Genomic DNA, 144,179 nt, shown 5'->3' with positions numbered 1-144,179 from the left:
CTCTCCTTCCAGAGGATGGAGGCAATGTGTGGCAATCATAGACAGGTCCCTGCATGGGGTTGGATTAACCAATAGCAAGTGCCACATCAAAACTGTAAGCCATCCCTCAGATAGAGAGAGAGAGATAGAGAGAGAGATCCAGGATGCTGGATAGGAAGTGAGAACCCCAGGAGGCTTGGGTGAGGAAGAGTGATACCCAACAAGCTAGGTAGAGAGACCCATAGGCTGGGGAGCAAGAAAAGGAGACCTAGGAAGCAGAAAATGGAGTGCCAATAGGCTGGAAGTAGGAGTCCCTGGAGACTGAGGAGCGAGAGAGAGACTCCAGATGTTGTGAAGAAACACAGAAGAGGTACTCGATTGAGAGATTAACTGAAGAGGAGGTAAACAAGCCAGTCCTTAATAGAGAGGTGTCTTAGTATAAGGTACCTAAAGAGAAGGTGGTGAGTAGTAAATAAACAGATAAGGGGGTGATTACAGTAGAGAGATCATCACCAGGAGTAGTAAAGAGGAGGAGGAAAAGGAGTGGGAGAAGATTAAGAGGAGAATAAATGAGTAGGGGGATGTGACATAGACAAGGTGCAAAGGGGAGCCTGGCTTGGGTGGAAGGATGACCCTGAGGTGAAGCACTGATGAAGTTTGTTAGACAGAAGGGGATACAGCTAGAGATGGAATGATCAAAACACAAACCCATATCTTTGTTCAGTGGGGCATGTAGAGGAGGAGAGAGGTTGGGCTAGAAGGCCATAGAACAAGGACCCTAGGAGAGGGAGACATTGAGAGGCCTACAAAGGACCGGGTTAAGACCTTAGGGTACCTTTCTTTCTTCCTTTGGCTTGGGCCTTTGTCTGTGGCCAGTTCCAGTGTGCCAGCTGTTACAGAATCAGCTTCCAGGCTCCAGCATGATTTGAGACCTGGGAGGAGGGGAGTTGTCCCTGCGTTTCACTAGCTGCAAAGCAATATCACTAAGTAGGCTATGACTTTACTGAAAAGGAAACGGCAAGATTGGGAGAGACTTTATTCCCTTGGAATTGTTTGTGTTTTATATGGGACACTGAAAACTTAACCCTACATTTGGTTTAGTCATGTTAGCCTTCAAAAATAACTGGAGCCAGCCTTGATGAGAACTGGACCCAGCCTGGATGAGAACTGAAATAATTTTTATTTTAGACCTTTTGAACCTTCCTGAGACATGCTTAGGCACACTATCCTGACCACATATGAGTTACTTCTTTGCACATTTGTTGCCCTAAGAGAATTGGTTTGATTTGTCATTATTGCAATCCTAATAAAGAGGTGTCGTGCAACTATATCACATCTTGTCTTTGTTTTATCCCTGTGCATTTTGTGGCAACCCCCATCTTGGCCCAGTAGGAATAAATGGACAACCTTTCCTTAGTCTTCTTTACCCCAAAGTACCTCATGGACAAACTGCACTTGGGTGGTCCTAATTGTTAGGGTTTCTACCAACCTTCTGTTACCTGCAGGATTAGACTCTTTAGGCTCCCTATACTGGGATAAATCATCCCAATATATCCTGTGTTTCCCTGAGGCTTCCCCCTCTGATTAGAAATAGTCTTGCCTTCTCAAGCCTTCCAGAGAGGGGTGCTCACTCTCACCCTGACTGAAGTATTCACCAGAAGGGCCACCTTGGGGAAGCAAGCTTTGCAAGCATGGATGGTCTCCAGGAATCATATCTTCAAGATCAGTTCAAACCGTGTCTGCCCCTTGACCAACAATGAGAATCGGGGTAGGTCCACACACCTCAGGTAAATCTAGAGGTGACACCTCAGGAAAATGTTGAGTGTTTGAAGACGGAGACAACTTCTTCCCCTTCATGGCCTTAGGTTCCCCCTTTGCCTTACGCTTCCCTTTGTCTAAATATTTATAGGGCTTGATTCACAGAAGCGTTTAAAAATGGTGCAATCCCATAGGAATACATTCTGTGGATCAGGCTCTTAGCTCTTTTGGTCTCAGATCTTGTAAACATTATTTGATTTATTACTGGAGTCATTTTTAGTGACAGACTTTGTAATTAGTGGACTCAAGGTATGATTACCTTGGCATCCGATTCGTGAGTAATTAAAAATGGTCCGCTCAGCTTGAGAAATCATGTTTAATGCTAAAAAGGACTATTTTTAAATTCTCGCAAAAGGAATGGGGCATTGTCATCAGCACTCAGCATTTATAATGTACAGGCTAGGGGGGCTGCGGCTACATACTGTTCTGAAAAATGGGGCTTTGTTAATAATACCAAATTTGCAATTATCAAAAAACACATTTCTGAAAAATCGTTGAATCTGCCCATCAGCACACTCGATGTACTCTTGCACGTGGAAATTAAGCAAAAATGTATTGTTGATGTTGTGACGATAAAACTGGTACTGTACTGTGTGAGAGTGTGGTCCTCTCTGTCCTTGGGGAAACATAGGGATGCCTTACACTCAGAGTCTACTGTTACAGGATGATGTACGAGATTTACCGTGGTGCAGCATATTAAAGCAACTTTAGCGTTACTGGGGTTCCAGCATTTGTGGTATAATACCCAGGAAATTGCAGGTAACGTGAAATTCATGCTGAAAGAGGTGCAGAATAATATGTTACAAGAAATGGCACTTGCTCATTGTAGTAGTTCATCTCTAGCTGCTGCATGCTTGGTCTGTAAAAAAGAGTTTGGATATGAGTCATATCTCGATGAGATCAGACCATCAGTTGCCCATGTACTCTATATTACATTTCGATTGGGTACTCTCCCACTAGCAAGTATGTTATATGCATTGGGAACCTCTGATTCTGATATCTGCCCTGTATGCCGCATGAATAGTGAAACAATTGGGCATTTACTGTTTATCTGCCGGGATACAGACAGCTCACGTCTAATTTCCTGAAACCAATCTTGATAGAACATTGTATGCAACTCTTAACTGATGCTTTCACTTTTTGCAAATGTATGGTTCAAAGCAGCACAATGTTTGCGGTATTAACATTTCTGCAAAGGGCATGGGCATGCCATGTCATGGGTACATTTGTTGTAGGGCTGCAATAGAATGTTAGATATGGATGGGTTTTAAGATAAATAAGATTGTATGATTTCTAGTTTTATACAAACTATTGCATTTTTTAATGAATGTATTATTATCTATTAACTCTATGACACTGTCAAATAAAGCTTTAAGAAATTAAATGAATGAATGGCAAGTGTTTGGAAAATATTTCCACAGTGGTTGTTTTCTGACTAGCCAATCTAGTTGCCTCTTACTAACATATGCAGGCCAAGGTCTGTGAGAAAATATGGCTTTATGTGTCTGCGAGTAAGGTCTGCAAGCCAAGATATCTCTAACATGTGTTGGGCCACTTTTGGGGTAAATTATAAAATAGAATTTGGATGCATTATCACCAGACCAAAAAAAGATCAGGAGTTGTACCAATCGTGATCTAGATGAGGGGCATAAGTAATTCCGTGGGATTTTGAATGAAGGGAAGTTATGAATACCAGGGGAGCGTTGCAAATTAAGCATATATTCATATATTACCAGCTGTTTGTCTGAATTTGTGGCAGAGGCCCTGTGTGGCGTCATTAATCCAAGATGATCACAGCTACAATGTAATCAGAATTTGATCTGTAACTCCTTTTTTGTTCCCCATTAAAACCGAATAAAGAAGGTCCTTAAAATAATTTGATATCTCTTATTGTTTAGAGGTTTCAGCTCGCAGTTAGTTTTTCATGATTTCTAACATTTGTTTTCCTTCTGTTTTGTTACAGGTTCTGGTGATTGGAAGGAAAATTGGAAAATTATTTCAGAACAGTAGAAGCATGAAATTTGATTCAATCTTCCAGTAAAAACTATTTTTTCAAAAATGTCGATACCTTCAGATATCGAAAGTCGTTTAAAAGTAGAATTTCCATCATCAGCCAAAAAAAGAAAATGGATAACCGACTTTTCCTTGTATATCTTATGTCAACAAAGAAAGAAATCTCCCCTGGTTAATCCAAAATGTTATGAAAAGTTTTTAGAGTGTATTCAGAAGAGAGCTGAGTGGAAAAATAATGAACACTTCAACATAAGTCTACAATCAGGCAACTTAACACCTGAAGAACAGAAAAATGAAAAAGCATCAAGGCATACGGAATGGTACAAGGAATAAGGTTATTTAAGAGGTATCCGGTAATAATGTCCCCATACAAAATGTCACCGGGAAAAGCCATTGGACAACATTATATATGGTAATATTATGTATGGGGACGGGTTGCGGGGATGGCCCCTGCTCCCCTTGTAAAATAAAAAAAAATGGCTCCACAAGGAACAGTGGGGCTGATTACTGGAATTATTTGCGCTGAAAGACGGGGATTTGTTAAACAGGGATTTGCGGGCAGAATGGCGCACCATAGCCATTTTCAATTAACTGCACTTTTTGTCAGTAAATATTCCCTGACATCACAGCTAGAAAGTATAACGATGTCACAACTAGAGGCCCAACATCTCATCGGCCACCTGCTAGGGCATTACTAGAGCACTGAAGTGATGGTGCTGTCTTCTAAGTATATGCGTACATTACTGTACTCTTGGCAGTTTATATGACAATATTTTAGAGCAAGTTTCTCCTGTCTGTGATCTTGCAAATATGGGGCCTTGAAGTGCGTGAAAAAGTGAAAAATCATGAGGAGAATTGCAGGAAAATGCCCCCCCCCCAAACGCCCAGTCTATGGTTGGTAAACTTCGCTTCCGTTTCTTTCTCTCTGCTTTCAGCAGTCGCTACGGGTGAAGCGCTGAGTCTTGCCATTTCAAAAGGCGCGCTGACACATAACCTAATGACGCAGGGCTTCCAAAACGCGCGAAATGCTCCACTTCCTGACTCCCTCGCAGAAAGTGTGATGCACGCACAATAGGAAGCGCTGCGGTCGATATCGCTGGGTGGCGGGATATCTCAGGGGCTTTAAAGTTCACCCAGAGGGGCCCGGTTAACTATTTCCTTTGTTCGTTTTTAGTTCTTTATTTACAGCCATCTGACCCGGCCAGAGAAACTTGAACTTAATGTGTGTTCCATCCCCAACGCGCTTTGTGTTTACCACCGGGTAAAACAATGAACAACCTTGCAGATCCACACACATGCGCTAAATGCGTAGTATAAAACAATAGTGCTTGGATAACAGATATTGACGAGTTTATTGGCAATTACAGGCAATATATTCAGGGAATATTTCACGTAGACGGGTTGAATTCGGCGGGTTTGAAATATTGTTCTTGTCATGTTCGTTCCTTTTTTGTGTAATGTGCCCGTCCATGTCACTTGGATTATACACTCAACAGCGAAAACAAACAGACACGCACCTGCCGTGCAACATTTCACAGGACTGGTTTTACACTGCCGTTTCTATGCAGTTTAGAATTTACCTGAACATAACTCAGAAATGCAATGTTACACAATTGTCTTAATGTTCACCACCAACACAGTTTAATCCAGTTCAGTGCGAGGAGAACCAGTGAGGATTAACAGCCACCTGTCCAGAAGATCCTTACAGTGCACTTGGAGTCATTTTTGTTAGTAAGGAAGGTTTCTTTGTAAACTTTAATATAAGCCGTGAAAGCTCTCTGCTCACCCGGGATTTTATAGTGAGACGCTGCCCTGGCCCTGAGCCTCCAGGACTCCTGGAACCTAATTATGAAAGCCATGCTCCTCGAGTTCTGCAGAATTATTGAGTCATTCGGCCAAGGCAGGCTCAGAATCTGCAACGTGGTATGGAAATAGTTTCATCCCATGAGAACAAATTTAACTTCACGCCTCCCTCCTGCAAACTCGCTTCAGTGTTTGGTTAGTGAAGAAAACATCATGTTCTCTCTTCCAGATTCGTATTTTGAATTCATTTATTTCACAGCAGGTGGCCATTCTCTGGAAAATCAAGGCAGATACCTGAGAAGGACCATGATATGCAATCTTTAAGGTTCCTGAAGTTTCTGTCACATATTATTGGGCCTAATTGCAAGCCTCCAGTAACTGGTAACTGGTGCTACCGGCGGGTCACCGACAGACTCGCTTTACCGTTACGGGCGCTCGATATCCCGGGGATACCAGGATATTACAGGCGCCAGAAATGGCAGTAGCTTCCCATTCCATGCAGTCCCAAAGGACTCCATGGAATCGGAACCACTGAAGCACCGGCACTGTTGTTAACAGTGACGGTGCTTCAGTGATTTCGCTGTGGTAGGGGCCTGAACCCCCAGCAGGTCGGGTCTGCCGGTAGTTCACTGCCTGCACCGCCAGACACAGAGTGAGCCGGTCCGGTAACAATGTCCGAGCCAGACATACCAGCATTCTTTCAGGAGTTGTTACAAGATCGATTCACTCGTAATGAGGCCCAATATTGGCCAATAATTCTCGAATACTACATGCTTTTGTTTACATGTGTTACTGGCGTTTTTATCGTATACTGACCAACGTAGGTATCTTCTATATGTTTGCAATTCATTTTTCCCATAAGCCAACTTCAGGCTCTCTATTGTTGGAGGCCAGCGCCTGGATGCGATTGGTGTTTGCTGTGGTCAATATTTAAATGCGTTTGCTAGAGAGAGTCATGCATTCCACAAGCTACTCGTGTAAAATGCCAATGGGGTACACCAGATGATGGGGGCAAGGAGCCGTGCATTAAAGGTTCAAATGGAGAGAGATTTCCGGTGGACTAACTTTGCTGAAAATGTGTGGGGGGTGACATCTAAATGAAAGGAGCCCCTGCCAAATGGGTGGGACAAAATGGTGTGCTACAAAAGTGGGGGGGACAACTATACTTGCCCCCCCCCTTAAATTACCCCCAGGGAGCTATCGATATATTGGTGATAATAAAGCACGTGAGGGTGGGAGAAGTTACTGCCTACCCCCACACACCCATGCATACAATGTATGCAGGTATGTTATGTTAAGTTGCATTTGAATAGCACCTCCTGCCAAAATTCATGCTCGAACAAAAAAACCAAACTTGACATTTCCACCGGATGAGAGATATGTGACAACATTCGCCCAGCAACACCATTGATCCAGTGGGACCGGCCAGGGCAGGACAACGACCGCCCAGCAGTAACACCCATATAGGGCCAACACAATGATGAGAGATAGCCAAGCTGAATGAATAACATGGACCAGGAGGCTAGCTCAGCAGCAACATGCGCACCTTGGAAGCAAGACGACACGAAGCAACATAGGTTCGATCCCTGGCTCTGTGCTTAGAAACCTCTGGGTGTTTAAGCCATTATAAATACGCAACTAAGACAAAAAAAAACAATTACACAGCAAACAAAAAAAAATCCTGGAACAGCGCCTTGATGCATGAGCGCTTTAAAAATGCAAAATAAAAAAGGACGTCTAAGTGTGCAAGTTACACCGCAAACGGTGTGATCATGAAGGAAGAAAATACAAGCACAACGTTTTCACAATATACAGACAAACAGGAATACATGCAATACACTGTAGAAATAAACATGCACACGATCCAAGCAGACTTTACACAGCAAATGGGGAAATTGCACCGTGTGACGATTAGTTGTTTGCACGCATTACATGTATGATTCAAAGAAACCTGCAAAGGGCAGGGCCACCCCAGCAGCCAACACATGTGAAAGCAACAGTCACACTCCACAAGCGAAGAAAACATATTTTCTTATCAAGATAGAAACACACATAGAAAATGTTTTGAAAGTATGAGTGTTGTGCGGGGCAACAAACTCAGAGCAGGGGTCTGCGCAATCTGAAAAAAGATTGTTAATAATAATTCTGAGTTTTTATTTAGCACACTGCACACACGGAATTGTTGCGTGGTGCCCATAGTAAGAGCTGTTATTACCAAACTCAATGGGACTCGCTTTTTCAGCCTCCAAACCAAGACTAGAGCATGTCACTCCAATGACCAGCCCAAGTGAGGCAGCTGAGGTCTAGCTGGATGTTCTAGACTTCCGCTTCCATAAAGGTTGCCTCCTTTATGAAGAATGGTGTCAAGAGATGTATCCCAGGATGCACTTCTGCATAGCTCTCAACCATTTGTGTTGCAAAGGGTGTGAAAACACCCGATTTTATTTTTGGCGGGGGTGGGGAAGGGAGGCCCATTGAAACGAATGGGCGTGCAGGAGGCTTGGAGGGTGAGTCAGCTGTTTACAAGGCGTGACATCCGCCAAAAGCGTGTGAGTTGAGAGCTATGCTTCTGTTGCCTGTTATGATGCATTCAGCCTGAGTTACAAAAGCGTTTTTCAATGGGAAAACCCCATTGAAAATGCTTTGTAAATCAAGCCCATTACTGTCACGAGAGATTCATGGATTTCTGTCAATCAATTGTAGCAAGTGTTGGTCGGGAAGCTACAGCCAAACTTAGGCTGAAGTATCAGGTCTTTGTTATAGAATTCTTCCAGAGGGAGGTAACACGTCACTCTGGGGCCATTTTGAAACGGGCAAAGCAGGAAAATAGTCACCTGACTAGAACATTTTGGCACATTCAGTGGCGTTTCAGGCTGTTTTTGTAAACTTTGCAAGACGTTGTGGACATGTTTCCATGCCATTATTTGAGATGTACTATGTCGTTTGCCTGAGCATTCTTCCATGCACCCACTCAACTTCAGCTTCCAATCGGGTATTTCTATTACATGAACAGCATCATACATCTTCCGACCTGCTTCTTCAGTGCAAACAGTGTGCAAAAGATGCCTCCTAGGTTACGAACTACCGCAAAAGAGGCAGGACCTTTTTTTGTAATTGCATACCAGTACTCTGGGATCTTGTACAGGGACGTGCCTTTCTGCTCATTGAGTTCTCGCCAGCATCTTCATGCTCTGCCAGCTGTTAGTTGCATCTGGCCTGTAGTCTCTCAAGATTACCTTCGTGTGTGCACTTATTCTAACCTTGCATTACATTGACCTATTTCTTCTGCAGTTGCATTTTCAAAGTGTTCTGTGATGTGTTTTTAATAACTGCATCAACATATTTTTCATTAGATTATACAATTGGAACTCATGCCTTCTTTTGTTGCAGTTGAAACAATAAATAAAAATGAAAGTCCGAACTACTTCAGCGCTTGCGTTTTAATGACAATGGTTGCTCTATCTGTCTTACAGCTATCATAACTTCAGCCTAAAGGATCTAAAATAGATGGCAAAAATTATTAATTGGAAACATGAATGCATAACATATGCTGTAATTGCATGGTTGAGCTATACATATGGACATTTTTGAGACCCCGTTGACTTCAGAGTACATGCTGTTTGGATCACTGTTTTAGGCCTGAACATACATTTAAAATGAGATGCTAGAAATGTATTTCTTTTAATTTTATTTATTTATCCACATTTGTATGTCAACTATACAGCAGAAAGTGTTTCTAGGCGCCACAAGACAAAAGAAGGTGGGGGGGTAAAGGAGAAAACAACAATAACAGTCCTACAAGGCCTTGTGACATGTGGATCGTTCACATGCAGTATCAAGAAGTGCTAGGGTGAAGGGACAGGTCAGGGAAGGGATGGCGTAGTGGAAGGGAGAAGGGGAAAGTGCTAGAGGGAGTGGGCCCAAGGGGGGTGGGCAAATGCTAGAAGATGCCCAGGTGGGCTTGTGCCAGGGGAGGCAGGGGTAGGGTGTTAGTGCGAGGAGCGGGAGGACATGCCTCTGATGGCTAATCAGGGAAGGGAGCACAAGGGCAAGTGCTGGTAGGAAGGGGTGCGAAGGGGAGACTGGACAAACGATGGCCTGACACCAGCGAGACTCAGAAGGGACAAAAGGCATCCAGTCATAGCGGCAGGAGGAGACTAGCAGGGGTTGGGGAGAGAGAAGGAGGAGAAGAAAAGGAATGTCTTGAGGAGCTTCCAGAATTTATGGAGACCCGGCTTGAGACGGAGAGGGGCAGGGAGGCCATTCCAGAGGAAGGCTCTTGCCGAATAGAGAGATATACCCCCCACTCTCTGCTTGGAGAAACATCTGATCTGCAGAGAGTTGGAGTTAGAGGAGCAAAGAAACCTAGTAGGGAGGAGGTATTTAGGGAAAGAGAGTTGAATGTAGCAATGTCCCAGGCCCCAGAAAGCTCTTTGGATGATGCAGAGGGTCTTGTATTTGTTCCTTGCAACCACCGTGAGCCAGTGGAGAGATTTTAGGGCTGGAGAGATGTAGTCCCTTGGCTTGAGGCCAAGGATAAGTCTCACAGTCCTATTCTGGATTAGTTGAAGAGGGCAGAGTGAGGAGAGAGGCAGATTAAGGAAGAAGCTGTTGCAATAATCAAATCTAGAGAGAGCCAAAGCTCTGGAGACGTTGAGTTTCTGGGGGAAGGTGAGGAAAGGGAGAAAGCCTCTGAGACGAAGCTGATAATGGGCTTTTTGGCAAGGTCAGCAAATGAGAAGAGAAGGAGAGGCAGGAGTCGAAGATGACACCCATGCTATTTGACAACCCTGTTATATGAAACATTTGTATGTTGGCACTAAAGGTGTTTAGTGGAAATTTTAACGCAAGGTGATAGATGAGGAATGTACCCTCTGCTTTATTATTATTATTATGATTATTATTATTACTATTATTATGATTATTATTATTATTGTTATATCCTTTATTTTGACAAAAATATGCTATAAAAGCAAACATACATCACATAATTTCACTGTAATCTTAACATAAAACCAAAGTGCTGCAAGAAATAAAATCCATGATTGCATTAAGAAACCTTCGGCACATTATAGTTCTGTCTTCTCCTCCAAGCCCATACCAGATACTTATAGGTGGAATAGACTGTTAAAACATCAGTAGAATTGGTACAGACAGCCATTGCATCTAAGGTCATGCGGCTCCCTCAAGCCAGAAACAGTGGCCTCAGGTAGCGTTTCCATGTTATCAAATTAACTGGACATATCAATAAAAAATGAACCAGAGTTTCACTAGAACAACCACATAATGGATGTGTTGGGGGTACAGCACTGTTCCATTTGTTGCACAAACTGCCAATCGGGCTGATCCCAATGCAGAGTCTACAATACAGTTTTCTCTCATACTTGGGATTCACATAATCCAGATACCCCTAATAGCCCCAGTTCATCTTTACACTCCTATAGCGAGTCAGGACCGAACACCCTTCCATCTTGGAGCAAATATCAGTCAGCCTTGAGCAGGGATTCTGACTTAATCGCTAGCTTGGCTGAGCTAGTTATATTGCTTGGGTGGGTCCAGTACTCTCCTTAGCTCAAGGTGAGCAATTCCTCTTTAACATGGACAAACCAGAGCTTTATATATATCCATGTTGTTATGGCATTTTGTATTGAATCAGCCAATGTTTGTTTTGCCCCAAAAAATATTTTCTAAAAAATGGAATCGGTCACAAATGACATCTACAAGATCTAACTCATGAGACTACATGCCGCAAGGCAAATAAATGCTGCAGAAGAATGAACAGAAAACCTGAAATTGAAAAAGGTAAAAAATGTACCAATAAATAGTAAAAGTGGTTGATAAGATTGAGCTCCATGAGCTTTATTTTCATTAATTGAAGTCAACTTAAAAGTGGAATTGAAAGAAATACTGTAAAACATTGTTGGGCACACTATTGTAAAGAATATTTGTTCTAACCCATGGTACTTAACAAAAGGGTTTCCCTTATGTAAAAGGGACACACGTTTTTAACCTCACACAAGGGTGAAGGGAGGGTGCCCAAGGAGGACGACCAGAGTGTATGTGGGAAGGAGGGAGCTTGGGTCCCAAGGAGAAGGATCTCAGTCTTACTGGCTTTAAGGCAGAGATCATTAGCAGCACACCACTCCTGAGTAGCCGTCAGACAGTCGGGAATGAGAGAGGAGGAAGAAGAGGAAGAAGAGAAGGAAAGCATAAAGGAGAGCTGTGTGTCTTCAGTATAGCAGAAGAAATGAGGAGATAAGGTGGAGATCAAGTGGGCAAGGGGGGCAAGGTATATGTTGAAAAGCTACGGAGGGAGGATAGAGCCCTGACGCACGCCACAGGCCGAGAATGAGGTAGAGGAGAGAAAGGGCTCTAGTTGAACTTGTGAGGGTCGATTAGAGAGGAAAGAGGTTAACCAATCCAGTGCCCAGTCTGTGATGCCCAGGGTATCACAGAGCCTTTTTATGAGGATTACACTCCATCCATAAATAAGAGATATAGTAAAGCTTGTATATACTTTGATAGTGGCCATATTGAGTATGTCATCACTGCTCCATGCCACACTATGGACATTATTAATCTATGGCTAGTTTCTGATGACACAAAACAGTGCCATCTTTTCCTCAGTAAAACTGCCAAGCAGCACGTTTTTGTTTTTTACATATGCGCCTGAACTACTTTGTTTTTACTTGTTTCCATGGATAACATAAATACATATAGCCACCATGCATGCATACAGAAGAGAGCCCACTCAGCCACCATGCCACATAAGTTCTAAATGTTTAATAACATTAGGGCACAGTAAAACAAGCGGTGGCAAACCAGTCACACAGTAACACACCCACCATCATGCTAGACATAAAGGTGTTTGGAAAGGTCTGCTATAGGTGCATGTCTACACCTGATCCTTCCCACCCTTCCAACTACCGTCCTATGTCTTGTATTCCTGTTCCTTTGAAACATCTGGAGTGGTTTTTCCATTCTCAGCTTTCCATCTTTATTCCACTTGACCAAAACCGATGTTCAAATTACCAACGTTCTTACTTCCCCTTCTCGCAGTAAACTACCCTCACTTCTGTTGTACCAATATGCAGCATTCAATACGGTGGACAACTCAATGCTTTGTTCCTCTCTTTCTAATCTTTATATCACTGATAGTGCTCGTTCTTGGTTTTCTTCCTGTCTTTCTGATTATTCCTACTCTGTATCTTGGGATGGTGTTCACTCTTCTACCTATTACATTATAGTGTCCCTCGATGTTCAGTTTTGGGCCCTCTTTCAGGTTCTCTCTATGCTCTTCATCTCTCTTCTATTAGTCATAGTTTTAGCCTGGATTTGGTACTTCTAATGCTGATTATTCCTGGCTATTTGTTTCTTTCTTTTCCTTTTCTGACCAACTCCACCTTCCTATTGCTGACTATCTGTTTGCTAGGAAGTCCTGGATGTATCTCCATGTTTTCATATCAATGCATGCAAGACTGAGCTCCTGTGTTTTCCTTGTTCTGCTCCACATAGTTGCCATTTGTCCTTCTCAATGTTTCAGCTACTAAGGCTATTATTCTCACTCTAATGTGTCCTCTGCTTGACTAGTGTTCATCACTTCGTCTTAGCCTTCTGGCTTATTTTCTTTCCTTGTCTGAATTCGATTTTCAATTCTGCTACCAGTCTTCTCTCTCTGCTTCCATCCCATTTCTCCATCTCACTTCCTTTAGCGTCTCCCAGCGGGCTCTCTGTTATTGCTCATCTTTGCGTTTGCTTTATTTGTATTGTTCTTCTTAAATATATTCATGACTTGACTCTCCTTTATCTCTCCTAGCTTGTTCTGGTCTACTTTCTTTTGTGTCCTCTTCCTCCCTTGTCTTGCTTTACTCTATGTCTCTATTTTTACTAGCCTTCTCTCACGATCCATGCACTCAGTTCCTTTTCCCTCCTTGCTCCTAACACTTGGATGGCTTAACTTGCCTCTTCATTCCGGTCCCATGCTTCTTTTCATTCCTGTCTAAAAAAATCATCTTCTGTCCTTACCTACGGTCTTGAGTGAAAATATCTTTTTGGAATTAAGAAAAGATCAATTTAGAAAGACTTCTTGGAGCCTCTCAGAGCAGTCTTCCTAAATTGAACTTTCTCTCTCCTGGATGCACACTAGTGAGTGCAGGGGCTGCCAGGCATGGCAAGGCCAGAAGAGGGAACTCACTGGAGTCCCAGATGAGTGTTACTTTGGGGAGGGGATGGGAGTTGGGTGTTTGTGTGTGTGTCCTGTCTGTATGGGGGAGAAGGGGGAATGTTTGTGATGGAGAAAGGAGGGGGAGTCGGTGGGGGCGAGGAAGCGGGTAAATGTAACTGTGTTTGCATGTATGTGTATCTGTGGTATGGTTTTTGGGGAATTCTTTTGGCGCAGAATGGAGGCGCAGCAAAGGAAATGCGAGTCCGGAGGGAACCCCCCAATTTCTACAAAGTCCTACAAGCGTGGGAGAAGGTGGGGGCAGGCAGAGGATCGGATTCCTGGGTGATTGGAGAGGGGATGAACCACCCCAGATATGTGAAAATTGCACATTTGAAGGCTGCACAAAATCAGCCAAAATAAATTGGTCTTCAAAATGAGCAAATATCACAAAGAACCCATTTTACTTATCCATGAATATTTGATCTGTTTTTAAAATTACATACAGTGATTAGGTGTGATCACTTTAAACACCTAAGTGCATATATACATAAATAAGCTTAGGAGGGCCCTTTTTAATGTGTAATATTCACATGCCCTCACATCTCTCAGTTAGTGGTGTTTGGATGAATGACTTGCTTCAGCTTAACCACATTTATCGCACCTTATATATGGTGCTTAATTCCCTCTAAAGGATGGAGACCTGTCATATTATTCAATCTTCATGTGTTCACTCAATAACTGAAGTAGCTATGCCCATGATTCAACAGGAACCATACAATACATCTCACATACATATTTTCCCAAGAGAGATTGACAATTGTATGCTCAATATGGACCAGTTAACCTTTCTTCTCAGAGTTAGGTTGACACTCAACTCAGACTCTACATAATATAAAGACTACCTCCTACTTTGTGTATAGCACAACCATAGTGTGAGGTAGTCCTTCTTTTATGTTTATCCCCTGTGATCACACCAGGCTCTGATAAATGCGTCTGCAATCGCAGGACAAGTCAGCCTGGCTGGTGGTGCAAGCTTGTTTTTAAGGTAAAAATTATTGCACTGACGTGGAGTTTTCTGCCTTTTTCTACAGGGCTTTTAAAGACCTACAATTTGGGTGTGGACCTCTGAATAATTCTGGAGTGCCAGGTTCTCATGGATAATTGTGGTTAACCCAAATTTGAGGGTTAAGGCCATGGATATTCCTGAACGCCTTTTTGGAAGATTCAGCCAAGTTCATTTGCGAATTAGGGCCCAAGCTAGATAAATGCCTGGGCACTGGCCACACATTGAGACCCTGGGATATTAGACTGACTGCTCGAAGTCGGACAGAGTACGTTCACTGTCCACCCACAGGCTGAATGCTGATTCGACCAGGGACGCCATTTCACCAAAATGCCAGGGGTAGCGGAAGTGACATCACTCAACCCATGACCTCTGATGACATCACAGTAAATGATGTAATTTGACCCCGGCCCAAGTGACATCACGGGGTGTGATGGCACGCGACATTTCATCCCTTGACAAAACAGGAAGTGAGATCACATAGCATTTTTCCTCAGTACACTAAGAAAAACATGGTTGTGATATCATTGTAATAGGATATAGATTTCATACAAGAATGGAGTGCCATATGTAGTGTTATTATCAGTATAGGCCGATATTACCAAATTACTCTTAATGTAAGCAGACATCTAACACAACAACCTGGACTATTATATATCACTTGGGGTAAACTTTAAACAGACAGAGCATCTCGAAGAGGCCTAAACCCCAAAGCATAGACATCCAGTGCCTGACAATTGTCGGTCCATAGACTGGTAACAGCAACTGACCAACACAAGTCAAACCAGAAAAACAATGGTCTGGGCGTTGCCCACAGCTGTGCCGGTGATTACAAATTATTTGAAACCTTCAAGCCGTCTCATTTCTGTTTTGCGTACAGGGCAAATTATTTGTTTTAATTTCTGAGGTGTACTATTACATCTGACTTTATGATTCCAGAATAAAATAATAATGACATCACATTAATAATTAAATAATTTGTAAATAAACAGTCATGTTTATTTGGCATCAGGGGTAACATGTTTGTTTATGTAATTGGAGTGCATAATGAAAGACAATGACATGGTTGTCTTCTTAGTTGGGGAGATTAGGTTGCTTCTTGTTTTGGGGTAATTTTAAAGGTGCCCAGATAAGTGGCAGATCTCATTCCATGAAAAGGCCTGAATGCGTGTGAAGTGTACTAGGTTTGTGGATCCTTGCTTAGGCAAGGCTTTCAGCCAAGGGGGCACAGAAAATCTGAAGGAAGACCGCGTGCATGAGAAGAAGATTTGGATGCCATTGGCAAACCCATTGGGCCTCATTACGGGCCCGCCAGTAACCCCACCGGGGCTACCACCGGGTTGCCGCTGGACCCGTAAACATTTACTGGCACCTGACTTCCCGGTGCCACCAGCTCATTATGAGTCCTGTGGTCGGAAAGTCAGGCGCAGATAAATTTGTAAATCCCCATTCCCATAGAGTCCTGTTCTTAACAGTGCCAGTGCTTCCGTGACAGCTTTGCTTACTGTGACCGCTGCACCTGGCAGGGTCAGACCTGTTGGGCACAGAGGCTCTGGCAGGCAAACGCTTAGTTTGCCGTTCCATAAACAAGGGTGCCGGTGAGTTTACCAGCACCCTTATTTCCGCACCGGCAAACCTGGCATGAGGCCCATTGTATGGGAAGGTACAGAAGTTGCAAGGAATTACAGAATGTTGCATAGGGGGGTTGCTTTCTAGATACCGGGGATGGGAAGGAGGCTGAGGCCAAGTAAAGAGCTTGGTCAGAGTCCCACTGGTAGTAGGGTGAGCATGGGTATGAGGCAGCTTCAGCAGAGCACACATCGGCTACTGTATTTTAATTCAGTGGTTCTCCTATTACTTCACCATACAGGCTAAAAGGCTGACTGTTGGGCAATATAAAATCTGTTTATGACTTTCCGCCTCATTGAAATGGGCAAGAGCCCCAGATGGATGCTCCTGTGTATGGGGCAATGTCAAAACCGTGGGACCAACGTTGGAGGAGGAGCAGTGGGTGCATGTCAAAACGGTTGTCATTTATTGTTCCTACAAAAAATGTTTTCTAAATTTCCATATTCAATTTTTTAACAGTAAATAACACACACACACCACCACCACCACACAAAGTAAGTAGGCCTCTGGGCAATTCCCTCAGCCTTCAAACTACAATTTGCGAACTCCTGGACCGTTTGCTAAAACTTAAAGGGCAGAATCACACATAATGGGTATACAATATTGGTTTCTTACCTACTTAATTTTTTTTTTAAATAATGTGTTCCAGTCAAAAATATGACCTTTAACCTACACACAAGTAAAAGAAAAAGTATGGAGATACATTAAGAAATACATGTATAATACTTAACTAAAATATAATATGATTACCTAACCAATCTTCGGTTCAGAGACATCACTTTGACATTCATTTATTACTTTCTTCATTCACCTTTTGAACATTTTCAAACAAAATCAGACCCAAGCAATTCAAAGATTTTACATGTTCGTATAAGGAGTGTTTACCCTGATGGACCAATACAAAGACACCAGCTTCCAGTGGTTCCATGTGTTAATATCCCTGCAAAAATATTGCGATACAAAAATATTGCCATATTTTTGCGGCGATATTGACACATGGACCCTGCGGTGGACACCCCCGCAACACCTGCATTATTTTAAAATGTTGCGGTGACACCGCACCCCATCTCCCACAAATTATCCCCCCCAAAAATAATGCACATGGCGAGACAAACGGCCATATATACAGAGATATTTTGTAGGGATACCCTTCCAGTCTAGACAAGACCTGAGGCAACTCAAGCCCAGTTCATAAAGCAGACTCACTATTGGGAGGGACTGTGGTAGGATTAAGGACTTTATTTCACGGCCTCCCTTCGAGTCTTCCCCAGTCTAGGATCCAGGATTGGGACTCTACATCCATCTCATACAACAGTGTTGGAATGACTTTGCCCTTGTAGAAATCGATTAGGTGGATCATGGAGAATCTGCAGTATTTACCCATTCATTTCTTTCTTAGTTTGATAAAGAAAATGGATACATTTTTCCCTCCAGTCCCGATCCCACAAGGGCAATATTTGGCTACTTACTCAAACAGTTTTGCCTTCCTCTAAAGAACGTAGTTTGGCAAAGCTTACCCCATGCCAACTGAGTACATGTTTCCAGGCCTGGGCTTTCGTGCAACAGATCAATGCATTCAGGGAACTGCAGTCTTTTGTGTTGACTGGATTAACATACCAAAAAACAAAGTTTTTTATAAGAAACCCAGTGGTGTTCAGATGGCATGGAGTCACCCCTTTGATTGCCCTAAACTATTAGCCTAGCCACCTACTAAAAGACCATACATTAATGCTGATTTCTCCATTCCTCATATTGCTCCTTCCTTTGGTAATTTTCTTTGGCCTACCACTCCTACCCCCACAACTGCCTTCTCTTGCAGACTATCTTTGGCCCTTTTGATTAAGCCCTCAACAACGACCAACCCTCCATTCGAGCATGCCTGTATTATCAGTGGTCAAGCCCTAAAAATGTAAGTGAGGGGACTCATCAACAAACACAATGGGATGTGATGTCACCAGAAATTAGCATATTAAGGTGAAATATGCATATTTCATTAAATTGGCTTTGCATAACCACCCATATTGAACAGGACAAATGGCATTTGACTTTCATAAAATCAACACACAGACAAAACCAAGAGAGGATAATTTCTTCTAATAGTGTTTTAAAAGGTGTGCATGTTTTAAACTCCAAGAACCAATACAAATGTTTTCCCTGGGACTTGCAGTACCGAAATGGGGCATTTCACCTTTAGTTGTTTGGTATTTTTCATCAGGTTATATAGTGCAGTGGTGAAGTGTCCGGCCTACACATCTGCCGACCCCAGAGGTCACTTAAATGCATAAACTCAAAGAGGACATTCAATGTTTCCCATTTTAGCTGGGGGGACTGAGTCCACCCTCTGAATAAAGTGGGTGGACTCTGTTTCCTTGCGTGTACCCTCGACTTGAGCGCTGAGTATTATGCACAAGTTATCACACTGTTTGAACATTATTTGTTTCACAAAGAGATGCAAATTGGGGAGGTGGGAGCCTTCCTGAAAACCCTGTGAGCAGAGTATTACGCCATTGGCTGCATCACGGCAGGTAGCTAGATATGGGCAGGGTAGGCTTGTTGTCCCCTGTCTCTGTCCTTCTATTGTGCTACTGTGTTGAATACAATGGCTTCCTGCACTCACAGGAGGGAGATTAACAGACTGCCTGCTGTGACCCTCACTCCAACTGTGCACTCCGGCTTTCGCCCGGTTTTCCTGCCCCTAGAAACAGGCCTGCAAATATGCAATTTCTCTTCTGAGCACTAGTGGGAAATTTGCTCTAGTGAATAAATGCATTGAAAGATTATGTTTTTGCAATAGAGCGATGTTTGCTCTTTTGCTTATTGCACTTGCACTGGTGCAAAGTTACTGTAAATGGCCCATTGTGTTTCAATAAATGTGATAGGTTTAAACCCATCGCAGAGTGTGCTAACTTGTTACTGTCTTTTTCTGTCTACATTTTTTTGGGAGTTTTTATCATAGGTAAATTCATCCACATATTTTGTGCATGAACTCATCTAGTTGTTTTCATGAATGATGTGCTTACTTTCAGACCAGGGTCATTCTCAGTTCCCCCTTTTATAAAATTCATGCCAAAGGCACAGTGTACACCCGTGCCCTGCTGAACCAGCACCTGCTCTCCAGTAGCACAGAGCAAGTTCAGGTCACAGCCACCCTTTTGACAGCTGGAGTAACAGCCTGGTCACTACAGCGCAGGGGCTGCATTTAGGATATGCACCTCTGTTCCAAAAGCTACATAACTATGATAATACTTTCCCTGTGGCATGTTAAATGGTTAATATACTCCATACCAGAGTTTGAGGTATGGCGGCTAGCATCTCTCACAATTATCCAAGCCACATCAATTTGATATCACACATGTGTCAGCCCTGTGAGGCCAGCTCAGCTGTGGAAAGATTATGTGCATTCCCCCTACCAGGAGGAAATGCACATAACCCTGCCCCTGTTGCTTACATCAAGACTGTTGCCTTGGGGGTTGCCTCTCTTTTATCCTTTGTGAGGGAATGTAACACCCTCGCCAGTGAGATAGCCACTCCACTGGAAGCTGTCCTGGGAATTGGACTCAAAGGGCACACTCAGTCACATAAGGACCAGCCTCATACAAGGGTGTTGAAAACCAAAATGCCTTTCATGTTATTTACAAGGGTAGATGGCAGGGTTAGTGTAGACAGAGGGAGCTCAGACCAGTTGGAGGAATTTTAAAAACATGTATTTACACAAATGTATATAACACGTTTATCCAGAGCGCTGAACCGAAGAGGAAATTACTGTACAAATAAAGCAAATGATGAAAGCAGGATAACAAACCAATGCAGAAACAATGTTACATCAAGCATTAAGAGAATGAAGAAGGTGGAGTTTTAAACATAGTTTAAATTGGGAGAGATTAGGGCAATAGCAAATTGAAAAGGAAGAGAATTCCAGAGGGCGGGAGCGAGCAGTTAAAAGGAGCAGAACAAAGAGGGAGCGCAAGGGGACTGAAGAACAGAAAGACAAACCTGGAAAGCAGAGTGCAAGTCTATAGAGTGATGGTGTAAAGAAAGTAGAGAACATAGATTTGGGGGAGCTAAAACATGAATACATTTAAAAACTAAACACAAAAAATGAAACTACATACTTTGCTTAATTGGGAGCCAATATGGACTTGCCAGAGAGGAAGAAATGCTGATAGACAAAGGGAGAAAAAGCAGAATCAGTACCAAAGAGTGGAGAATAGAGCGCAAAGGGAAAAGAGCAAAATGAGCCATGTCAACATAGAGGGAACCGCAGAAGTGTAAACAGGTCAACGCAAGAAACTCAAGTAGAGTTTTAGTGGAAATAAAGTTAAAAGAGGCCTACTTTATATAATATTAAGCAGATAGAAATGTCATGGCTGAACGATGTAAGAAAACGGAATCAAAAATAATACCACAGTTGCAAGCCTGGGGAGTAAACATAAGCTGTAGAGAAGGAAACGAAATGGTCAAAGGAGAAGGGATAAAAAGAGTTCCCGGAAAATATAAGATTTCTGTCTTTTTTAGATTGAGGCAAATAAACCTAGAAGCCACCCAGGATTGCAGTGCTGTGACAAGAAGAGTGCTGTGACAAGAAGAAAGACGGGAATGAATAGCATCAGTGAAAGAAGGAAAAGACATGAAGATCAGCATGGCATCAGCATATAGATTGATTTAATTTGATTTGATTTAAAATGTATTTCGCACATATCCCAAGGAACCAAGCAGCAAGCCGCATCTAGGCGCAGATCTTATCTGAAATTAATGAAAACCGTCATCATTAACATGACATTATTCAAACAGGTATGTCTTTAACTGCTTTCTAAAGGCTGTCAGGGATTCTGTCTTCCTTATCTGATATGGAAGACCATTCCATTCATGGGCACCAGCTACTGAGAACCGTCTGTCCCCCCCAGTGGACAAATCTAGAGGTAGGGATTACCACTTGATTTGAAGCCATAGATCTCAAGGATCTACTAGGGGTCTACATTTGAATCTTGTCCACTAGGTAGGACAGTGCAAGATGTGTATGCACTTAAAAATCAAACACAATAAATTAAACTGAATTCTTAGGTGATCTGGGAGCCAGTGCAGTTTCTTTCTGGATCTGACACTGATTTTCTCCAGGGTAATGCAAAGACTACCCGAACAGAAGAGTTCTGTGCCACTACAAGGCGTTTTAGCAGGTATTTAGGGCTACCAGGAGGCCATTACAGTAGTCCAACCTGTCATTAACAAGGGTACCCACCACCTTTGAGCGATCATCTTCTGAGATAAGGGGGAGAAGTGGTTTCAATAATTTCAGCTGATAATAAACTGATTTAACCATTTGGTCCACCTGTCGATTATATCCCATATCTGACTGCCAGGTGCACCCCAAGTTCTTAACAAAATCTGTGTACACCTGGGTATTGCCAAATTTTGGTGGACAGGGAACCATCTGGGTGGTAATTCTGAGATTCCTTTTAGAACCAAAGATAATTATGTCACTCTTATTTGGGTTTAACTGAAGCTTGTTGTCTATCATCCACCTTCTACACATTTTAGAATGTTATCCACTGCCTCCATTGGCTGTTTTAGGCTCAAATACATCTGTGTATCATCTGCATAGGAATGATACTGCAGATTGAACCATGCTAGGATTAGTAGGAGGGGAGAATATATAGATTAAAAAGGACCGGGGACAAGGAGGAACCCTGAGGTACGCCACAAATTGTGGTCAACATTTCTGATAAAAGAGTGCCCATCTTAACCTGCTGTGTACGATCACTTAGGAAAGAGTCAAACCATCTATAGTGCTTCTTCGGCGACATGTGCTAATTCACTCAGTCTCGAGATCAGAATATTTGAATCGACAGTGTCGAACGTCGCCGACAGGCCCATCAGAATAAGCATACTAACATTACTGCAGTCTACAGTTCCCAATATGTCATCCAGGACTGTAATCAGCGCTGTCTCCGTTCCATGTCCGGGCCTAAACCCGGACTGGAATGCATCAAGAATTTTATTTGTCTCCAAGTGCTTTTGCAACTGTAGGGGCACAACTTTTTCAAGAATTTTCGTTGGTCACACAAAACCAGCAATTGGGGGGTAGTTAGCCAACTCATGGGGATCCAAACTAGGCTTCTTTAACAATGGCGTCAGGTAAGACTTTTTTAGTTCCTGTGGCACACATCCCTGTGCCAGCGAGGCATTGACAAAGCTTTGCATGGGCCCACTCAGGGCATCCGCATGTTTCTGTGCTAAATACTCCGAGATCAGGTCATAACTATAGTTTGTTGGTTTTAATTGTTCCATTAATTATTTGATGGTCTCTTTATCTACTGGAGAAAATTTAAACTCCACATTTGCGGATGATCCCTCTGCCTTATGCATTAATATAACAGGACTATATCCTCCTAAGGATATAACCTAAGGGTTGACTATCCAAATGTACTCTAATCTGTTCAACTTTATTAAAAAATTAATTATTAAAATCATTCACCATTTTCACACTGGGATGTAGCCCGGTGCTAATACAGTCGTGGTTCATCAGGTTTACAATGACCTTAAAAAGTTCCTTTGGTCTATTCTGCGCTGTGTTAATCCGATTTTGTAGGCATAATGCCCTTTTCTGTCTGATCTCCTGTTTGTAGCATTTTAATGCCGACTTGCCTTTAATAAGGTCATCCCTTGACTGAGTTAGACACCATCTTTTTTCAGCCGTCCGGTATTGTCTCTGGAATTCTTTGACACTTCCGTCGAAACATCTGTTCACTCTCCTGCTTGTTTTTTTTTACTTTTCTTAATGGTGCAAAGCGGTCACAATTTGCCTGTAACTGTTTCATCAGCCGCATATAATACACCTCACCCTCTGACATATCAACATTTTTGGAGATCTGTGCCATCAGATTAATATCTGAGATCTTATCCAGATCTCTCTTTTTCCTTTGGCATTCAATATTTGGTGGGGATATCGTTTTGAATGTACTTGGCGTCAATGTCCAGTTGGTCTGAATCCCAAAGTGATCAGACCAACTGACTTGATTAATAACTGCCATATCTAACCAAAATCCTCTATGTATAATAGGGTCTAGACAATGTCCATTCACATGGTTTGGTAGTTTTGACAAGGGTCTAAGTTTATGTGAATCCAGGATACTAACTCATTACACCAAACATTGAAATCTCCCATAATCTCAATGTTTGGCTGATTGCTTGCCTCCACCCCCAAATACGTATCCATTGCATTGAGCAACGTAGTAGCAGGAGCTGGGGGTCTAACATTTAATGAGTCTAAAAGACTCATTAGGCGAGAATTGAAAAGAACATAACAGCACCTGCGAATTATCATCCCAATTCAAAGTCTCAGTGCTCTTTACATTTATATTTTCTTTATATATAATAGCCACCCCACCGCCCCTTTCTCCCTCCCTATTTAGCCATTTAATCAAATAGTTATCTGGTGTTAACATGTGAAAATGTGATTGAGACGTCTCTGTAAACCATGTCTCAGTAATCAACATTATATCAGTTTTACTTGTTTGAATAAGATCGCACAGCGAAGCCGCGTTCTTACTGCCGACCTTGTATTGATTATTGTTATTTTAAGACACTCATCGTCCGAGGTCAGTTTAGGTGCAGATTCAGCCACCCGCGTCCCTTCAATTCTCAAAGTCCTGATTTTATTCAGGGCGCATAGTGAGATAGAGCCTTGCTTGGTTTCCTTAACTGCCAATAACGTATCTCACGCATAGGAAACGCACATCCTAACCACACAATATCTACGTATTGTACCACCTAACTATATTGAAAAGCCCGCCAGTGTTCAGTGCAGCCACAGCGCCATGGACCGCCACGGACCGGTGCTGTAGATGTACTTGGTTAGTCATTCCTTTATTTTGGAATGTTATAGTTTGCTGTTTGGGTTACTACTGTCTGACATGCACAGCCTTCTTATTAAAAGTATATATAGCCTTCCCTCAACCCACATTACCACAATAAGCTAAAGAGGTATATCTCATAACTGTACCTGTTTTATCGTTATGATCCATGGACCCCTGCAGGGCAGAAGTCAATTTGTTACACATTCCCACCATGACCGCATCTACCCATGCCTCACTGTCTGCCTAGAGTTGTCACGACAGAGACAGAGGGATCTCCCGCTTCAATCGCCTGCCGCCACGTCAAGCTTATCCACGGAGAGCAGACTGCTTCAGGGCGCCTAGCACACATGGGCCTCCTTACAAGTTTGACAGTGCGGGAAAAAAGTGGCAGTAATTCCGTTACCTACACTTTTCCCACACTGCCAAACTGTTTGCCAGTGGGGTGGCCTGATTTACCTCCCGACAGGATACCACCAAACATATAATGAGGGTCATTGTGACCTAAGAGCAACATATTAGCATGTTAGAATAAGTGATCTACATCTCAAATGCTCCAAAAAGCTCATGTCTGGAGTATGTATGCAACTTCTCTAACCACTGCATGGTTGACGCTTGCCAGGAGCATGATGCTGCGTAAGGATTAATGATGATTAAATGCATCTTCTAGTATCCTGCTCATGATCATATTACAAAGCCACAGCTGCTCCATGTTTAAACGTGTGCATGGAAATACGCACAGAAGCAGGAGACTCGTCAGTCGTCTTGAAAGGATTGCCCTGCTTCACGGGAAGCAGCATTTTGACCTTGAATGACGTCACCAATCCCGTTGTGAATTGAATACCTAGATGCCCAGAGTAGCAAGCCCCGCCATGCATCCGGTAGCTCCCTTTCACACTTCATTATGCTGCTAGAAGACCCCGCCCCTCTCTCAAACCACTTCACGCTTCTCTGTTGCCAGAAGGCACGTCCCCATGCGCGATTGCTCGTGCTAGGCAGCTCAATCCCACATTTATGTAAGAAAATGCCTTCCTGACAGCTACTTTCCAGGCTGAAACGCCATCAGCTCGTGGGTCAGCTTTCTTGATCTTGTTAAATTCTGTCAGGCCTGTCAAAAATTAAATCGCCTTTTTCTGAATGTGTTTCCTCAGCATTTTCTGAAATAACGAGGTAAAAATGGATCCACGGCTGGCAAGGCCGAGGCACGAGGTGCCCCAGAGTTCACGGTAGTTTGCCGAGGTAGATTTGCTACAGAGCTCTAATGGTAATTGATCGCATCTATGTTTTGCTGCTGGAAGCAGGACAGCAAGGCAAACATGCCCAACTGCCACGAGTTAAGAAAAGTGCAGCAACAGAAGCTCGAGCAACGTTTCCGTTTCTGTCTCTGTGCTTATCAAAATGACCATAATATAGTCCTACTTGATGCATACCCTTCTGATGAAGTCGTATCATATAATTTCAAACTATGCATTTCTCAATAGAACATTCCGCCAAGGAAAACGTTGCAGGGCAGATGCAGTCACTCAAAATGGTTCTTTAGGGGCATGTTTTGAATTAACAACCTTCTGAAGATGTTCTATTGTTTGTCCCTCCTTGGACACTGTACTTACTTTCTGCCTTTTACCCTTCGGATCAGGTATCTGGCTCTTTCTCTCTACAATATGCATAAGCCTAGAGTAATCTGCACTGCATTTCAGGGTACAGTGCACAATAATAGCCACTGAAGCACTGACTGTGGTCTCCAGTCTGCTCACAGAATGACTAGTACCTTGGGTGGATGCAGCAGCCAATTGGGTTGCTCAAAACACAGTCTGAAACACATGAAACAAGCCCAAGTTCTTAGAAAGCGTTGCGCTGCAGTTTCACACACCCATGCACCAACCCTCCTTCTCCACCACCCGCTTGTCCTGGGCTGTTATTGCTCTGCCACTTCCCCTCGAAGCTGCTTCCCCCATCCCCCAATCCTGCATCCCCACTAACCAGACCTTCCAAAAACCTACTTTCCTCTTCTGCAGTGCTGCTCTAGTGACCCGAGGCCCACCATGGAAAGACTCTCTTCCGCTTCGATGGTGACCATTTTAGGAGCGATTCTTTTAGTCAAAAACAATGGGTAGGGGCCCAATATTTCAGGAAAAAAGATTCCTCTCAGCACCCTTTGCAATCCCGGGGTGCTAATACCAATAATCACCCATTCCAGGGGCTACACTACGTGCTAATTCCACAGGGACCAAATGCACTTGAGCCAACTAACGTTGGCTCCAGGCTGTTATCACGCAGTACAGCCCATTGGAACAGGTCATTGTTATTTAATTATTGCCCTAGAACTCACAGTACACATCAGTAGTGCTTTGCAGCGTGTACGTTGACAACATTGTTTCATATTCTTTCATGCTGCTTGAATACTATGCACTGCTTGGAACTCAGTGCCACCTGTGCAGACCCTGAAAATGGGGTTACTACTATGAAACTCAATTGTGCATACTACAAACCCAAGTAACTCCTCAACCTCAACACAGACAACAATGTCCAAAAATCTCACAAATGGGCTAAGACCACAATTCCTTGATCACTACTTGCTTTCGTTTTTTGCATCATTTTAGATGCATATGACATATTAACGACTTAGAACAGACACAGCCAAAAGTTACGGCAATCGTATTGGCATTTAAAAGAGGGTCTGCCGCGAGCAAGTGAATATAGGATGCAGATCAGTGGAGGAACGATCAATAGATGAGGCAAGGAGCCAAGGAAGGTAGAGGCATTTCTCGGTGGCCTGAGGGGGCTATAGCCGTGGGTCCTGACAGTCCCGACATTAGCATAGCCCCAGATCTTTTCCAGACCTAGCAAAACCCTGAAGGAAGACATGGCGCTGAGGGAAACAAGGGCAACAAGGAGTGAACCAAAGATCAAGCCCTAGGCAAAGTGCTCAGCGGACTAAGTGTGCAGCTATGCTCCAAAGTTGAACTCAACTTCTGCTTGGTAAATTAGTGCTGATGTGGAAATTGAGCTAAAAGCGCCACTTGAAGGTTCTTCACAGTTTGTTTTTAGGATATTATGATGGCATCAACCGAGATAAATGTTGATCTGGATACCGTTAGGATGTACAAAACATGTGTAAGTGCCCACAAATGCTCCTTACATCTAAGCAGATCCTGAAACTGAACTATTCAAATGCTTCAAATGCTGTTTTACAGCTCCATTTCCAGACCAGCAATCACGTGTCAACAACAGGTTGAGTGCAACTTGGGAGCATTGTGCAATACAACTTCTGCTGGCACATTTGGCAAATTGCAAACACAAGACCAAACCAAACAAAATCCACTAACAGAAACTAATTCAGGAAATGATTGCCCTTTGGTTGTATAACTAATCTATAGCTAATTAGGCACTGTAATGTTTGAAGAAAGCCTGTCTGCCCTGAGGAAGCCTGTGAGGAGTAAAACACATTTGCCAAGGAATGTCATTTACATTTCCTTAAATCTAAGGAACAATATGTGATATGAATTTGGTTTCTTCAAATACATTATTTGATAACTAACAAAGGATAAATCAAATGTATTTTAACAATAGTACAATTTTCACCAGCCTTCAGTGACTATTAACGGCCCAGGGCCCAGATATCAGGCCCAAGAAAAGCAAGGGCCTTAACACTGGGCCACAGTGCCATTGTCAACTGATAAAGCCCAGGGACGAGGTATTATAAGTATTAGCACTTCGAGGCAAACCGCTTGGGTGCTCAGACCAATTAATAAACAATAAACACTCAGTCTGCGGCAAGTGCATGGCCTGTGCCAGCAGTGCATTGAAAAACATGTCATGGAGATGGAAGGCGGGGCTCAAAGTGTACAGAGCCTATCTTCCATTTTTATGGTGGTTTTGATGGACGTCGGTGGGATGAAGAGAGCCGCAGTGGAAGGTGCACTGTTAGCTTTCCAAAAAGGTAAGGAGTAAGGAAGGCAGAAGCGAATGAAGACGGATGGAGGTGGATGGAGTAACGGTAGGCTGGGGGCAGGCTTGTGCAAGCATCTAGAAGCTTTCTCTGAACCTGGGCTTGTATTGTGAGTTTCAGCTTGAGTTTGATGCAATCTGATTGGCTGCTGCACCCACCAAGGGTGATAATATGATTTAGCCAAAGAGTACATTATTGGGAGCAGTTGTTTATTTAATGGCTACAATTTCACCAAATGCGTTACTGCAGCCAAAAAACAAAATAAATAATCAAAGGCTAAAGGGCGGACCCTCTAAGGAAAAAAAGAAAGACAGGCGTCATACGTGTATTCGTCATGAAAGAACACCCACTCCCACTATGGCGCATACAATGGACAGCAAAGGCGGAAATGGCGAGGTGCAATGAATATCTCAGGGACAGGAGGACACCTGGCAGCAGGCAGTTCGGCAGGCGAGAGCGGAAACAGGGATCATAGGGTCATGTTCAGTGGAAATGTCTTCCACAGAAATATGATCCCAATCCCATTTTCCAACACTCATTACAAAGGTGCCTATATGTATCTTGATGTGACAGGTACACATTTGTCTACACATTAGTATTGTGAACATTGGTCTGCGTAGCATCCCCAGAGAATTGTCTGGATTGACTTGAATCACATCTAGAAACGGCCACAGTGTGATATTACTGTGAATATTAGCCCACACCACGCTGTGATAGTATTGTGAATATTAGCTTGCACAACATTATGACAGTATTGTGAATATTAGCTTGCACCACACTGTAATAGTATTGTGAACATTGGCCTGCGTCGCATCCCCAGAGAATTGTCTAGATTGACTTGAATCACATCTAGAAATTGCCACACTGTGATATTACTGTGAATATTAGCCTGCGTCACATCCCTAGAGAATTGTCTAGATTAACTTGAATCACATCTAGAAATTGCCACATTGTGATAGTATTTTGAATATTAGCTTGCACCACACTGTGATAATATTGTGAATATTAGCCCGCACCACACTGTGATAGTATTGCGAACATTGGCCTCCATCGCATCTCCAGAGAATTGTATAGATTGATTTGAATCACATTTGGAAATTGCCACATTGTGATAGTATTGTGAATATTAGCTTGCACCACACTGTGATAGTATTGGGAATATTAGCTTGCATCACACTGTGATAGCATTGTGAATATTAGCTTGCACCACACTGTGATAGTATTGTGAATATAAGCCCACACCACACTGTGATAATATTGCGAACATTGGCCTGCATCACATCCCCAGAGAATTGTATAGGTTGATTTGAATCACATCTAGAAATTGCCACATTGTGATAGTATTGTGAATATTAGCTTGCACCACACTGTGATAGTACTGTGCACATTAGCTTGCACCACACTCTGATAGTATTGTGAATATTAGCTTGCACCACACTGTGATAGTATTGTGAATGTTAGCCCACACCACACTGTGATAGTATTGCGAACATTGGCCTGCATCGCATCCCCACAGCATTGCATAGATTGATTTGAATCACATCTAGAAATTGCCACATTGTGATAGTATTGTGAATATTACCTTGCACCACACCGTGATATTATTGTGAATATTAGCTTGCATCACACAGTGATAGTATTGTGAATATTAGCTTGCACCACACTGTGATAGTATTGTGAATATAAGCCCCAACCACACGGTATTAGTATGGCGAACATTGGCCTGCGTCGCATCCCCAGAGAATTGTCTAGATTAACTTGAATCACATCTAGAAATTGTCACATTGTGATAGTATTATGAATATTAGCTTGCACCACAGTGTGATAGTATTGTGAATATTGGCCTGCATCGCATCCCCAGAGCATTGTATAGATTGATTTGAATCTCATCTAGAAATTGCCACATTGTGATAGTATTGTGAATATTAGCTTGCACCACACTGTGATAGTATTGCGATTATAAGTCCGCACCACATGGTGATAGTATTGCGAACATTGGCCTGCATCGCATCCCCAGAGAATTGTCTAGATTGACTTGAATCACATCTAGAAATTGCCACATTATGATAGTATTGTGAATATTAGCTTGCACCACACCGTGATAGTATTGTGAATATTAGGAAAATTGTGTCACACAATGACAGCGCCACAAACTGTACACAACCTTGTCTGGTTTAATTTTTAAGTATTTTAAGAACTCCCGTAGGCGGCCCTTTTGTGAGACTCGTGTTTCGGCACAACCTGTGCCTTCTTCAAATCAGGGTAAATCAAAATGTTGTGTTGTCACACAATACATTGCTTCCTTAATTCATGTTGACTTAGGTGTAATGTGCCTTCTGTCTTAAATCTTGAATTCGTCAGTCGTCCTGGGTTAATCCCACCTGCAAATTATCTTTTTCCGTTCGTGCGCGTCGGCGTTCCGATTCTAAAAATGTTGGTCAGCACCACACTTTGACGGTACTGGGAATATCGGCCTGCATCGCACTGTGATAGCACTGTGGACATTAGCCTGCATCGCCTCCTAATTTTTTTTATCCTAGGCTTCTTTGCCACTATCCGGGAGTCCTAATTCTAGACGTCCTAACTACTGCTAATGCTACTATTGAAGCCTAGGCCTTTCTCCCGTTGGCTGCTTGCTCTAAATACCACTAGCGCTCCATGAACCCAGGCCCTACTACTTCTAATCAGGAACAGCAAATGTAGGCATATATTACCACCTTCCCAGACCAGCCTCAATCCCGTTAACCAGGCGTACCACATCCATTATCGACCACTACCGGCCACTCTTGGAAGACAGGACCTCCCCCTGTCAACTATACCTCAGGAATCAAGGTGCTTAACGTACTGCCGGGCCATGTCATACCTAGATCCCCAACACTCAGAGTTCCTAAATATAAGAGTACCCAACTGTAATATCAGTGAATCCTAGGTCTCCACTATCTTGTTACTCCAAACTTCTGGGCATTTTTTTGTTTATATCTACCTCCTTGATTCCTAGGCCGCCCAATGCCCAATAACACCTAGCAGGCTCTAAAGCTTGTAACTATCACTAAACCTGCTAACCTCCTGCCCATAGCCCAAATAGCCAAGCCACATGCCCAATTCCTAGTACTCCACCCCCTGGACAGTGCTACTATTGAATAGGAACACCACACCCACCTGACGGAAAGGATAGACCGCCCTTGACATGACCCACACAATACAACGTAAAAGGAAACATCAACACTGTCCTAGTACAAGACATGACAGGTGGGCAATCTGCCCTGTAAACTCTACACCAAGACCAACCCCCACCACTAAGGACCCAAAATGCCCTGATGCAGGAATGGACGCCGACAAAGAGAACAGGAATTTGGAACAATTAATACAGACACACAATTTCAAGCACCCCAATTAGAAACAGCCTCGAATTCACATCATACCACGCCAAATAGCAATGTCTACAGAACAAATAGTGCAAGAGAAAAATTCTTATATCTTACACCGTACCTCGCAACAACTACAGAACCTCGATACTTCAACTACACTGACATCTCAAGACAAGCAAAGAATCTACCCAAAAATCTGGAAAAATCTACCTCCTTGATTCCTAGGCCGCCCAATGCCCAATAACACCTAGCAGGCTCTAAAGCTTGTAACTATCACTAAACCTGCTAACCTCCTCCCCATAGCCCAAATAGCCAAGCCACATGCCCAATTCCTAGTACTCCACCCCCTGGACAGTGCTACTATTGAATAGGAACACCTCACCCACCCGACGGAAAGGATAGACCGCCCTTGACATGACCCACACAATACAACGTAAAAGGAAACATCAACACTGTCCTAGTACAAGACATGACAGGTGGGCAATCTGCCCTGTAAACTCTACACGAGACCAACTCCCACCACTAAGGACCCAAAATGCCCCGATGCAGGAATGGACGCCGACAAAGAGAACAGGAATTTGGAACAATTAATACAGACACACAATTTCAAGCACCCCAATTAGAAACAGCCTCGAATTCACATCATACCACGCCAAATAGCAATGTCTACAGAACAAATAGTGCAAGAGAAAAATTCTTATATCTTACACCGTACCTCGCAACAACTACAGAACCTCGATACTTCAACTACACTGACATCTCAAGACAAGCAAAGAATCTACCCAAAAATCTGGAAAAAAGATGGGAACACCCAAGAAGAGATTGGGAAGAAACTAACCCCCTTCCTCCATACATCACAAAACAGGAGGATACTACCACCACCCTCAACATATCACACACGACGACGAAGCACTAAGAGTCAACAACCCAACCACTAACCTAACAGAGCAATTCATTGAAGAAGCAGCTTATGCTAATCGTCAACCGATCGGCATCAACAGAGAAGTGCTATGATTGAACAGTCCAACTATCAATCTACCAGACCGCTTCAATGAAGAAGCAGCCTTCGTGGATCTTCATCCAATCGACTTCATCACAGAAGCACCCCGACTGAAGCCCCACAAACCTAAACAAGGCACAACAAATAAACAAAACCACACCAAAAAGATCCACTGCAATCTAATCAGTGCAAAGACAATGTCCAAAAACTCCACAGAAATGTAAAACCTTTGTGACGGAGGTATCAACATCCTATTTGTAACTGAAACATGGCTAGATGACAACTATAAGACCACTCGCAACAACAGCCTGCAAGAGAAATTCAAATGCGTCCAAGCAAACAGGAAAACCAAAAGAGGTGGTGGATTGGCAATCATCCACGAAGAACACCTGAAAAGCAAACTTGAAGACCAACTAAACATCGACAAATGCGAATACCTGATCCTTCACCTATCAGCTAACCCAAGAGCAAACCTGAAAATCATATTGATATACAGACCACCATCTTACGATGCAACTTTCATAGACGCCTTCTTGGAAACAATCACCAACATATCCATCAAGCACAGTAATGTAATCGTACTCAGAGACTTCAACATCTGGTTCGATGAAGAAACAACAGACACACAAAAATCTCTAGCCAGCCAACTAGCAGCAATGAATCTACACCAACTAGTCAAATTAGGAACTCACATGGCAGGACATACACTTGATGCAATCTTTGCCAGCAAAAAACTACTCACCACGGCACCACCAATCCAAATAAAATGGACGACCACCTCATCAATCCCTTCATAATCACACTGACCACTCCAATAATCAAGACACAAGACAAGCCACTGATCACCATGAAAAGAAATTGGAAAACTATCAAAAATTCCAACCTAATTGAACTTCTGGCACTCAGCAAACCACTAGCAAAAACCATGGACGAAGCTAACCTGAACAAAAAAATTGCTCACACAAGGAACACCCATGGAATATCATAGGACTGTCCTCAACCTCTCAATCTCAACAGGGCCAGTACCACAATCCTTCAAACCAGCATAAATCAGGCCTCTGCTCAAAGATACAGCAGGAAATGTAGATGACCTCTCTAATTACAGACCCATCTCCAACATCCCGTATCCAGCTAAATTGCTCGAAACGTACATATACAGAACAACCCAAGAATTTGTAGAAGAGCACTACCTACTGGACTCGGCACAAGTATGCTTCAGACCAATGGAGGAACACAATCAGCATGTCATGATCCCTGCTTCCAAGGGGTCAGGACTTGCCTCACATCCTTGGAAGCAGGCCCATAACCTTGATCCTGGGTACCAGCCAGTCCCTATCGGGACCTTTTGGACCTTGTCCTGGCGCCAGTGGCACCAGGCTCATAAAGATGACCGGTCCCGGCGCTGGAAGCGCCGGGCTCATAATGCTTAAGAGTGCTTAGGTGGACCTACCTGCAGCAGACCATGCTGCTTACCTACCAGCTCGATGGTCTTCTGATCCTTCTCTGCCTGGAACTACTTTTCCTGTCTGGGTGGGGCAGGAGCCACTCCCTGGAATCAGAACACAGGAACTCTTTTCTTACCTGGGCGAGGCTGTGGAAGAAGACGCCTAAGCACTACAGAAGGCTATTTAAACCACACCCGATTGATGAAACGTGCTTCGCGTTATTCTGCATCTGCAGCAGGACGCTCACCGTGTCAGCTCCAGTCTTCCTGAGATTCTACAGCTCCAGTTCCTGTGAAAACGAATTCCTTACCTGCTAGAGATCCGATCCTCAGCTGCACCTGCCAAGACAAAACAACAGGTTAGCAGAATTCAATTCGAGAGCAGCGCTCTTACTTACCAAATATGGCGGCATCTTCCAAAGCCTTCCGCCGCTTTCTTCGGCTCCCCATCGACATCTGCAAAGAAAAGGACTTCATTAAGCATTGCATTCTTGAATTGCTTACCTGCGCTCTGCACGTTCTGAACTTCAAGAAGCACTGCATGCCGGCATCTGCAAAACAAAGGGAGACATTTTAAGGCGCATTCTAAACCAACCATAAACTTTCTACTTACGCGCTCGCACGTTCGCCGGCATCCATCTAGCAACGCTCTCTGCATCCACGATCTGCAAGGACAAAAGAGACATTAAGGAGTGCTTTTGAAACAAACAGCAGTCATTTTACTTACGTGCACCGCGCTTCATCTTCTTCGTACATACGCGCTTGCACGATCCTGGGAACTTATTCATCAGCGTCCATTGCACCTAAACCTGCAGGACAAAGAGAGACATTAGAAAGGGTGACAGCAACCTGGTCATCTTTCCTACTCACCTGCTCGCCGCATCATTCCTCTACAATTTCAATCTTGACACCCTGAGACTGAGCAAGGGACTAAATTAAGGGTGCTCCAATAACTATCAAGAAACCGCTCGTGCGGTAAACGGCGGTATCTTCCAACATCAACCTCTGCAATCAAGAGGATTGTCAGTGAACCAGTGAAGTAACTGGTGCTTGCACCCCTGCAAAGACGCAGGATGGAGAGCCCGGCCTTAATATATCTAAGGTGAGCAAGCCATGCCCTTGGTTCGAATAAGAGGACTGAGGAAGGAGAAGTTCAGTCAATCCAGTTCCTCAATCCTTGTTCTTCCGTCTGCAGACACCTCACTCTACACGTCCGGTACATCGTGAGAAGGGGACCAGCCCTAGGAGAAGGCCGAGATCTACGAGTCACACTAGAAGACACGGCGACAGCTCAGTCCAGCCCAGCGCCTCTGTGGAAATCAGGTGAGCGTTACACAGCACTCCTCACAATATGGGACGACCTTAAAGCAAACACAGACTCAGACAACAGTACTACTTTAATACTTCTAGACCTCTCTGTCACATTCGACACAGTTAACCACAGCATCCTCATCACGAGATTGGAAGAACTCAGAATCACCAACCACGCCATGTTATGGATCAAATCCTTCTTAACAAACAGAACAGAAACCATATGGATGAAACCTTTCAAATGCAACCCTAGAAAACCCTCATGCGGAGTAAGACAAGGATCATCCTTCTCCCCGCTATTATTCAATATTTACCTGTCTCAACTAATCAAGATCATCAAAAGACACTAACTCACCTGCTACAACTACACTGACAATACACAAATAATCTACAAAATACAAGACACTCAAGAAGTAAAACACAACATGAGAGAACTGCCTTTGTGAAATATACAACTGGATGAACTCGAACTACCTTAAGCTCAACTCCGGCAAAACAGAAATAATGTTCATCACAAAAAACAGAGGAGACAACCATTACAACCCTTGGCAAAGGAATATCGGTACAACGCCAGCCCCATCGTCGATTGTAAAAAACCCAGGAGTACTGATTGACAACAAACTTACTCTAGAACCACAAGTAAACGCTGTAATCAAGAAATGCTTCTTTCTCCTGCGAGCGGTATATATTATCCTACCTTTCCTGTCTTTCACCAAAAACACACTTACCATAATCACTCTTGTCATGTCCAGAATAGACTAAGCCAATAGCCTATAACTGGGTATGCCCGAACAACTTAGAAAAAACTACAGCGCATACAAAATGCAGTGACCAGATTGCTCCTCAAACTACCCTGAAGAGAATACATTACTCCAGCACTGAAAACACTACATTGGCTACCAATAAAACAGTGAATCAGGTTCAAATCAACGTGCATCACACCAGAGCAATCTATAACCAAGGCGCAAAGTTCCTGAGAGACAAATTAAGCCTGCATCACCCAACAAGGATGCTCAGATGAAGCAGCAACATCCGATTGGAACCAAAACCCTACAATAAAAGAACATTCAGAGGATCTTCTTTCTCTCACCTTGCACCAAAAACCTGGAATGATTTACCAATGAACGTACGTAACACAAGAAATCAACTATTATTAAGAAAACTCCTCAAATCTTGGCTCTTCATCTCATAACTAGAAGAATGCCTACAGAGGCATGCAGACAGCTGAAACAAATATGAATGAAGAAACTAACCCAGGATATCTGGCCGGGCCATCATCCATAAACAGAATCGAAGGAAGCCAATCTATGACACACAAACTTACCAACTGATAGATAGATATTATAGGACGATACCCTGGACTAAACACAGCCAGAGCAGGATGGAAGGACAAGGACAACTTATCAATAGAACCTTGGCCTTCATATTATGCATAAGCACCAAGAGACCAGCCATGAATCTACAGCACCAATATGAGAGGGGGGACCAGACACACCCCGTCCCATTACAATAAGTTCAAACACAATACAGCTGGGAACGCGCCACAAATTCATTCATAACAATTAGATGGGCTAGTAAGGATTATGCCTACCTACACGACAACTGGATACAAAGAAAAAGATGTGTAAGAACTAGGATATATAACACACTAACCCTATGTTGAAATATCTGCATACTTAACTCACCCAAAAAATCCACACAACCATCTTCTCGCTCAGCAAACTGCACGCACTTCACCACACTCCAACAACAATCAAAAAACACATGAACTGCACCAACAGCACATGAGGTTTCACATCGGTCCAGCATTCACACCTTAGCTCAGAGCACGGTGAAAACCGAACTAAAGCCGCCAACAGCACACCACTTCTCTCACTTTCCTACTCCCTCTTCACCCAACTAACCGACCCCGCCTTCTTTTTTGCAGATCCGCCTGAGCGCCTGGGGGCCAAATCCATTGGTGACAGTGCACGATAAAATTTCTTTAACATTAACATTAACATTCCCCAGATACATTAGTGTCAGAGAAGACTGGGGAAAACAATCCCCCCTCCTTCCCAACAGGTCATCAAAGCTCTGTGAGCAGTCCACAATCTCTTGTTCTTACAAATCAAACTTACAAATCAAAGTCATTTTATCTGCCTTTAGTTTGATCAGCTCTCATTCAGAGAAATGCCTGGGAAGGGTGTCGGGAACTAGGGGTATAAAATGGGTCACAGAGGCCGCCACATAGGGCTTTAACAAAAGAATTTGGCAGGAGTGATATTTTAGCATGTTCCAGGCTAAGATTAGTAATGGCCGAGCAATAAGGTGTTGGCCTTGAGGTTGTCACAAGACTAGAAAATACCTGTGGACTAGACTGAGATAAGAACCAGACTGGAGTATGTGAATGGATCTGGCTGTAACATGCTTTGTGAAGAGAACAGGAAAAGGAGGCACACATGCATGCACGCTTCATGCATAGAGAACTAAATGCACACTGTACAGCATCTTGTTATTACCATGCTTCATTACATAAATAGCAAGATTGAGGATAATCTATCCATCAATTATACAGTGTGCCTCATTACGGCCGTTGTGATAAGGCAACAAGTGCGCCGGTAGTGCCATACCGCAACATTACGAGTTTGCTTGCGGGGGCCGCTCTGCACGCCTGGTCAGACAAGGCGTGCAGAGCGGCACCCGCGAGCAGACTAGAATGGTAGCAACGGTACCGTTATGAACGGGACTGCCACTACCATTCTCCCCATTCCCATTGAGCCCTATGGGGACTGAAATGGGAATGGGGACGTACCGGGTCCAGGTCCCGCGAAAGGGAATTACCGGGCCCTCCAAGGTCAGAATGGCCCGGTAAGTCCCCTTTTGCGGGACCCAGAACCGGACCCGAGTTTGGGGGTAGCCATGCCCTATTAAGTGCATGGCTACCTCCAAACTCGTAATGAGGCCCAGTGTTAAATACAAATGCCCTATTTCCATGATGCTAGATGCAGAATTATATTACTCTTTTTGGTGGCCTCTGTGACAACGACTACACTAAATAAAATAAATAAATATTCACTGAAAAAATGTTGTTAAAAGGACGTTATGGTTTCAAGTAAAATCGAAAATTCCCTTTTGAGCCCTCATAGTTCTCTATGGGAAAAAAATAAATTTTGGGACCCCCCCTATACCTTTGCCCCTCCTGGACCAAACCTCACCAAACTTTGCAAAAAGATTCAGAGTGGGTCATATACCTGTTTTGCAAAGTTTGGTGTGGATTCATCCAGGGGTAGCAAAGTAATAAGCCACTCAAAAAGTGCTTTTCCTATGGGTTTAGCAGCTTAACCTTAACTACACGGCCACTACCGTGGGCTGTGTGAGATATATATATATATTCAGTAAAAAAAATTGTTGAAGGGATGTTATGGTTCAAAGTAAAACCGAAAAACCCCTGAAATTTGCTAGTTATGGTAAGCTAAGCAACCATAACTCGCGCCACCACCGTGCATTGCTAAGACTAATACCCAGGAGATCAAAGATGACATCACAAATGTCATTGATGACATCACTGATGACATCACATGTTCATTTACTTTTCATGGAAGTCTGTTCAATGGATTCATATTATAATATTGACAAAAAAGGGTCAAGGATCATTGGAATAAATATGATCTATGTAGTGGATTTAGCAATGCATTGATATAAATAGCATTCTATGATGAAGTTCTTTACAGTACAGTAAGCTACTCATGTATAATCATAAGCATTGTGTGCAGCATACATGATGGAAGTGCAATATTCATAATCTTCCCATGTTGAATAGTGAAATGATAAATGCTTTCTTATTAGTTTTGCGTACTGTGCAACATGTAATAAGTATCTAATAAAACCCACTTACTACATAATTTCATTATTACATATAAAACCCAAAGACAGAACAATACATACAAATATGAGTATATAAAGGGAAGGTGAGCCACGCAAAAAAAGCAGAAGTAGAAACAGAAAGTGTTCATAACCTAACTGATTATCTTTATGCACAGAAGTGATTGCACTGCTTCAAACCTACTACTTCCCTATTTACAACTATCACATGATCTGACTGCACCTTAAAGAAAGTAATCCGAATACAAATATGACCATATCCAGAGAAAGTACAGTAATAAAAAAATTGCAAAACAATAAGAAAGTGGTGATAACCTTACTAATTCTCTTCATAGACAGAAAGTATTGTTGTCTTTCAAGTGTGTATTTTCCTTATGTATATGTTTCATATGCTGTGAGTTCACACTAAGTGAATTATTGTAAGAACCTATTAGAAGTATAAGTATACAAATATAGTACTTTTTGCATTTTTTGTTCCTAACTATTACTGGCCAAGATACATCACTACAGGAAAAAAGAGCGAGTTAGATATGTGATGTCACCAGTGATGTCATCAATGACATTTGTGATGTTATCTTTGATGTCCTGGGTGTTAGTCTTAGCAATGCACGGTGGTGGCACGAGTTATGGTTGCTTAGCTTACCATAACTAGTGAATTTCAGGGGTTTTTCGGTTTTACTTTGAACCATAACGTCCCTTTAACAAAGTTTTTTACTGAATTTCATAGGTTTTTAGTAGTGCAACTTAACCATAACGTCCCTTTAACAAAGTTTTTTTTACTGAATTTCATAGGTTTTTAGTAGCGCAACTTAACCATAATGTCTACGAACATCTGACTTCATTGCACACCTTCCGGAGAATGCCACATGACCATATGTTTGTGCACAGCATGATGACGTGTCCGAGAACCCATACGCACTTCACAATAACATCTGTGCTTCATGGACAGTTTGGCACTACATTTTCTACTGCTGTAGGAACTTGCAACTTCAACATTTCCCTTGCACAGCTCCAACACCTATTCATACTCATCCATTAACAATCTAGTACACAGTACATACTTTTGGCAAAATGGCTATTTACGTTAAAATGACATCAGCCAACGCCATCCCCCCTCCCCAAGAGACACCACCACTGCTGTAATCATGCAGCATGAGAAACACTGCCCCCTAGGCTGGCCAACTCTTTGATAGTCTGTCGCGGGACACTTGGCCACAAGGCGGTGATGACGTCACTTCATTCACGGTTGACCCGCCTTATTTTGAATTATTTTTTTAATGGCTCTTAATTCCTGGCTTAATTTAAATACAAATGCTTTGTCCTGGGGAGGTGATGGTCACGTTTTTTAACTGCAAACATGACCATCACGACCCCAGGAACAAAGCATTAGCATTTAAATTAAGGCAGGTGTCCGAGCGTTACAGCTCGACCTGTAGGCTCAAAAGGTGCCAGGCCTGGAGAGGCGCCCAGAGAAAGAAAGCAGCACGCGACAGCGCCATGCTGAGCAGATGGCCACTTCAGTTTGCAGAGTGGCTGTGCTGGAGGCAGGTTGTCTGACGCAAGTCGAGAAAACCTATGTCCCGCACAGCCACTTTGCTAACCGCGGGACGGAGTCCCTAATTGCGGGACAATCCCGCGAAATCGGGGACACTTGGCCACCCTACTACCCCCTACCTTAGAAATAACACATGCACAACATTTTCCCCTTTTCCATCTGCCCCTCCATATTAGTTTTTGGTGCCTCTTCCCTCATTTCCGTCCTCACGTTTTGTTCTTAGCTCTCCTGCCAAAAAAAATCCATCCAAAAACAAAATAAATGTTCCTTTAGGAACCACCTTTCACAATTAAAAAAGAGAAGTAAAAAAAATGCATAGACTCCATCTACTTTGTATTTCTCAGTAAAATACATAGACGCAATAAGATTTTCCAACATTTCCATTTGCATTTTTTGTTATAGTAATGTGAATATTGTAGCGTTCATGTGCCGTTCCAGGGACTGGAACGGTGGATATGGCCCAGTAGCCCTAGTAATCAGCCCAAGCGAAGCAAGGGTGGATAACGAGGTCTCTGGACCATTACCCACCATTTCAGCCCCTAAAATGGGGGATGAACGCCATTATCAGCCTAGGTTTCTAAAGAGGTCACCCGTGCTACTAAAAAATAGGATTTCTCATCCTATATTGGGACGCGCCGGTCGGTTTAGGAATAAAATCCTTTTCCAAGATGCCCACCATGGAAAGGGAAAGTGCCAGTTCCATACAGGGCCCATCTTCCCTTTCCATGGCAGCCTCCAAAAGGGAAAAGAAAATCCTCTAACCATATTAACATGAGCACATTTTTCTTCCCTTTCAAATCTATCCTAATTGCAAATAACTTTACGACAAAGACAGTCCCAGGTGGACATGACCACTTTAATACTATATTTTGTCCCTTCTGGTCATGGCCAGTAGCCACATTGTCCGGATCTTGACCTTATACCATGACCCCGACATTTGGGCCACTGCCCATGACTACAGCCTAACCCTCAGGCACTAAAAAAAACAGGCTTCTTGATCCTTGCCAATGAGCCTTACGCAAATTTGCTGTAAATCCACCCACGTTTTATTTTTTCAAAACTGTCAAAATAATACACAAATCAATCGTCATATAAACTGTGTACAGAATTCCAACAAACTTTGTAAACTATTTCGAAATTAAGTCTGAAATATTCCAACCATGATCATTGCCCCTCACCTCCCCAAACATTATTGCATAAGTTTCACAAGTGCAATGCTCACAAAATATTATTGTCCCGAGGGTTTGACCATGTATTTTTGTACATACGTTGATTTATCGCAAACATTTCGACATCAGCATACCGCATTTGTCCTCCTCCATCTTGTGCTATTGTTAACCATTGCTGCATTGGCCTAAGGTAAACTGGCCGGACGTCAGTAAATCATATGCCTCGTCCCTGACCCTCACATAACCAACCCTAGTGATAATGAACACCTTTCTCGGTGACGTTCCTCTTCAGCATAGCCAAATGCGCCCATAACCACCTATGTGACGTGACGCAGAACCCAAAAATAAACACACAGCGATTAACAACATACCACATCACAATTCAAATTATTAAACCGCTCTTTAAAAGAAAACAATAACAGTATACAATTTGTAAAGTACTTTTATTTCACAATAAACTCTCTGAGAACATCCGACTGTTCCCATATTCAATCAAATTGCAAATTTGTTTCTTCGCTCATGATCGAAAATGTTAATTGTGAGACACATGTTCTTCTTTTTCCATACACAAAGTGTTCGTTTTTGATGAAGGAACCGCTTGGGTCCCAGAGTGAATTCCAGGGCATCTGCATCAACTTATGCCTAGACCACCATAAAAGATGTTATGTTACTCCTAATCGCTAGTGCAGCGTACAGACACATGGGCCCTGGCCGATCGTCCCACAAAACAGTCACAGTAATCCACCCGTTCATGACTACGTGCACCTGATGAATGAAGAACCCATCAGTTGGCATCTGGAATCCATGGCAATTGCAGTAAGGCAGCATGTAGCTATTTGGAAAACATAACAGAATATATGTATCAATACCCGACCTTTATTACACTTTATTGCAATATATGTATTATTTTCTTAATTCGGCATAGAGTTTAAACTAACGATTAGCCCACACATCAAACAATGTCAAAAAATACAAAAATAACCTAGAAACTGATACACAATTCTATATGGGCATACATGACATTTTAAAGAAATATTAGCGTTGAACCTGGTTGAATCTAGTTATAGTCGACAAAGAAAAATAGTACTTGAGTTACATTGCCAACATTAATTTTCAGAAAATTATAGGTTAATGCTCGCTCTGATATACAGTCTACAGTCGGCAAAAGCAAACTTACAAAATATTCACCGTCTCCATTGTATTTGCGAAAATCAGGCCGTAATGCTCAATCCGCTTGCATCAAAGAATCTTCATGAACTGAATTCACATGTTCCGTACACACTTTTGGAATGCATAACCTTATCAAATGTTCTTTATTACAAACCTCCTCTCACTGACTATTCACGAAAAACATCCCTTTCTCTGAAGGTCAAAAAAACAATTGACCCTTCTACTTTCTGTCCCATGCGTGGGCTGCCTTAGCTCGCAACCAAAAAATCAAAGTTGCTGACCTTCACTCAGAATCTAAATACATTCTCACTTTGCAACAACACGGCTCAACGCACCCGTGAGAACTCGTATTGTCATACACGTGCACGGCCGCTGTTTCCATCAAACACTGCAGGTGGCTGCCTCAGATGCCAAAATCTAGGGGGCACCAATCTGACTCCAATATTATTTTACATACATTGTAACAAAGACACATTACTCCTTCACCGGTAGTTTACGCTCAATATATTGAGGAATACCTCCAAATAGGGTGGCCAACTATGTCACTATGTTTGCGGGAGAAAAGGTGCTGATGACGTCACAGCGTCATTCACCTGGCAGAATGAATGCATTGCACCCGAAGCTACTGACATGACTGGCCTGCAAGCCTGTCACGTCAGTAGCTGCAGTTGCAATGCAATACAATAGGACTCTTATTTACAGATTAGCTGCCACTTGCCAGCCACTGTTATTCCCATTTGTGGGAAATGTATGTATATGACCCCCCTCCTTGCTCGGCCCCAACCCCCAGCATGACTAATTGTGACTCCTAACTTAGTTTGTTAGATCACAAATTGTGCTCGAACAGAGCAAGTCGGGACAACCCGCGTCCCGCAGAGCCACTCAGCAAACTGCGCAACACAGGCGCCAATTGCAGGACCATCCCGCAAATTACGGGACAGTTGCTCACCCTACCTCCAAATATACCGTATGACTTTTGTGACAAAAAAACACCAATTTTTTGCTTCTTGCTGCCACATCCCATCCCACACCTCATCAACCCTCTCCTCCCCAGACAGTATTTGATAAGTTTAACAAGTGCAATGTTGTGGTTTTTAATATGTTTTTGCAGCGATGTCCGTGGACACCAAAACACGGATCAAAGATGGCGAGCGCATCGGAACAATCTGATGCACTTGACGTCCTTCACCATCCAATGAGTGAACACGCCACATGTCCGCGGACATGACGCGCCCGATAAACCAATCAGTGTCCTGCCCGTGGAGCGAACAGAGAACCGTGTCTGCAGAGCGGACATAGATATCACAAATTTATTGAGACCTACTTTTTGATCGTTTAAAAAAGACTACTGGACGGATTTTCACCAAATTTACAAAAACACGCTTTCTGGCCCAAACTGCTGCTCCTGCCGCAAATTTGGTGAAAATCCGTCCAGTGGTTTGATCTGTAGCCATGCACAAAGTTTTTCCCCCATTCAGTCTATGGGAAAAAAAGAAGTTTTGGGACCCCCCTATAACTTTACCCCCCCTGGACCAAACCTCACCAAACTTTGCAAAAAAATTCAGAGTGGGCCATATACTTTGCAAAGTTTGGTGAGGATTCGTCCAGGGGGACCGGAGTTATAAGCCGCCCAAAAAGTGCTCTTCCTATGGAAACAGCAACTTAACCATAACTACACGGGCAGTACCGTGGCCGTGTAATATGCACAGGTCACCATGACCAAGTTACCGGTTTAGTAGATCCAATTGAAGGTTGCGGAATTCTGTGATCTAGAAGGAACACCAATTCCCTTATGCATCCCCTGTGGTGGTTATATGGGGGATTCCCCAGAGTTCCTTCTGCCCTTCCTGAAGCGTGCCTGTCTCTTGAAGTAGCATCTAGCAGGGTGCAGGGCGCAGGGTCCTGCTGGGGCAATAGAGGTATTTGTATCTGGACAGGACGCAGGGATGCAAATATTATGATGACACCAAGCACCAGTACCCATTTTCCAAAGAGAAAATCATAAGAAAATAGACTTCTGAAAAACATTTTTCTATTCCCTCCAATGATAAACAGAGACCAATGGCTCGGAAAAAAATGGGACTGTACATCTGAACAGGACTCCTTAGCTCCCTTGTGACCTGCACAGATGGAGCAGACAGCAAGCCCTCTCACTATTTGCAACACTACTGGGAAAGAAGGAATTTACATACTAAAGTCTGTGAATGCTCACATCACAAGAAGGTCCCGCAGGCCACCATCACTTTGCTCTCTGGCCCTAAAATAACAGAGGGATTATTTATCAACTCGAAACACAGGGATTGGATCACAGGGCAAGCCATATCATTAAGAAACCTGCAGCACCTGCCTGAGGTTAAGAGCAGACTCAAGTGGGGAGAAGTTAAGCCTATGTTACCAAGATCAATCACAGTGAACGAAGTACACAGGAAAACTCACCGTGTAATCAGGACACTTTGAGTTAGCCTTCCAGGCATGCACAGTTGTACATCCCTATGGACTCTTTATACCCTAGTTGCCACTCTACCATAAAGAACGTTTACCAGGAAGGGTCTCGAGCCGAGCACATGGCTGCAGCTAGTACACTAAAGAAAGATCCTTTTTCCCACAGTGGCTAATGCCTTTAGTGATGCTTACCTCCCTGCTAATCTGATTGCTTGCACACTCGAACCTTGGGGAAGAGCTTAGCAACATCCCTACAACATCTCTTCCGATTTCTTCAACCAGTCCAATGCAAAATGAGCTGTTATATCTGTAGTCTAATGAATAATTGGGGCACTCGTCATAAAGGTCTGTAAGTATGTAACATCTCTAAACATTTGACCGAAACCGCTTGTTGGAGAGATGAGGGCTTTTGCATCATTTCTGACTCCTTGAATGACTCGCTGCTCAGGTTTTTATTTTATATGATTAAGTAGCCTGAATATGTGGTGTCATACACCTCTTCGCATGGTTTAGCATAAGGAGGTCAAACATAATTCTGGTGTTTCTTTTTTTTTTAAAGTAAAACACCCAAAAAGTAATTGATGATTTTTACATATTCTTTTTTTAATAAAACCCCAAATTACATTTAAACTTCGCTGCAATCCTATTGGAGTCTGATCAAGAGTGAATTCATTAGCATAAGAAATGCGTGGAGCCTTGTGCGATCCTATCTTAAGTGGAGGGTTGTTTATCACACTTATTAAATACCAAATGTCCAACATATACAAATTAAACAGTGTGACAGCTAGTCGGCACCCGTCTCGAAGTCCTCTCAATGCGGGAGTGTCTCTTGGAAACACATCTTCAGGAGGATAGCTCGAGAGCAACACGCTTGTCTGGGAAACAAGACAACGCTAAGTTCGATCGCCAGGTCTACGCTTAGAAACCTCTGGGTATTAAGCATGTTATAAATAACCAATTATAATCCTCATTAGATAATCTTACTAATACCTTTCACTATGAAGCTGATTGAGGGGTTTTAAAAGCCCCTAATCAATGTCCCAATTTTTAGGTTTCTGACTAATTAGCTGTTAGGCAAGATTGTATGCAGTACCCTTTGGGTGCACTACAACAACCCTGACCTCCTGGCAATAGGAACCCAACATAGTCTGTACTGCACAGGTTGGTTGTGTGTTGAGCAGCCAGGTTTATCTCAAGAGGGGTCAATGTGAGCTGTAGGGGAGTTACACAGAGATTCACAGTGACCAGTATTCAAATAAACTCTTACACACAAGATTTCTTGATTAAACAATTATTAATTTAATGTGTTTAACCGTCAGTTAGAGTAAGCCTTCTTCAGAAGGGGCAATATAAAGCAGCACACAAATACACTTCAAAACACACACTCTTAGTTTTCTAAATCAGTAAGTACCCTTTTGGGATGGCCCACAGACACTACCTACTCCCTCGGATGACTTCACTAGTTAGGGTGCTGGGGACATTAACATATCACTGTTGCATTTAGAATATTCTTGAGAGGAGTGTCAAAGAAAAGAGGTTTCAGAATAAGGCAAGTATTCACACAATTATTCTTAAGCAGTTAAGTATTTTCGAATTAACCCCCTATGCAAAATCAGTTAACCCCTTCCTGGAAGGAAGACACCACAGATAAGCAGAAGAGAGAAGAGTAATTCAGGGAGCCAGCCCAGCCAATGTTAAGTTAGCAAAAGTCAAGGTGAACTGAAGCACTTCTTGCAGGTAAGTAGAAAGTCTTGCACAATGTTTAAAAATCTTTTTGGAATAGAAGAAATTGAAGTAGGGCCACAAGCTGATTAGGCTTGTGAGGAAAAGAAGCTGGCAGGAACTCTACAGAGTAACCAAAACAAGTCTCCAACGAGGACAAGTGAGGCTACACAACAAGAGGTAAGTTCTCTTAGACTGTACAGTACCTTTAGGTTGAAGAAAAGTGCAGCAGATGGCTTCTGTTCCTGTGCAGCTCTGCAGACCCTGGGCCTCAGTAGTGGGGACATGAGGGAGGACTTCTGGGGACTCCTGCACTGCAATGGGACGGTCACCCACTGCAACCAGCAATCTTCAAACAAGTGGCACTTCGGTGTATCAGCTCCTCGTGTCTACCATAAATAGCAACAATGTGGTTCCTGGTTGTCAAGCTGGGCTTTCCTTGCATCTGGGGTCCAGCACTTTGTTGAGGTGGCTCAGACCCAGTTGGTCCTGCTTCCTGGGAGTCCGGAGGATCTTCCTGGAGCTCTTGTCCAGCTTAAAAGCAACACACACGATCTGGTGTTCCTCTCCCTGGTTATTCAGTTCCAGCAGCAAATGCAGTGGAAATTCAGCCAGCTCAGAGAGGATGTCCAGTTGGCTTACTTTGGAGTTGATTGATCCCACCAAATTAAGGGGAGAAGTCGTCCTTGCAGGGATTCTCTAGTCAAAATGAAATTGGAGTTTCAGCACAGCAGCAGGGCTTCACCGGGCAAACCAATGGTCCAGGAGTTGCAGCAGGCATCCTCTTCAAGTTCTTCTCTGAATTCCTTCGTCCAGTGGTCGACTCTGCCTTCCAAGGCAAAAAGCCTTGCCTATAATGCAGGTTTCTCCCATTCATTCCAGCCGAGCTGTCAGTCACCCAGCAGGGTGGCTGTCCTTGCCAGACAGCCAGCCGGCCAATCACCTGAGAGTGTATTCTTGTCTTCTAGGAGACTCAGCACAGGGAGTTTCGGGCACCACCCTCACTTCCTGCCCCCTCCAGACACACTGGAGCCAAAGACAAAAGGAGCAAAGGGACCAAACCTGCTTTGGTGCGCAGAGTAAATCTCAAGAAGGACCTTTCCACAAACAAATGGTGAAAAAAGAAGACCAGGCCATTTTGACAAAAATGCCACCCTTGGGTGCTTTACTGCAGCTGTGAGCGCAGCCTGTGGTAAATGCACACCACGGTAGTTAAACGCAAACCATTGACACCAGCCATTCAACAAGGAAAGGGTTATATAAAAATGTTACATGAGAAGCTAGACAAAGGGGATACTAAGTAACCCCTCCAACACCCTATTGTAAGAAAGTGTGTGCTGGGTCTAGAAAGTTACAAATGTAAGTAAAGTCAATGTCACTTTATTGCTCTTGGAAACAGTAGTTTATCCAAGAGAAGGTATTTAAACCTTGGGAAATCTGTATGACACCTGTCAAAAGACAATGCCTATGGAGTTTGTTAGACTTCACAACCAAAAGAAACACAGAGTTACAAATCACATTAAAATACATGAGAGAGTGGGGAAAAAGGGTCTCACTCTCTCCAGGTTTAAATTAAAGTCATTTAAATCCAGCAAGGTTTCTGGGGGTCTCTAAGGTAGAGAGGAATTAGCAGATTTCCGAGAATTCTCCCTAACACTCTCCCCCCACCCCAGCCTAAGGGACAAGAGGATTTAATCCACCCCTGGATGAATCTACTTGCTCCAGTCGGTCATACCTTCTGGAGAGACTATCATCATTTTGGTGATTACACCCTGACCTGTGTTCTATGGTAAAATCAAACCCTTGTAGGCTGATTGACCATCTTAACAATTTAGGATTTTCCCCCTTCGTCTGCATTAACCATCTCAAGGATTGGTGGTCTGTTTGAATCACAAAAGTAGATCCTTACAAGTATGGTCTAAACTTCTTCAAAGACCACACAATGGCAAAATATTCACATTCTATGGGTGCCCACCTTGTTTCAGGGTCCTTCAGATTTCTACTGATGAAGCAGATTGGGTGTTACCTGCTTTTCTCATCCAGCTGACTCAGAACTGCACCTATATCTGTATTGGAAGCATCAGTGTATACAATAAAGGATTGGTTGCAGTCAGGAGCTCTCAAGACTGAAGCTTGACAAAGGGCTTTCTTAAATCCACCAAATTCCTTAGTGCACTCCTCATTCCACCTGACCTCCTTGGGGAATTTGGGTGAGGAGATCACATTCAAGGGAGAACCTATGGTCTCATAGTTTTCAATGAAGTTCCTATACTAACATGTGAGACCAAGAAAGGCTCTCACTTGGGTTTGAGTAGGAGGGGTGGCCCAGTCTTGTACAGCTTGTACTTTGCTAGGCAATGGCCTTATTTCACTCCTCCTACCTCATATCCAAGGCAGACTACTTTACTCTGACCAATTTGAAATTTACATTCATTTATGGTCATATTGGCCTGCTCAAGAGCCTGCAATACATATCCTAAGTGGCCAATTAGGGCTGGGCATTGTAATGTCATCCAAGTATGCCATACAGAAGTCCTCCATCCAATTCAGAATATGATTCACCATCCTTTGGAATGTAGCAGGTGCATTCTTTAGTCTAAAAGCCATAACCATAAAGTGTTAGAGGCCTCCTGGAGTTGAAAATGCAGTTTCCTTTGCATGGTCTGTCAGAGCTATTTGCCAATCACCTGAGGTTAGGTCAAATGTAATGAGGTACTTGGCTGCACCAAGCTTATCCACCAGCTCATCTGTCCTAGGTAAAGGATGGGCATCAGTCGTGGTGACTGCATTAAGAGGTCTATAGTCCACACAGAATCTCAACTCCTTGGATCCTGCCTTTGGCACTAGTGCAACAGGACTAGCCCATGGACTGGTAGATGGCTCTATTACCCCAAGATCACGCATTTTCTTGACCTCTTCCTTTATGTGGGTTCTTACATGGTCTGATATTCTGTAACCCCTGCTTTTGACAGGGAGACAGTCATGATATGATATGATGTAATATGATATGTTATTTATAACACTCTTAATACTCAGAGGTTTCTAAGCGCGGACCCGGGGATCGAACCTGTGGTGCCCATGTCGTCTTGATTCCAAGGCAAGCACGATGCCCCTGAGCTATCCTCCTGAGCCAGTCATCAGTGAGAATCCCATGTTGGTCCCAAGGGGTGAAGCCTGGTGATAGTGAAAATAGAGGGGCAAACTGATTTAACAGAATTTTGCACTCCTGTTGTTCCAGTGCCAGATCAGATGAGAGATTGACTCCTTCTATCTTCCCATCTAAAGGTTGTCCCCTGAGGAGGTCAGGTAGAGGCTCACTCTCTTCCTACTCCTGAGCAGATGCTAGAAGCAAAATTCCCAGTTCTGGTCTAGAGACATAGGCCTTTAGTCGGTTGGTGTGAAAGACCCTGGGGGCCTCCTTAGGATTGCCTAAGTCCACCAAATAATTGACCTCTCCAGGTTTTACTACAACCATGAAGGGTCCAATCTATTTGTCATGTAAGAACATCTGCCTTGTAGGTACCATATCTAGAACTGGCTGTTCTTGAGTGAACTGAACCATGTTGGCCTTCTGGTCATGCCAATGTATACCCAGAGCCTGAGCTTCTTTCAAGTTATCAGAAGCTTCTGTCATCACGTGTGTCATTCTCCTTCAGAGACCTAACACATGGTCAGTGACTCTCACTGGCTTGTGGGAGGGAGCACCCTCCAACTCGTCCTTGATGAGGGCCAATGGACCTCTAACTGGATGACCATAGAGGAGCTCAAAGGGGCTGAAACCAACCCTTCTTGAGGGACTTCTCTATAAGGAAAGAGAAGGCATGCCAGTAGAAGGTCCCACTTTCATCTAAGGGATTCTTCTAAAGCACCTATTATGCCCTTCATAGTTCTCTTAAACCTCTCCACCAACCAATTGGTTTGAGGACAGTAGGCTGTTGAGAACTTGTAGGTTACTCCACAGTTTTTCCACATGGCCTGCATGTTGTGGGACATAAAATTGGTCCCCCTGTCTGAGATAACCTCCTTAGGAAAACCTACTCTGGTAAAAATACCAAGGAGGCCCTTAGCCACTGCCTGAGCAGTAACAGTCCTCATAGGTATGGCTTCAGGATACCTGGTAGCATGGTCTACCACAACCAATACAAATTGGTTGCCTGAAGATGTGGGGGGGTCTAAGGGACCAACAATGTCAATTCCTACCCTCTCAAAAGGGACTCCCACCACTGGGAGAGGCACCAAAGGTGCCACGTTCTTAGATCCACTGTTGCCAGAAGTCTGACAAGTGTGACAGCTTCTGCAGAACCCATCTACATCAGACCCCATCTTAGGCCAGCAGAAATAAAGAGAAAGAGAAATCCTTTGCTTGGTCTTCTTAAAGCTTACGTGACCAGCCAAAGGAATCTCAGGGGCTAACTGCAGAACCTGGGGTCTCACCTCCTGAGGCACTACAAGTCTTCTGTAGTCCCCCAGGGTAGACTCAATAGGTTCAGTGTAGAGGAAGCCATCCTCCCAGTACAACCTGTGCTTCACTGGTGTCATGATACGTCATTTCAGTCCCTTTTGGACGTCGTGGTCAATAAGACACTGCTACATCCCTTCAAAAGTAAATCCAACATGGCCGACGCTAGTGCAGAGCTACCGCTTTAGTGTTTCTAGGAGTTCACCACTTCCTTGAAAAGATACACACCCCCGTGGAGCTGCGCGTCTGAACGCTAGCTTTCTGAACTTCGGCAAGTGTTATCATACTTTATTCCCTTGTGCTTGTTAGCACCTTCTCCCTTCCAAGCAGTGCTCTAGTCCCTTCCACTCCTCCCACTTTAGTACTTGCGCTCCTCCTTCCAGGAGCCTTAACAACCGCAGCGCAGCTTCCCTTACCTGCTATTGGTACGTGTCCTGGTTCCTTCCTGGCTCCCTTCCACCTGAGACTCTGTGACTTCTTCCTAATTCTTCCTGGAGTTGAATGCATACTTACCACGGCCGGATTCCACCTGCACACTGGTGACGGAGGACACGCAATTGTGCCTATACAAGACCCGAGCCGTACGGAAGAAAGAAAAACCGCAGACCAAGACTTTGAAAGATAAACAGGTGAGATTCCAGGCTAAGTGTGACAACTGGCTCTTGCCCTACCAGCTGGGAAGCTGCCTGTTGGGGAAGACCTTCAAGAGGAGGACACTCTCTTTGACCTCTGCTGAAGTCTGCCCTACTGGGGCCAACTTCTTCAAGCAAACTCTGCAGCTCACTCAGGATGATCTTTAGGATCCAGAACACCAACAGGGGGAAGACCTTCTTTCAGCTCTGTGCCACCAGTAGCTGATTCACCGTCTTCTGGTTGGACCTCACACTCAGCCTCAGCTGATCGATGGGTCAGTGGTATGACCTGGGAATGTCCTCTCAGGGATGTCCTGGTTTTGTGCACAGGAGTGCTACTCTTCTTGTTTCCTGAGACCTTGGGTTTTCCCTTTGTCTCTTCCTTCCTGGAAGTAGAAATGTGCTCTTCTTGTGGACTGGGTGTTATAGGTTTCTCTGTAACAACCCACTGAGAGTCATCTAAAGTGAGCTCTCTGGCCTTCTTAGTCTGGTCCTGCTTACTTTTACTGGGAGGTCTGGGGGTGCTTGATACAACTCCAAGAGTTTTTAAGTCATTCCCCAACAGAACTCTCCTAGGCACCTCACTTTGTACACTGACAGGTATTCTTACAGTCATATGGTTGCACTGGATAAGATCAGGTAGTATTGGAAACATCTGGACAGGGCCTCCAGCAAGCTTAGTGGTAACACAGACCCAGGGACACTACAGAAACACTGGCTAAGACTCCAATGAGGTCCTCAGCCAATAGATGAAAGTTTCCACTTGCCATACGAGCTTCTCCCTCAGGGATTAAGGCTAAGGAGGCAGTGTGGACCCCTGAAGGTTTACCCTTGCATCTGGGATCCCCTTTCACATGGTCAGTAGACCCACAAGCATAACATGTACCAAATGTTTTCTGGAATGGGGGTTTCTGCTGACCTCCCTCTGGTTTGGCACCAGAGGTTTCACTAGAGTGACCTGGTATTCCAAATGGCTTACCCTTCTTATGTTTGTGGACCTCTTTTGGATGGGAGATTTTAGATTTCTCTTTGTCATCTTTCTTGTGCTGCTTCCCCTCATCCTTTTTGTGAGTGGCCACAGAATCCTTGTGAGTAGCCCTGTTGGCAACCCACAAGTCAGCAGATTTTGCTAGCTTCTTAGGGTCAATCTCTTTTGAGTCAGCCAAGTGCTGTCTCAGCTCAGGAGAGCAGGCATCAAAAATAGACTCCAACAAAAATAGATTTCTCATTCCTTCAAAGTAGTTTACTACCCTTTACCCAACCATCTACGTTTTTCAAACATTCACACACCCAGGTAGCCCAAGGGGTACCATCAGTCTTTTTGAGGGTCCTAAACCTCTTAAGGTACTGGGAAGAAGTTTTCTCAAACCTAGCTATCAAAGCTAGCTTCACATTTTCATACTCCAATCTTTCAAGTTCCCCCACCTCCATAACAACATCAGTTGAAACCTGGGGGAGCCTAGACAAAAACAAAGGAATCAACCGATTCCCTGCGAAACCCTTAATCCCATAGTCATATTCAAACGCAGCCAACCAATCCCAAATATCAAGTTTCTCATCATACATACTCACTGCTTCTTTAGGCATGCAAGGTCTCTTTGGACTGGAAGACCTAGAAGACTCTGGGATAGAAATGTTTTCAAGAGACCTTTTATACATTTCAAGAGGATGTTGCATTTCCATTTCCCTTAGTTTGATGTCCTGATGTTTGGTTTCAGCTTGGATTTGTAATCTTTTGAATTCTAACTCAAGTCTCATTTTCTCAAGAGACAGACATTCTGAACTCAGCGATGGGCCTTGTGGGGTCCCAGTGGCTAAAAGTTGAGGCAAAATGGCCTTTTGAGGCAAAAAGGGGCTCTATTCCTGATACTCCTCTCCCTCTTCTGACTCTTCTAAGACATCAGAGTTACACTCTGCATTATCATCTCCAATATAATTTTCCACATTTCCTGGGTTAGTAGTTGTGACAGGCCTACTACCCAGACTTTGAGGATTTTACAAACTTGCAATTAGTTCAATTTTCTTTACTTTAACAGGGAGATTCCTGACTTTACACATGTCTTTCAGTTGCTCTACTGTCAAAATGATCAGGCCTTCCTGACTGAAGTTATCCATATTTGGCATGTTACAATTGCTTTTCTAGTGGAGCTTAGCCTTGTGAAGGTTTTTAGTTGAAGTTGAACAAAAGCAAAGTAAATTCTTAGTGTAATAACTCTACAATATATCCTCACCACCTGCCACCAGTGTTAGGCAAGATTGTATGCAATACCCTTTGGGTGCACTACAACAACACTGACCTCCTGGGAATAGGAACCCAACCTTTGGTATAAGTCGGTACTACACAGGTTGATAGCGTGTTGAGCAGCCATGCTTATCTCAAGAAGGGTTAAAGTGGGCTGTAGGGGAGTTACACAGAGATTCCCAGTGACAAGTATTCAAATAAACTCTTACACACAAGGTTTCTTGATTAACCAATTATTAATTTATTTAACCACGATTTAAGAGTAAGCCTTCTTCAGAAGGGGCAATATAAAGCAACACACAAATACTCTTCAAAATACACACTCTTAGTTTTCTAAATCAGTGAGTACCCTTTTGGGATAGCCCACAGGCACTACCTACACCCTCGGGTGAGTTCACTAGTTAGGGTGCTGGGGACATTAATATATCACTGTTGCATTTAGAATATTCTTGAGAGGAGTGTCAAAGAAAAGAGGTTTCAGAATAAGGCAAGTATTCACACAATTATTCTTAAGCAGGTAAGTACTTTTGAATTCACCCCCAATGCAAAGTCAGTTAACCCCTTCCTGGAAGGAAGACATCACAGATAAGGAGAGGAGAGAAGACTCATTCAGGGAGCCAGGCCAGCCAATGTTAAGTTAGCAAAAGTCAAAGTGAACTGAAGCACATCTTGCAGTTAAGTAGAAAATCTTGCACAATGTTTTTAAAGTCTTTTTATAATAGAAGAAATCAAAGTAGAGCCACAAGCTGATAAGTCTTGTGAGGTAAAGAAGCTCGCAGCAACTCTACAGAGTAACCAAAACAAGTCTCCAATGAGGACAAGTGAGGCTACACAACAAGAGGTAAGTTCTCTTAGACTGTAAGGTACCTTTAGTTGAAGAAAAGTGCAGCAGATGGCTTCTGTTCCTCTGCAGCTCTGCAGATCCTAGTGGAACTGGGCCACAGTCATGGGGACAAGAGGGAGGACTTCTGGGGACTCCTGCACTGCAATGGGACGGTCACCGACCACAACCGGCAATCTTCATACAAGTGGCACTTCGGTGTTTCAGCTCCTTGTGTCGACCGCAAATAGCAACACAGCGGTTCCTAGCTGTCGAGATAGGCTTTCCTTGCATCTGGGGTCCAGTACTCTGTTGAGGTGGCTCAGGCTCAGTCAGTCCTGCTTCCTGGGAGTCCGGAGGATCTTCCTGGAGTGCTTGGGCAGCTTAAAAGCAACACACACGATCGGGTGTTCCTCTTCCTGGTTATTCGGTTCAAGCAGCAGCTGCAGTGGGAATTCAACTAGCTCCGAGAGGATGCCCAGGTGGCTTACTTTGGAGTTGATTGGTCCCACGAACTCAAGGGGAGAAGTCGTCCTTGCAGGGCTTCTCTAGTCAAAACTAAATTGGAGTTTCAGCACAGCAGCAGGGCTTCACCGGGCAATCCAACGGTGCAGGAGTTGCAGCAGGCATCCTCTTCAAGTTCTTCTTCGGATTCCTTCGTCCAGTGGTCGACTCTGCCTTCCAAGCCAAAAGGCCTCGCCTTTTATACAAGTTTCTCCATTCATTCCAGTTTAGCTGTCAGTCACCCAGCAGGTTGGCTGTCCTTGCTGGAGAGCCAGCCAGCCAATCACCTAAGAGTGCATTCCTGTCTCCTAGGAGACTCTGCACAGGGATTTTCGGGGACCTCCCATGCTTCCTGCCCCCTCCAGACAACCTGAAGCCAGAGGCGGGCTTCACTCGTGAATCCCGCCAAAGACAAAATGAACAAAGGGACCAAACCTGGTTTGGCGTGCAGGGTACATCTCAAGAAGGACCTTTCCACAAAGAAATGGCAAAAAAAGAAGACCGTGGCCATTTTGACAAAAATGCCACCATTGGGTGCTTTACTGCAGCTGCGAATGCAGCCCGCGGTAAATGCACACCATGGTAGTTAAAAGTAAACCACTGCCACAAGCCATTCATAGAGGAAAGGGTAACATAAAAATGTTACATGAGAAGCTAGACAAAGGGGATACTAATAACTCCTCCAGCACCCTATTGTAATATAGTGTGTGCTGGGTCTAGAAAGTCACAAATGTAAGTAAAGTCATTTCACTTTACTGCTCTTGGAAACAGTAGTTTATCCAAGAGAAGGTATTTAAACCTTGGGAAATCTCAAAGACTTCCCTGTGTCACTGCACTGAAGGTGCTGTGTGCCACCATGTAAAAAGATAATGCCTATGGAGTTTGTCAGACTGCACAACCAAAAGAAACACAGAGTTCAAAATCACATTAAAATACATGAGAGAGTTGGAGAAAAGGGTCTCACTCTCTCCAGGTTAAAAATCAAGTCCTCTCAATCCAGCAAAGTTGCTGGGGGTCTCTAAGGTAGAGAGGAATTAGCACATTTCTGAGAATTCTCCCTAACATTAGCTCTAGCAGTCCTTATAAAAGGCTGCAGTATAAGATTAATATGCTTCGTAAAATGGTTGAGAAGAGGGTACCAGAGCTGGTGGTTTGAAAAGATTTAACAGGATACCATTGACCTTTCTAAGAGTCCTCAACTCGATCATATAATTCTAGAAAGGGTACTGTTGAAAAAACATTACTGGTGACATTTAGCATCACAATAGCTCTGTAATTCAAGGGGATCGCTGCCAGTCCTTTTTTATATATTGGCATAATGAGGGAGCCTGAACCCGAAGGCCCTTTAAGACGAGCAAACAGTATCTGAAATGGATGGAGATGCAGATCTTACTCATACATCAATAATCATACCGACTACAACGGACATTCGCTCAAGTCTCTCATCGATTTACATGAAAAAACACAACTTTATACTAAAGATTCAGCATAGTGACGTCATACTACATGGCAACATAACAAAACCTACTAGGGGATGTAATAGGCTTAAAGGGAACATCTAAGTATACTTTCTGTAGGGACGAGGATCGTGATTGGGTCTCTATGGTCAGGTGGACAACTAAGCCCACCCCAAGTGCAAGTCATCTTCCGTGTCAAACTAATATACGATGTTCCATTGGCTTCTCAAAATATAGGGCTCCTTGCCCTTGTGGCCCTCTACAATTGGTTGGCACGCTTGCACCCTTCTGGAATATTTCACTCGCTAGCAACATGCAAGCTGGTACCCAGGTGCTAGGGGGTGGCCAAGTCATGCTTGCTAACCCAATTAGCCCAACATCCATCATCACTCCTGTGGTCTGCTATTCAATTAATGCTTTTGAACTCGGCCTTGCGAACGTTCACTGTGCCTGAGAATAAAAGGGAGTGAAGGCATGGCCTTATCTTGTGGTCTCAGTGTAGCGCACCCCAAAGTCTATTTTCATCTGACCATGTGACTAGAGACCACGTTTTGAGTTCCTTTATTGTATTTAATACTATAAAATGAAGAAACCTTGGCACTTCTAGTGTTTTTCCTTTACACCGCAAACAAGAGCTCAGCTCACTTCTCACGTTCATTGTACCTTCTCAAGTAGATAACCAGGCTCTTGGTGGCCCAACTCTTGACACTGTGTCAGGAAAGCCTTCTCGAATCTTTCTTCACTTTAAGCTTGTTTTATTCTGCTGCATCACACTTTCAGCCCTTCCATTCATGGGGTCCAAATTTGCTAAAATGCGTTGTGGAATACATACAAGTTATTCACTACGTAGCCAGCCTCATGATTACTTCGTCTACTTGCGGTACTGCATCTGTACATTTATAAAATAGCTTTGCATTTTCTTCAGGGCCTCTGCGCATGTGCAATCTTCATTTTACAGCCGAAATGTTGCTTAATTTGCAGCTTGGCCATCAGATTCTATAAGGTATATATATTTTCTTGATTGGCATCTCTTCTGGGTGCATCATTTTTGCTTCATGTGACATCACCAGTCTCTTCTTTCATTCATTTCCACACTTCTTCTGAAACTTTTTTCAGAAGACCATCATTTCTTCGAGGATACATGTAGGGTTTTTTCAATGGATTCCTTGTTTCAAGAACTCTTCCCTGTATAGGTACCATTACTGGCTTTGCACATGTTGCAATTTCCGACTGCCAACATATAGGCAGAATGGGGGCGGGACTTCCGGTAGAGCTTCTTGGCTCCTCTCTAAACTCCCCCCTCTGGTTGATTTATTGACCACTCTCCCATCAGTTTTCACATCTAGATATCCCCATCTGAAGGAGTGCTTCTTTGGAGTCCATACATTTTCTACTCCTTTCAGACATCCTGCTGATTTCACATGTTCATCAACACTCCAGGTCATACGACTTCATTGTCCATTCGGGCTGCAGTAGATCCATCTTCCCACATACTTCTTGTGGTTTTTCGGATACAGGAATTTGGCATGAATATTGGCTTTTACATAGTCTCTGATTTCTTCATCTGTCAGCTCTTTGGGTCCAAACCCTGACTCGACATCAGTCATGATCTTCATTCCTGTTGCTTTCTTTGCTGTCTTCTTGCACTGTTTGATTATTATTCTGAATAATCCAAACATGATCATGATCAACAAGGTTCCTAGAAACTTTAAATATTCACCATCCACTTTGGAACCCATGAGAAGATCGATGCAAACCAGCTGTCATCAGCAATGTCTTCTACTTCATCGTCCATCTTGATGTGTAGGTTCGTGAGCATCGTTATGGCCTCTAGAAGGTCCCATTCTCTTCATCGTGAGAGGTATGAATGTGCAACATGATTCTCTGATTTTTGCACAAACACCACCATACATAGCTGTAATCATATCCAAGACATATCTGTTCTGAAGTGTCATCAGTCTTACGGCTCTCGGCTCTTCCTTGATAGCATTGAATCCCTTTATGGTAGTGTTAATTGTCTGCAGGAGCTCCAATCTGGTTATCTGTAACTATCTGGCATTTGCCATCGTCTGGATCCCTGGCATGAAGATTGTCGTGAATATCACTGATGTCTGGTTGAACAACCTGTGCTCATATGGAATGTCATTGAAAGCTTCTATTGATTTAGTTGAGAAGTAGTTCTCTCTATTTATTCGATTGAGAAATCCAACCGATCTTCCTTTTCTTAGATGAGCATCTGCTTTTGGAAATTCTCCAATGTTCCAGTCACTCTTTTGGTATCACCAGTGCTGGAACATGGACAATCACTATGGAACATAGTCCTCCCTAGTCTCTAGGCAACTTCATGTATGCTCTGGATTCACAGGCCCAGTAGTGGTCCATTATCACTACTTTTTCATCCTTCATTCCTGGTACATCAAAGATTCGACCACACTGCTGATTCTTTCCAACTTTTCTTGTGCCATTATTTCTGAGGCATAGCTCTGCACTAGCCAGAGGCACTATCTGCAACGGGCCTCCTTTGTTCTCGACCCATGTCAACAACCTTGCAAGCTTTGGCCATAGAGATCTGCATCCTTTTCCCACACAATCTATAACTGGTTTGTGATGTCCTGTTACTGCCACAGCTCTGCATATGACTATGCCTTCTTCCCTACCATCTGGAGAATGTACTGTTCCCCAGATATGCATTTATCCTCTCTCCTTGCATCTTCATATTTCTTCATCAGTTTTTCCTTGGCAATTGAGCTACTTATTTATCTCCCATCTGATCCTGCTCCTTTCATTCCAGGTTGCTCATATCTTATCACATGATCTCTGGTGGGTGCTCTTGCTCCTGTCTTCAAATCTTTAACATAATCATCTTCTTCTGGAGCCGACCACTCAGTCACCCATACCAAGGATGGTGTTTGACCCTGAAATTGACCTCTTGTATGGCAGAGTGCAAGGTGAGTAATTACATATGGCCTCGGTCTCTTTGCACTATCTAACTCTGCATAGGTCACTGGAGTGGGGAGGATCAAAGGGACAGAAAAACAATAATAGATGCTGTACACAGATATATTATGCACCAAAGCATGAGACCCCACCACTGGTTTCCCTCCACACGTTGTTGAGTCTGCTCACTTTCTGGAATTGCATTTTTCTCACCGGAATACATTGTGCCTGTGTACTACTTTTAAGGAAGGAAAAAACCTTTTTAATCAGACAGCCTTGTTAGATGCTCAGCTAACTGCCGAATTTTCTCAATTATCGCTGCAAGCAATCTTTTAATCTCAAGGCCATTCTTAGGATCCTGTACAAAAGTATGTTTGTCAGTGCTACGCCCAACAAGAGCAGGGTAAGCTTGGAGTATAAAAATGAAGACAGCGAGAAGGAGTTTATGGATATAGATATCAGATAGGACCATGAATCTAACCAAAGAGAAACTCTGTGAGGAACGATTCAGGCAACTGCTCCCTTTTCCAGTTGTTGTAAATGAAATCAAGGTCTGGCATTTTTCGCATGCCAGCACTTTCTAAAAGTCCAATTAAAAAGATTCCTGTGCTCAAGAACGTTGATTTTGCACTCCTGCTAAAAATATCTATAAGGAGTGTCTGAGGCGAGCCACAGTCCAAATGCACACTTGCATTTATTTAATCAGCAATCTTAGCGTCCTTCTTCCTAGTCATCGATCGAGTCTGCATGTGCTGAACTGCTTCTTCGTGACTTGATTCTGAATCAACGGGTGGGGGTGTATCGGCCTCACCAGCATACGGCTTTACGTTGCCCAAGTGGATCCAGGCATGCCTTTCTTGGACCTGCTGAGGGAGTGACATTCTCAATGATGTTTGGTCCACAAAAACGGGTTCTTGCCACTTCCTTGTGAAGTTACATACTAAAATGGGGCCTCCAACAGATACCTTGGGTATAGATAGTAGTTTTGCAAATCTGGTTGCTGAATGGTCTTCATCTGTGTTCTGAGACCGACACCCCTTACGCTTGAGTTGATCTGAAATGACAGAGATACTAGCGGTCATACATGTTAAATACGCGCGTAGCATTTCCTAACAATTCAGCAGTCGTCTGGGCATTACTTCTACTCCTCGATGGAGGGGACAGGGGCATTCTCATTCACCTTCCTGTCACTAACTCATGGGGTGTGAGGTGGTGGTCTGACCCAGGCTGATTCCTAAATGCATATAATGCAAGGGGCAGGCAATACAGCCATCCCTTCTTCAGCGTCAATTTAAGTTTTGCAATTCTTTTTTTGAGAAGACTGTTGAGTCTCTCACATATCCCGCTCACTTGCAGGTGAAAAGCAAAAGAAAACTTTGTTTTATACTAAACAATGGGCTGATCTGTTCGAATACATCATTAACAAAATGGGGCCCATTGTCAGATCTCAGCACCTCACATACTCCCCATATAGGAAAGACTTCTCAGACTAAAAACGTTTCAGTGCATGTGGCATCAGGGTGTGTACATGGACCAGCTTCAATCCATCTTGAAAAGGGACACACCACCACTATCATATACCTATATCCACTACATACAGGCATAATATCAACATAGTCAATATGTAAATGCTGAAAAGGAACATTCGGTCGAGGAATCACCCCCTGATTGTTCGCAGTGTGTGCCCAGCGGTAAACTTTTGACATAAAATGCAATTTACTACATAAAAGGCAACGTGTTCTAACAGGTTCGGTTTGAACCAGCCCTCCGCAATAGCTGCTGCAAGGCTTTCCCTAGTTACATGCGCGGGGTAGTGCAGCTGTTTAAGTGCTACCCTTCATAAGGCTACTGCCATCACCGGTTTACCAGTGCTGTCCTGTTGCCACAATGCTTCAGAGGGGGATAGAGAACAACTCCTCCGTTTCCACAATTCTTGCTCTTCCTGAGGAGTACTGCCTTGAACTTCCATCAACTGTGTTCTGAACAAATGATTAAACCCTTTATTTGGAATCATAATCATGACCACTTTTTCCTTTACATCTGGAGTATCAAAACAAAAAATATCTGGAGAATATGCAACCCTTTTGGCCTCTTCATCTGCAGCTTCATTCCTGTGTGAACTAAAATCAGTTATCATAGTATGTGCTGCACAGTTAACTATTGCGATGGCTACTGGGCATTGTAGTACCTTAATAAGCCTTTCCAATAATGCTGCGTGCTGCACTGGAGTGGCGTCCGCTCGGAGGTAGCCCCTCCTTTTCCAACGTGCTAGCCCTGCGTGCACGGTTAACGTCACACAGGGGTGGTGACTGTACACTTTTACTTCTTGACCTGCGTGCTTCTCGATCGCGACAATAAGCACCACTAATTCTGCATCGTGTGCCGAAAAGTGAGACAGTAGTCTTGTACTTTCAACCACTTCAAATTCTCCATTTGTTCTGTGCATTCCCACAGCTGAACCTGAATGCCTTTCCCCATCAGTTTGATACATTTTTGAAGACCTGTCAATAAAGAGAACCTTCCCACCCCCTCCGCTAGAGCATTCTCCTTCACCCTTGGGATCTTGTCATAGAACTCCACATGGTTTGAGCAATCATGCACTTGCTCATCATCTGTCACAGGGTCGGCTACAAACGTGGCATGGTTCACTATTTTACACCTCACTATTTAGATTGCTGGATTTAATATAACTACCTCATATGCAGAAGCTCTCTGAGATGTCAGTGTACCCTTAGGTTTCTCCAAAACTGCAAACAGAGCATGCTCAACAAATAAAGTCATAGAACACCCCATCACTATGCTTGTAGACTTCTCAATGGCGAACATGACTGCTGCCAGCGATTGTTCACAAGGAAAGTGTCCTCTCATAACTGGATCTAGAATCCCACTATAATATGTCAGAGGTTTGTACCCTAGTGTAATCCTCTTTGTAAGCATGGCTGTCATAACTGTTCCATTTGTGTGTGAATACAGGAAGAACTCTTCAGACTAATTGGAATTTCCTAAAACTGGAGCTTTACAAATTGCTTTTTTCAATTCATCAAACCCATCCTCCCTTTCCTCAGTCCACTCTATTTTTCCCTTGGTCGCTTGGGCTTTCTTTAAAGCCTGAAAAGGGGTCTTGTGCACAAACTATAATCAAATACCCATCATCTAACATAATTGCACAATCCCAAAAACTGCTGCATTTGTTTTATCGTGTGCGGTTTGTGTGTTTTCATAATCGCCTCACCTCTTTCAGGTGTGACTTTCTTTTCTTCATGCGAGATTAACTGGCCTATGTATAAGACCTCTTCCTGACAATATTGTAATTTCTTCTTGTATAATTTATATCCCTTGTCTGCTAGGATAGTCATTAATTGAATCTAATCTTTTCTGCACTCCTCTTCTGTTGTGTTACAAACTAAAATGTCATCTACAAATTGCAGCACAACACTATTTTCCAAATTAATATTGCCTAGGTCCATCTGCAGTACTTTGTTAGGCAAAATCTGATGCAGTACCCTGTTGGAGACTGCTCCAGCCTTGTCCTCTTAGCAATAGGTAACCCAACCTTTGGTAGAAGTCTGCACTACACAAGTTAGTAGAGTGACTGAGCAGCCAGGCTTATCACAAGAGGGGTCAATGTGAGCTCTAGGGTTGCAACATAGAGTTTCACAGTGACAAGTATCCAAATAACATTTACACTCAAGGTTTCTTGATTAAATAATGTATTAGTTTAAACAGTCAGTGGAATAAGCCTTCTTTAGAAGGGAGCAAATAGATACCACTTAAATATACTTCAAAAATACACACTCTCAGTTTCAATAAATCGGTAGATACCCTTTCAGGATGGCACACAGACACTTCCTACACCCTGAGGTGACTTCAATAACAAGGACACTGTGAACATTGATATATCACTGGCATATTTAGAGCAATACCAAGTTTAGTGTCAAAAGGAAAAGGTTAGGGGAGGAAACAATGGTTAACAAGTTTCTCAAACAGGTAAGCACTTTTAAACCCCCCAATGCAATGGAGATTAGCCCTTTCCCAGCTATACAATTAAAGAATGTATGACTTTTTGGAGGGACGGATCAAAACACAAAGTCAGAGGTTAGAAGAGTCTTCAGGGAGCCAGGACAGCCAATGTCAATTGAGCAAAGTCTAGTGGAGCTGAGGTACTTCTTGAAGGTATGTAAAAAGTCTTGCACAATGTTATAGAGAGCTTTGTAGAAAAATAAATCACTGTTGTGCCACAAGCTGGGAGGCTTGTGAGGGGCAAAGTTGCAAGCAACTCTGCAAAAGGTAGCAAATGAAAGTCTCAACCGAGAGCTAGCAAGCTACACAGCAAGAGGAAAGTACCCCTGAGTTCACGGTACCTTAGGTCTGAAGAAATTGGTTCATCTGGCTTCTGTTCCTGTTGTACTATGGCAGATCATGTTGTTCCTAGGCCTCAGTCATGGAGACAAGAATGAGGACGTCTGGGGACTCCTGCACTACGATTCAAAGGTCGGCGGCAGCAATGGGCAAACTTCATATCAGCGGCACTTTGCAGTTTCAGCTTCTCCCAAATAGCACCAGTGCAGTTCTTGGACACCTTGTGGGCTTTCCTTGCTTCTGAGGTCCAGCATTCCATTGAGGTGGCTCAGGCTTGGTCAGCCCTGCTTCAACAGAGTCCGGAGGATCTTCCTGGAGTTTGGGTCCGGCTTAAAAATGATACACTCGATTCTGGTGTTCCTCTCTATGGCACTCGGTTCCTGCAGCAGCAATGGAAGTACAGCCAGCAATGAGAGGATTTCCAGATCAGTTCGTCTTGGGGGTGATTGGCCCCACCAACCCAAGGGGAGAAGTCGTCCTTTGCAGGGCTTCTCTAGTCGAGGTGAATTCAGAGCTTCAGCACTGCAGCAGGCCTTCACCGGGCAAACTAATGGTTCAGGAGTTGCAGCAAGTGTCTCTTCATAGTTCCTCTTTGGATTCTTTCGTCCAGTGGGCGACTCTGCCTTCTGTCTAAAAGACGTCGCCTTTTATACAGGTTTCTCCCATTCGTTCGCTGCCTAGCTGTCACTCACACAGCATGGTGGTTGTCCTTCAAGGACAGCCAGCCTGCCAATCACCTTTGGGTGCATTCCTGTAACCAAGGGGACTAAGCACAGGGAGCTTTGTGCACCTCCCTTGCTTCCTGCCCTGCCAGACACACTGGAGCCAGAGGTGGGCTTCAGCAGTGAATCCTGCCAAAGACAAAATTAACAAGGGACCAAACCTGGTTTGACATGCAGAGTAAATCTCAAGAAGGTCCTTTCCAACAAGAAATGGTGAAAAAAGAAGACCAGGGCCATTTTGACAAAATGGGCACCCATGGGTGCTGTACTGCAGCTGCAATTGCAGCCCACAGTTAAAAACACAATAGTAGGAAAAAGTAAACCACTGCCACAGCCATTAATTGTAGAAAGGGTAACTTAAAAATGTTACATGAGAATGTAGACAAGGGGATACTAAGTAACCCCTCCAGCACTCTATGATAGATTGTGTGTGCTGGGTCTACAGCGTTACAAAACATAAGTAAAGTGAATTTCACTTTACTGCTCTTGGAAACAGTAGTTTAATCACAAGAAGGTATTTAAGCCTTTGGGAAATCTGAAAGACTTCCCTGTGCCACTGCACTGAAGGTGCTGTGTGTCACAATGTCAGAAGATGATGCCTATGGAGTTTGTCAGACTCCAAAACCAAAAGAAACACAGTGTTCGAATCAAAGGAAAATATAGGAGAGAGTAGGAAAAAGGGCTCACTCTCTCCAGGATAAAAATCAAAAGTCCTAAAGTCCAGCAAGCGAGCTGGGGGTCTCAAAGGTAGAAGGGAATTAGCAGCACATTTCTAAGAATTCTCCCTAACAGAACGTTTTAAAGATCGATGCAGATTCACAATACCCTTGGGGCAAACGAGTACTCTTCAGTTTAGTTTGATGAAACGTAAATGACATAAGATCTTGAGAGTCCTTATGCAACGGGATTGAGAAAAACGCATTTTTCAAGTCAATCACCATGAAATATTGTGCCTCTGTGGGGATACTACATAAAATCTTTGCAGGATTCGGAACTAGAGGAAACGCTGCCTCTACAATCTAGTTAATTGGTCTTGTCTCCTGAATTAATCTCCAAGACCCCCCCTTTCGATTTTTTCACCTGATACAAAGCAGTATTACCCAGTCACTTTGGCATCACTAACATACCCTGTTCCATCATAGCTGATATAGGGCTGCATCACGAGTCTGGCAGTAACCCTTAAATGCGGCAGTAGCGCTATTACCACTGTATTTAAGGGTCATGGCCATGGCGGATTTCCCCCCAGCTCTGAGCTGGGGGGAAAACCGCGGCAAATTTGCTGATTTTCAGCGCTATTACCGCCGGCAGGAAATCCGCTGGCTTTAATAGCGCACATTTTTCCCATTGGGCCCAATGGCGAATGAGGAATTCCCGAATGGGCCCAATGGAGAATGGGCACTAACCGTTCCGCCAAACCTGTGATCTGGTGCTAATAGCGCCGGGGGGTTTGGCAGTAGAGCTAATAGCGCCGGCGGTAATAGCGCCGGCATTACCGCCCAACTCGTGATGAGGCCCATAGTCTTAAAAATACCCTCATCCGCCACTCGAGACATTAGGTACTGCCTAGCTTGAGGTAAAATTGCTCCTGGTTTCAGGTTAGTCTTAACTTCTCCCACCCCCCCTCAAAAGGCCTACGTCATAGGGGCCTCTAGTCCATAAAGAGGTTTGCACTTTCTCCATGTTCTCATCAAAAAGTGCTGGGTGCTGCTGCACTATCACCATTCGCTGTGGGATTTCCCTTCTCTCTTTTCTGATCCAATGTGTAATACTCATCTTGAATACTACTTCATCATCTGATGGATCATCTCTAAACTTATCTTCGTCTGTGACGTCAGTCAATCTATACCTTCCCCAATGAGAATATCCTATCCCCATGGCCTGCCCTCGTCATCGGTTCCTTCGAGCATGAACAATTCCCCACGCACTATGGCTGCCTGTAACACTAGGGAAATAATCTGTCCCCCTTCTTCGTCCATAGGTACCTGTGGCCTGAAGAGGAACTCATCAGGTATCCTCATAATTTTGCCCACTAAACTGGGCAGCCATGTCAACAAAATGTGTACGCCATAAAGAAAGACTTCTGGCTCTAATAGCATCCCTCGCAGATCTATTTGCCTTGTAAATGCCATTATAAATTCACCCACTTTTAGATAATGTATCTCTGGAGTGGAACACACTATGCCTTCATCAGTAAAGGAAATTGTCACAGTTAGCTTTGTCATTAAATCTCGGCCCAAAATATTAACCGGTGTCTGTCTTGAATACAATAATGGAATAGACATATCACACTCTCCTATAGAAATGTGTAGTTCATCCGTAAAAGGAACTCTACTTGTAGCTCCAGAGAAGGCCTGAGCATTCATGGCATTTCCCGATAATGTATATTTTCCCTCTCATATACATGAGCGAGTTTCCCCAGTGTTTACTGAAAAAGAAAAAGATTTGCCTCCTATAATAACATCAACCCTTGGTTCCTCTTGGGGGTTTGGTGTCACTGATAGTACTGAACACATCAAGTCAGCCTGTGAGCTGTTTTATTGTAGGTACACACTTATCCCCGTACCTGTAAAAGGGCTTCCTCCCATGACAGTGACACCCACTACTCTAGGTGTCAATGACTGTCCAGTGTTTGCATTCTGCTGTATCTGCATGGGTGCGTGCTGCGACTGTCCTTGTGGCAGATTAAATGGTGCTTGCTGTGGTCACAAAGCCTGTTGCATTTGCGGCACTTGTGCTTGATATACTGTGTGATCTTGGGCAAACCCATCCGTATTGTGTGAACTATATGCTGGAGGATAAGCTGCCCCCCCTCTTCAGAATTGCCCATTATGTACATACCCTTGGCTTCCACATGTTTGTGTGATGTGCCCTGTCATACCACATGTCCAACATATAGGAGGCGCTCTTCTGACTTGCCCCCCTTGATTAAAACCTCCTTGCACATTTTGGTTATCATTCTGCATATTCTGAAACCCACCTTGGTTATTTTGAAAACCACCTCTTCCTCTAAAACTCATTCCTCTGCCTTGCGGCGTAAACCAATTCCCTCCTTGATCTAATTGGCGTTGATTACTTGCCTGCGACATACCCACCGCATGCTGCATTCCCAACCCTTCTCTGCTTGTCACTACTGCCCCTTCTATGTCGTACCTTGAGTTCTTCAGAACTAACTTATCCTCCTCAAGTTTCCTAGCATCTTCCTTCATCTTATTTTTTTCTTGTAGCAATCGGCAATGATGCGCAATAGTCAACTGTCTCTCTGCCCATGGCTTCGCTTCCATTCCCACTCGTTTCTTGAGCTGTCTCTGTACCTGCTCTGGCAATCCCGGACACAAAATGTGCTAAAATACAGGCACTGATTTCCCTCACGGCTCCCTCGTTTCCAAAGTCCACCGTTCCTGAATACTTTGAATGTAAACAAGTGGATCTTCATCAACTTTCATTTTACGTGCCATAATTGCACCCATATCTGACGTATCAGGATACTGTACCCTGAATGTTCTCCAAATGTCTGCTCTGCAATTATTAAATTGCGCTCTGTCATGAGCTGTGCCCTGTGCCGTGACACTTGAGTAACCTGCTCTTGTCCAAATGTCACGTTTCCAAAGTCCACCGTTCCTGAATACTTTGAATGTAAACAAGTGGATCTTCATCAACTTTCATTTTACGTCCCATAATTGCACCCATATCTGACGTATCAGGATACTGTACACTGAATGCTCTCCAAATGTCCACTCTACAATTATTAAATGGCGCTCTGTCATGAGCTGTGCCCTGTGCTGTGACACTTGAGTAACCTGCTCTTGTCCAAATGTCATCAGCCCTTTCTCCAAGAATGGCTGCTAGGAGACCCTTAATGTCCCATATTGCTAGAGTATTTCCTCCTGTCATCTTTTCTAGCACATAAATAAATCAATGTTCCTGTACCCGCCGTTAAACTAGGGAGTTTACATCTTAAATGATCCTTGTCCATTTGAGGCCAATGGATATATTGTGGTCTGGCCCCTCCTTTCTCCAATAAGGGGAACTGCGTGGGTACTTAGGCGGCACATAAACAGGTTTATGATAGGGAATGACTCAAACACCAATCGGGGTATTTTAGGGGCTGAGAGGAAAGGAGTATCATGATGAGATATATGTAAAGTTGACTAGTCTGTCTGTTTTTGTATTTTTAAATTGAAAGGAATTGTTGAAGAGTGACAAGATCAAATTGTGAGGTTAAAGAGGAGATAAAACGTTGTTAGCTATTATTTAGTCATTGTCTGTGCAGGCTGAAAAGATAGGTTGAGATAATTGAGAAGTAGAGGCTTTGAGCGTTGAGTTTGGAACACGCTCATATTTGTTGTTTTTCTGAAACGTATCTGTGTAATTAATGGTAAGTATTGACAATTAATTGAGACTTGTCACAATGGGGGATGTTACTCCACTGATACATATGTGCAAGACACTGCCAAAACATGCAGCCAAGCTCAAACAGTATAGTGCGGAATGGGTAAAGGGCACAGCAGAAAGAATGTTGATGCCATGGCCACAGGTGGGGTCACTGTTAAAGGCGGTTTTGTAACACATGACCACATGCATGCATGCTGCGTACACAGGAAAGAAATTGGAAAAGAGGTTAGCTATTTTAGAGCTCTGGAAAATTTACCAGGAGGAACCAGAAGACCCGCCTCCTGAGGATTGGATGCCTAGTCAGTGTAGGGAGGAAGGTGATGAGCCTTCTGCTTCCCTTACCTTGCCCGAAGTAAATGGCAATAGTACAGGATATGTAGAATTATATCTGTTAAGGGTACTGAAAGCGGCGACAGGATCTAGTAATCTGATATATGAACCGCCTGTCTATGGCAGTGAAAAGTGGAGATCTTCAAGGGCTTACAAGAGAAGGAGGAGAAAAGCGAACAACCAAATGTGACCCTAGATGTAGAACAAGAGATGAAGAGATGGAAAGAAGAAAAGGATAAAGCTGACAAATGGATGGGTGGACCAATATTGCTCAAGCTGGATAGGAAAAGTATCGAGGAAGTTAGGCAAAGGGAAGATCAAGACGAACAGTATAGAAAGGCAGGGAACAAGAGAAAAAATTGAAAGAAGATGAGCACAAGAGAAAGAATAGGCAGAGACGAGAGCAGATATATCAGGAAGAACAATAAAGAAAGGAAGAACGCGCAGAGGAGCAAAGAAAGTATGACAACAGACAGAGCAATCGAAGAACGAGACAGGCAAGAAAAGAAGAGACAAGAGCAAGAAGCACAGAAATTACAGGATAAAAAATGCAAAGACGAAGGGAAGAAGAAGAGCGTAGAGAGAATGAAAGAGCATAGAGAGAATTAAAGACGGGAAGAAAAAAGACAAGAAGAGGAAAGGGTTAGAAAGGAAACGAGAAGGTGAAGAGAATTAAAATTAGAATTAGATGAAGAAAAGGAGCAAAAAAGGAGACAAAGGGAACGTGATATTGATCGCATTCAGAAAGAGTCAATGGAATTGAGTCCAATAATATTGTGGAGCCACATAGAGAAGATCCTCCCATCACAGGGAGCGATGTCAGGTCCATCTAAAATGACATTAGATGAGAACTTTGAGAAAGGGAGTATCGGGAATAAGATTGATAGAGCCCATCAAGTTATGAGAGGAAGAGGTGAAACAGGAAGCAGAGGAAAAGAAGATCGAGCAAAAATTGCACAATCACGAGGTGAAGAAGGAATCCTGTTTAGTCTCGAGCACAGAGCCTTGCCCTTAGGCAGGCTGACCTTAGACAAGGGCGAAAGAGAAAAAACAACACTAGTTGGGGACTAGATATGTCAGACGAAGGACAACAACAAAACACCACCAAAAAAGACAGTGAGCCACGTTCTTAAAGTAACTCCAAAATCAACCTCTAGATTACACCACAATGGTGTCTAAAGGATTAAGGTATAGGTCTCAACTAGGCCTATCCTTGAGAAGAAAAGCTACTATACCTCTAAATGGGACTTTAGTAGCGCTAATGTCAAAGTCCAAACAATAGCAAGAAACTTCTTAAATCAAGTTTGTATTTATATATGGATTCTCAAAGTAGCCCTGCTGGTTCCAAAATCTGTACATACAATAAAATAATAAACATGGAAAAAATCCAACAATAGAACATGTTAAAAGATATATAACGCACAGAAAATACCAACACACCCTTATATCCAAGTGATCTGGATAAATCCCATCACCTTTAATACACCTATACATGTAACAACATTGGCCCGACATAACACCGTGTAGTGTCTATAACAATCAGCGAGTGCCATCACCTTAAGAGATATATACTGTAACCACACCAAGTGTAAATACCTCAATCATGTAAGAAACACTAGTTCCAATGTTCACTATTGAGATGGCGCCAGCAGCTCAACCATGCTCATTCATGAAGGGTATCCTAGGAACTCTATAGTTTCTATGGGAGCAAGGAAACTCAAGTTTCTACGGTGTCAGGAGGAACTCTCCTGAAAACGATCTATCTCGTGTCTGAGACCGCTGCGTTCTGAGGCAGCGCCATTAAGCACATGTGCTGTGAGTGTTAAGAAAACACAAACAACGGACTAACGCCATTCGGCACACACGCCGTGTGGAAAGAGTAAAACACCAACAACGGACTAATTAACTAGCTCACCTAATAAGACATGCTATATACCCTATTATTGAAAAGGTTATTAGCATCCAAAAAGGATGATAGTGTATATATAGCCGCGGCCACCAATCAAAGATAATGGAAAAGGAATCACACTGTGACAGTCAAAAAAATAACTCGTGCCAAAACGGGCACCATTTTGGAACAGGAAAACACCTCACTGGTGCCAGGAACAAATAGAAAAATGAGGATGGATTACATGGTGGTGAAATAATGTGTATACTCTGGTGCACCCAAAAAAATACATAGTTATCACAATTAATTTTGGACATTGATATTATGGCAATTTAAACACATGCGTTAGGGAACACAATATATGAAAATTGCAAGACTTGAAATCAGAACATCACATCTCAAGATCAGTGGAAGTCACAAAAGCAAAGAACACTATTTGTTGGCCTCCTATGCATTGAAATATTAATTCCAGCAAACAAATTGGTGTCGAAGGTGTTTAACATGAATACAACCAGTTGATACAGTTACGACGCTGAACAGAGGTGTATCTAAGAGCTTGTGTTAAGCAGATTATCAAGAGTCAAATTAGAGCTAGCACCACATGATAACAACTCATAAATTCAATTGATGCCACTCCACTTCCTCATTGAGGCCTCTAATATGACTCTGGCATTTAAAAATCATCTTTTGTTCAAAATTTAAGAGTCTCCGATTTGTCTCTTGTTTCGTAGAACCATGGATCTTTTCAAGAATGACCCATCATTACTTTTCATGTGTGTGTTTCATTTCTAAGAAATGTTTTACCATGGGGGCTGCAACGACTTGGTTCTTGATACAACTTCGATGTTCTGTCACTCGTGTCCTACATTTCCTATTGGTTTTACCAATATATTGCAAATCACAAGGACATGTTATCAGATAAACCACATTTTCTGAATTACAATTGGTCATTTCATTTAATACCCAAGCACAAGAATGATTCAACTTGATTTGTTTGGTCTCTTCTGTATAGCCACACACCAAACAACCACCACACGGGAAATGACCTTTAACAAATTGAAGGCCCCATAAAGTGGTCCGTCTGGATGCTGATGTTTGTTTCACCGTTATGTCATTCCTAATGAGCATATTTCTTATATTTTGGCTCTTTCTAAAAGCTATAAGAGGAGGAGGAGTGACTCAATCTCTGTACACCTTTTTCCAAGCTTTCTTTATAATTCCCTTTATTTTGTAGGACAAATTTGAAAAAGTATTTACAAACACAATGCCCGTTTTTTTTGCTTTCTCTTTCCTTCTTTTCTAACAAAGCATCCCGATTGTTATTGAAAGCTCTTTTAGATGATTGTTTAACTAGCTTCGCTGGATAACCTTTATTCAAAAGTTTGTTAGACAGCATCATAGCACTTTCACTGAAATCCTCCTTCCGACTACTGTTCCTCTTAAGCCTAAGAAATTGGCCAAAAGGGAGGTTATTTTTGATGTGATTGGCATGGTGGCTAGTTTAATGCAACAGTACATTCTTATCTGTTCCTTTACTATACGGTTTAACTTTCAAGGACCTCATATGATGGAAAATGGTAATATCCAGAAAATGTATTTCCTGCTCAGTAATTTCTCCTGTAAATTTTAAGAAAGGATTACATGAGTTCAGCCAATAAACAAAATAATTAGCCTCCTCTCTGGTGCCATGCCACAAAATAAAGATGTCGTCTATATAACAAAACTACTTTAGTAGATTTGATTTGAATGGGTTTATGTCAATATATACAAACATTTTTTCAAAGTACTCAATGTACAAATTGGCTAAGTTAGGTGCCATAGCAGCACCCATGGCCATGCCCTCTGTTTGTTTATAAAACATGCCTTGAAATTGAAAAAGGTTTTTAGTAAGAGCAAACTCTGCACACGACATGATGAAACCATTACTGAATGGATGGCCATCTTCTCTGCTGTTCAAAATTTCTTCAATAACAGCCAGAGTCACTCTCTGTGGAATGACTGTGTATAGTGATTGAATATCCAAACTAATCAACAAAGTTTTGCCTGGGACAAAAGGAAGGTTCTCTATCTTGTTAATAGCATCTGTGGTATCTCTTAGATAGCTGTCCATCTTTAAGACAAACGGTCTCAAGTAGAAATCCACAAACTTAGATAGTGGTTCCATCATAGAGCGAACTCCCGATACTATGGGTCTTCCAGGGGTATTGAAGAGACCTTTATGTACTTTGGGCAAGATATAGAAGACAGGAACTCTACCTCGTTCTCGAATTAGATAATTGTTTACTGATCATTTCCAATTCAAGAGCTCAGGATACCTTAGATTTTATAACTTCTATAAGGTCCTTAGATGGATCATTAGGGATATGGCAATAGCTTCTTTCATCACTCAAGAGTCGTAAACATTCTTTCACATAGTCAGAGCAATTAAGTAGCTCAATAGCACCTCCTTTTCCCGCCTATCTCACAATAATATCATGATCTTTTGCTAACCGAGAAACCACTGAATGTTGTGAAGTACTGTTGAGACTTGATGGTCGTGAAGATTATGAAAGTCTCTGTCCCCAAGTACCACACAGGGAGGTACTCAAATAACTCCCTGTGTGATCCTTGAGGCCACAGGTATTAGGTGCTAAAGTACCAGGAACCAGGAACGCTGGAAACCCCCAACCGCTGCAAGGCAAGCAGGTGATTACCACAATGTCAAAAACGACCAGAAGATGGGCTGTGAACCACTACTGGGCTTACCTAGGTGGAAGGAGAGTGGGACGTCAACCAAAAGCGGTATTGGGACAGGCAGAGTAAGAGGGGTTCCAAGCACCCTCAGTGTGTGAAAGGCGGCAGCACGCGGTAGAGAGGCTGGGCAGTGATCTGTTGGCAGGTAGGTCACACACTGGAATACCTGTGTGAGCTACGGTTGCAGACTCAAGCATAGCAATGGAGTGGGACAATCCGAAAACAATCCAAATGAGTTCTGAGGTCAAGTTCCAGAGAGTTCAACAAATTCCGAGGGAGTAGCAGGAGAATACCAGTTATAGCTATCCAGAGGTCAAAAACCAGAAGCGACAGGAAGCAGGCATACAATCCAGGGAGGAGACGGGAGGAATCCGTGAAGCAATCCGTAGTCCAAAAAGCCATGAATCAGGGAAGTTGATAGTACACCAAACAGTGCCGGATAGATCAGCTGTGAAGCACTGGACAAGCGCGTACTCGCCACTTTTAGCTGTTGCCGAGTAGTCAGGTGATCAAGTGCTTTGGCGTCACGTGATGCACGCTCCCAGTGCGCCCTCGGGACTTCCGCGTCACATGTTCCATGGCAACAACAACTGGCCGACCCTTCTGGGTCACGTGATGCGGAACTGAAGCGAGCCGGCATCCATGATGAACTGCGGCGAGACGCCAAGGCAGCTGCCAATGGAGGAATGGACGCAAGGACCTCGGGCGACCATCAATGCCCGTCTGCCTCCATGCGCGCTGCCAACGGACACCACGCTGCTGCCGCCCTGATTGGGTAAGCAAGGGTAAGTGTGCAGAAGGGGCACTGGAATGACGGGAACCAGAGGGGGCACTGGAGCGGGCACTGGAGTGAAGGGAATCTGTATACGTGACAGCCTGCATGACAAGGACTAAAATTGGAGTGGTTAGGAATACCATACTGTTCCAGCTTGTACACTTCCAACAATACCTGTTTCTCAAAAACAAGTGATTCAGCGGAAAAACTATGGATTGGAGCATTAAACGTGGATTTATTCCTCAAACCTGCACGGTTGAGATTGACATAGTCATTCCCTGTCTCAAAAAATTTGTTGCGGTGTAGTTTACACATAAATGCTTGAAACTCTGATCTAAATTCAGTCGGTGTTGCTTACCTTATGTATAGTAAATAAATGGCCTGATCTAGAACAGCCTGAGGATAGGATGCCAGATCATATAGCACATCCAGAGCACCCTAAAGGACGATCACATAGTGAAAAGGGAAAGACGCCACCATATGTCAACAGGCTGAGGGCATTGCCAGGTAGAAGGCAATCAGGAACCATTGTCCCTATTATGGAAAGGCAGACGATGGGAGCCGATTGCAGATTTGGGTTCACGCAGTTCCCTTTATTGGAGAAAGGAGGGGCCAGACCACAGTACATCCCCTGGCCACAAATTGATAATTATAATATAAGGTGCAAACTCCCCAATTTAACAATAGGGGATGTTAAGGGTCTCCTAGCAGCCATTCTTGGGGAAAGGGCTAATGACATTTGGACAAGAGCAGGCTACTCAAGTGTTACGGCACAGAACACAGCTCATGACGGAGAGCCATTTAATAAGTGTAGAGCAGATATCTGGAGAGCACTCAGGGTACAGTATCCTGATCCGTCAGATATGGGTGCAATTATGGCACATAAAATGAAAGATGACGAAGATATGCTTGCTTACATTCAAAGTATTCAGGAATGCTGGACTTTGGAAACGAGGGAGCTCTGGGGGAAATCAGAGGCAGTATTTGACCACATTTTGTGTCAGGGATTACCACAACAGGTACAGAGACAACTCAAGAAATTTGTTGGAATGGAAGCATAGCCATGGGCAGAGATATGGTTGACTATGGTACATCACTGCCGGCTGTTGCAAGAGAAAAATAATAAGAAGGAAGATGCTTGAAAACCTGAGGAAGACAAGTTAGTTCAGAAGAAATTGTCAAAGTACACCATAGAAAGGGTGGTACTGACAAGCAGAGAGGGATTGGGAATGCAGCAAGCAGTGGGTTCCTCGCAGGCGAATCATCAATGCCAGATGGACCAAGGAGTGAATGGGTTTATGCCACAAGGTAGAGGAATGGCCTACAGAGGAAGGGGTGGTTTTCAAAATAACCAAGGCATAAGTCAGAATATGCAGATGATAATCATAATGTGCAAAAAGGATTTAATTAAGGGGGGGCTAGTCAGAAGAGCTCCTCCTATATGTTGGATGTGTGGAATGATAGGGCACATTGCGCGAACATGTGGAGGCCAAGGGTATGCACAGAATGGCCAATTCTCAAGAGGAGGGACAGCTTATCCTCCAGCATATGGCTCATAAAATAGGGATGGGTTCGCCCAAGATCAAAGAGTATATTAAGCACAAGCGCTGCAAATGCAACCGGCATTGCAATCACAGCAAGTACCATTGAATCTGCTGCAAGGGCAGTCACAGCATGCACCCATGCATATACAGCAGAAAGCAAGCAAACACAGGGCAGTTACTGACACTAAGAGTAGGGAGTGTCACTGTGGTGGGAGGAAGTCCTTTTATGGGTACAGAGATATTTATGTATCCAGAATAGGACAGCTCACAGGGCAACTTGATGTGTTCAGTACTATCAGTTACACCAGACCCCCAAGAGGAACCAAGGGTTGATGTTACCATAGGAGGCAATCTTTTTCTTTTTTTGTAGACACTGGGGCTACTTGTTCATGTGTAAGAGAGGGCAAATATCCAATGTCGGGAAATGCCATGAATGCACAAGTTTTCTCTGGAGCTACAAGCAGAGTTCTTTTTACTGAAGAATTACCAGTATCTATAGGAGAGTGCAACATGTCTGTTCCATTATTGTATTCAAGGCAGACAACGGTTAATATTCTGGGCCAAGATTTAACGACGAAACTAAATATGTCAATTTCTTCACTGATGAAGGCATAATGTGTTCCACACCAGGGATACATTATCTAAACATGGGCAAATTTATAGTGGCGTTTACAGGGCAAATGGCTCTGCAAGGAATTCCATTAGAGCCAGAAGTCTTTCTTTATGGGGTGCGCATTTTGTTGAAGAGGGGGGACAGACTATTCCCCTAGGGTTATCTGCAGCCATAGTGCGAGGGGAATTGACCATGCTCGAATGAACCGATGACGAGGACAGGCCATGGTCTGGAGAACAGTGATTGCCATTGGGGAAGGCTATAGATTGACTGACGTCACAGGTGAAGATATGTTCAGATAGGATCCATCAGATGATGAAATAGTATTCGAAATGAGTATTAGATATTGGCTCAGAATCGAGAAAAGGGAAATCCCACACTGAATGATGATAGTGCGGCAGCACCCAGCATTTTTTGACGAGGATTTGGAAAATGTTCCAACCTCTTTATGGACTATAGGCCTATTGAAGGGGTAGGGGAGGTTAAGATTAAGCTGAAGCCAGGAACAGTTTTACCTCAAGCAAAACAGTACCCCTTGTCTCGAGAGGCGGATGAGGGTATTTTTAAGACTATAGCAGAACAAATGGAACAGGGTATCTTAGTGACATCAGAGTCACTGTGCAATACTGCGGTGTACCCCGTGAAGAAATCGAAAGGGGGGTCGTGGAGACTAATACAGGACATGAGGCCAATTAACCAGATTGTAGAGGCAGAAGTTCCTTTAGTTCTCAATTCAGAGATGATTTTATGTAGCATCCCCACAGAGGCTCGATATTTCACGGTGAATGTGTTTTTCTCAATCCTGTTATATAAAGACTCCCAAGACCTTACGTTTACGTTTCATCAGACTAAGCTGAAGAGCACTCGTTTGCCTCAAGGAATCTGTGAATATTCATTAATCTTTAATAGGGTCAAGAAGATGGACTTAAGCACTATTGATTTGCAAAGTGTTGTGCTGCAGTACTTAGATGATATTTGTAGCACAACAGAAAATGAGTGCAGGCAAGATTTGATTCAGTTAATTAATATTCTAGCAGACAAGGGATATAAAGTGGATACGAAGAAGTTGCAATATTGCCAAGAAGAGGTGTTGTACATAGGTCAGTTAATCTCACTTGAGGGGAAGAAAGTTACACCTGAAAGAGCTGAGGCAATTATGAAAACAGTAAAACCGCATACGATAAAGCAAAGGCAGCAGTTTTTGGGATTGTGCAACTATGTTAGAGCATGGGTATTTGATTATTGTTCATACATGAGAACCCTTTTGCAGGCTCTAAAGAAAGCACAAGTGAATAATGAAAAAATAGAATGGACTGAGGAAATGGAGGGAGGGTTTGAAGAATTGAAGAAAGCAATTTGTACAGCTCCAGTTTTAGGAGTTCTTCTTGTTCTTGCACATGAATGGTACAGTTATGACAGCAGCGCTTACACATAGGACTACACTATGGTACAAACTTCTGGCATATTATAGTGGGATTTTAGATCCAGTTATGAGTGGACACTTTCCTTGCAAACAATCGCTGGCAGCAGCCGCATTCGCCACTGAGAAGTCTACCAGAATTGTGATGGGGTGTTCTCTGACATTGTTTGTTGAACATGCTTTGTTTGCCATTTTGAAGAAACCTAAGGGTACATTGACATCTCGGAGGGCTTCTGCATATGAGATAGTATATCAAATCCAGAGATTAAAATAGTCATGTGTAAAATAGTGAACCCTGCCACGTGTGTAGCTGAGCCTGTGGCAGAGGTTGAGCATGTGCATGATTGCTCTCATTACGAAGCGTTCTATGATGATATTCCAAGAGCAAAGGAGAATGCGCTAGCAGGAGGGGAGGCTCTCTTTATTGACAGGTCTTCAAAAATTGATCAAACTGATGGGGAAAGGCATTCAGGTTCAGCTGTGGTGGGACACACAGCTAATGGGGAATTTGAAGTGGTAGCAAGTGCAAAACTACCGTCTTACTTTTCAGCACAAGCAGCAGAATTAGTGGCACTTATTGTCACACTCGAGAAACATGCGGGGCAGGAAATGATGGTGTACAGTGACGCCGCCTATGTTACGTCGACCATGCATGCAAAGTTAGCACGTTGTAAATGGAGTGGCTACCTCAGAGCAGACTGCACTCCAGTGCAACACGCAGAATTATTGGATTGGCCTTTCAAGGAACTACAACTCCCAGTAGCCATAGCAATAGTTACATGCACAGCACATAGTAAGCAAACTGACTTTATCTCTTGTGGAAACCAAGCCGCTGTCTAAGAGGCCAAAAGGGTTGCATATTCACCAGATATATAAAGTTTTGACACTCCAGATGTAAAAGAAAAAGTGGTAATGATTATGATTTTAAATGAAAGGTTTAATCATTTGTCAAGAACACAGTTGGTGGAGTTTCAAAGCAGTGATCCAGAGGAAGAGCAAGAATTGTGGAAATGAGGGGGGTGTTCTTTTTTCCCATCTGAAGCATTTTGGCACCAGGACAGCACTGGAAAGTCGGTGATGCCTGTAGCCTTATTAAGGGTAGCACTTGAACAGCTGCACTACCCTGCACATGTAACTAGGGAAAGCCTCAAGAACACTTTGCATTGTATGTAGTAAATTGCATTGTATGTCAAAAATGTACAGCTGGGTACACATTGCGAACAATTAGAGGAGTGATTCCTCGACCGAAAGGTCCTTTCCAGGATTTACATATTGACTATGTTGATATGCTGCAAGTATGTAGTGAATATAGGTATATGATAGTGGCGGTGTGCCTATTTTCATGATGAAGCAGGTCCATGTACACACTCTGATGCCACTTTAAAAAAAAAACTTTCTTTATTGAACGATCCACATCTCAACAACATTGGTCAAACAAAGTCACACTTAAGCACTTAAGCATAACATTGGAAATCAGGCACTTGCAACATAGAGCCCAAACCACAACGGGCAACGTGTACATTTGAGTATTTGATCGCTGCAGGGACATACACAGCATGCTAGGGGAATGCGTAGATCTGAAGGGACCAGCCTCTTGTCTATGTCACATGGCCCACAACTTCAAGCGACCCCCCACACATAGATCAACCCGACCAGACCACAGAAGCTTTCAATCAAACTGAGTCGTACGCCGAGACAGCAAAAAGGCAGTGAAGGGGTTCCAAATGTTTTAGGCTGGTTCTGCAGCCCGCATAGTTTAGCATACTCTTTGGCCCTATCGCTAAGCCAGGTCAAGTCTATCATCCAGGCACCCACATCGGGAGGGGGTGGGCTCGTCCACCTCATCAAAATGCATCGCCTGACCGCAATCATACAGGTGGAGAGTAGCTTCCGATATTGTTTCCGCACCCCCAGGAGCCACCCAAACATACAACACAGCAGCTCATTAGGTACCGACTGCCCCAGAACTTCAGACATGGTCTCTGTCACCCCCCCAGAATGGACACAGCTTAACACAGGCTCATATCATATGTATAAAGTCGACCTAGTCTTACATCTCGGACAAGAAGCAGCTCTGGTGTTGTCAAACTGATGCATGCAGGCCGGGAAGAGGTACACTCTGTGAAGAGTCTTAAGCTGTATCAACTGCAGTCTGGTGTTAAATGCCCCCCAGTGCGTACCTCCACAAAGACCGCCCACTGCTTGTCTGTGAGCGGCGTCCCTGTGTCCTCCTCCCATTTCACTTTACACTTTAAGGGCTCCCTGGGAGATCCTGTTTGGATTACTTTGTAAATCGCAGAGACCACCCCTCTACTCCCAGGCGAACACCTTATGTATTTCTGCAACTGCATGGTTTGGGGGATTTCCGAGAACTTAGGCGACCACTCACTAAATGCTGCTCTCATTATAGAGTACTGCAGCCTTCGTAGAGGGCCTTGCCCCAACTTTTCTGTAAATTGTTCCTGCGTTACAAACACTCCATCAGGGTACATACCCTCCATATGGTGGATGCTCACTCCCCTCCAGTCCCAGACAAGAGCTTCATCACACGTCGGCGGCAACGCCTCTATGTTCCAGAGTGAGATTCCTGGGTCAAAGGGGAGGTCCACCCAAAGCCCCTTCTGGACTCTTTTCCAAGCATGTAGTGTACATGCGACCGGGTCAAATTTGCAACTATCAGATACCTTACCAGTAATCATCACTCCTTGCAGTGAGGACAGGTATACTGAGCGCTGCTCTATGCGTATGTGAAGGAACATCCGGGCCCCGGGCATCCACATTGAAGCAAAGAATAATTGGGACGCTATAATGTATAATTCCACATCAGGTGCACATATTCCTCTCTCATCCCAGGGGAGAGTCAGTGTCTCCCAGCTGCTACGAGGGCTCTTAGGATGCCAGGCCAGTTTAACCAGTAAAGCCAGCACTTCAGCGAAGTAGCCTACCCCTGGCCACACTGGGATGTTCTGGAACATATATAACAGCTTGGGGACCACTAACATTTTGGCAACCCCAATCCTTCCCAACAGCGAAAGGGGAAGCTTGAACCATCTGTCCGCACTAGCCGCCAGGGAGTGTAGATATCTAGTATGGTTATCTCCTATTAGTGTTAGAGCCTCTCTACTCACTCAGACCCTAGATATGTAACCGCACGCTGTTTTCGTGCATATCCTTCGGTGTTCGAAGGCTTCGTCATGGTCTTTTTAAGGGGGAAGAGGGCTGATTTGGATGTGTTGATCCTAAGACCTTATGCCTTGCCAAATGTCACTACTTCCTGAGTCAACGGGGACAGATTCTTCGTAGGGTGCCTGAGGCATAACTGGTATTGGCAGTTACACTTTAAATCACTCATGCGCCCAAGTTGTGCCGAAAAAAGAAGACAAATGACCTCTTTTTTCAGTGTTTGGTTAATTGTTTATGTATTAACAATGCCCTCTGTAATGACACGTGTTTCGACGGTGCTTCCGTCTTTTTCAAATCAGGGCTAAGTAAAAAGAGGAAAGGCCGCTTCTCTGAAATTCTCCTTCAGCAATCTACTCCACAAGGTATACAATGACTCATAATAGCAGCTGAAAGTGTCTGCTATTGCCTCTGGTCTTACTGCCACCTCCCTCTCCACCGTTCTCACCGCTGTCATTTCCATATTGCCTCTTTCTTGCCTTACCGTTACCGCCAGTAGTCTGCCCGGCCTACCCTCCTCGCCGTACCTACGGGCCATTGCCAGACGGGGCAGATACTTAATCTCCCACTCGGCTAGATCATTGAAATGATCTAGCACTTCCCTTAATTTAGCCAGCAATCCTTGATCCACCTCCGTCCACCTTACCTTCCAACGCTTTGAGTTCTAGCTCAGCTTTGTTTAACTGCCTCCTTATCAGTTTTAACACTCCCAGTTCCAAGGAGAGACATCCTCCCCGGAGAACCATCTTGACCGCCTCCCATATTGAGCTTGCCCCTGTTACAGTAACCAGATTTTCACGGAAGAAGTCCTTAACCATGCTATGGACTTCACTCCTAAACACCACATCTGACATTGCAGTTTACAAAACTTCAATTGGGAGAGGATATCACCTGGTGTGATGCTGGAAATGCATCGGAGGGACAGGCCCTCTGTATCATTGTCCTTTATTGCTTTTTATCATGTGTTCTGTCTTGTTTTCCGCACAAGAGTTCATATGGGACTCCTGGCGGTGCAGCTCTTCCTGTATTTGGTTTGGTGAACAGGTGTTAGGGAGAGTTATCTCATAAGGCTAATTTCCCAAACCTAGTGAGTCCCCCAGCAGCTTTGCTGGATTTCTTTTTTTTTCCTCCTGCTAAGAGTGAGACTCTTTTCCTCCAACTCTTAGGCATGATTTGAGGTATGTCTTTGACTTTTTGTGTGCTTATGGGCTATGGAGTCTTTTTACTCCATAGGGTATCATCTGTTTTAGTGTATGTGTTACACAGCACCCTCAATGCAGTAATACAGGGGTGTCATAGTGACCCCCAAACATAGACTCCATACCCTGGGACTGACTACTGTCTCCCAGGGCATGTAAAGTCACCATTGACTTTACTAGTCCAAAATTGTGAACAGAACCAGTACAAACCATCATATTGTGGAAGTACTGGAAGGGGTTAATTCGATTGCCCCTGGGTCTGTTTCCAAGGGGGCACTGTCCAGTCCCCCCTTGTCGAGTTTCTGGCTGGTGGCAGTGGTTACCACGCAATATATTCCACCGGAATATTTCCTAAGGGATTTTCCCATTTATTTTAAACACACCACTTTTTGGTGCAATGTTAAAGGTACCGCCGTTTTATTTATTTAATATGAAATCACCGATTGGGTCTTTATGCCAGAACTCTTTTCTAAAATGGCATTCGTGTCCGTCTCTGTAACTCCAACCAAGGTCGGGCCCGTTGTTCCACTTTTTGGCGGGCTTCTCCACAGAAGCCCTCCAACTGGTGCCACTCTGCCTGGGTTCCACAGGATGTGTGGGTGGGGGAATTGGCACCCTGGACTGCGTTGCTTAGCAACTCAAGTCGCACTCTGTTCTCATTGGCCCAGTGGTGAGCCACCCGGCTCACCACTTAGCATGTATGAGTGACAGCTAGGCTGTCGAATGGGGGTTTTTCTGCATAAAAGCAGGGCTTTTGGGACTGGAACTTCAGAAGTCGCCACAGGACCTAAGAAATCCTAAGAGGGGAGAAGCTGAGCCCTGCTGCAACGACCTCACCACTTTCCCGACGACAAGAGAAGATCTTCTGCTGAAAGAGTCTTCTTCCTCTGAGCTGGTGGGATCAACCAGTTCGCCATTTCGCCTACCAGGACGTCTCTTGGTCGAATCGCCCATGTCAAGCACCCTTGCGGCCGGATAGCCAAGCTTCACCACTGTGACCACGAATAACAGGAACGCACCTTTTTCACCGAACAAACTCCGCGGCTGGTCTGTCCCCTGGGCAGTGCAACGCCTAGTTTCCTCCTCGACGAGATCTTCTCTTCCCCTGGTCGAAACCATGAACTGCACCCGCTGCCAGGAACAACTGCCACCGCTGGAGCTTCCTCAACTTTAAAGGTACTGTGTTCCACCTGGCCTCCATTTCTACGGTCTGCTAAAGGTGACCCATAAATCCTTGGCTTTCCACCTGGGTTTATAGTGCTAGTGTATTTTCTAAAGTGTGTGTTAAATAAATAATTATATACTTTTGATACCAAGCTCTGGTCAGCGTTTGCCTTCTCTACTGTGTTTTTAGCCCTATTGTGTATCCTCTGTATACTGCCCTACTCTTCTTGAGAGAAGTCTGACTGGTCAGCCACAGCTACCAGGTAAATCTGGGTGGTACAGACTGCTACCAACTGGGTTTACTGCTTACTCCTGTAGTCTTAATCTTTTTGTAGTGTTCCCCAAGGGAACTGCATGGTGTACAGCGGTGGGATTTGTATTGAGGATACATTGTAGAGTGCTTCTGATACTTTAGTGCAACGAACCACAAAGCTTAGCACTAGAAAAGTTTATTTTCTAACAAATCAGCTATGGAAAGTTACAGCCAAGAGACTCTTACTGCAAATACAGCTGATTGTTTAAGAGCCCTTCGTAGACATAAGAATCTCCCTGTAAAAGGAAAGAAAATAGAATTGATTGAAAGATTGTTAGAAAACTAAAGTCTGGGTAGTGGTTCAGATGAGCCTACCTCTCCAGCAAATGTAGACAACAGTAGCGAAGTTAATATGGATCAAAGTGTTGATAATATTGTTGTAGAGTCAGATGAGGACAGTGAGGCCAATGTAACTGCCCCCACTGGCCCTCTCTAGCACCTCAAGCTGTGTCTACTGGTCTACTGGACCTTTGTGGATCAGTGGAGCTTTCGTCTAGGCTATGGAGGTAGCTGTTGAAGGCAGTCCAAATATTCTTGGGGTGAGAACGCACTGGGATCGTAGCTATAAACTCCTCCTCACAATTGCGGGACCAAGTAAGTAGGATTAGCCATTTCTGGAATGAGGGGGGAGAGGAGCTCTTCCAATTCTGCAGAATACATTGTTTGGCCATGGATTTAGCCTCATCAGTCGGCCACATCCCAAACAAAACTCCCTTTGGGTCCGGGCAACAGGAGTGTCGCAGATCTCAGTGTCTCCAGGATTTTACCCCAGAATTCCGCAAGCCCCTGGCACCCCCAGAACATATGTAGATGGCAGGCGTCTTCCGCTTTACAGTGGGGACACGTCTGCGAGTTGGTTCAACCAAACCTGGAGATCTTGTGTGGAGTATAGTACAGCCTGTTAAGCAGCTTGTATTGTATGGTGAGATAGCGAAAGTTAAGGGAAACTCTGCTTGTGTGTCAGCACATCTTCCCCCAAATGTGATCCTTGAGTTCTAGTTCCAGTTCGGTCGCCCAGTTGTCCCGGGCCCGAGAGAACTGGGGTGGGGCAGCCAGTAGCAGTATCTTGTACAGTGAGATCACCCCTCGGGCGCCACCCGCGTTGGCAATGTATGCGATCCCAGGGGACTCCAGGGGTTCCTTGGGGAAGTCAGGCCAGGCAGCGCGGAAGGCCGCACGGAGTCTATAATATTGCAAAAATTCTAGCGCTGAGCCAGTATGGCCAGGTCTCCAAGTCTGTGGCGTAATGAATTGTCCATCTGGGTAAAAGTCTGTTAGGGCGTGGTATCCCAGTGCCTCCCAATGATGCTCCAGGGCTTGGTCATGTGTAGGTTCCAGCCCGGGGAATCGCCAGGCGAGGAGCCACTTATAGTACGGGTGATGGTCAGTCCCAGACTTAAATAATCGCCCCAGGCATGTACAGTGGTATGAACCGGATCAATGGGGGAATCCGGCTCGTATTGCCGGTGTAGCAGCAGTGACATGACATTTACGCTCGCAGCCGCCAATGCTTCCAATTTAACATGAGGGCGAGGGGGTGGGCCAGGGTACCAATAAGAGGCAAATTGTGCCTGAGCTGCGATCCAATACCGCATCATGTCAGGGGCAGTGAACCCCCCTTTATCATATGGAGGTGTCATGTCAGACCATTTTTTCCGTACCGCGCCAGAGTGCCATAAAAACTGTGCACAGGCTTTGTGCAGTCCCGCAAAGTATTTTCTCCCGGGCCAGATGGGGACATTACAAAATATATACAGCAGCTTGGGCAGTAGTATCATCTTGACAAGTGAGAGTCTACCGGCCAAGGATAGTGGAAGGAAGCGCCAACGCTCCATTTTGGCTTTAGCTTGTTCAGCTGCTGCCAAATAATTATCGGCTAGTAGTGTTTCTTTAGTTAGGGATACCTGGACCCCTAAGTATTTAACCCCATCAGACGACCAGCGCAGTGGGTATTCAGTCGCAGGCTGTGGAGTGGATCTGGTGAGGGGGAAGAGCTCGGATTTAGTGTAATTTATGGTAAATCCAGAGTATGTGCCTATATGGATTGGATCGAGGTGGTTGGCAGGGTCTCTAACAAACAGCAGTACTTCGTCAGCATATAGTGAGATGATTTCAGGGGCATCTTTCAGCCGTATCCCTTTGTGTGAGTGACGTGCCCTAACATGGTCCGCCATTGGGTCTATCGCCAGGGCGAAAAGAATTGGGGAGAACGGGCAGCCCTGTCGGGTGCCTCTAAATAGAGGGATTAGGCCTGACGTCAGGGAGTTAACTCGGACTCTGGCAACTGGTGATGTGTAAAGTAATTTAATGTATCCAATAATGTTGGGTCCGATGCTCATGGTTTCCAGCACCAACCACATATATTTCCAGGACACCATGTCAAACGCCTTCTGGGCATCAAGCGTGACCGCCAGCGCATTAGCTCCTTGGTCTCTTCGGGACATGGCATTGAGGAGTCTTCTAATGTTGTGGGATGTGGATCTCCCGGCTACAAACCCCGATTGATCGTCGTGCACCATATATGTCATGACTGGAAGAAAGCGGTTGGCAATCACTTTAGCGAAAATTTTGGTATCCAGGTTCATCAGCGAGAGGGGTCTATACGATCCACATTCATCGCTGGGCTTGCCAGGTTTGAGTAGTATGGAGATTGCCACCTCACGTAGTGTGGGAGGAAGAGTTCCCAGCCGACGTGCCTCGTCCCATACCTCAAGCAGTCTAGGGGCCAGCAGGGAAACATGCCTTTAGGGAGACTGGATATGGCCTCAACAATTTCATACAACAGGACTGGAGAGTCCAATTGGTCCCTGGTCGCAGGGGAGACACAGGTTGTGGGTATTTGCTCAAGGAGGTTTCTCATATGCGACTCGCTATGTTCGGGGGGTTGGGAGTATAAATCCATGTAGAAGTCTGTGAAGACGTCTAGTATCTATTGGTCGGACCATTGCATTTCCCCCCGTTTGTCCTTAACCCCAGCGATCTGGGCCTGGCTCCACTCTCCCCTTGTCAAGGCGACTAGTATTTTTCCGGGACTATTGCCCTCTCCATACTTCCGGGCTGCCTGAGGATGGGTAAAGTACTGGACCTCCCTTGTGGCCAGGTCATTGAATAGCTTCAATTCTTCGCTAATCTGGGATAGGACAGCAGGGTCAACTGATGTCGGGTGGGCCCGCTCTAGATCGTGTAGTCTAGCTTCCACGCTGCTCAGGGCTGCTCTGATAGTTTTAAGGGCCCCCGCCTCCCTGGAGATGGCCATGCCTCTAATAAAAGCCTTAAAGGCGTCCCATCGGATTCCCATGGTGGTGGCATGGGGTGTATTATGCTCAAAGTAGGATTGGATGTCGGCCAGGATGTCAGCTTTAAATACAATATCCTGAAGTGCAGCCGACTTGAACTGCCACGTGTTGATGGTAGGCGAGGGAACCCCCAGGGCCAAGGAGAGCAGAACCGGGGCATGATCTGACAGCGTGCGGGCAAGTATGCAAGTGTCTACCACTCTGCCCAGCATTCCGCTGGACAATAGAAACATGTCTATTATAGAGGAACTGTCATGCACTGAGGAGTAGTAGGTATATTCTCGAGCCTATGGGTGCAGAGTCCTCCATACATCTCGAATATCCAGGGTTGTGTAGTGGGCTAATAGTCTACGCGATGCACCGGACGGTGGTCTAGGGGCTCTGCCAGTCCTGTCTAGGGCAGTGTCTAAGATGAAATTCATATCCCCCCCAAATAATCTGCACGCCCAGGTAGCCCAGCAGGACGGACGCCACCATATCTATAAACTCGGGCGAGTCCACATTAGGGACGTAGGTGTTCACCAGAAGGTACTCCCTATTGGATATCGTACAATGTAGTATGGCATACCTCCCCTCCACATCAATGTAACTTCTATGTAGTGCAAACTTGAGTGACTTATGAATCATCGTCAGGACCCCTCTGGTCCGCGTAGAGTATAAAGTGAAATATCTATTGGGACCCCAGGATGGTGCCATACACTTCGTGAGGGAGCCCATAGCGTGCGTTTCCTGCAGTAATAGGATTTTGCATCCATGTCTGTTGGCGTACGCCATGACTTTACGGGCCTTAGTGTAGTTGCTCAGGCCCCAGATGTTCCAGGACATAACTATGGTAGGCATTCTAGGGATCTAAGGTACATCCCAGCATTGTCGTTGCTGAACATATTCACCATGTGAGCCATCACAATGCCCATACCCCGATGCAGTGTAGCGTGCAAAGCTGCCTCTGCCATTTCCAATAACAATTCCCAACTCATACCCTCCCCCTGCCCGCACCACCCTATCCTTGTAGGTGTTGTGCCCGCCCACCCCCTCCCTTCCGAACCATAATCTCCCGATAACTGTGAGTCAGCGGTGGAGTCCCAACGTGGGTCCAGTCTGCTAGTGGCCCAACCGGGGCCAGGACCCAACATCAATGCAATAAACTTAAACCTTGCAATCGCAGTAGGGTGCGCTGCTGCCATGAGGTGGATCTGAGACAAACACGAATAGTGTAGAGTATCAAGCGGTATGACAAACATTAGAACGCATAAACATCACATTGTTCCACACCCGGCTGCCCGGATAGAGGGTGAAGTGCCCACCTCCTGGGTGGGGTAGGCGCCAGAGAGCGGGGATAGTGGAGCAAGTGCAAGGTCTCACGTAGGTGGCCGAGGACAGACCTATCAGGACCGGGGAGGAATCGTAGATGACCCCGCTCAGAGCACTCACCAGGTGTGGATATTTCGGAGTATAAATATGTATGCGTGGTTAAGACAGTGGAGCGTTGTTACCATCAACACATTTTAGAACAAACAATAATGATTAGGCTACATGTTCACTGGCTGAGATGGGTTCAGTCATTTGCATCAAGGTATTCATTCGCGTTGTGGGGTGGTATCTGGGACTCTATAAATTGTAAGAGGATTCAATTCAACACTACAGCTAAGTCAATGCCTAGTCTGGGATACTGAATGGAAACCCTTATTGATATATCTTTATGTCCAGTTCATGAGTTCTGGATGACTACCCCTATATAACACCCCTCTCTTAGAATCCCCCTGACCCCACTGAGCCAAGAAGTAGTTCTGTTTTGCAAGTTTAAAAGGTTTATTTGAGAAATAAAACAAAATATAGATACCACGCTTTCATAATAAATTAATAATCGATATCGCCCTTATAAATATAATGTTAATCAACAATGGGTAATCTGACACTAGCACACTTCTTTATAATCAATGAGGAGTTAGTATAGGATGGATAAAGTAGCAGAAATACTTTTATGATTTCAAGGGAAAAGCAATGAGGAATAAAATGCAGTACAGAAATACTTGATATGATTTTAGCAAAAGATAAGATAATCACTTTTTCTCTGGCAATTCACCCCCTCCCCTATGCAATGTAAGAAATGGAAGGAGATGGAAAGAAGAGCACACAGTTCTCAGGAATGCAATCAAATACAATACGAAATTCAGTTCCCCCCCAGCAAGCTTAGAGGAAACAGGTAGGAGTTTGAAACACATGCCCAAAATGCTTTTTAAATGTGATGGCAATGGGTGGGAAAATGTGCCAATGATTTTAATACCCTCTAGAGATTCAGGGTGAGTGGGAGATGCGTGTTGGTATTAGTTCAGGCTCACTTTAGCAATGCTCTATGATTTATTACCAAGTTGCAAACAGATTTTAACAAAGGAAAGAATGGAGCTGCTATTTTGACAAGTGGAGAAATTGAGCCAAAATCGTAAATCGCGGTAAATTTCGCAAGTGCGTGTCTAAGCTTTCAGAGGAAAGTTAAATTTCATTCCTAGCCCAAACGGTTCCAGAGATACGGACGATTAAATAAAGGTAGTTTTTCGGATTTAAAGTAAACTCAAAATGACAGGTGACAGCTTGCAGCTTCAGAATTGACAGGTGACAGTTGTGCAGCTTTACAAATGACAGATGACACGATTTCTAGGAGGCTGTTCTACTTAGGTTAAAATAGTTTGGATTAGATTATTTTAACTAAGAGATTGGTTCTGCACAGTTCTGCTAGGTACTCACAATATAAATTTGAAATAGGCCTCGCCACGGATCTGGTCAGGTTTTGGAATGGACTCCGGTTCTGGTCTCGGCACTTCACAGTGATCTGGGTCAGCTCTCTGGTTCTGCTCACAGCGGTCTGGGTCACTCTGGATCTCTGGTCTGGTCTCTGGCAATTGTTCTTGGCAAAAGAATTCAAACAGCTCGCCCGGCTGTGGAATAGTTCGCAAATGATTTTAAGGTTGCTGAGGCCTGCTGAGAAGAGTTCTCAGTTTGTGGGTTTAGGCCCTTGCTTTAAGTTCTGAAGTAAAGTTCTGGTCTTTGTAGATTTATGGATTTGAAGTCTGGATCTCTGGATGTGAAGTCGTCGGTCAGCATGCTCCGCAGCAAATGGAATTGAATGTCTCTACCTGTCCCAGCAGTCTCTTTTTATGTGTTTTGAAAATGGGTGTGCCTGGGCCCAGCTAAGCCTGCCCCTCTCTACTTGTCATTGGCCCAATTCTCCCCTCTCCCATGATTGGGGGAAGGAAATGGATTGTCAGCATGATGAAGTCTGTTTATGGGTCAGAGAATTCCTCCCCTGGTCAGTTTGCCCACAAATCTATATTTGATTCAAATACATCCTTCCCAGATATACAATTTGTTGAAATTACATGTGCACATTATATATTCCTTATGGTCCATGCTTGTCCGCCTCTGATCTTCCTGGGGGCTTGCATTCAAAAATGACAACATTTTGCGCTTTTTAACTGGTTTTGCAATATCGGACATTTACCCAAAATTACACACATGTGCGCAAGGAGTATGGACATTAATTGATGAAGTGTCAGATTTTTAACATGCAGACATTTGGAGTGAGACCCTAATTTCCGCTAGCAACCCCCCAGAATACACCACAGGGTCCTAACGCCTCTCAAAATGTTCACAGAAAAATCACAAAAATAATGATATTACTTATATAATTCTGACAAATCCGCACTATGAGTTATCTATCTTTTTAAAATTATGCCCTGGTCAAAAAGGGGTGTGGCTTCCCACATCACAGGGTGGAATAACTGGTTTCTCCACTTCCCCCAAGCTCAGCTGCTAGCAGAGGCACTGCCCCTCCCAGTTTCCCCTAAGAGGAAGCCACTTTTACGACGCCCCCCATATAACATTTGCCTGAGTCCAGGACAGGCCTTTGTTCAACTCCCTGTAGTCCCCAGCTGCTCCACCCCTAATCTAATCAGAGAGGTGACAACTCCTTTTGGCCAGGGGCAGCAGGATGCAGCTAGGCCTGGGAAGAGTGGCTGAACAGGTTTCTCCTGTCGGGGGTAGTTGTCAGGCAGAATCCAGTTTCACTAAGCCAGGTTTTAGCTAAATGTCACTTTTTGTTCCCAGTTTTCTACATTCAAATCAAACTGACATTTTTTACATATACATTAAATAATTACTTCCTTCAAGTCATTTCAGAATATAGTTTTACATTGTATCCACCTCTTAGCAAGTCTTTCCTTGGTCTGGTTTTGTTTCATTTGTGCAGTTTTACACAAAAGTCTGGTGGTTTTAAAACGCCGGCTTTCTGATTGTGGTGAGTACTGGTAATGCAACCATTTTTGGGATTAAGAAAATGAATTCCCCACAGTTCTGAGTTGCTTTTTTGGCAATCAGCATTGCCATTCCCAATGGTTTCAGGCTACTGTGTGTGTAGCCCACTGGTGTTTTTAGGCAGTTCCCTCCTGTGCTCACAACATAGGCAAAAATGGGTGGCAGCCTATTCTTCATGCATTTCCCTGTGCACTCTCTGGGGAGTTCTGGCCATCATGATGTTTTCCATGCCAGTACTGCACAGTTTTATTGTAGGGCTTGGATGCATCGGTAAAAACATCCCACAAAATTTCACGGCTTCTTCCGGGACTGTGAAAAAATATAGTTTTTCTCTGAAGGTGATCTTGAGCCGGGCCGGGAAGAGGATTGCATAGGGGACATTGCGCTCTCGGAGTAGTTTCTTGACTCCTAGAAACTGACGTTGCTCTTGTTGAACCCCAACAGAAAAGTCAGGGAATATACGAATGGTATGTGAGTCAAGGCGGAGGTCCCCTTTCTCGCGGGCCAGGCGGAGGATGAGATCCCTATCCCTGTAGTTGAGGATCCTGGCAATTATAGGCCTGGGAAAGTCCCTAGGCTTGGGGCATGGTGACAGGGCCCGGTGAGCTCGCTCGACCGTGAAGTGCGGTGACATGACAGGGTCGCCCAGGAGGTCCTTAAGAAGAGACTCAACTGCCAGTTCCATACGCCCCTTAAGGGCGTTCTCCGGAACCCCGATAATGCGGAGATTGTTCCTGCATGAGCGGGATTCTAGATCATCACATTTCACCTTTACAGCCTTCATATCTCGGGTCAAGGTGGCCACCGTATCCTGCAGCGAGTGTAAGCTATCTTCGTTTGCCCCAATATAATTCTCTGCTTCTGTGATTCTGGTACCTGCCTGGTCAACACGCAATTTGAGGGAGGCCACATTAGCGTTAATGTCGTCAAGCTTTTTGTGGAAGGATGCAAAATTCTTGGCCATGGACTCCATCATCATGGTAAGGTCTGGGACAGATGTACTGGATGAGGGTTCGTGACCATTGTCCCCCAGGGCGGGGGCAGCAGGTTCAGCCTGCACGCGTGGAGTGGCTCTTGCAAACTTGTCCATGGTGCCCACACTGTTGGCCCCTCTAGATCTATTAGGCATTACAGTTATGAGTAGGGGGGCCCGCCGGCATGGACCTGAGAGTGTGCAGGGCGTAGGTGTGCAGTGCTAAATTCAGCGCCCAGTGGAGGAGTCCAGAGTAGAAGACTGCCCAGTATCGTGTCTACTGGACCTTAGTCAGGTCCCACATTAAGTCCTGCATTCATTGAACTAGAAAAGATGAGACTTGAATTAGAGTTCAAAAGAATTAGTGCCCAATCTGAACAAAAGCACCAAGAACTAAGGCTCAGATAAATGGAGCTCAAACATGAGCTAGAGATGAAGAAATTGTCTGTGGAAAATGCTTCTCTTCCCGAATCCTCTAGGAGTTCCAGTCCCAAAAGACCCCCGAAGCCTAAAGAGATTGTGGGTATGCATGAACCTAAGTTGGATGTGCTGGATTGGTTGGCTATGTTTGAGTATAATCATGGACTCCAGGACATCACAGGGAATCAGTTGCTTCCTTGGTTGTTCTCTAGGCTCCCCCCTGTTGCATCAGATGTGGTAATGGAGTTGGGGGAGGTGGATAGGATGGACTATGAATGTGTAAAGCTAGCTTTAATAGCTAGATTTGGGATGACTCCTTCCCAGTACCTTAAGAGGTTTAGGACCCTCAAAAAGCATGATGGTACCCCTTGGGCTACCTGGGTGAATGAAAGTTTGAAGAACTTAGAGGGATGGATTAAGGGTTACAGAGTGAACACTTATGAGGGAATGAGAAATCTTGTTATGTTGGAGTCAATTTATGATGCCTGCTCTCCTGAGCTCAGACAGCACTTAGCTGATTCAAAGGAAATAGATCCCAGAAAGCCAGCTAAGGCTGATGACTTGTGGGTTGCCAACAGGGCTACTCACAAGGATTCAGGGGTCACTCAGAAAAAGGATGAGGGAAAGCAGCCACCAAAAGAGAATCCAGAGAATTCTAATACCTCCCATACCAAAGAGGGCCACAAACAACAAAATAACCCGGGTAAGCCACCAAGGAACCGCCATCAAGCTAGTGTACCTTCTGGTCCCAAACCAGAAGGAGGTCAGAACAAGCCACCATTCCAGAGAGCATTTGGAACATGCTATGTCTGTAAGGCAACTGATCATTTCAAAGGAGATCCCAAATGTAAGGGTAGACCTGCAGGGATCAGCACAGTCTCCTTAGCCTTCACTCCCGAGGAGGAAGTACAAGTGGCTAGTGATCACTTTGAAGTTTTTGCTGAAGAACCCTTGAGTCTTCAAGCAACTGTATCCTTAGAGCCTATTGGTCTGGTTAGCAACCAGAATAGGGAAATCTATGACTCCCTACCAGCAAACTCTAAAATATATTACATGGACAGTGTTCTTGTCAATGGCCAGGATACTCCTGCCAGGAGAGACACTGGGGCCAGCAGAACAGTAGTGGATGAAAGCTTTTTCAAACCTGGAGATGTTGCTAAGGCACCCCAAAGTCCCACTAGAAATTCTGGAGGCCCTGTCCAGATGGTTCCTATTCTACCAGCCCTCCTTCAGTGTAATGACATGACAGTGAGGATTCCTGTCAGTGTTCAGACTGAGGTGCCTGAGAGAGTCCTGTTGGGGAATGACCTAAGAACTTTAGGAGTAGTGTCCAGTACCCCCAGGCCTCCCAGTATGGAACAGCAGAACATAACCAAATTGGGTAGAGAGGCCACCTTCAGGGACCACTCTAAGCCTGTGGGAACCTCTACTGAGAACCCCAATACAAGCCCTGGTGTTAGTGAGTTGACATCTCACCCAGGCAAATTTCAGGCTAAAATGTTAGGGAAATGGGAGCCCGAACCAAGCTCCATCATTGCTCCCCCAGTTTTAGAGTCTCTGACTCCCCCTGCTCCTGAGGAAGAGGTGGATAGACCAACTGGACCCCTATCTAGGCCTAAGAGAACTGGTAATTCTCAGTGCTGGTGGAAAACCAGAAAATAAAAGTCTAAGGCCAAAAACCTTCAGACTGTTGGACCTTCTTCTGAAGACTCCAACTCAAATCCTAGTATTGGGAGGGAAACTCCTAAAGTAGGTGAGGTAAGATCTAATAGGAATGGGAAGCAGGTACATTGCCTAACCCCAACCCCTCCAACCAAGAGGCCTGAGGTACAACCTGCTCCCAACAGAGAGGTGGTGAGGAACCCTGGAGGCCCCTCTAGATCTAAGGGAATCCTTTATAAGGACCCCTTGAAAAAGCCTAACACAGGTTCAGAAGTTGTACCAACGTCTGAGGGACTGGTCAACCAGATCCCCTATACATTTAAAAAGGAAGATGTTCCTCAAAGGGTTTGTAGGTCATATAGCTTACAAAGGAAAACCTTTGATTTCACCATTGGGCACAGGTCAGGGTGTCACCACCAAAATGCTGATGGTCTCTCTAGGATGTTTGTAACCGACTAGAGCTATGAGATTCATCCAGGAGTTGATTCAATCCTCCTGTCCCTTAGTCTGGGTGGGGGGCAAGTGTTAGGGAGCATTCTCTTATAAGGCTAATTTCCCAAACCTAGTGAGTCCCCCAGCAGCTTTGCTGGATTTTTGGGATTTGTTTTTTTTTCTCCTGCTAAAAGTGAGACTCTTTTCCTCCCACTCTTAGGCATGATTTGAGGTATGTCTTTGACTTTTTGTGTGCTTATGGGCTATGGGGTCTTTTTACTCCACAGGGTATCATCTGTTTTAGTGTATGTGTTACACAGCACCCTCAATGCAGTAACACAGGGGTGTCATAGTGACCCCCAAACATAGACTCCATACCCTGGGACTGACTACTGTCTCCCAGTGCATGTAAAGTCACCATTGACTTTACTAATCCAAAATTGTGAACAGAACCAGTACAAACCATCATATTGTGGAAGTACTGGAAGGGGTTAATTCGATTGCCCCTGGGTCTGCTTCCAAGGGGGAACTGTCCAGTCCCCCCTTGTTGAGTTTCTGGTTGGTGGCAGTGGTTACCACGCAAAATATTCCACCGGAATATTTCCTATGGGATTTTCCCATTTATTTTAAACGCACCACTTTTTGGTGCAATGTTAAAGGTACGGCCAGTTTATTTATTTAATATAAAATCACCGGTTGGGTCTTTTTGCCAGAACTCTTTTCTAAAATGGCATTTGTGTCCATCTCTGTAACTCCAACCAAGGTCAGGCCCTTTGTTCCACTGGCGGGCTTCTCCACAGAAGCCCTCCAACTGGTTCCACTCTGTCTGGGTTCCACAGGATGTGTCGGTGGGGGAATTGGCACCCTGGACTGCGTTGCCTTAGCAACTCAAGTCGCACTCTGTTCTGATTGGCCCAGTGGTGAGCCGCCCGGCTCACCACTTAGCATGTATGAGTGACAACTAGGCTGTTGAATGGGGTTTTTTCTGCATAAAAGCAGGGCTGGAACTTCAGAAGTCGCCACAGGACCTAAGAAATCTGAAGAGGGGAGAAGCTGAGCCATCTGCAACGACGACACCACCGGTGGAGCCCTGCTGCAACGACCTCACCACTTTCCCGACGACAAGAGACGATCTTCTGCTGAAAGAGTCTTCTTCCTCTGAGCTGGTGGGATCAACCAGTTCGCCATTTCGCCTACCAGGACGTCTCTTGGTTGAATCGCCCGTGCCAAGCACCCATGCGGCCTGATAGTCAAGCTTCACCACTGTGACCGCGAATAACAGGAACGCACCTTTTTCACCGAACAAACTCCACGGCTGGTCTCTTCCCTGGGCAGTGCAATGACTCCAAGTTTCCTCCTCAATGAGATCTTCTCTTCCCCTGGTCGAAACCACAAACTGCACCCGCTGCCAGGAACAACTGCCACCGCTGGAGCTTCCTCAATTTTAAAGGTACTGTGCTCCACCTGCCCTCCCTTTCTACGGTTTGCTAAAGGTGACCCTTAAATCCTTGGCTTTCCAACTGGGTTGGCTCCCAGACCTTCTAACTTTACCTTCAGAACCAACCCAACCTCTTTTGAACATTTTTACAAAGACTTGAATGGATTTCTAAACTGTGTGATCTTGGGCACATTTCACCTTGTTCCATTTAAAGTGGGCCTGGCCTATGAACTTTGGCACTACAGTAGACTCTGTCTTCTTTAACTTTTTTGGTCTTTTAAAAGTGTTGGGAACTGTTTTATTTTCATGATCCGCCTTTTTCTCTCCCTTTTTCTTAATTATTGGAGTGCCATCTAAGTTATGCGCTCACCTCTGTTCTGACAAAAAGTGGTGTTTTGACTTAGACTTGTCTAATAATTCTTAAGGGAGGTGTCTATACTTTTCTGATTGTGTTTGAACTTGCTTTGGTTTATAGTGCTAGTGTGTTTTCTAAAGTGTGTGTTAAATAAATAATTATATACTTTTGATACCAAGCTCTGGTCAGTGTTTGCTTGCTCTACTGTGTTTTTAGCCCTATTGTGTATCCTCTGTATACTGCCCTACTCTCCTACTCTTATTGAGAGAAGTCTGACTGCTCAGCCACAGCTACCAGGTAAATCTGGGTGGTACAGACTGCTACCAATTGGGTTCACTGCTTACTCCTTTAGTCTTAATCTTTTTGCAGTGTTCCCCAAGGGAACTGCACAGGATTCTGCCTAACAACAGACCCTTGGGATACCCTTATGGCACCCATGGGTGGAAGTAGACCCTGTACTCCTAGTGTATGTATTTAGGCACCTATGTGAGGCCCATAGAGTAGGGTACAGGCTGCTGGCAGCTCTGTGCTGCATTGACAGGTGCCCTGAGTGTCCTCCATTTTGGAATGCCCAGGCCTTGTCATTGGAATCAGTGGATTTCTGATACGAAACAAGATGGCCCCTGTGGTCCCTTGCTTTCTATCGCCTGTTACCTTACTTTTCCTGAAGTCTTGGGAAGCCCTGACTCTGTCTCTTCCCCCTGACTGGCTGGTGGGTGGAAGTTCCATATATGGTAGTGTGGGGAAGAACAGGCCAGACTGGCTGGAGACTTCCCAATGACTGTATGTTGTGGGTATGCGTGTGGGGTGGGACCTGGGTGAATCGAATGTGTGACGAATGTGCATTCTATGTTATGGGTGTCTAGTGTCTGGTGTTTGACACAATGACTGAGACAGCCTTGCCCGAAACTGGTATGAATGCATTGTGCAGTGCTGAATGGCAGAGTGCTTGTTCGAATCCACATTCTGTGTTGTGAGTGTCTGGATGGAGAAGAATGGCCTGAATGCACTGTGAGCCAATTGGCTGCCTGACTGCCTGAATGCTCTTCTGAATGATTGGTTGCCTGCGTGTGACCCAGCAGGGTGAATGGGAGACCATTGAAACTGATGCTTAACTTTGAAGCCCACTGGAAGAAGAACTGCTGCTGCTGTTATTTGCTAAATCTGAAAGCTGCTGTGCCTTCAAGGAACTGATCCAAGAGAGGACCGAGCTAGGAGACCTCTCCCCCAGCTACGAGGGACCATTGTGCACCAGCTGATCTTTGCCAAAGCTCCTTGGAAGACAGACCTACAAAAGGCTGCCAACCGGAGAAGGAGACCGCCGAGGAGAATGGAGAGAAGCACCGGACAGCCGCCACTGTCGCCGACCACCGTCGCCGACCGGAGTCGCAGTGCTCCCTTTGCCTAAGAACATTTTGATACAGGGACTCCCTTGCTCATCCTCGTTGACTGCTTTCATCCTGGAGGAGAAAATCAAGGCCACCGACGACCGAGGAGAATCCGCCGGTGGGTTTCCCGCCACCCGAAGACCTCAGAGACACTGACGAAGCTAGTGAAGCCAGCCGTGGTCACGTCAAATAACTCTTTGCGGCAATAAACACTTGTCGTTGAGGTGCACCGCATGTCTCTTCTTTCTTTCGTCAATGAGCAACGCGCACATCGAAGCTGCTCCCTCCACAAACCTGTTCGCCTCTTTCTTCACCGAATCTCGACGACCCGCAGATACTGCCTGAAAGGGAGTACGCTCACGAAGGGACTGTCAATGACTCACCGAAGAACTCTACAAAACCAGGTACTTTGGGGCAGTAGAACTCTATAGAAGAAGATAAGACTCAAATAGACAATGCATGGTCTGGGCTTGTAGAGCATCTTCATTTACAGGTTGCCCAGGTGGGGGGATCTTCATACAGAACTGTGCCTGACAGTAGGGGCTCAGTATTCTGCCAATTGTCTAACCAACTTGTTTTCTTCCCAAGTCTATGGTTGATATTGTTTTGCTATGTTGATTCGTATGCTATTTGAACTGAGTACAGTTGATGCATTTGAATGGAATCAATTTAATTGTGGTACCACATAGAACTGTATATATTAACCATTTTAGAATTGTCGGAGCAGAAAGTGTATTATCGTGATTGTGTATATATCCTTGAACCTTATTTATATAAAGATCGTGTTTTAACTAACATAGTTTGTGGACATTCCTTTGTGGGTGCTTGGGCACTACACTGTACTTAAGAACCAGCCCGCATCACCTCCTGAGAAGCTAGGCCTTGATTGCTCGTCCATTGCTACCAACAATAGAGAGTCTTGGCTGGGGGCTTCTGTGCCTCTCCTCTGCCATATAGAGAGCAGGAGTAAAGACACCCCCCTCCGGTCTTTACACCTGGTCCGAGCACAGTGTCACAGGATGGGGGAATGGTCAAAGAGCATCCTCGGGAGCAGCTCACAGTCCACCATTCGGTGCACAAGATGCAGGCATGCAGGGATATAATCTAACTGGGATGATATGCCGTGCACAGTCGAGTGATGCGAGAACTCCCTCCCTTCCGGCCTGAACAGTCTCCAGACATCCCCCAGTTCTAAATCACGCATACCCCTCTGGATCGCCTCAGCCGCTCTGGAGTGTCGCCTCTCCTCCCCAGCTGATCTATCTTTTCTAGGTTCTAGTGTGATGTTCATGTCCTCTGCCCATACAATATAGGTGTGTAGGTATTTTTGGCTTCTGCTCACTGGGTCTCAAAGAACTCAGAATTGTCCACATTAGGACTGTATATATTGATAAACATGATCATTGTGTTACCCCCCCAACTTTCCCCAACAACCAAATTACCATGGGCAAAAGCCCAGGGCACCGGACACTGCCACCCAAGTGACCTCCGCCACTTTGAACCACGAGGGGAGGACTTCAGAACATTTTTTTAATATGCAATTGGATTTATTCATTATATTTTCAATCTAACTTATGCAAGACCGATCAGGTGGACCCTGCAGGCAATGTCAGAGCTGCCAGAGACCACATCAACCCGGCACGTGTAGGCCTGGAAGCATCACCCTACCTCCACCCCGTCTGCTGATCTTTGCAGTGTAAAGCACAACTATTAGTTTTGGGAGTGATTCAAGGAAATAGTGCTCTGCTCCCGGGTCTGTGAAGAAATGAGTCTGGCCTCCATGCTGGACCCGTAGTTTTGATGGATACATCATGGAGTATTGTAGCCCATGATCCCGCAGTGCCCTTTTTGCCACCAAGAAGGTGAGACAGGGTTTCTGGACCGACGGGGTGAAATCTGGGTAAAATGACACTGTGGCATTTTCATAAGTAAGATCCTCAAGCTCCCTTGCTCTGCAGAGTATTGTGTCCCGGTCATGATAGTTCAAAACTTGTGCATTTATCGGGCAGGGATTCTGACCCAGTCTAGGAGTGACCTGTGACACCCGGTGGTCTCTCTCCACTAAGAATTGAGAGGATAGCGGGGGCCCTGCATTACCTCCCAAATGAAGTTCTCCATGAAGACCTCCATATTCCTTTGTGAGGATGACTCCAGAATCCCCACCACCCGAATGTTATTTCTTCTCGACCTCACCTCCAGATCTTCGTCTTATCTTTGACAGTCTTGACCTCTCTCTGCAGATCACGGATTGCCTGTGTCACCTCATTGCTGGTATCCTCCAGCACGCTCACCTGGAGCTCAACCTCAAAGGTTCTGCCACTCTCCTTCTCGATGCGCTCCTGCATTCTGTCGACTTTGTACGCCATCCCATCCAGTTTCGTTTTGATGGAGGCAAAGCCCGACCTCATCTCCGCCAGCACCTGCCCAAGTTCTGACACCGGAGTATCCGCACTCAACCCTGACATTATCTCCACTTAGATCACTGGCGAAGAGTTGTCTGAGGGATCTTGTGGTGCCGTCATCCTGTCACACTCCTTATGAAGTCCGTCCTTCTGCGTGAATGGCAAGTGGGACTGTCACTTGTTTCCCTTAGCCGTATAGCTCTTTTTGGGGTGCACCAATATGTTCCCCCAATCTAGGCTCCTCGCTGTCGATGGTACACGCTGGGCAAATTCACACCCCTTAGCTGTATCCCTATCATCAGCCCCTGGGCCAGCTCCAGGATCTCACTTGCATGCTCTCTAAGCGGTGGTGGGTTCCACCTCACTCATACACATATAGGCCAGTTGTGAATGCGTATATGGCTCCCACCCTGTGGCCCAGACCCAGTGCTGAGGCTCTAGTGTAGGGCTCTACCGCATGTATCCTGTCACTGCTGAAGATCCCTCCGGGTTGCCCCTCCGCTTGCCTGTCCTGCAGGTCCAGGTTAGTGGCTTTCTCTAGCCTTGCGTCCTGTCTCAATATATGGACTGCCCAGGGGATCAGGGAGACCGGAGCCTATATATTCTTTGGTTGGCAGAGGGTCGCCTCCATATTGGACTAAGATTACTTTGCTCCTTCTCGTCAGGATCGGGGTCCCACACCCCAAAAGAGCTCCTAGGTGTTTCCGTCTCTCTCCCTGTCTCGACGGCCTATGCAGGCTACAGCTTCTCTATCCCTCACTAGGGGGACACTTTTTGATCACTATCCGGCAGGCCGGGGGTGTCCCTTTTCACACGGTCCCAGCTGTGTGTTGTTCCTCAGGGAGGCCAGTTGCTCATAAACAGGCCGCCCACCCTCTCGGTGCAAGTATGGCTTGCCGGGAGCTGTACACCCCCTGTTCTCTCCACCAAGCTTAGTTCTCGGGTCCTCCTCTCATTTTGTCCAGCTTTTGTATTGGAGGTGACACACTCACTGCCTCAGACAGCTGCTGAGCTGTTGTGCGTACCCCCAATGTGGGGTCTGGTGTCCCCAGCCGCCTGCTCTCCTTTCTCCATCGCGCTCATCCTTTTGCCTGCAGCTGCACCTCGCGGGTTGCGGTATCACGCTGGGGCCGTCTCTCCGCTTCCGCCACAACAGGGCCTCGAACACCACTGCTCCCGGCGCCACCCTCCCAAGCTCAGCTCCCCACATGGGCACCGTTCTTCCTCTCAGCCACCACTCCACTCGTGGTCCGCAGGGTTCGGGCAGCTCTCACATATCTGGATGGGGCTGGTGCACTGCCATGCTCCAGGGGCTTGTACGCACACTTCTCTGGTGCTCTGAAGCAGCGCACCCAGCATCCCGTTGGGCCCCAACCTCGAGTCGTGAGCTGGCTAGCTCTCTGGCAGTTTCCCTGCAGTGTTAGATCTGGGTTTGCTCCTGATGGGCAGCGTTAGGGCCTCCCCTCACTGCAGGTTCAATGGAGAGCTCACAGAGACCCAGCCATCTTGGATGCAGGCTCTCTAGAAACCCCACCCTGATGGCAGTTGTGAAAGTTCTATTTGTTGCAGACCTGGGAGTGCCAGCCTTCTCCCACGTGATTCCCTTCACTTGGTTGAAGTCTGTCCCCCCAGTTCTGTTTTTGTGTGTCATTTAGATATCGAACTCACACGTAAGATGGACCAGCACTTTATTTATTCGTGCTGCTTCTTAACTATGGTAACCCAACATGCATTACGGATGAATTATGTTGATTTAATATGTTTTTATGTACCTGTTATTAATAAAAATGTGTCATATATAAATATGCTTTCTCTATTTTGATCTGATTCAACCCGCCTACAGCCATTCATTTGAAGTCTGTTGAATATTTTCCAATTTGATGTGGAATTCCACTTGACATGATCTCCTTTGGCACTTTGTAACAATTTTTTGGTATACTTCATGATCATTATGTACGCGCTCATTTAGCAAGAAAGAGACCCAAGAGAAGCACAAGGAAAGATGATTATGAGTTAAATAATTATCTAGGCAGTACAGCACATTTGGGAAATAACATGTGGTATCAGAACATGAAAGTGTAGGAAAAAGAAACTCTGAGCAGAGTTGCTGTGTTTGTGCTCTCCTACCTTATGCTATGGAGAAGTCAAAGATATTCAAAGCTATAGCAATAGCAGTCCAGACAGCTCATTGCCTGACTCACCTTGCACTCTGCCATACAAGAGGTCAGTTCCAGGGTCGAACAGCATCCTTGGTATGGGTGACTGAATAGACAGCTCCAGATGAAGATGATTACATGCAAGATTTAAAGACAAGAGCGAGAGCACACACTGGAGATCATGTGCTAAGATACAAACAGCCTAGGATGAAGGGAGCCAGAATCAGATGGGAAATGAATAAAAAGCTCAATTGTCAATGAAAGACTGATGAAGAAATACGAAGATGCAAGGTGAGAGGCCAGATGCAAATCTGGGGAACAGCACTTTCTCCAGATGGATGGGAAGAAGGCATAGTTGTATGAAAAGTGGTGGCAGTGACAGGACAACACAAACCAGTTATAGATCGTGTGGAGAAGGGATTCAAGCATCTCTGGCTGAAGCTTGCCAAGTTGCTGACATGGGTTGATGACAAAGGAGGCCTGTTGCAGATAGTGCCTCTGGCTAAAGCAGAGCTATGCTTCAGAAACAATGGCACAAGAAAAGTTGGAGAGAATCAGCAGTGCGAGCGAATCTTTGATGTACCAGAAATGAAGGATGGAACAGTAGTGATAATGGACCACTACTGGGCCTGTGGATCCAGCACATACATGAAGATGCCCAACGACTGGGGAGGATGTGTTCTACAGTACTTGTCCATGTTCCAGCATTGGTGATTCCCAAGAGTGACCTGAACATTGGAGATTTTCTGAAAGCAGATGCTCATCTGAGAGAGAGGAGATCAGTTGGATTCCTCAATCGAACAAAAAGGGAGAACTACTTTTCAGCTAAATCGATAGAAGCCTTTCATTCTATTCTGAATGAGCAAAGGTTGTTCAGTCAGACTTTGGCAGCATTTGCGACAATCTTCATGCCAGGGATCCATACGATGGCAAATGCAAAATGGGTACAGATTACCAGATGGGAGCTCCTGCAGACGATCAACACTACCATGAAGGGATTCAATGCTATCAAGAAATAGCTGAAAGCCATAAGTCTGATGACTCTTCAGAATAGAAATAGATATGTCCTAGACATGATTACAGCCATGGATGGAGGTGTTTTTGCCAAAATCAGAGAATCATGTTGCACATTCATACCTTCTCACGATGAAGAGAATGGGAACTTGACAGAGGCCATAACAATGTTGACAAACTTGCACATCAAGATGGAAGATGAAGTAGAAGACATTGCAGTTGACAGCTGGTTTGCATCGATCTTCTCATGGGATCCCACAATGAATAGCAAATATCTTCAAGTTCCTTGGAGCCTTGTTGTTAATTATCATGTTCGTATTCTGTGTGATCAGAATAATAATCACACCATGCAAGAAGACAACAAAGAAAGCAACAGGTATGAATATTATGTTCGATATCGAATTAGGGTTTGGACCCAAAGAGCTGACAGATGAAGAAATCAAAAAGAATATAGAAGCCAGTATTCATGCACTAGAGGGAAAAAAGTTCCAGTCTCCAAGGAACCACAAGAAGATGGATCTACTGCAGCCCCAATGGACAATGTAGTATTATGACCTGGTGTGTGGATGAGCACGTAAAAACAGCAGGATCTCTGAAACGAGTAATGAAGGTATGGACTCCAAAGAAGCACTTTTCCAGACGAGGATGTCTAGATGTGAAGACTGATGGGAGAGTGGTCAGTGAATCAACCAGAGGGGGGAGTGTAGATGAGGAGCCAAGTGCCTCTACCAAATTTCCCACCCCCATTTATCCTATATGTTAGAAACCGGAAGTTGCGACATGCGCAATGCCAGTGATGGTACCTATACAGAGAAGATTCCTTGATACAACGTATCCATTGAGAAAACCCTATATGATGTACCCACGAAGAAATGACAGTCTTCTGAAGTAAGTTCCGGAAGACGTGTGAAGATGAATGAAAAAGAAGACTGGTGACATCACATGAAGCAGAAATGACACACTCAGAAAAGATGCCAATGAAGAGAGTACTTAGACCGTATAGAATCCGATGGCGAAGTAAAAAATTGAGCAACATTTCATCAGCAAAATGAAGATTGCATGTGCGGAGAAGCACTGAAGAAAATGCAAAGCTGTTATAATTGTACAGATGCAGTAACGCAAGCAGACTAAGTAATCATAAGGATGGCTATACATAGTGAATAGACTGCAGGCGGTGCCGTCAATATATATGTATAAGTGTGTATAGAATCTGGATGTTCCACAATGCATTTTAGCAAACTTGGACCAGTGAATAGAAGGGCTAAAAGTGTGGCGCAGTACAAGAAAACAGCTGACGCTGAAGGAAGATTCAAGAAGGCTTGTCTGGCCCAGTGTCAAGGGTTGGGGCAGTCAAGAACCTGGTTATCTATTCAAGAAGATACAATGAATGTGGGAAGTGAGCTGAGTTCCTGTTTAGCTGTAATGGGAAAACACTAGAAGGGCCAGGTTTTATTAATATAATAGTGTTAAATGTGAAGAAGGTCAGATGAAAGTAGAGTTTGGGCAAGCTTCACCGAGGCCAGAAGATAAGGCCATGCTAACACTCCCTTTTATTCACAGGCACAGTGACCCTTTGCAAGGCCAGGTTCAAAGGCCTATTGAATGACAGACAGTAGGAGTGATGATGGATGCTGGGCTAATTGGGTGCGGAGGCATGGTCAAGTCCAACCCTCCATCACCTGGGGTACCAGCTTGCGTGCTGGTAGCGAGTGGAATATTTCAGAAGGGTACAAGCATCCCAACCAATTATAGAGGGCCATATAGCAAAGGCCTCTATAGTCTGAAAGCCAATGAAACGTGTATTTTCATGACACGGAAGATGACTTGCACTACAGGTGGGCATAGCTATCCCGCTGACCTTAGAGACCCAATCACAAACCCATATCCCAAAGAAAGTATACTTAGATGTTCCCTTTAAGCCTATTACAAACCCCCATAGGTTTTGCTTATTTTGCCACATAGTATGATGTCAGTGATGACGGGTTTTTGCTATAAAGTGTATTATTTCATGTGAATCGTTGAGAGACTCGAGCGAACGTCCCTAGATGTCTGTTGTACTCCTGTTTTAGATCCTTGTTAATAAAACAGCTTAAAGTTTTGCCAACTTCCTGAGTCGGTCTGATTATTGATGTACGAGTAAGAACTGCATCCCCATCCATCCCAGATAGCGCTACCTCATCTTAAAGGGCCTTCGGGTTCATATTCTTAGCACTTTTCATTAAAGCCCTAAGGTACTCCCTAAACTCCTCTTCTAAGACCACTGCATTCTTGCGTGCGACTGATGTCATGCATGTTGGTTAGAGAGGTGTGTGTAGCCTACGCCCAGTCACGACTTCGTGAGGGTTCACGTTGTGGTCCCTCCTTGCCAGGTTTCTTAGGTAAAATAATACCAGTGTCAGGCACACATACCAGAATGTATTTAATTCTGCACACAATTTGGCTAACTGGGCCTAAAAGTACCCCATTTAGCCTCTCCATTATTGCATTGGCCTCTGGGTGGTACATTGAGCGCAACCTATCCTTTATTCCTAACAGCAAAGTGATTTCTGTGAACAAGGCATTAAAGCAGTGGGTTCCAATATCGGATTTTAGGACCTTGCAAATTCCCCATCTTGGAAATACCTCTTTCACCAGAAATCTTGCTGCCGATTTAGCAACAAGTGGCAACAATTAAACATCTTAAATTACTCCACCTTGTGATTGTAGCCACAAAATCGATGCAGATGTCCTTCAATGGACCAGAGGGCCTGGGCAAGACCCCCTCACTTACCTGATGATATTTCTGGGATTGAACTCCTTGCACACTTCACAATTTCCAACAAATCTACTTACCTGTTCTTGTAAATTGGGGATAAACCAGTCCTCCTGGAGCTCTGCTGCAATCTGCCACCGACAAGTATACATCGGGTAATGTAGTTTGTTGTATATGCCTTGCCTGGGTGAGCAGGAATGTTATGATTGTATGTGGAGTGTTGATGACTGAGTTTTGGAATGTGTGAGTGAAGGTTCCAGCCCTGGTCAGTTGGTGAACCCCCTGCCTGGGTGATGGGCTGCCAGTGTTAATGTCCTTTATGTAACTTACTATGAACTATTGTAACTATTGTAACTGCTTGTCAAGGTGTCACAAGAAGCTGGAATAAACCTTACAAGCACATTCAAGAAGGTATGGGAGTCACTTCTTAACAATGGCGACGAGGATGTCTTCAAATGAATCTGCGCAAGTAAAGCTGGTGAACCTGCTGCGGGGGGTGCAGGAGGACGGAGAAGGACAACACTTCCCTCACATCAAGTAAGGCCCATCACCCAGGGCGGGAGGTCAAGGAGGAGAGCCCCACATTGGAGGAAAGCCCCCGCATAGTAGGGAAAGGAAGTTGTGTCAGAGGGGCTGAGAGGGAAGATGTCCCAAGCTGCGCATATAGACTGTCAAGAGGGGCTGAGAGGGAAGATGTCCCAAGCTGCGCATATAGACTGTGCAATAGTTACCGACCATATCCTTAAGTATGAAGGCATGCCAGAAAATGGTGGCCCAGCTGTGCACAGGAGGATGCGAGGTTGCCCATTAGAGTAAGGGTGCGACTTGGGCATCAGAGAAGTAGAATCCAAAATGGGAAATCAACTAGTATATCTGGGGGCCTCTCACTGCTAGAATTCGTGTTCAGAAGCTTAAGTCCAAACTACGAAGGGTAACTGGAGTGAAACTGAAGCGCCCTCTTCCCGAGCTACGAGGGACCATCGTGCACCAGCTGATCTTTGCCAAAGTTCCCTGGTAGACAGACCTACGACAGGCTGCCGACTGGAGACGGGGACTGCTGTGGAATCCCAAAGAGAAGCACCCGGACTGTTGTCCGCCACCGTCGATGACTGCTGTTGCCGACCGCCGTCGCCGACCGGAGACGCTGTGCTCCTGTTGATTCACGGACGCGCTCATCCGCACCGCGGCCCGACTTATCCCGCCGGAGAAAGCCAGGCCTTCGACGCACTGAGGAGCATCCGCTGGTGGGTTTCCCGCCACCCAAATACCACAGAGACACCGACGACTTGACGCCCTTGCTGGGCCACAGCTCTTCAAACTCTTTGCGGTCCAGAACTATCGTCATCAATGTGCCCCGCATGCCTCTTTCTTGCAGGACGTTTACGCTTCCCCGTCGTCGAGCACCGCTAGGAACGAAGCTGCCACTTCACCGCCGTAGTTCACCGTGTTCATCACTGGACGTTCGATGACCCGTGGATCCTGCCTTAAAGTGAGTGCACTCAAGAAGGGCTGTCGATTTTCTGACGAGGAACTCTACAACACCAGGTACTTTTGGGCTGCTGAACTATTGGAAAGATTCTTGTGAACAATATATGGACTGGGCTTGTGATATATCTTTATCCTACAGGTTGCCCAGGTGGGGGAATCTCCACACGTAACTGTGTCTAACGGTAGAAGCCGGTATTCTGCCAATTGTTCTCATCATCTTGCTTTCCTCCTATAGCTATTGTTGGTTTCCTTTACAAACTGATTTGTGTGACATTTAACCATACAGTTGATGCACTTTAATGAGATCTAATAGTAATAGTGGTACCACATAGAATTGTATATTTGCCATTATAGATAACCGAGTACAAAGTGAGTTAGCGTGATATTGTACATAACCTTGAATATTAATTATATAAAGACTGTGTTTTAACTAATACAGTGTGCGGACATTCCTTTGTGGGTGCTTGGGGACTACACTGTACTTAAGAACCAGCCTGAATCACCTCCTGAGAATCTAGGCCTTGACTGCTCGTCCAGTGCTACCACAAAAGAGAATCTTGGCTGGGGTCCTCCGTGCCTCTCCTCTACCATATAGAGAGCAGAAGTACAGACACCCCCCTGCGGTTTTTACTCTGGTGGCAGCAGTGGGATGCTTATGGTTTTAAGAATCAGTGTATAACCGTGCCACTTACAAAATATCTGCACTTTGTTAAATTGAGGTTTAGTTGTGTACAAGATAACTGCGTTACAAGCAATGGAGTCTATTGCAAATGGTAAATTGACTAGGATGAGTTTAGAGGCTCTCCAGAGTGCTTGTGAAGCCAGGGAGTTAGGCTTTGCGGATAAGTTTAGGGCTGAGCTTATAGCTACCCTGGTGGACTACCAGACTGATGGTGAAACTCTTGAAGGGGGGATGCAACCAATGAGGACTCTGCCCCTGGGGTTTTTGCTGAATCTGATTCTGGGAATGCCACCATTCCTGCTGCCTCTGTTCCAAACCCCAACACTGCTCTTCAGGGGGAAGCTACAACGGGAACAGTTAGCCTTTCAATACAAACAGCTGGCAAAAGAAACTGAGTTGAAGAAAGAGGAGTTGGCACAGCAAGTGATACTCAAAGATAGGGACACTGATCACCAAAGAATCCAGCTAGAGAAAGCTAGAGCAGAGACCTCAGCTAAACTAGTTGAGAGTAGCAGGTCCCCAGCCACCAAGTTTATGAAATATTTGGTTGGTGTGTTTGTGGAGGGTTCTGATATCCTCCAGTGGATTGAAGCTTTTGAAATGGCTTGTGCAATTCATGATGTTGATAAGAGAGATTGGGCTAAGTGTTTGTTAAGCAGAGTGCCTCAGACTGGATATGACTGTATTCTGAAACTGAGTGTGAAAGAAAGGGGTCAGTATGAGTGCATGAAGTCTGCTTTGATTGCCAAGTTTGGCAAGGTACCTATCCAATACCTTAAAAGGTTCAGGGATCTTAAGAAGAGAGAGAATGTGTCTTGGGTTGACTGGGTGAGTGCTGCGCACATGAACATGATGGGGTGGTTTTATGGTTACAAAGTGAAAACTTTGTTGAATTGTAGCACCTGTTGTTTTTTGAGCATTTTTCTGAAGCCTGTTCACCAGAACTGCATCAGTATGCTACTGACCAGAACATTTTGGATCCCTTTAAGCTGGCTAGGTTGGCTGACAAGTGGGTCTCCCACCGGGTGTCCCCTAAGGACTCCAGTGGGAAGGACAAAGACAAAGAAAAGGGGACCTCTCAGAAAGCTGAGGAGTCCCAGAAGCAATCACAGTTGGATAAACCAAAACCTTCCTCTCCTAAGACCCAAAAATCTAGTGGGGATAAGTCATCTGTGGGTGGGAATAAGAGTAGTGGTCCACCTGCTGCAAAGCAGGCTCCCAGTGTTTCCAGTACCGTACTCCGCATTCTTGGCACTTGTTGAGACTGTGGGGCTCTGGATCACAAGAGGGGTGACCTCAAGTGTAAAGGTAAGGCACTTGGAGACCAGGCTGTCAGCCTGACCTACCCTTACTCCATGTCTGAGGTAGAGGCCACTGTCCTCCCCTCCTCTACAGGGATCACATTTGGTGCTCCTATAGAGATTTCCTTAGTGTCCCTTGGGGCCTGGGACCAGTATGCAGATGTACTGGCGACTATCCCACAGAACACCCGTAGGTTTCTGAGAAGTGTCCCCTTGAATAGCCAGCCTTCTACTGGTTTGAGAGTCACTGGTGCTAGCATGACAGTGGTGGACATGACCCTGCTCAAGCCAGAGGACTATGTAGCTGCTCCTCTGAGAACCACCAGGTTAGCTGGTGAGCCTCCCAAATTATCGCCTGTAGCCTTAGTCACACTCATGATTGGACACAAGACAGCAAAGCTTCCTGTCCTGGTTCAGGACAATGTCCCTGCTAACATTCTGTTAGGTTATGATCTAGTGGAGTTGGGGTTGATCTTGGATGGTCTCCCTCTGAATTCTGCTGCAGTCACTAGGTCACAGGTGACACAGGGTCTGGCTGTGAGTCAGGGACCCGAGCCAAAGGCGAGGCCTAAGTCAAGAAGACAGAAGACCGAGAAGGCCACCTCTGTGAAAGGGGCTTCTTCTCTTCCTGCTGTTCCTACAGCACCCATTGGGATCTATGCTCCGGACGTGCTGGGTCCAGTGGAAAACCCAAGCTCAACTCCTGGGGGAGAAGAGACAGAAGACTCTCCTGTGGGAGAAGTTCTCAACCCGGAGGACCACCCTGATCTTCAATGCCTCCCGGGCGGACTTCTGTAAGGGAGAGAGTGTGCCACTCTCTCGAGGGTCTGAGGAAACAGGCCCTGTCCCAGGCACAAGGAGAAGTGCCTAGGACATTCCAGATCTATTGGGAGGGTGAGTTCCTTGTTAGTGAGCCCACTAAGCCTGAACGTGGTGGCCTCAAGAGGTTGGTGGTACCCCAGGTTTGCAGACCCTTCCTGCTGCAGTTGGCGCATGAGGTGCCCTTAGCTGGTCATATTGGTACCAAGAAGACTAAGCAGGGGCTCTCTGCCCATTTCTACTGGCCCCGGATGGGAGTGGAAGTGGAGTCCCACTGCAGGACCTGCCCAACTTGTCAGTTGTCTGGCATGACAGGAGGCAATGTCATTGCTCCACTGCAGCCATTGGCAGTGGTTGGCACACTGTTTGAGAGGGTGGGCATCGACATTGTCAGTCAACTTGACCCTCCCACTTCAGGTGGACATTGGTTTATCCTGGTCTTGGTTGATCATGCCACCAGGTACCCTGAGGCTATACACCTTCGGACTGTTACTGCCAAGGTGGTTGCCAGGGCTCTCCTGGGCATTTTCACCCATGTTGGATTTCCCTTATGAGGTTGTCTCTGACAGAGGATCCAACTTCATGTCTAGTTACATGAAAACCATGTGGAAAGAGTGCGGGGTAACCTACAAGTTCTTCACCTCTTACCATCGCCAGACCAATGGTCTGGTTGAGAGATTTAATTAAACTCTCAAGGGCATGCTAGGCGTTTTGGAAGAGCCCCTAAGGAGGAAATGGGATCGCCTCCTGCCATGCCTACTGTTCACTTACAGAGAGGTACCTCAAGAGGGTGTTGGTTTCAGCCCCTTTGAGTTACTCTTTGGACATCCCGTGAGGGGGCCCCTTGCCTTGATCAGAGAAGGTTGGGAGGCCACCCCTCCAGGTCCCGCCAAACAAGTGGGGGACTATGTGTTAGGCCTCAGATGGAGGATGACACAGATGATGGGTCAGGTGACAGAGAATCTCAAGGCCAGCCAGGAATTTAATAAGTACTTGGATGACCTTAAAGCCTCGCAAGTGGATTGGACTCCGGGACAGGAAATCCTTGTGATGGAACCTACCAAGCCTAGAGCTTTGGCAGACAAGTGGACCGGACCCTTCAGGATCATGTCCAAGATGGGCAAAGTCAATTATCTGGTTGACATGTGAGCCCCTGGGATAGCCCCTCAGGTAGTCCATGTTAACACACTCAAGCCTTTCCACAGGCGAGCAGAAATTTCATGTCTCTTGCTAGCTTCAGAGCAAGAAGAGGATGAGAGTGAGCCCCTTACTGATTTGCTGCATAGTAACCCTCAGGATGGCTCTGTGGAGGGAGTACATCTCTCTCCCAATCTGACAACAGAGCAGCAGAGGGCCTGCAGGGCTTTGCTCTGGCAGTATGCCTCTCTGTTTTCACTGACTCCTGGCCTTACACTGTGGTGTAGGCATGAAATTGACCCTGGTGACAGTGTGCCTGTCAAAAGCAGGTGCTACCGTATGTCAGATACAGTTAAGAACCACATCAAAGCTGAGGTCGCCAAGATATTGGATCTGGGTGTTATTGAACCCTCAACCAGTCCCTGGTCCAGTCCAGTGGTCCTTGTCCCCAATGCAAGTTGCCAGGCAGGTACCATGGATTGGAGGTTCTGTGTGGACTACAGAGGAGTCAATGCCGTCACCAAAACTGACGCGCACCCATTGCCTCGGGCTGATGAGCTCATGGACACCATAGGTGCTGCCAAATTTGTGAGCACCTTTGACCTTACCTCAGGCTATTGGCAAATAGCTCTGAAGGACCATGTCAAGGAAAAGATGGCATTCTCAACACCTGAGGTACTCTACCAGTTTAGGGTCACGCCTTTTGGGTTGAAGAATGCCCCTGCCACCTTCCAGAGATTGGTCAATCATGCGCTCAATGGGCTGGAGGCCTTTTGTGTGGCTTACTTAGATGACATTGCCGTCTACAGTTCCACCTGGGAAGAACATTTGACATATCTGGATAAGGTATTGCAGGCCTTGAAAAGGGCTGTCCTCACTATCAAGGCCACCTAGTGCCAGATAGCTCAGGGTAAAGTCACATATCTTGGTCATGAGGTAGGAGGGGGTCAAATCCAACCTCTCCCCAGTAAAGTACAGGATGTACACAGCTGGGAGACTCCCATTACTCAAACCCAGATGAGAGCCTTTTTGAGTCTCACTGGGTAGTATCACAATTTCATGGCAGACTATGGAACCATAGCTGCACCCCTGACAGCACTGACTTCACCCAAACAGCCGAGGAAGGTTAATTGGATTGAAGACTGTCAGAGGGCCTTTGATGGTTTGAAAGAAAGACTGTGTAGGGCACCTGTATTGTGTGCGCCCGATTACAGCAAGCCTTTTATTGTTAAACTGCATAATTTGGATCCTTAGGCGTTGTAGGCCCTACCTTACAGGGTCTACCTTTACGGTCCAAACAGATCATAAGCCCCTGAAGTGACTTGTGCAGATGAAGGGTGAGAACCCGAAACTGCTCAGGTGGTCCATTAGCCTGTAAGGGCTAGACTTCACCATAGAGCATAGACCCGGGAAGAGTCACGATAATGCAGATGGCCTATCCAGAAGGTATGTTGACTGCCTGGATGAGGGTGTCTATCTTGTGGGAGATTAGGCACCCTACCCTCAGTCTGGGGGAGTGGGCGACTGTGAATCTGGAAAAGCATCGGAGGGACAGGGCCTCCGTATCCTTGTCCTTTACTGCCTTTTATTGTGTGTTCTGTCGTGTTTTCCATGCAGGAGTTCATGTGGGACTCCTGGTGGTGCAGCTCTCTCTTTTGGTTTGGTGTACAGACCCATGGGATACCCTTATGGCACCCATGGGTGGGGGTACAACCCTGTGCCCCTAGTGTATGTTTTTGGACACCTGCGTGTGGCCCACAGAGCAGGGTATGGGCTGGTGGCAGCCCATGCTGAATTTGACAGGTGCTCTGAGTATCCTCCATTTTGGGATACCCAGGCCCTGCCATTGGAATCAGTTGATTCCTGATAGGAAACAAGATGGCCCCTGTGGCCTCTTGCTTTCTATTGCCTGTTACCTTGTAAGTCCTGGGAAGCTCTGACTCTGTCCCTTCCCCCTGACTGGCTGTTGGGTGGAAGTTCCATATATGGTGTTGTTGTGAAGTCCAGGCCAGACTGACTGGAGCCTTCCCAGTGACTGTATGTTATGGGTACACCCTGTGGGTGGGACCTGGGTGACTGGAGTGTGTGACGAATACACATTCTGTGTTGTGGATGTCTAGTATCTGGTGTTTGACACACTAACTGAGACAGCCCTGCCTGAAACTGGTATGAATGCAGTGTTGAGTGTTGAATGGCTGGGTACTTGTCCCAATACACATACATTGTTGTGAGTGTCTGGAGAGAAGTGAAGGGCCTGAATGCACTATGCACCTGATTGGATGCCTGCCTGCATGAATGCCCTTCTGACCAATTGGTTGCCTGAGTGTGACCCAGCAGAATGAATGGGAGATCAACTAGTATATCTGGGGGCCTCTCACTGCTAGAATTCGTGTTCAGAAGCTGAAGTCCAAACTACAAAGAGTAACTGGAGTGAAACTGAAGCTTGACCTTGAAGCCCTGCTGGAAGAGAAGAATTACTGTTGCCTTTCTTCATCAATCTGAAAGCTGCTGTTGCTCCAAGGATTGACCCAGAGAGGACCTGGTAAGGCACCCTCTTCCCGAGCTACGAGGGACCATCGTGCACCAGCTGATCTTTGCCAAAGCTTCCTGGTAGACAGACCTATGACAGATTGTTGACCGGAGACGGGGACTGCCACGGAATCCCAAAGAGAAACATCTGGACTGTTGTCTGCCACCCTCAACGACCGCCATCGCCGACCGGAGCCGCCATGCTCCTGTTGCCTAAGAACTTCCGATTCACAGACGCACTCGTCTGCACGGCGGCCTGCCTTATCCCACCAAAGGAGGCCAGGCCGTCTATGCACCGAGGAGCATCCGCCAGTGGGTTTCCCGCCACCCAAAGACCACAGAGACGCCGACGACTCGACGCCCTTGCTGGGCCACAGTTCTTTAAACTCTTTGCGGTCCAGAACTATCGACATTGAGGTGCCCCGCACGCCTCTTCCTTGCAGGACGTTTACGCTTCCCAATCGATGAGCACTGATAGGAACGAATATGCCACTTCACCGTCGTAGTCCACCGTGTTCATCGCCGGACGTTCGACGACCCGTGGCTAGTGCCTTAAAGGGAGTGCACTCAAGAAGGGCCATTGATTTCCTGATGAGGAATTCTACAACACCAGGTACTTTGGGGTTGCTGAACTATTGGAAAGATTCTTGTGAACAATATATGGACTGGTCTTGTGATATATCTTTATTTTACAGGTTGCCCAGGTGGGGGAATCTCCACACGGAACTGTGTCTAACGGTAGAGGTCAGTATTCTGCCTATTGTTCTCATCATCTTGCTTTCCTCCTATATCTATTGTTGGTTTCCTTTACGAACTGATTTGTGTGACATTTAACCGCACAGTTGATGCACTTTAATGAGATCTAATAGTAATAGTGGTACCACGCAGAACTGTATATTTGCCATTATAGATAACCGGGTACAAAGGGAGTTATTGTGATATTGTACATAACCTTGAATATTAATCATATAAACACTGTGTTTTAAATAATACAGTGTGCGGACATTCCTTTGTGGGTGCTTGGGGACTACACTGTACTTAAGAACCAGCCTGCATCACCTCCTGAGAAACTAGGCCTTGATTGCTCGTCCATTGCTACCATAATTGAGAATCTTGACTGGGGTCCTCTGTGCCTCTCCTCTATCATATAGAGAGCAGAAGTACAGACACCCCCTCTGGTCTTTACATTCTGTTTCACTGTAACTGGCTGAATCTCCTCGACACTGCTCCTCTGAAATGATACAGACTAATATATCGCCCATGTATTGAATGATGGTAATGGACGGGTGCATATTCCCAAAATCCATTTGAACTACCCTTTTAAGGAGACTCTGAGATTCACGGTACCTCTGGGGCAACCTTGTGTGCACAAATCTCTGACCATGATACATAAACGTCGTGAGGTACAAAGAATCGGGGTGTAAGGGAACAGAGAAAAATGCATTTTTTAGGTCAATCACTGTGAAGTGGGTTGACCAAGTAGGGCTGTTACAGAGAATGGTGGCAGGATTCAATACCATTGGAAATTCCAACACAACAATATGATTGAGGGGGTGCAAATCCTGGACCATCCTCCAACTGGACCCCTTTGCTTTCTTCACAGGGGAGGTAGCCGTATGGAATGGGGACACAAAAGGTTGTATTAAGCCTTGCTTCAACAACACCATAATGGTCTCGGAAATCCCTTCATCCACCTCGCTAGACATCAGGTACTGCTGAACCTGCAGTAATATTGCACAGGGTTTAAATTTTATCCTCACCCTCCAGCACTCTTTAGTAGCCCCTTCTCATGAGGATTGCTGGCCCACAATGGTCTGGCACTTTTCCCAAATCCGCCTTCCAATATTGTGATGTATATTCAATAATGAGCATGGTATGTGGTACTTCCCTTCGCTCTATCGCTATCGGCAAGGCACCCCAATTTCAAACACTATGTCTGTTGTGTCTTCAGTGTCTTCGAACAATTGCTCATCGGACACATCCTTTAGCGATAAGGTCGGATTGATGCACACAACTGTACATCACTCTCTGCCTTCCTCATCTGTGCCTGAGATAACCACCTTGTCCTTCTTGATCACTAAAGCCTCTAAGTGAATCGTAAAAATGGTGCCTGGTGTTACCTCCAGCGTAACATCAGGCCGAAATAAAAACTCAATCGGTACCCACCAAGTCTGATTTCTGATGTCCGGGGACCCAAATCAACCAAACCATCATCCCATAAAGAAACAGTGCCGACTGCACGGGAATCCCTAGGATCATGCTGTCTCTACAACATGCCTGAAAACACACTGTTTCCCTTATGAGATACAACTCTGGAGTCGAGCATGCAATACCTTAATCGACATCTGCAACTTGCTCAAGATGTCCCGTCCGAAAAGATATACTGGGGTGTCCATACAATACAACAAAGAAGCAGATACAGTTTTAGTACCTACCTTAATACAAAGATCTTCATTATAAGGAACCAACAGGATAGTACGGGAGAATTCCTGTGTGCCCATTGTTTTGCCTTACAAGGGTAACTCACCTTCCTTAATGCAAGATTTTGTAGCCCCTGTGTCGACCATGAATGAGAACATTTGTTCACCTACCTGGGGTTCCTCTTCCAGATTGGTGGTAAAGGACAGGACTGGACACATCAGAGACCCCTGTGGGTTGTCCTACTCCTGATCCATATTAGCACCTGGGAACAAAAAAGGACTCCCTCTAAAAACACTTGATCCAGTGTAGTGAGTAACCATTCCTTTGGGAAACTTATTTTTATCCCATGCCTGCACTGATGCTTGTGCAGACATGGTTGGTACGATCCCATAGGTCTGTGCAGTCCCATTCACTGGGTTTTGCTTAAATACTGTGGTCCGCCACAACAATCTCGTGACACGTGTCCCAACCCCCCAGATGACCAACAATGCAACCCATAAAATCCTCCATAGTAATTTTCTGTTGGCCCATTAAACCAGGGATCCATTCCTCTGAACCCGTTAAATGACCCAAATCCCCATGGAAATCCTCCATTGCCCCTCGAAAACACTCTCATTGGCTTTGGACCAGGAACATACACGTCCAGCCACCCCTGTGTCATACACAAACCACTGTGTCCCTGTTGTCCTGTTTTCCCCCGCTGTCCCCCCATAGAATTTGTGATTTCTGCCCCTTCTAAACAAACCTTCGCCAATTTTGAACGAGCTTAGTCTCCGCTTTTGTGCCTGTTCTACACTCTCCGTCTCTTGTTCTAGTCTTCTTTTGCATAAATGCAAAATATGTGCTAATTCTATATAACCTTAAGCCCTCCACCCAACTCCTTAACTTGGGGACCTCAACCTGGGCTACAACGACCCCTCTGACTCTGAAGCCACATCTTCCACCTGCTCCCTAGCAGCACCCAAATGCACGCAATTGATCACTAGCCCAAAACACGCCCATGGCCGCACACTCGACTGGATCCTAGATCATAACATTAATGCTGCCATACTATCTAACCTCCCGTGTCTATGGTGAAACCATAAAACCACCATCTTCTTGATTCCCCCACCTAGCCAACCTAGATCCACTGGCACCAACCCTGGAAGCAAACCAGTATCCATCATGGCCCGTAGCACAGGCAACTTGTCTATTGATCAAATGATCCCTTGGGCTGCCCCACCTCTACCACACAAACACACAACACCATAGACCTGGTGAAACACTATAACTCTCTGCTCAGTAATGCCCTTGACACCCTGGCTCCTTTCAAATACCAGAAACCAAAAAATGCCAAACACCTCAATTCCTGGCTCCCACCTGAACTTAAAATCTCCAGCGCCAAAAAAAGAGCAGCTGAAACAGCTGTCGTAAAGACCTCTCTCATACCAATGAAGCGCATTTCAACTCCACCTCATGCTACTACAGAGAAACCAAAGATGCCGCCAAAGCCAATGCTCATAAGGACAGAATGACCAAGGCTTCCTCCAGCTCGAGAGAACTATTTGCAATTCTCAGAGAATTGGAAGCCCCAATTCTCCCACCATCACCAAAGACAACACTTGTAGGGTAATTCATAGAATTTCGCACAAAAGTGGCGTACGCGGCTGGCGCACAGTGTCCCCGTGCGATACACTGCGCCAGCCGCGCGCGATAAAATCCTTTTCATCGCACAGCGTATTCATGGATTTTAGCCTCAAAAACAAGCCGTGGCACACAGTGGCGCAGAGTGGCGCAGCGACCCTGCAGCAGCGCCAGTTACGCCCCCAAGAACGCCCTCGCGCAAGGAAAAGCCTTCAAAATTCCCAAATCATCGCAAAGGGCTGTGCTAACCCTGGAACAGTTAACAGGGCTGCCAAACAGCAAACGCCAAGCGGGGAAGGTGTATTTCAGTGGTTTGCGGGAGGTTTCACACGCGATTGTCCTGGGTACGTGTACATCAGGGGTGCGCGGGAAGTAACACACGCGATTCCATCAGGGCACGTGTATTCCAGGGGTGCGCAGGAAGTATCACACGCAAAAACAGCAGGGTACGTGCATTTCAGGGGTGCGAGGGAAGTATCACACGCGATTCCATCAGGGTACGTGTATTCCAGGGGTGCGCAGGAAGTATCACACGCAAAAGCAGCAGGTTACGTGTATTTCAGGGGTGCGTGGGAAGTATCACACGCAATTCCATCAGGGTACGTGTATTTCAGTGGTGCACGGGAAGAATCACACGCGATTCCATCAGGACACGTGTATTTCAGGGGTGCGTGGGAAGTATCGCACGCGATTCCATCAGGGCACGTGTATTTCAGGGGTGCGCGGGGAGCACTACACGTGAATTGCCCATGTGGGTCCTCCCAGGTGTTCCCTCTACACCCTGCAAGGCCCCTGCAGGCGGCCCACACCACAGGGGACTACCCTGCACATGTCCCGCAGGCAGCCCATCCACCATGCCCCCCAGCCAACCCACATGTCACCTTGCACTACTGTCCACCAACGCATGTCCCCCTGCACCCCCACCCCCAGCGCTTTGGTGCACCCTCCACCAGGCCCCCACTCATGGCCCCCTACACCCACACCCCCCAGCATCCAGGGGCACCCTCTACCAGGCCCCCACTCATGTCTCCCAGCACCCCCACCCCCCAGCACTTTGGTGCACCCTCCACCAGGCCCCCACTCATGTCTCCCTGCACCCCCACCCCCCAGCACTGTGGGGCACCCTCCACCATGCCCCTACTCATGTCTCCCAGCACCCACACCTCCCAGCACTTTGGTGCACCCTCCACCAGGCCCCCACTCATGTCTCCCAGCACCCCCACCCCCCTGCATCCAGGGGCACCCTCTACCAGGCCCCCACTCATGTCTCCCTGGACACCCCACCCCCATCACTGTGGGGCACCCTCCACCAGGCCCCCACTCATGTCCCCCTGCACCCCCACCACCCAGCAGTGCAGGGCACCCTCCACCAGGCCCCCACTCATGTCTCCCAGCACCCCCACCCCCCTGCATCCAGGGGCACCCTCCACCAGGCCCCCACTCATGTCCCCCTGCACACCCACCCCCCTGCATCCAGGGGCACCCTACACCAGGCCCCCACTCATGTCTCCCAGCACCCCCACCCCCCTGCATCCAGGGGCACCCTCCACCAGGCCCCCACTCATGTCTCCCAGCACCCCCACCCCCCTGCATCCAGGGGCACCCTCCACCAGGCCCCCACTCATGTCCCCCTGCACACTCACCCCCCTGCATCCAGGGGCACCCTCCACCAGGCCCCCACTCATGTCCCCCTGCACCCCCCCCAACAGTCAGGGGCACCCTCCACCAGGCCCCCACTCATGTCCCCCTGCACCCCCACCCCCCAGCACTGTGGGGCACCCTCCACCAGGCCCCCACTCATGTCCCTCTGCACCCCCACACCCCTGCATCCAGGGGCACCCTCCACCAGGCCCCCACTCCTTCCTACCACCCCCCCACCCCCCAGCAGTGCGATTCGCCTGTGTACGTGTATATCAGGGTTGCGCGTGTAGTCTGACACGCGATATCTGCAGGGTACGTGTATTACGGGGTTCGCGGGAAGTTCCACACGCGATTGCCCTGGGTACGTGTATTTCGGGGTGCGCGGGAAGTTCCACATGCAATTTCAGCAGGGTACGTGTATTCCAAGGTGCGCGGGAAGTTCCACACGCGATTTCAGCAGGGTACGTGCATTTCAGGGGTGCGCGAGAAGTATCACACGCCATTCCATCAGGGTACGTGTATTCCAGGGGTGCGCGGGAAGTATCACACGCAAAAGCAGCAGGGTACGTGTATTTCAGGGGTGCGTGGGAAGTATCACACGCGATTCCATCAGGGCACGTGTATTTCAGGGGTGCGTGGGGAGCACTACACGTGAATTGCCCGTGTGGGTCCTCCCAGGTGTTCCCTCTACACCCTCCATGGCCCCTGCAGGCGGCCCACACCACAGGGGACTACCCTGCACATGTCCCGCAGGCAGACCATCCATCATGCCTCCCAGCCAACCCACATGTCACCTTGCACTACTGCCCACCAACGCATGTCCCCCTGCACCCCCACCCCCCAGCACTTTGGTGCACCCTCCACCAGGCCCCCACTCATGTCCCCCTGCACCCCCACCCCCCAGCATCCAGGGGCACCCTCCACCCGGCCCCCACTCATGTCTCCCAGCACCACCACCCCCAGCACTGTGGGGCACCCTCCACCAGGCCCCCACTCATGTCTCCCAGCAACCCCACCCACCAGCACTTTGGTGCACCCTCCATCAGGCCCCCACTCATGTCTCCCAGCACCCCCCCACTCATGTCCAACTCATGTCCCCCAGCACCCCCACCCCCCAGCACTGTGGGGCACCCTCCACCAGGCCCCCACTCATGTCTCCCTGCACCCCCACCCCAGCACTGTGGGGCACCCTCCACCAGGCCCCCACTCATGTCTCCAGCACCCCCACCCCCCAGCACTTTGGTGCACCCTCCACCAGGCCCCCAGTCATGTCTCCCAGCACCCCCACCCCCCAGCATCCAGGGGCACCCTCCACCAGGCCCCCACTCATGTCTCCCAGCACCCCCACCCCCCTGCATCCAGGGGCACCCTCCACCAGGCCCCCACTCATGTCTCCCAGCACCCCCACCCCCCTGCATCCAGGGAACCCTCCACAAGGCCCCCACTCATGTCCCCCTGCACCCCCACTCCCCCAGCACTGTGGGGCACCTGCCAGCAGGCCCCCAGTCATGTCCCACTCATGTCCCCCTGCACCCCCACCACCCAGCAGTGTGGGGCACCTGCCAGCAGGCCCCCACTCATGTCCCACTCATGTCCCCCTGCACCCCCACCCCCCAGCAGTGTGGGGAAACCTCCACCAGGCCCCCACTCATGTCTCCCAGCACCCCCTCCCCCCTGCATCCAGGGGCACACTCCACCAGGCCCCCACTCATGTCTCCCAGCACCCCCACCCCCCAGCACTGTGGGGCACCCTCCACCAGGCCCCCACTCATGTCTCCCAGCACCCCCACCCCCCAGCACTCTGGTGCACCCTCCATCAGGCCCCCACTCATGTCTCCCAGCACCCCCCCACTCATGTCCAACTCATGTCCCCCAGCACCCCCACCCCCCAGCACTGTGGGGCACCCTCCACCAGGCCCCCACTCATGTCTCCCTGCACCCCCACCCCAGCACTGTGGGGCACCCTCCACCAGGCCCCCACTCATGTCTCCAGCACCCCCACCCCCCAGCACTTTGGTGCACCCTCCACCAGGCCCCCAGTCATGTCTCCCAGCACCCCCACCCCCCAGCATCCAGGGGCACCCTCCACCAGGCCCCCACTCATGTCTCCCAGCACCCCCACCCCCCTGCATCCAGGGGCACCCTCCACCAGGCCCCCACTCATGTCTCCCAGCACCCCCACCCCCCTGCATCCAGGGAACCCTCCACAAGGCCCCCACTCATGTCCCCCTGCACCCCCACTCCCCCAGCACTGTGGGGCACCTGCCAGCAGGCCCCCAGTCATGTCCCACTCATGTCCCCCTGCACCCCCACCACCCAGCAGTGTGGGGCACCTGCCAGCAGGCCCCCACTCATGTCCCACTCATGTCCCCCTGCACCCCCACCCCCCAGCAGTGTGGGGAAACCTCCACCAGGCCCCCACTCATGTCTCCCAGCACCCCCTCCCCCCTGCATCCAGGGGCACACTCCACCAGGCCCCCACTCATGTCTCCCAGCACCCCCACCCCCCAGCACTGTGGGGCACCCTCCACCAGGCCCCCACTCATGTCTCCCAGCACCCCCACCCCCCAGCACTCTGGTGCACCCTCCACCAGGCCCCCACTCATGTCTCCCAGCACCCCCACCCCCAGCACTGTGGGGCACCCTCCACCAGGCCCCCACTCATGTCCCCCTGCACCCCCACCCCCAGCAGTGTGGGGCACCCTCCACCAGGCCCCCACTCATGTCTCCCAGCACCCCCACCCCCAGCACTGTGGTGCACCCTCCACCAGGCCCCCACTCATGTCTCCCAGCATCCCCACCCCCAGCATACAGGGGCACCCTCCACCAGGCCCCCACTCATGTCTCCCAGCACCCCCACCCCCCTGCATCCAGGGGCACCCTCGACCAGGCCCCCATTCATGTCTCCCAGCACCCCCACCCCCCTGCATCCAGGGGCACCCTCCACCAGGCCCCCACTCATGTCCCCCTGCATCCCCACCCCCCAGCACTGTGGGGCACCTGCCAGCAGGCCCCCACTCATGTCTCACTCATGTCCCCCTGCACCCCCACCACCCAGCAGTGCACGGCACCCTCCACCAGGCCCCCACTCATGTCTCCCAGCACCCCCACCCCCCAGCACTGTGGGGCACCCTCCACCAGGCCCCCACTCATGTCTCCCAGCACCCCCAACCCCCAGCACTGTGGGGCACCTGCCAGCAGGCCCCCACTCATGTCCCACTCATGTCTCCCAGCACCCCCACCCCCAGCACTGTGGTGCACCCTCCACCAGGCCCCCACTCATGTCTCCCAGCATCCCCACCCCCCAGCATCCAGGGGCACCCTCCACCAGGCCCCCACTCATGTCTCCCAGCACCCCCACCCCTCTGCATCCAGGGGCACCCTCCACCAGGCCCCCACTCATGTCTCCCAGCATCCCCTCCCCCCTGCATCCAGGGGCACCCTCCACCAGGCCCCCACTCATGTCCCCCTGCACCCCCACCCCCAGCACTGTGGTGCACCCTCCACCAGGCTCCCACTCATGTCCCCCTGCACCCCCACCCCCCTGCATCCAGGGGCACCCTCCACCAGGCCCCCACTCATGTCTCCCAGCACCCCCACCCCCCAGCACTGTGGTGCACCCTCCACCAGGCCCCCACTCATGTCTCCCAGCACTCCCACCCCCCTGCATCCAGGAGCACCCTCCACCAGGCCCCCACTCATGTCCAACTCATGTCTCCCAGCACCCCCACCCCCCTGCATCCAGGTGCACTCTCCACCAGGCTCCCACTCATGTCTCCCAGCACCCCCACCCCCCAGCACTGTGGGGCACCCTCCACCAGGCCCCCACTCATGTCCCCCTGCACCTCCACCCCCCTGCATCCAGGGGCACCCTCCACCAGGCCCCCACTCATGTCTCCCAGCACCCCCACCCCCCTGCATCCAGGGGCACCCTCCACCAGGCCCCCACTCATGTCTCCCAGCACCCCCACCCCCCAGCACTGTGGGGCACCCTCCAACAGACCCCCACTCATGTCTCCCAGCACCCCCACCCCCAGAACATTGATGCACCCTCCACCAGGCCCCCACTCATGTCTCCCAGCACCCCCACCCCCCTGCATCCAGGGGCACCCTCCACCAGGCCCCCACTCATGTCCCACTCATGTCCCCCTGCACCCCCACCCCCAAGCACTGTGGGGCACCTGCCAGCAGGCCCCCACTCATCTCCCCCTGCACCCAGGTCCTGACAATCCTCAATCATGGCTGTTATGGCCAGCCTCCGCAGCCAAAAGGCCCAACCAAGTATCCCATCCACCCACATAGAAAAGGCAATTACATGATACACCCCCAATCTAAAGTATGTAAATGAACACATGTCCGTCACACACACACAATGGTTGCAAGTGAATGTGAAAACCCATATCATGACATGCATGAAACCAATGAGACAATACCACGCATCAAAGTATGAATCCAAAAAATGTATTTAAAAAAACATGAATGGGAATAAAATGAAAAAAAAACAACAGTGGGAATGAAAAAATGAAACCTGCATGTCCCTTTTGAAATCAAAAACAAGAAATCAGAATCCAAATGAATGTAGTCCAAAATCAAAGTAAAAAAAGTAATCCAAGGGAAAAACCATAAACAAAACTATTGCACCATGGTGAAACTAAAAATAATCAGGAAAAGATAAATCCAATGTTGAACTATGTACAAATGAACAATCCAGGGTCCATGATCCCAACTAACTAAATGAAACCTACCAAAAACTAATACATAAGAAAAAAACTATATACAGAAATGTGGTGCATAGTCCAAGCGCAACCAAAAGAAAAAAATAACAAAGGAAACCTAACACTAATTAACTAACTATATACAATGGCGGCGGGCAAGTCCAGCGGCTCACTCTGTGGTGTCCCGGGCCAGGGCATCATCGAACTCCTGGTCGATATCCCGGAGGCGGTCCACTTCCATGGCCCAGAGGGTCCGCAGGGACGACGACATGCTCTCCTCCAAATCCCTGCGGATTACCTCGAGGCACTCGGCCCGCCTCAGGGCCTTCCGCATGGAGTTCTCCGCCCTGACCATTGTGAGCCACGCCTCTTCCGCCCGCCGCTGCTCCGCACCTATCTGCTGGCCCAAACGCTGTCACACGGAAGACACTCCCATTCCAGGGTCCTCCTGCCCTCCGGCCTATGCCTGCCCCTCTGTTGTAGATGTCCCCGAGCCATGATGCCTCCCACGTCGAGCCTGCCGCTGCCTCCGATGCAACTGCCTCTGCCAGCACGACGGCATCCAGGCTGATGGAATCCACCGACGCCGTCGTGCACGTGCCCTGCCCGATGATGCCGTCACATCCTCCATCTGCTGGTGTCCAGTTGCTGATGTGTCCACCCCTGCTGGACCTCCGACTCCCGACTGTGGCAGGGCTGGGTTCCCCACTGAGCTGGCTGCGTTGGTCAGGGCAGGTCCACAGGGGGCCCTGGTGGCATCTAGGCCGGAAGACGGCATGAAGAACGACTGGCGCATAGTCTCCACAGAGGAGGAGAGGGCCGCCATAGTGGCCGACACATGTACGAAACCCCTGACCATGGCCACTCCCAACTGGGCCACGTTGGCACGGTGCTCTTCGTGATGACGTGCGTGCTCCACCCGTGAAGCATGCACGTCATCACGAATGACACCCGTGCGCAACGCGACACCAATCAGGACCTTCTCCATACGGCCAGGGGTCCCCTCGTCCGCAGGTGGAGTAGAGTCAGATGACATGGACGTCGCCCCTACCTGTGGACGGGCCTGGGATGGGGCATCCCTGCTGGTGCATGGTGGTGCAGTCACAGTGTCAGGGACAGTGACATGCACAGGCCCCTCCACGGTGACCTGTGATGCCTCCTGCCCCTGGACTGCACCACTTGCACCAGCAGGAATGCCCCCGCCAGGCCCCATGTGCGGCTCAGTAGCGGCCTCCTTCTCCTCTGTGGAAACCACCAACCTGGATGGCTCCACACCGTCTTCCGCCGTTGCAAGCCCCTGTGGGGGCTCACTCACCCCTTCCACTGCAGCCGTGGCGGCATCCCCACCGCTTTGCTCCACAGCGCCGTCTCCGCTCTCTTCTTCACTTACCGCTGTGTAGAAGGAGACATAGAACACAAGCATCAGGGTACTGTACAATGGTCCCCTAGACAGGAAGCAATAGCAGATGAGTGGCACTGTCAAAGATCACCTCCATCATGTCCCTCCACAACACATGGGTCAGTGCAGGCAAGACACATGCAGTAACAGGCATGGTGCATGCTATGGACATTAGCATACATGTCCAAGGGACTCTTGAAACATACAATGTTGTTTTGGAACTCACATGCATCATGGGTCATGCCTATCACATGCACACACTTCACCGTAGTTTCATCCATCTGGCCTCGCACACCCCAGACACAGTGGATACAAGGGTAACTAGGCTGCATCATTGAATCTGAACATTGTCACAGACATGTGTCATGCATCCATGGCATTCACAAGTCACAGACACGCAGGTCAGACACACAGACATGGACACCATACATGTACATGGCATCAGCACCCATCCCTCACCCCTACACATGTCCAGGAACACAGACTGGCATGCTCTCATGTGTCCATTCCGCACAGGGCTCCCCATGTTGCATTTAAACACATGCACCAACCATGTGGTACACACATTACTGGCCTCACTTGCATGACCATGATGTCCCTGCACACATACATGCGTACATGGCCTATGTCACACATACAGGCAGCATCAGACAACCAGCACACTGTAACATGCCCTGTCCCACACAGCAATGCTTGGCCACTTACCGCTCAACTCCAGACGGGTCTGCCTCTCAAGGATCTGGGCGTGGAGCGCTGGGCGTACGCGTTCCAGGACCCTCAGCTGGATGGTACTCATGCGGCCCCGGCCCCCCTCCACGAGGTGCCGGGCCTTCAAGAGGGTCCTGGACCTCAAGTCCTCCCAGCGCTTCTTGACTTGCTTGATGTTGCGGGTTGCCACCCCCTCCGCGTTGATGGCAACCACAAAGTCGTCCCAGATCCTGTCCCGTCCTTCCTTGTTGGCGCGTGATGATCCAAAGAGGGCATCATACTGCCCCAGGTCTTGCTCCACCAGGACACCAACTTTGGTGGCAGTGAAGCTGGTGCCCCTCTGCCTCTCTGGCCGGATGTTGCCAGTGGTGCCAGATGTTGCAGTGCCCGACATGGCAACCCCAGACGCAGGAGTGGGTGGGCAACTGGGTCCTGGGGCTGGGCTGTGGAGCGATGGTATACCAGTCGGGAGTCTTCTGTTCCAGCAGGGTTGGACACAGCAACTGGACCCCTGCAGATGGCAGATGTGCAGGCACAAAATGGCAGGGCACAGTGGCAGCAGGCAGGCAGGCAGCAGCAGATGGCTCGTGGGAGGCTGCTCGGGGCTCTGGGGGGCAGTAATTCGGCCTTTTGGGCAGGAGCGTGGTCTTCCGTGTGTTTTCGCGTGGCCAGATTGATACAGAGTGATTTGGCACGTGAAAAAATTGCACGTCAGCGTGTAATTCGAGGAAAGGCACTTAGCGCGTAAGCGCGTCAGCACGCATACGCAATTTCATTGGACCAAAGGCCCCTAGCGCATAAGCGCGTCTGTTACGTATGGCGCACGGGCGTTGCCCTGGTAGGGCTTGCAGATCCCATGTGGATTTCCCCCAATCGCGTGTGAAACTTCCCGCGCACCCCTGAAATACACGTACCCAGGCCAATCGCGTGTACGCTCACTTCCCTCCGATTACACGCGATGACACTCGGACGTACAGTTTTACCACGTGTGCTCTGTCATCACGTGTTATGAGGGAAACACCGCGCGCGTCACGTCACAGACGCGCTTACGCGCTAAGGGCCTTTGGTCCAATGAAATCGCATATGCGTGCTGACGTGCATACGCGCTAAGGGCCTTTCCTCGAATTACACGCAGACGTGCAGGATTTTCACGTGCCAAATCACTCCGTATCAAGCTGGCCACGCGTAAGCACACGGAAGACCACGTCCTGCCCAGAAGGCCGAATTACTGCCCCCCAGAGCCCCGAGCATGCTCCCACCTGCCATCTGCTGCTGCCTGACTGCCTGCTGCCCACGTGCCCTGCCATTTGCTGCCTGTACATCAGCCCAGGGTGCTGTTGCTGTGACCACCCCTGCTGGAACCGGAGACTCCCGACTGGGATTCCATCGCTCCACAGCCCAGCCCGAGGACCCAGTTGCCCACCCACTTCTGCCTCTGGGGTTGTCATGTCGGGCACTGCAACATCTGGCACCACTGACAACCCCCGGCCAGAGAGGCAGAGGGGCACCAGCTTCACTGCCACCGAAGTTGGTGTCCTGGTGGAGCAAGTCCTGGGGCAGTATGATGCCCTCTTCGAAGTTCCCATGCCGACAAGGAAGGACGGACTCGGATCTGGACGGACATCATGACTGCCATCAACGCGGAGGGGGTGGCAGTCCGACTATTCCATCATGTCAAGAAGCGCTGGGAGGACTTCAGGTCCAGGACCCTCAACAAGGCCCGGCGCCTCTTGAAGGCAGCGGATGCTAAGGGGTGCCGGGGCCACTTGTCGGAAGATCAGATGAAGGTCCTGGAACGCATATCCCCAGCGCTCCACGTCCAGGTCCTTGAGAGGCAGACCCGTCTGGAGTCGAGCAGTAAGTGTACATGCATCATGATTGTAAACTGTGTGTGTGGTGATGTGCCAGTAGTGTGCAGGTTGCACATGTGTTTTTATGGGGCCAAGTATGGGTGGGGGTGTACAGGGCCGTGAGGCTAACACATGCAAGGGCTCTCATGTGTGAGACATGGATGGTGCTTGTGTGTGTAGGCTTGCATGCCAAATGCAGTTGTGTGGGCACACATGTTTGGATGAATGTGTATGTAAGTAGGCATGTTCGTGATGTCACACATCGATGTTGTTTTCGGCTACATGTATCAGCACTGTGTACATGTGCATGTGTGTGTATTTGACAAGGGTGCAACAGTGATGTAACATGGATGCATGTGACAGCGGGATGTGGAAGCCTGATTGGCAGATGTGACATGGATGCCGATCTGAACACTGCGACAGTTGGCAGAGGTGTACACATGCATGCAAGTGTGGTGGTGTGTGTGCATGTGTAGTGCACTCCCTGTGTTGCATGTGATGTCTGGCTCACCTTTGCCTGCTCATGCTGTTGTATGTGTATGGATGGTGCTGGCAGTTGCGATATGGCTGTGGTATGGCTCATGTGTGCAAGTTGAAATGACATGTGTGTTGGCGATTGTGATGCCATGTCTGAGGTTTGCCAATGCCACTCATGTACAACTGTCATGTGTGTATGTCTTCACTGTACAGTGCCCTGATGCCTGTATTTTATTTCTCCCTGTCTGTAGCGTCAACTGATGAAGAGGGCGGAGAAGGTGCCGTGGAGCACAGCGGCTGGGATCGCACCGCCAGCCGGAGACGCAAGGCCCGGCTCCCCTCCCAGGTTGTGATCTCGTCGGGGAGTGAGGAGTCCGGTGCCGCGTCCCAGGCCGTAGCTGCCGGGGGGAGGTCCAAGAGGCGGAGGTCGGAGTTGGACTCCTCGGCAGCAGAAGGGGCAGCTGGGACCCCACAGGGCCCAACGGGGGAAGATGGCACGGAGTCATCCAGGTTGGTGGGGGGTTTGGTGGAGGAGGAGGCCGCACAGTGTTAGGGGTGGGGGTGCTGGGAGACATGAGTGGGGGCCTGGTGGAGGGTGCCCCACAGTGCTGGGGGGTGGGGGTGCTGGGAGACATGAGTGGGAGACTGGTGGAGGGTGCCCCACAGTGCTGGGGTGTGGGGGTGCAGGGGGACATGAGTGGGGACCTGGTGGAGGGTGCCCCACAGTGCTGGGGGGTGGGGGTGCAGGGGGACATGAGTGGGGGCCTGGTGGAGGGTGCCCCTGGATGCAGGGGGGTGGGGGTGCTGGGAGACATGAGTGGGGGCCTGGTGGAGGATGCCCCTGGATGCTGGGGGGTGGGGGTGCAGGGGGACATGAGTGGGGGCCTGGTGGTGGGTGCCCCTGGATGCTGGGGGGTGGGGGTGCTGGGGGACATTAGTGGGAGCCTGGTGGAGGGTGCACCACAGTGCTGGGGGGTGGGGGTGCAGGGGGACATGAGTGGGGGCCTGGTGGAGGGTGCCCTGCACTGCTGGGTGCTGGGGGTGCAGGGGGACATGAGTGGGACATGAGTGGGGGCCTGCTGGCAGGTGCCCCACAGTGCTGGGGGGTGGGGGTGCAGGGCGACATGAGTGGGGGCCTGGTGGAGGGTGCCCCTGTATGCAGGGGGGTGGGGGTGCTGGGAGACATGAGTGGGGGCCTGGTGGAGGGTGCCCTGCACTGCTGGGTGGTGGGGGTGCAGGGGGACATGAGTGGGACATGAGTGGGGGCCTGCTGGCAGGTGCCCCACAGTGCTGGGGGGTGGGGGTGCTGGGAGACATGAGTGGGGGCCTGGTGGAGGGTGCCCCTGGATGCAGGGGGGTGGGGGTGCTGGGAGACATGAGTGGGGGCCTGGTGGAGGGTGCCCCGGATGCGGGGGGTGGGGGTGCTGGGAGATATGAGTGGGGGCCTGGTGGAGGGTACCCCTGGATGCTGGCGGGTGGGGGTACGGGGGGACATGAGTGGGGGCCTGGTGGAGGGTGCCCCTGGATGCAGGGGGGTGGGGGTGCTGGGAGACATGAGTGGGGGCCTGGTGGAGGGTGCCCCACAGTGCTGGGGGGTGTGGGTGCAGGGGGACATGAGTGGGACATGAGTGGGGGCCTGCTGGCAGGTGCCCCACAGTGCTGGGGGGTGGGGGTGCTGGGAGACATGAGTGGGAGCCTGGTGGAGGGTGCCCCACAGTGCTGGGGGGTTGGGGTGCTGGAAGACATGAGTGGGGGCCTGGCGGAGGGTGCCCTGCACTGCTGGGTGGTGGGGGTGCAGGGGGGCATGAGTGGGACATGATTGGGGGCCTGCTGGCAGGTGCCCCACAGTGCTGGGGGGTGGGGGTGATGGGAGACATGAGTGGGGGCCTGGTGGAGGGTGCCCCTGGATGCAGGGGGGTGGGGTGCTGGGAGACATGAGTGGGGGCCTGGTGGAGGGTGCCCCTGGATGCAGGGGGGTGGGGGTGCTGGGAGACATGAGTGGGGGCCTGGTGGAGGGTGCCCCTGGATGCTGGGGGGTGGGGGTGCAGGGGGACATGAGTGGGGGCCTGGTGGAGGGTGCCCCACAGTGCTGGGGGGTGGGGGTGCAGGGGGACATGAGTGGGGGCCTGGTGGAGGGTGCCCCTGGATGCAGGGGGGTGGGGGTGCTGGGAGACATGTGTTGGTGATCAGTAGTGCAAGGTGACATGTGGGTTGGCTGGGGGGCATGGCCATGGTGGGTGGGTTGCCTGAGGGACATGAGCAGGGGTGCAGGGTAGTCCCTTGTGTTGTGGGCTACCTGCAGGGGCCTGAAGGGTGTAGAGGGAACACCTGGGAGGACCCACACAGCCAAATCACGTGTAGCACTCCCCGGCACCACCGAAATACACATACCCAGGCCAATCGCATGTGGAACTTCCCGCGCATCCCGAAACACACGTACCCAGGCCAATCGCGTGTGGAACTTCCCGCGCACCCCGAAGTACACGTACCCAGGCCAATCGCGTGTGGAACTTCCCGCGCATCCCGAAACACACGTACCCAGGCCAATCGAGTGTGGAACATCCCGCGCACCCCGAAGTACACGTACCCAGGCCAATCGCGTGTGGAACTTCCTGCGCATCCCAAAACACACGTACCCAGGCCAATCGCGTGTGGAACTTCCCACGCACCCTGAAGTACACGTACCCAGGCCAATCGCGTGTGGAAATTCCCGCACATCCCGAAACACATGTACCCAGGCCAATCGTATGTGGAACTTCCCACGCACCCCGAAACACACGTACCCAGGCCAATTGCGTGTGGAACTTCCCGCGCACCCCGAGGTACACGTACCCAGGCCAATCGCGTGTAGAACTTCCCGCACATCCCGAAACACACGTACCCAGGCCAATCGCACGTGGAACTTCCGTGCACCCCGAAACACACGTACCCAGGCCAATCGCATGTGGAACTTCACGCGCACCCCGAAACACACGTACCCAGGCCAATCGCATGTGGAACTTCCCGCGCACCCCAAAACACACGTACCCAGGCCAATCGCGTGTGGAGCTTCCCGCGCACCCAGAAACACACGCACACACTATTTTTCACACAGCAGGTGTCCGTGTTTGTCGGTACCCGTTTGCACCTCATTTGTCCTAGAGGGCCACTGTATGGACCATTCCTCATAAGTGTATATGGGTGCTTTTTGTTAGCACACATTTTGGCGCACATTTATTTCAGGCGCAGGGACGCTACCGCCTGCTTTCTTGTGGCGTACTTGTTTGGCCCTGTGCGCGTCTTTCACCGTGCGCTGGTTTGCCCTATTCGATTCCATGAATACAGGTTGTAGGCGAGCGTGTGGGCTTTCCGCGCACTTGCCTCCTGTACTTCCCCCGTGACGCCCATATTTTCATGCGTTGTTCCCCATCCGAGTGTTATGCCCCGTGTTCCGCCTACGTTTGTGATGTGCGCCACGCTATGTGCGATTTCGCAGTGGAAGTGGCGCACGCCGTTGGATGACCTGTGCGCAGGCGTGCACCGCGCACTTTTTCAGCGCACATCTAATGTTTTTCTCGCGCACAGACTTCTATGAATCGATGTGCGCTGGTTTCCCTGCGATTTTCGCAGTTGCACTGCGATTTTCGCACTTTTACTGCGAATCGCACGTTTTGGCACCCCTGCGCGGGAATTTTCGGTACACATTAATTCCATGAATCGACCAGTTGGTGTGTGACAACACAGCCATGCAAGTATCCTGGTGTGTCCTATTGTTCCATGGTGTGTTTTCTATCGCTGCTACTGAAGCGGGCGGTAAGGTAACTATGCCCTTCTCTCCCTGCTCGACATCACATTCCTCTCCATCTTCATCGCCTACTCCGGCTACTAAATTCCCTGACCCTTCTACAGGCACAGAAGCATAACCAGCACCAGAGAGAATAGGACTGGGTGTGGTGTATACCACATGACACATTCGAGCCAAGTATGCACAGGGTCCCAATGCTTAATTCTGATCCAACTCTATGCGATTACGACACATATATGCTACATGTCTGAAGGCAAAAGCATTCGGTGTGTGTAGATGACAACCCATGGGTGTTGAAGGGCTTGCAAAAATTGTGAAAAGTGCTTAGAAAATGGGGGATGCTGCTATTGAGAAAAAGTGTCAAACAATGCTGAAATCCTGCTATTGAGCATGCACGAACTTTAGGTGCATTCATTGTTCATCCTAACACATGTGAATGATTCAAATGTGGAGTGTTAGCCGAGTGTTAGCTGTTCCACTGGATTCTGCTGGAGTAACTTTTCTACCTCCATTCTTTGGGGCAGACTCTGTGCTGTGCTTTGCTTTAAACACTCACTCCAAACGCAGAGTGTCTGCAGAGTGTTAGCCGAGTGTTAGCTGTTCCACTGGATCCTGCTGGAGTAACGTTTCTTCCTCCATTATTTAGGGCGGACTCTCTGCTGTGCTTTGCCTTAAACACTCACTCCCCACGCGGAGCACCTGCGGAGTGCTAGCTGAGTGTTTGCAGAGGAGCCGATATGGAGGTAGGTTTCTCAACACCAGCTCTGCGAATACGGAGCCGTGTAAAAATTCCAGACTTCAATATTGAAAATAATGAAAATAATAAAAATAATGAAGACGCGGTAGATGGTGGATTGGAACCATTACCGTGCATAACTGCGAGGCATCTGGTGCTTCCAACGTCATCAAAGCTTACAACGCCTATAACAGTGTGGAGTGTAGCTCTGCCCAACATCAACAAAATGGAGGCAAACAAGCTGAGAAGAAAGTTGCCGCAGCCGCACACAGCGCAAAAGTTGAAAGACGTTTCTTTACTTAACAATCTAAGAATCTCCCTCCCCCTCCCTTCCAATTGACAACTTCCTACCTTAGCGGCTTACCAGGGAACGGTGCTCACGTGTGTGTGTGACACAGGAAGTCTCACTGTGGCTGCGGTGTGTTGCCTGCAATCAGTGTCGGAGGCTGAGCCGGCAAAGGCGCATGCGCACGGGTCGTTTGGGGAGGAGGAAGTAAGGAGTGAAATGATGGACTATTTGAGAGAGAGGGAGAGGAGGAGTGCGCGGGAAGGGACCCTTGCAGGCACTGTTCTCGTCGCAGAAGATAGCGACGTCGAAAATGATTAAGTGTTTTGTGTACCCATAGAGGAGGGAACATTTAAACTTACACAAAGTAAGTTTCAAAACGTAATTAATGGTTCAACAAAGCAATTGCCAGCTGAATTGAACGAGGCCCCTCTTGATTTGCTGCTATACGTAGATGGTCTGGATGAACTCCGAGTAACTGGAGAAAAAACTGAGCTGGCCCAAAAACAACATAAGACAGATATTACAGTTCTTAATACAATGGGCCTCATTATAATGTTGGCGGACATGGTATGAACGGTGCCGGTAAGGCACCCCCACCGTTCATATCGTGCCGCCGAATTACGAGTTTTGCTCATGGGTGCCTGACAGCCTGCCACAGGTCTGACCTTGCGGGCTGTGTGGCTCCCGCGAGCTTAATTCGTAATTGCACTTGCACCGTTATCAACAGTGCCGGTACAACCATGCTCCCCACCCCCATTCTGCCCTCGAGCCCGGCAATACTGCCAACCGCGAATGGACAATAACCGGCCCATTCAACTCATAATGGGCCGGTTATTGCCCAATCACCGGTGGCGGTGCCGGTAGCGAGTTTGCCGGCAGCAGTGCCTGTTTTACAGGCACAGCTACCGCCAAGCTCGTAATGAGGCCAAATGACTCCCCAGAACCAAGACACATTGAGATTTGTTGGCCAAAAGATCCCAGTACAATAAAGCTGAAAAATGAAAAAGACCGATTTCAAGTGCCTCTTCTTGTATAAGGAACGCAAATGCAAAAACCTTTGGAAATACAAAAAAAAACAATTGACAAGAAATAAAAAATCTGTACAAAATCTATGCTAGAAAAACAATAAAATTGCATTTTAAAACAAAAGAGACATTAACACAACAACCTGGGAGGTACACGCCAATCAAGAAATTATATGAATGAGCATGATAACACCCAAGTGCTACAGGTAATCTCTGATCAAGAGCTACTACTGGCATCTACACGTTGTGATCTGGTTCAAGCCTCCCATAGAACGGATTCTGGCTGAAATGCAGATAGCCCAAAAAATAGTGAGATTGCTAATCATTAGCAGGAAACAGCTTGGGTGCGATAAATCAGGATGAAAGCAATCTAGACGATCCATATACGGTAGAGGACTATTCATCTGTCAAAACATCTACCCCACAAATCAGAAGCACAAAGCGTGCAATAACAGAAGTAGATACTAGCAAATCCACCATAGAAATGGCACCGGAAAAAAAATCTAAAGCAGCAGGATATGCTGGAAAAGCCTCTAAAACCTCACAATCAAATGATCAAAGTGAATTGCCAGATAAAGAGTCAGGTGTGGAGAAACAACACCCAGACAAAGAAAAGCAAAAGCAAAATACAGGCTGAGATGGAAACGATATATGCCAGGATGTGGAGACCGGAAAATGCAAGGCCAGACAAAAGAGGGATAATGCAAAACAACAAGCCTCGACCGAAAGTCCCAAATTTATCAGTCAGGAACACCTTGGAGTATATGCAGAGCATTGTGCTAACCTACAAGCAGTGGTAGGGTCTATGGTTACCATTACGCTTGCTCCATTTCTTAAATTATATTAAGCTTTTTATGATAATTATAAAGATCAAACAACTCTGATGGCAATAATGCAAACAAAACTAATATATGTGGAAACATATATTGAAGCAACAAAGGAAAGTAGGGCAAAAGAGAAAGACTCCGAAAATTTGATTTTAAAAACTTTAATTTATTTAATGGGAGATGCCCGTGAAGATAAAAGATCCTTCCTAAATTGCCTTAGTGACACAGTTAAACTTCTAAAAACTGAAACACATAAGAAAGTGGAAACTTTTAAAGACAAAAATAATGAAATTTAAATCAATATACAGCCTCAGGAATGACCTGAAACAACTGAAATAGTAAACAAAACGTATGAGCATAATGCAGGAAAGGTGGCTCAAACGAACAATAACTGCCTAAAAGAAGTGAGGAACAGATAAAGGAAGCCTTCCAAGCGGGGAACCAAGAAACCCGGAAACATATACAAAGTATTAATATGAACCCACTGACAGTACAGAGAGGATAGGGTGACACCAACCCAAACTAAGGAACTATTTGCAATATTTGATCCAGAATTTGAAAAAGAAAAAAAAATAAAGATATAAAAAGAAACACTTCTGAAGTGCAAATCAAAGAGACAAAAAATTAAGCAAAGACAAAATCAACACTTAGTGGGGGAACACAGAACTTTATAAGAAATCTTGATCCCTTTGAAGAACCCACCCCGAGAAACACACAAAAAGTGCTCACAGAATCAAAAATGACAAATGAGGACCAGCTTCAAAAGCCACAGAAAGGCAAAAGGACCTTTATAAACAATCAAAGTTCTAAAGAGGTTGATATGAATGATGTGGATAAAACAGATGAATCAGTGCTACTGTTACTATCAGTTTATGAAGATGACATTTATTTGGTCCCAGAAATCGAGAATAAGAATGAAGAGAGCGTTATAGAACAGTGTTCTCTGACAAAACAAACTGTACAAAAAATAAAGGATATTGCATTCATAACTCTGGAAGAAAAGAGAGCGCTTATAGAGAAAAAATAACAAATACAAAAACTGAATTACTTACAACAATGATTGATCGGTCTAAACAAGATGGTGCTAAACAGAAAAAACAGTTATATATTTACCATCAGACACAGAAAGATCCAGCACATGAAGTACAAAAAGCAACGCGTTACCAGCAAGCTCCAAGAGAGGAACAATCGACCATGCACAAACTTATGCTGGAAAGAGCAATTAAGGTCAAAGATGGTTCGATTCTGAATTGGGCTAACTTAATGAGACTCCTACACAGTGTGCCACAATTAAGGGTGATTGACCCGAGAGACATAAAGATTGTTACATTTTGGAAAGAAGAAGAAACAGATTACATCTGTATTCATTTAGTTTCTAAGTCAATAATGCTCTTAATTCAATCGGCAACTGATGAATGAAGGTGCTTGGATTCGACGTAACATCTTGCCAAAGTAAATCACCTGAACAAGATATAAGGGCATACGGACAAAAAAAACATAATTAAAATAATCAACCCACAATAGAGTCTCTGATAAAAGAGGACATAAACTGTAAATCCATCAGATTCTCTCCTACCAATCTAAAGGGACCAAAAGCCCTGCCTATGAAGACAGCGGGCAAGACATCTGAAACTTCCAGTGAAAATTAAGTAAATAAAGACCGATTGGTGACCAGAATCGATCCTGAAAAATCATGTAATTGGTTAGCCGAGACATTAGGATCAACTGAACAAAACTAGACCGAATGCCAAGAAGCTAAACCTGGCCTCCAAATTTCCTCATGGAACACCCGAGGATTTAATCACCTATTTCAAAAGATCAACGCTGAGTTGATTGCTTCAGACATTATATGCCTACAGGAATGCTGGTTACAGGAGTTGCCGGTCATAGATAGTTTCACATGCTTTTTAAACAAAGCCTTCAAAGGACAAAAAGGGAGACCATCAGCGGGGAAAAGTTGTGCGCGTGATAACACTGTCACTGTCACCATTTATACAAATAACCATAATCCATGAAGAACAACAGGGTCACTGAGATAACAAAACTTAAATAGTCTTTAATTTGTACTGGAACTCTAAAGCAAAAGATGGCGATAGGTTCATGGAGAAAGTAACAAAGAACATTGATGAGCTGAGAGCGGAATAAATCGTGCCTCAGATAATTCTGTGCAGTGATTTAAATATTGATTGCTGTATGAATGTAAGAGCCGAAGTCTCACAATTGCATAAGAAACAACAAATGAACCGAACAAAGAGATGGATGACAGAGATGAAATCTAGAGATCTCCACATAGTAAATAATACTGTGGTGGGTGATTTGGAAGGAGCTAAAACATGGTTCTCACACAATGCTAGTGCAACTCTGGACTATTTCTTTGTGGACTCGGCAACACACAAATTAATAATGTTATTAAGGATAGTACCATCATTAAAGAGTGACCATACTACACTATTTCTCAAATGTAGAGAAACAAATAATCAACAGCTAAGCAGAAAAATCAAAAAAATATGGCCACATAAGATTGTCACAAATAATGGTTTAAATTGCCTAAAATGTACTTTGCAAATGGTACCTTTACCATCGAATGCTATAACTAAGTGGCAGCTCTCAGTAGATTATAGCGTGGAATACGAGAGCTACTTATCAGCCTTTAGAGAGTCAAGATCGCAGTCCGGGACGACCAAAGTGACAAGATTACATTATTATAATGCGGAGCTCGCCCAAAAAAAACAGAAACTTGCAAAAGATCTGAGAGAAATCAGGAGAATGAAGACTCCTGAATCACTAATGTAGAGAAAGGAACTAAAAATAAATTATCGGCATTGGGTAAAGTTACACTGAGAAAATGTATACCAAAAGGATTCCCAGCAAATGCTCATAACCCATTTCAGCAGACAGCGTATTCATGGATTTTAACATCCATAAGCAACGGTGGCGCAGAGTGGCTCAGCAACCCTGCAGCAGCGCAAGTTACGCCCCCACCCCCGCCCCATGCACCATGAACAGCGCACAAATCCAGTACATGGTGCAAAGGCCAGCGGACCAGCATACAGCCCCCCAACCATGAAATCGCGTGTAAAACTCCCCGCGCACCTCTCAGAATACACGTACCCCTCTCGCGCTAGCGAAATCACGTGTAAAAATCCCTGCGCACCCCTCAAATACACGTACCCCTATTGCGCTAGCAAAATTGCATGTAAAACTCCCTGCGCACCCCTCAGAATACACGTACCGCTCTCGCACTAGCGAAATCGCGTGTAAAACTCCCCACGCACCCCTGAAATACAGGTACCCCACTCACACAGGGCCTATCATGTGTGAAACTTCCCACGTACCCCACAAATACACATACCACGCTCACCCAGGGCCTATCGCATGTGAAACTCCATGCGTACCCCACAAATACACATACCCCACTCGGGCCAGGTAAATTGCGTGGAAAAAATCCCCCCTGTGGTGTGGGCTGCCTGTGGGGCATGGCCAGGGTGGATGGGCTGCCTGTGAGGCATGGGGGGGTGGATGGGCAGCCTGCATGAATTTCGGGGGTGCGCGGGAAGTTTCACACGCAATAGGCCCTGTGTGAGCGGGGTAAGTGTATTTGTGGGGTACGCAGGGAGTTTCACACATGATAGGCCCTGTGTGAGTGGGGTATGTGTATTTGTGGGGTACGCGGGGAGTTTAACACGCGATAGGCCCTGTGCGAGCAGGGTACATGTATTTGTGGGGTACGCGGGGAGTTTCACATGCGATAGGTCCTGTGCGAGCGGGGTACGTGTATTTCGGGGGTGCACAGGAACTTTTACATGTGTTTGCGCAGGCGCCAGAGGGGTATGTGTATTCTGAGGGGTGCGCAGGGAGTTTTACACACGATTTTGCTAGCGGGTGCGCGGGGAGTTTTACACGCGATTTCGCTAGCGCGAGAGGGGTACATGTATTCTGAGGGGTGCGCAGGGAGTTTTACACGCGATTTGGCAGTGTGGGTCCTCCCGAGTGTGCCCCCTCCATCCTTCCCAGGCCCTGCAGGCAGCCCACACCACAGGGGACTACCCTACACCCCTGGCCATGCCCTGCAGGCAGCCCATCCACCCTGGCCATGCCCCGCAGGCAGCCCACATGGCACCATGCACTTGTGAGCTCGAACACATGTCCCAGCCACCATTGATGGGCACCTGACAGCAGGCCCCGACTCATGTCCCTCTGCACCCTCACCCACCCAGCATTGACGGGCACCTGTCAGCAGGCCCCAACTCATGTCCCCCTGCACCCCCACCCACCCAGCATTGACGGGCACATGCCAGCAGGCCCCGACTCATGTCCCCCTGCACCCCCTCCCACCCAGCCACCCAGCAGTGACGGGTACCTGCCAGCAGGCCCCGACTCATGTCCCCCTGCACCCCCAGCCACCCAGCCACCCAGCAATGACGGGCACCTGCCAGCAGGCCCCGACTCATGTCCTAGCAAACAACATGTCACAACAAAACAGAGCCATGTCCCTAAAGCCAACCGTAATCCCCTTTCCCCCCCAACCTAAGCATGCAACCATCTGCAGAACCCACTCCCAAATTACCCATGCCATGATAGTCTAAATGAACCACCATGTCCATGCAGGAATGCACGACAGAGCCAAACAGTGGCAACACATGACAGAGGAAATGTTCAATGAGACATGCACAAAACCAATGACAGAACACAACACCAATTTAGAAGTCATAAAAAATGTATTCAATGAACTGATTTGGAGGAATTGTAAACTGAAAACCAATGTGCAATGACAGATTTTGAAAAAAAAAAATTCAAATCCAGTGAAGTCAAAAATAAGAAAAACCATGTCCGATAAAAAAGTGGTCCATTGCCAATGTCCATAATAAAAACATAATCCAAATAAAAAAAAAACATAGATAAGTGGGAATATAGAAAAAGAAAGTATGTACAAGTCTGAAACTATATACAATGGAAGTCCAAATGGTCCATGATCCACAAACAAAAGGAAACCTACCAAAAACTCCTATGAATAAAAAACTATATACACGAAGTGGAGCAATGTCCATTAACTCCAAAATAAAAGAAAACCAAAGGAAACCTAAGACTAATGAACTACATACAATGGCGGCGGGCAAGTCCTACGGCTCACTCTGTGATGTTCCTGGCCAGGGCATCATCGAACTCCATGTCGACGTCCCAGAGGCGGGCCTCTTCCCTGTCCCCGAGGTCTCGCAGGGATGCAGTCATGGCCTGTTCCAACTCCCTGCGAGTTGCCTCGAGGCACTCAGCCCGCCTCAATGGCCTGCGCATGGAGTTCTCCACCCTGACCATAGTATGCCATGCCTCCTCCGCCCACCGCCACTCTGCATCTATCCGCTGGCCCAACTGCTGCCACACAGAAGACACTCCCATTCCAGGGTCCTCTTGCCTTCCGGCGGATGCCTGCCCCTCTGATGTTGATGGCCCCGAGCCATGATGCCTCCCACGTTGAGCCTGCCGCTGCCTCCGATGCAACTGCCTCTGCCAGCATGACGGCATCCGGGCTGATGGAATCCACCGGCGCCGTCGTGCACATGCCCTGCCCGATGATGCCGGCACAACATCCATCTGCTGGGGTTCAGTTGCTGGGGTGTCCACCCTTGCTAGACCTCCGATTCCCGACTGTGGCAGGGATGGTATCTCCACTGAGCTGGCTCCATTGGTCGGGGCAGGTCCACAGGGGGCCCTGGTGGCATCTGGGCCACAAGACGGCATGGAGAACGACTGGCGCATAGTCTGCACAGAGGTGGAGAGGGCCGCCAGAGTGCCCGACACATGTAGGAAACCCCTGACCATGGCCCCTCCCAACTGGGCCACATTGGCACGTAGCTCTTCGTGATGACGTGCGTGGTCCCCCCAGGTAGCACGCACGTCATCATGAATGTCACGAGTGCTCAACGCGACACCAATCAGGACGGTCTCCAAACGTTCACGGGTCCCCTCGTCTGCAGGTAGAGGAGTGTCAGATGACGTGGACCTCCCCCCTACCTGCGGACAGGCCTGGGATGGGACATCCCTGCTGGTGCATGGTGGTGCAGCCAGTGTGTCAGGGACATTGACATGCACAGGCCCCTCCACAGCGACCTGTGCTGCCTCCTGCCCCTGCCCCTGGACTGCACCACTTGCACCAGTGGTACCACCCCCACCAGGCCCCATTTGCGGCTCAGTAGCGGCCTCCTCCTTCTCTGTGCACACCACCGACCTGGATGGCTCCACACCGTCTTCCGCCGTCGCAAGCCCCTGTGGGGGCTCACCCACCCCTTCCGCTTAGTGGCAGACGCAGCACCAGTCCCCTCGCTCCCGGATGATGGTAATTCCAGGGAGGGTGACTGGGCCTTGCGTCGCCGGCTGGTGGAGGATTCCCCGCTGCTTTGCTCCACAGCGCCGTCTCTGCCCTCTTCTTCACTCGCCGCTGTGTAGAGGGAGACATAGAACACAAGCATCAGGGTACTGTACAATAGTCCCCTAGACAGGAAGCAATAGCACATGAGTGTCACTGTCAAATGTCCCTTCACAACACATGGGTTAGTGCAGGCAACACACCTGCGGAAAACAGGCATGGCGCATGCAATCAACATTTGCATCCATGTCCAAGGAACTGTTTAAACATACAATGGTGGGTTGAAACTCACATGCATCATGGTTCATACTGATCACATGCACGCACATCACCGTAGTTTCATGCATCTGGCTTTGTACACCCCAGACACAGTGGATACAAGGATGACTAGGCTGCATCAGTGAATCAACACATCTTCACAGACATGTGTCATGCATCCATGGCGTTTACAAGTCACACACACGCTACTCAGACACACAGATATGTACACCATACATGTCCATGACAGCAGCACCCATCTCTCACACCCCAACCATGTCCAAGGACAGAGACAGGCATGCATATATGTGTGCATTCCGCATGCTGCTCCGCATGTTGCATTGTAACACATACACCATCCATGTGGTTCAGGCATGACTGGTCTCACATGCAGCACCATCATGTCCCTGCACACACACATCCATATATGGCCCATGTCACACATACAGGCAAGTAGCTAACTACCAGCACACTGCAACATGCCCTGTTTCACACAGCAATGCATGGCCACTTAGCG

At 46.7% G+C, this 144,179-nt stretch overlaps 1 long non-coding RNA gene across 1 annotated transcript; it reads right to left on the bottom strand.

Moving 5' to 3' along the window:
- Positions 1-42,403: 42,403 nt before the first annotated feature.
- On the bottom strand, positions 42,404-135,347 carry LOC138498584 (uncharacterized). The gene is made up of 2 exons (XR_011278764.1): positions 135,267-135,347; positions 42,404-42,811 (listed from the first exon to the last, which is right to left on the bottom strand). It is a non-coding gene; the product is annotated as an uncharacterized lncRNA (long non-coding RNA).
- Positions 135,348-144,179: the final 8,832 nt, after the last annotated feature.

Source organism: Ambystoma mexicanum, chromosome 5q, assembly GCF_040938575.1.
Source record: "Ambystoma mexicanum isolate Mex_15411 chromosome 5q, UKY_AmexF1_1, whole genome shotgun sequence".
Classification (NCBI taxonomy): domain Eukaryota; kingdom Metazoa; phylum Chordata; class Amphibia; order Caudata; family Ambystomatidae; genus Ambystoma; species Ambystoma mexicanum.
This window is presented reverse-complemented; position numbering and strand designations above follow the sequence as displayed.